The 140093-nt window shown below is 46.1% G+C and overlaps 12 protein-coding genes across 17 annotated transcripts; 5 read left to right on the forward strand and 7 right to left on the reverse strand.

The window, feature by feature from the left end:
* The first annotated feature begins 32943 nt into the window (after nucleotides 1-32943).
* LOC120661160 (cyclin-C1-1) lies at nucleotides 32944-37836 on the forward strand. Of its 2 annotated transcripts, none has more exons than XM_039939885.1 (9): nucleotides 32944-33166; nucleotides 33270-33376; nucleotides 34183-34222; nucleotides 34707-34751; nucleotides 35196-35317; nucleotides 35402-35516; nucleotides 35628-35672; nucleotides 37161-37308; nucleotides 37403-37836. In XM_039939885.1, exons 1-9 carry the CDS (start codon nucleotides 33135-33137, stop codon nucleotides 37520-37522), a joined length of 774 nt encoding a protein of 257 aa, XP_039795819.1. In that variant the 5' UTR covers nucleotides 32944-33134; the 3' UTR covers nucleotides 37523-37836. The 2 variants fall into 2 exon arrangements, with proteins under 2 accessions (XP_039795819.1, XP_039795818.1); XM_039939884.1 differs by having other exon boundaries at nucleotides 32957-33166; nucleotides 35396-35516.
* A 182-nt stretch (nucleotides 37837-38018) lies between these two features.
* Nucleotides 38019-41146, reverse strand: LOC120661161 (E3 ubiquitin-protein ligase RNF4-like). Of its 4 annotated transcripts, none has more exons than XM_039939886.1 (6): nucleotides 40980-41146; nucleotides 40533-40772; nucleotides 40211-40277; nucleotides 39338-39408; nucleotides 38559-38769; nucleotides 38019-38356 (listed from the first exon to the last, which is right to left on the reverse strand). In XM_039939886.1, the coding sequence occupies exons 2-5, from the start codon at nucleotides 40728-40730 to the stop codon at nucleotides 38560-38562; spliced, it is 546 nt and encodes a 181-aa protein (XP_039795820.1). In that variant the 5' UTR covers nucleotides 40731-40772; nucleotides 40980-41146; the 3' UTR covers nucleotides 38019-38356; nucleotide 38559. The 4 variants fall into 4 exon arrangements, with proteins under 4 accessions (XP_039795820.1, XP_039795824.1, XP_039795821.1 ...); XM_039939890.1 differs by having other exon boundaries at nucleotides 38019-38456; XM_039939887.1 differs by having other exon boundaries at nucleotides 40533-40781; nucleotides 40980-41135.
* A 3869-nt stretch (nucleotides 41147-45015) lies between these two features.
* Nucleotides 45016-47404, forward strand: LOC120661163. Its single transcript, XM_039939892.1, has 4 exons — nucleotides 45016-45277; nucleotides 45357-45500; nucleotides 45732-46262; nucleotides 46978-47404. Exons 1-4 carry the CDS (start codon nucleotides 45126-45128, stop codon nucleotides 47114-47116), a joined length of 966 nt encoding a protein of 321 aa, XP_039795826.1. The 5' UTR covers nucleotides 45016-45125; the 3' UTR covers nucleotides 47117-47404.
* A 129-nt stretch (nucleotides 47405-47533) lies between these two features.
* On the reverse strand, nucleotides 47534-50569 carry LOC120661162. The gene is made up of 8 exons (XM_039939891.1): nucleotides 50363-50569; nucleotides 50154-50266; nucleotides 50001-50076; nucleotides 49839-49867; nucleotides 49563-49656; nucleotides 49274-49363; nucleotides 48925-49111; nucleotides 47534-48185 (listed from the first exon to the last, which is right to left on the reverse strand). The coding sequence occupies exons 1-8, from the start codon at nucleotides 50525-50527 to the stop codon at nucleotides 47797-47799; spliced, it is 1143 nt and encodes a 380-aa protein (XP_039795825.1). The 5' UTR covers nucleotides 50528-50569; the 3' UTR covers nucleotides 47534-47796.
* Nucleotides 50570-76398: 25829 nt separating this feature from the next.
* LOC120661164 lies at nucleotides 76399-77470 on the reverse strand. Its single transcript, XM_039939893.1, has one exon. It carries the CDS (start codon nucleotides 77267-77269, stop codon nucleotides 76697-76699), a length of 573 nt encoding a protein of 190 aa, XP_039795827.1. The 5' UTR covers nucleotides 77270-77470; the 3' UTR covers nucleotides 76399-76696.
* A 757-nt stretch (nucleotides 77471-78227) lies between these two features.
* On the reverse strand, nucleotides 78228-83665 carry LOC120661165 (ubiquitin carboxyl-terminal hydrolase 2-like). The gene is made up of 3 exons (XM_039939894.1): nucleotides 83457-83665; nucleotides 80247-83307; nucleotides 78228-79015 (listed from the first exon to the last, which is right to left on the reverse strand). The coding sequence occupies exons 2-3, from the start codon at nucleotides 83180-83182 to the stop codon at nucleotides 78778-78780; spliced, it is 3174 nt and encodes a 1057-aa protein (XP_039795828.1). The 5' UTR covers nucleotides 83183-83307; nucleotides 83457-83665; the 3' UTR covers nucleotides 78228-78777.
* A 429-nt stretch (nucleotides 83666-84094) lies between these two features.
* On the forward strand, nucleotides 84095-89630 carry LOC120661166 (FHA domain-containing protein FHA2-like). 2 transcript variants are annotated; one of them, XM_039939898.1, is made up of 4 exons: nucleotides 84095-84752; nucleotides 87485-88108; nucleotides 88311-88435; nucleotides 89149-89606. In XM_039939898.1, exons 2-4 carry the CDS (start codon nucleotides 87496-87498, stop codon nucleotides 89377-89379), a joined length of 969 nt encoding a protein of 322 aa, XP_039795832.1. In that variant the 5' UTR covers nucleotides 84095-84752; nucleotides 87485-87495; the 3' UTR covers nucleotides 89380-89606. The 2 variants fall into 2 exon arrangements, with proteins under 2 accessions (XP_039795832.1, XP_039795829.1); XM_039939895.1 differs by lacking the exon at nucleotides 84095-84752 and adding an exon at nucleotides 84765-86151 and having other exon boundaries at nucleotides 89149-89630.
* A 758-nt stretch (nucleotides 89631-90388) lies between these two features.
* LOC120661167 (oleoyl-acyl carrier protein thioesterase 1, chloroplastic-like) lies at nucleotides 90389-93810 on the reverse strand. Its single transcript, XM_039939899.1, has 7 exons — nucleotides 93364-93810; nucleotides 92433-92566; nucleotides 92228-92341; nucleotides 91627-91722; nucleotides 91207-91294; nucleotides 91054-91122; nucleotides 90389-90861 (listed from the first exon to the last, which is right to left on the reverse strand). The coding sequence occupies exons 1-7, from the start codon at nucleotides 93706-93708 to the stop codon at nucleotides 90607-90609; spliced, it is 1101 nt and encodes a 366-aa protein (XP_039795833.1). The 5' UTR covers nucleotides 93709-93810; the 3' UTR covers nucleotides 90389-90606.
* A 5863-nt stretch (nucleotides 93811-99673) lies between these two features.
* On the reverse strand, nucleotides 99674-102209 carry LOC120661168 (probable auxin efflux carrier component 5b). The gene is made up of 4 exons (XM_039939900.1): nucleotides 101434-102209; nucleotides 100328-100413; nucleotides 100008-100242; nucleotides 99674-99900 (listed from the first exon to the last, which is right to left on the reverse strand). The coding sequence occupies exons 1-4, from the start codon at nucleotides 102111-102113 to the stop codon at nucleotides 99825-99827; spliced, it is 1077 nt and encodes a 358-aa protein (XP_039795834.1). The 5' UTR covers nucleotides 102114-102209; the 3' UTR covers nucleotides 99674-99824.
* Nucleotides 102210-113787: 11578 nt separating this feature from the next.
* On the reverse strand, nucleotides 113788-116702 carry LOC120662751. The gene is made up of 3 exons (XM_039941831.1): nucleotides 116678-116702; nucleotides 113957-114805; nucleotides 113788-113843 (listed from the first exon to the last, which is right to left on the reverse strand). The coding sequence occupies exons 1-3, from the start codon at nucleotides 116700-116702 to the stop codon at nucleotides 113788-113790; spliced, it is 930 nt and encodes a 309-aa protein (XP_039797765.1).
* Nucleotides 116703-120450: 3748 nt separating this feature from the next.
* LOC120661169 (uncharacterized protein At4g15970-like) lies at nucleotides 120451-126430 on the forward strand. Its single transcript, XM_039939901.1, has 4 exons — nucleotides 120451-120739; nucleotides 121440-121611; nucleotides 123527-125114; nucleotides 125263-126430. Exons 3-4 carry the CDS (start codon nucleotides 124899-124901, stop codon nucleotides 126115-126117), a joined length of 1071 nt encoding a protein of 356 aa, XP_039795835.1. The 5' UTR covers nucleotides 120451-120739; nucleotides 121440-121611; nucleotides 123527-124898; the 3' UTR covers nucleotides 126118-126430.
* A 5322-nt stretch (nucleotides 126431-131752) lies between these two features.
* LOC120658910 lies at nucleotides 131753-134520 on the forward strand. Its single transcript, XM_039937033.1, has 3 exons — nucleotides 131753-132056; nucleotides 133024-134108; nucleotides 134292-134520. Exons 1-2 carry the CDS (start codon nucleotides 131779-131781, stop codon nucleotides 134102-134104), a joined length of 1359 nt encoding a protein of 452 aa, XP_039792967.1. The 5' UTR covers nucleotides 131753-131778; the 3' UTR covers nucleotides 134105-134108; nucleotides 134292-134520.
* The last annotated feature ends 5573 nt before the right edge of the window (nucleotides 134521-140093 follow it).

Below are 140093 nucleotides of genomic sequence, written 5' to 3' on the forward strand. Positions count from 1 at the left end.
AGAAGACTTAAATGTGATACAAAGCACCAGTCCCAGGAGGCTGATGCCACATTTATTACATCAGATGGTTCAAAACCGTACAAACCTTGGAGGACACTCGATACAGATGATGATAATTATTAACCAAGCTACAACATAACACCAGACTGCAAACCACATGGGGTCTACTACGGGCTCAGAGTACTGCGACAGCGGAGGCATCTCGACAGGGCCGGTACCACAGGCAAGGTTGGGTGTAGAACGATAACCCTACTCGGCGTCGTCTGGAACGAAGTCCGGGTCTTCTTCTGTAAAAAGTGAGAATGGGGTGAGTACGAACGTACTCAGCAAGTCCAACCACACCCACGGAGGGGTTAAATCAGAATAATATGCCTTGGTAAATCAAGGATAAGGTTATGGTTTAATTTGCAGAAAAACGATATTTTATGCAGGGGTTTGTTTTAAGGAAAACCTTTATGAAAATCAATTTCAGAAGTAACACGGAGTTTCCAATTTTTAAACTGCTACCGGACTCCCCGTCCGTCGTAGCACACGGCACATCTGCCGGACACAATTCCAAAACAACTCACACCAGCCCATCCCACTGAAACACTAGTTATGTGACCACACCATAACTCGCCCAATACCGTGGGCACGGACTATTCGAATAGATTCTTAACTCTGCAGAGGTGTGCAACTTTACCCACAAGTAGGATACCACAACTCGAACACCGTCGTGTCGGTGTAGATCCCAACATAGCCATTACCTACCATAGCTAAGCCTGACTAGCCATCACGGGATGCACCAAGGGGTCATTGACCATTCACTTAGGTGTAACCGGGCATAAGCCACTCGGGGCTTATCCCTTTTCCTTAGTTACCCGTTGCTCTCAGCTCTCCTGATGGCTACCACACCAACTAGTGGGATTTATGCTACGCCGTTGCCCATTCAACGGTCGAGTGGTTTGCACGATAATGGAGTTAGGTGAGATGACACACCAACTCGGTCCTTAGACACGACAAGATGGATATCTCCCTCCTTGCTCTGCCACACAGGCACAAGCACACCAATCGACAAATCACACAGAAATGCCGTCCATCTCGTCCATACTCATCTTTCGAAATCCACATTTTATCCCTTCCCACACGCACACATTTTCTTTATCAAATAAATCATATTATGAGTAAAGTCCTAAGCGTTCTAATATCGATTAACGTCCAAGCAAAATCAGACATTAATCTAGGTGGTCAAGGAATGGTCATCACAAATCAAGGGGTGGCTATCCAACCGTGTTTTCATGCAAGTAAAACATATGCGACTTTATAAAACAGGCCATTGGGTTGTGTTTATAAAAACTAGGACAGAAACATGCATCAAAGGATGGGATTGAACTTGCCGTCTTCGTAGCCTTCGGGGAAGTCCTGTCCTTCGGGCTCGGGGTCGCGGAACTGGTCCTCGTTCTCCTGCTCACAGAACTGCTCGTTGACGGGCTCTCCTTCGTTCACTCCGCGGTCTACAGCACACACAAACAAGCATCCAATCAATACAAAGATTCTATCGTTGAGCCCGAATCGGAAACACATAAAATATGGAGATAGAAGTGGCATTTTTGAGTGGTTTCTTAATAGCGCGGCCCGAAACTATAATAGAAGTGACATGGTAAAGTTTGGGGTCAATCGGAGTTGTTTAGGCGCATGAAATAATAGGTTTTGTGAGGGTTCAGGGGCTAGATTAGGAATCGGGGACCTAGTGGTAATTATTTCTTGAGAAGGCAGGGGCCTATTTGAAATTTCTAGAAACCTTCGGACTAAACTGGAAGGGTCAAGGGTATACTTGGAATTATGTTTTTATGTGAAAGGGTTTACTTGAAATTAGAACAAAGGGCAGGGTTCTTTTTGAAAAAGGGTTATAAGGGGAAAGGGTTCCTTAATAGAATGGGAGGAGAGGGAGGGCCTAGACGCAAAACGGCCACTCATCCCCTTCCTCCCGACGCCGAACAGAGGAGGCGGCTTAGGGGCGTCGGCGGCGGTCAATCCGGCCGCTCCGGGCCTCGGGGGCGGCCGGGACCGGGGGGAAAAGGGAGAGAGGGTTTCGACGGATCGATCCCCATCCTCACCTCTAGCTGGGGTGCTGCGCAGAGGCGGCTCGGCGGGAGCGGGCGGCACTGGGCGGAGCGGTTCGCGGTGGCGGCGCGGCTGCGGCTTGGGAGGAGGCGGGCGGCGGCTGTGACGACTTGGTGTGTGGAGGAGCGGTGCCGGCGCCCTCTTTTATAGGCGTGCTAGGTCGGCGAGGCGGAGCGGGGTAGGTGAGCGTGGGTGAGGCAGCCGGCGAGCGGCACGGGTCGGAGTAATGGTGCTCCGGCCGCGTCCGTTCGTCGTGGAGCGGCGTGCGGCGGTAGCACAGGCGACGAGGCGGCGAGCAGTGGCGCACTGTGCGGCCGGACAGGGTAGCGGCGGGCGTCGCGCGGCGTGGCCCGGCGTGCACGTGGGCTCGGCGGAGCTCACGTCGCTGCGGCCCAGCGCGTTTGCCACGGCCCGGCGCTCCGTGTGCGTGCGCGCGCAAGCGGCGCTGAGCGGAGCGGGGCGCAGCGGGGAGGCGCGGGCGGGGAGGCCGCGGCGTGCGCGTGCGGGCAGCCTGGCAGCGGCGGGCGGCGCGGCGGCGCTCCGAGCACGCGGTCCACGTGCGTGGACTGGCTCGGCGGGGCGTGCAGCGGCGTGCGTGGGCGGGCGTCGCGGCCCGGGGCGCGTACACGGCTTCGGCGTGCCGGGGCGCGGTGCGTGCGTGCCCGCACAGCGGCGAGGCAGGCGAGCAGGGGCCGGGGCGCGCACGCGGTAGGGCGGTCGGGAGTGAGGTGCCTGTGTGGAGCAGGGCAGGCCGAAGTGGGGAAGGGGCGTGGCCCAGGGCGGCTCGGTGCAGCGCGGTGATCTGCCGGGAGCGGGTGTGCGCGTGCGGGAGGGAGGTGAGGCGCGCGCGGGGCAGGCGGGCCGGGCTGGGAGCAGTTCTGTCGCGCGTCGGAGAAGAAGGAGAGAGAAGAAGAAAGAAAAGAAGGAAAAGAAAAAAAATAGGAAAAAGGAATAAAGAAAATGGGGAAAAAGGGGAAAAAGAGAAAGGAAAAGGAGGGGGGCGGTGCGCGCCAGCGGCGACTGCAGCCGCGGTCGGCCACGCGTGGCGTCGCCACGCGTGGCGTCGCCACGCGTGGCGTCGCCACGCGGGTGCGGGCCACGGGGAACGGGGCACGCGGCCAGGGGGGAAAGAAGGAAAAAGAGGGAGCGGGATTCGCGGCGGTCGGTCGCGACGCGTCGCGTTGGATGGGAAGAGATGGGACACGAAATGAATTCGGGTGTCGGTCGTTCAGGAGAAAATCTAGGGTTCAGGGTTTAAGAGAGAGTCGAGCTCAACGAAAAACAACTTAGCGCATGATTTGTTTAGTGAATTTTCAGGATGTCACAAACCTACCCCACTTAAAATGAATCTCGTCCTCGAGATTCGGCTGGTTCCTAAACAGGTGGGGAAACTCCTCCTTCAGAGCGTCTTCTCGTTCCCACGTCGCTTCTTCTACTCCGTGTCTGCTCCACTGGACTCTGCATATCCGTACTTCAGAGTTTCTGGTCCTTCTGGTGACCGTGTCGAGAATCTTGACCGGTACTTCTTGATATCGTAGGTCCGGCTGTAGATCTATCGTTTCTACTGGCACGTGTTCTGCCTCGGGTACTCTCAAACATCTTCTTAGCTGTGAGACGTGGAACACTGGATGTATATCTGACATTTCTTCTGGCAGTTCCAAACGGTATGCTACTGCTCCAACTTTCTTCAGAACTCGGTATGGTCCAATGTACCGAGGGGCTAATTTTCCTTGTACCTGAAATCTTCGGGTCCCTCGAATGGGTGATACCTTGAGATACACAAAATCCCCTGGACTGAAACTTATCTCCCGTCTTTTCTTGTCGGCGTAGCTTTTCTGTCGGGACTGGGCTGCTTTCAGCTTTTCTCTAATCTCGGCAACTCTTTCTTCTGCTTCCTTTATGAGTGCGGGTCCGACTAGAGCACGTTCTCCCACTTCTGACCACATCAGAGGGGTCCTGCATTTTCTTCCGTAGAGAGCTTCGAACGGCGACATGCCCAAACTTGCTTGATACCCGTTGTTGTATGAGAACTCGGCATAGGGTAAGCTTTGTTCCCAATCTTTGCCATAAGTGAGGACACACGCCCTCAGCATATCTTCCATAATCTGATTCACCCTTTCTGTCTGACCATCTGTCTGCGGGTGATAAGCGGAGCTAAAGTCTAGCTTGGTGCCCATAGCTTTATGCAAACTTTTCCAAAATCTAGAGGTGAACTGGGTCCCTCTGTCGGAAACAATTCGGCTGGGCACACCATGCAGCTTCACTATATTCTCCACATAAAGCTTGGCTAGCTTCTCTCCGCCATAGTTGGTCCGTACGGGTATGAAGTGAGCCACTTTAGTGAGTCGGTCCACTATTACCCATATGGAATCGTGTCCTTTCTGGGTTCTGGGCAGTCCTACCACAAAATCCATCCCAATTTCATCCCATTTCCAAACCGGAATGGGTAGGGGCTGCAACAATCCTGCCGGCTTCTGGTGTTCAGCTTTAATTCTCTGGCAAGTATCGCAATGGGCGACGAATCGTGCAATATCTGCCTTCATCCCATTCCACCAATATTTCTGTTTTAAATCCATATACATTTTGGTGGATCCTGGGTGAATAGAGTAGGCTGAGTTGTGGGCTTCATCCATGATTATTTGCCTGAAATCTCCTTTCTGGGGCACACAAATTCTATCTTTATACCATAGCGTTCCTTTATTATCAACTCGAAAGTCTGGGGCCTTATTTTCTCCGGTTTGCCTCCGGATTTCCATCAGTCCTTTGTCCGATCTTTGGGCTTTCCTGATTCTTTCCTCCAGAGTGGATTGGACGTTCAGCACTTGGCCGGAGCCTCGAGGGACAATGTGCACATTTAATCGTGCCATTTCTTCTTGTAAATGGTCATTCTTAGGCCCGTAAGACTTCCGACTTAGAGCGTCAGCTACTACATTTGCTTTCCCTGGGTGATAATGAATTTCCAAATTATAATCTTTGACTAATTCTAGCCATCTTCTTTGCCTCAAGTTCAAGTCCGGCTGGGTGAAGATATACTTCAGACTTTTATGGTCGGTGAAGATTTCACACTTATTTCCAATCAAATAATGCCTCCAGATCTTAAGTGCGTGCACTACGGCCGCAAGCTCCAAATCATGAGTCGGGTAATTTTGCTCATGAGTCCTGAGCTGACGGGAAGCATATGCAACGACTTTCCCATCCTGCATCAGCACACAACCCAATCCTTGTCGGGACGCATCACAATAGATGACAAAATCCCGATGAATATCCGGCAGGGTTAGCACTGGGGCTGTCGTCAATCTTCGCTTCTACTCCTGGAAACTTCTTTCACACGACTCCGTCCAGGTGAACTTCTTCTCTTTCTTGAGCAGCTCTGTCATGGGCCGGGCTATCTTAGAAAATCCCTCAATAAATCTCCGATAGTACCCAGCTAATCCGAGGAAACTCCTGATCTCACTGACATTGGTTGGTTGCTGCCAGTTGGATACTGTTTCGACCTTCTCGGGGTCTACTGCCACTCCTTCCGCGGTCAAGATATGACCAAGGAAGGCTACTTTCTCCAGCCAGAACTCACACTTGCTGAATTTGGCGTATAGCCTGTGCATTCTTAACTTCTCCAGAACTACTCTCAGGTGTTGCTCGTGCTCTTGAATACTCTTTGAGTAAATAAGTATGTCGTCAATGAAAACTACGACAAACTTATCTAGCTCGTCCATAAACACTTTGTTCATGAGGTTCATGAAATAGGCCGGTGCGTTTGTCAGTCCAAATGACATTACTGTGAACTCAAACTGTCCGTATCGGGTGACAAAGGCTGTCTTCGGAATGTCGCTCTCCCTAATCTTGAGCTGAAAATATCCGGACCTTAGGTCAATCTTGGAAAAGTACCTGGCTCCTTTTAGCTGGTCAAAAAGGTCATCGATTCTGGGAAGAGGGTACTTGTTCTTGATAGTGACTTCGTTCAGTGCTCGATAATCCACGCACAACCTCATACTTCCATCCTTTTTCTTGACAAATAGAACCGGGGCTCCCCAAGGTGACGAACTTGGCCTGATGAAGCCAATCCGTTGTAACTCTTCTAGTTGTTTCTTTAACTCTGCCAACTCAGAGGCTGCCATCCTATAGGGTCTCTTGGCTATGGGGGCGGTTCCAGGAACAAGATCGATGACAAATTCTATGTCCCTATCTGGTGGCATACCGGGAAGTTCTTCAGGAAAGACATCGGGGTACTCACTCACTACTGGGACTTCTTCCAAGGACTTGGCTTCTATGCTAAACACCATCGGGTTTGCTCCTCTTTCCCGGGTATGACAGGTCACTCGGACTCCCTCTGGGTTTGTCAGATGTACTACCTTGTCCGTACAACCTATGAGGCCATGATGTTTGCTTAGCCAGTCCATTCCAAGGATCACATCTATCCCTTCTGACTTAAGTACTACCAGGTCTGCTAAAAACTCTACCCCACTTAAATTGATCCTTACCCGTAGACAACCCAGTTGACACCTGATGTCTCCTCCGGGCGTCCGGGTTAATAGGGGTGTCTTTAGTAGTACCGTAGGTATTTTATGTTTCTCCACAAAACTCGAAGATATGAATGAGTGTGATGCTCCAGAATCAAACAGTACTGTTGCAAGAGTTGAGCTGACTAGGTACTCACCGAGTACTACGCCCTGGGCTCCTTGAGCTTCCTGTGCGTCGATGTGGTTGACACGGGCTCGTCCAAAAGGCTGCTGGGATTGCCTCTGCTGGTTGTTGTTGTTGTTGCTGTTGCCGCGGAGGGGCACTCGGTTGGCACCGGTCAGAACTGGTTTGGGTCCGTTCACTGTATTGGAGAAGGCTGAAGTAGCTGGCTTGTTCTTCGCATAGGGGCAGTCGGCAATGAAGTGACCCGTCTCACGGCAGTTGAAACAGGCCCTCACATTGCTGTTGTTGTTGGTAACTTGGCTCGCATTACTCTGTGGGGCCCTCATGGTGTTCTGGCTTCTGAGCTGTGTGTTAGGGGCCCGTGGTCCTGTAGCTTGGGACTGGGTTCTGTACTGCATTGGGGCTTGGGTCCTTGGTGCATTGTAGCTGAAACTTCTGGCCTTCTGGGAACGATCCTGCTGGCGGGCCTTACTCTCCAGGAATTTGCGCTTGTTATCCTTTCTTTCATCACTCCTAGCCTTCTCAGTGAGGATTGCCTTGTTCATCAAGGTGTTGAAGTCAGGATAGATCTGGGGGGTGAGCAGGGTCCTGAGTTCTGGATTTAGTCCCTTCTTGAACATATCCTGCTTCTTCTCGTCGTCGTTCACCTCTTCTGGTGCATAGCGAGCCAATTCCATAAACTGGTGTGTATACTCCTCTACCGTCATATTCCCCTGCTGAAGTGCGCGGAATTCATCTGCCTTGCGCTTCATGGTAGCTGAGGGGATGTGATAGCGGCGGAACTCTCTCACGAATTCATTCCAGGTGATGGTGGAGGCATCTCTGGCAGCAGCGCAGTAATTTTCCCACCAGGCTAAGGCAGTCCCGGTGAGTTGATGTGCTGCCAGGAGGACTTTATCTCGATCCTGGCACCCGAACGGCTCGAGCTTCCTCTGGATCACGCGGAGCCAATCATCTGCATCCAAGGGGTTGCTGGATCCGGCAAAAGTAGGTGGCTTAGCCCTCAGAAAAGCTGTAAGCTTGTCGTTGAAGGTCTGCTCTCGTGGCTGCCTGTTCATTAGAGCATTGGCCAGTGTCTCCAGTATGAGAGTCTGGTTATGGATCACTTGTGCCAGGTCCACGAAGGGTGGTGGTGGTGGTAGCTGTGCATCCTGATTTTCTCCTCTGCCCTGACTCACTTCTTGTTCTTCCTGAGGATGGTTTTGCCCGTTAGGACGCACTCCTGCGTCAGCAGCTGCAGGGTCCCTGACGCGGGAGGCCCTCGTGACGCTTCGGGAAACCATCTGCAGATTTGGTAGGGTTTTTGTGAGATTGGGATTAGGTGATGTTTAAGTTATTTAATTCGTATTTTTGAAAAAGGCAGAATTAACCTTCTGCCGAAAGGCACACACACAACAAGCACACAACAAGGCAAACAAGCAACTTTTACTAAAGCGAGGTAGGGTACAACACGGGAACATGACTAGAACGCGTACTACACGTCCGGGTACAGGTTCAAACTAAGGGTACAACTTAAACCGAAAGGGCTAGAAGGGTACAACAACAGGGTAGGGTTGGACACTCTACTCGCGGGGCGAGTCTTCTTCTGGGGTGGTACGAGCTTCCGAGGAAACAAACGGCTCGTCGTCCTCCGGGTTCCCGTTCTCTTGGGGCTGAGCGGCAACTTCTCTTTCTCTGACAGCAGTAGACCCTTCGGGGTTCTCGGGTGGAGCTCGAGGGCTTCCAAAGAGCGTTCCCCATCCTATGACGGGTGTCCCAAGTAGAACATGGTCTTCTCCGATGGCCGGAACTGGGGTCCCACTCCTGGTCCATTCTTGCATGCGCCGGTCTCGGGCCTGTCTGAGGCTCTCCTGTGCTACTGCTTCACTGCTGATCGCGGCTGCGGCTCTTGCCTCGGCTTGGGCTGCTCGGACCTGTTGGAGCCTCACCGCGAGTTCAGCTTGCTCGGCACGATTGGTCTGCTCCCTCAGCAGGTGGGCCTGCTCATCGAAGAGTTGGTCCAAAGCGGCCAGATAGTTAGCCACTTGGTACAAAGGGTCTACTTCATGGCGGCGCCGTTCCAGGCTTCTCATGCGGGCTTCCCAAACAGGGGTTCTGATGGCCGGCGGAAAGAACCTCATTGGCGTGGGTGCTAGGTGTTCTTCGAAAATCCGGCATAGGTACCGAAGTGCCTTTCTGACAGCCAAGGGATAGGTATCTTGGTGCCTGAATCCCGTAGCGGTCACTCGCCACGACTGGATGTTGGGGTGGCGCTCACTTCTGGCGATGACAATGATCACCCTGTAGCGGAGAGTGCCATGATGCTCGTACTCTCTGATGTAGTACCTTGGGCGTTCCGTAACGCCAAGGCTTTCCAGGGCATTGATCAACAGGCTGGGGAAGCCAGGTGCAGCTTGGCAGTCGCCCTGGGTCCATCCTTCCTCAGCCATCTGAAAATAAAGATAGAGTGAATATCTTGCGCGAATATTTGCGGTACACAACAGGGGTAGATGGTTTTTATTTATGGCATCACGATGGGGTACAACTTCATGGGTACATGGTTATTAGAGCAAAGGTTCTAGCTTAGAGACTACTCCTATCATGGGGATTCTTCCTTAACTCTAAAGGAGCGCTTCTTCAGTGGAAGGTGCTGATCCATCACATCATCCTCGGTCTGAGTTCCTTTATCCCAGTGGGTTTCTTCGGGTTCTTCTTCTTCAGTCTGAGTGCCAACATCCCAGTGGGTTTCCATGGGTTCTTCCTCTTCTTCGTCTTCCTCTATCCATCCACCTATTCCCCAGCGAGCTTCGTACCTCCGCATCTGAGCTTGGAGAGCGGCTAGCGAGTTCTCGGCATGTGCGGCCCTTGTCCGCTGCTCTTCCAGTTCTGCCTCTTTTTCATCCATTTGGACTTGGAGGGCAGCCAGGGAATACTCGGCGTGGAAAGTCCTCGAACGTTGTTCCTCCATCTCCTGGGTTGCTTTTTCTGCTCTGTGGACCTGCTGTTTCAGTTGTGCTGCTTGCTCGCGATAGAGCCCATCCAGGCCGGTGAGATAGATGGATAGATGAGAGACCGTGTCTTCTAGGTCTTCTTCTTCTCTTCCAAGTCCTCTCATCCTGGCAATCCATGTGCGTCCTCTTCCTTCAGTCGGCGGGAAAAATCCCATAGGAGTCCGCTGAAGGTGATGCTTGTAGATCACTCTGAGCCGTCGCAGGGCTTTACGGGCGGCTTTCCGATAGGTATCCGGGAAACGGAATCCAGTGGTGGAGATGAACCAAGGGTCCACATCAGGATAGCGGGTGCTTCTTTCTATGAAGATCATCAGGTCACACCGAAGAGTACCCTTGGAGTCGTACTCCCGATAGAGAAACTCTGGTGGATCCACAACTCCGATGCGTTCCAGGCTGAGTATCAACAACTTGGGAAGGCCGGGCTCTGCGAAACAGATTCCGCCAATCCATCCATTGTCAGCCATCTGGAACAGGGCAAGAATCAAAGGTAAGTGTTTGTGTGAGGAAAGGATTAAGGATAGAAAAGTCCTAAGGTAAAGGGTCTAAAAACGGGTTTCGCTCCTAGGGTCACGTCCTACGGCCAACCTACGGCTCTGATACCACCTGAAGCGTCCCCTCATAAGAGAAGACTTAAATGTGATACAAAGCACCAGTCCCAGGAGGCTGATGCCACATTTATTACATCAGATGGTTCAAAACCGTACAAACCTTGGAGGACACTCGATACAGATGATGATAATTATTAACCAAGCTACAACATAACACCAGACTGCAAACCACATGGGGTCTACTACGGGCTCAGAGTACTGCGACAGCGGAGGCATCTCGACAGGGCCGGTACCACAGGCAAGGTTGGGTGTAGAACGATAACCCTACTCGGCGTCGTCTGGAACGAAGTCCGGGTCTTCTTCTGTAAAAAGTGAGAATGGGGTGAGTACGAACGTACTCAGCAAGTCCAACCACACCCACGGAGGGGTTAAATCAGAATAATATGCCTCGGTAAATCAAGGATAAGGTTATGGTTTAATTTGCAGAAAAACGATATTTTATGCAGGGGTTTGTTTTAAGGAAAACCTTTATGAAAATCAATTTCAGAAGTAACACGGAGTTTCCAATTTTTAAACTGCTACCGGACTCCCCGTCCGTCGTAGCACACGGCACATCTGCCGGACACAATTCCAAAACAACTCACACCAGCCCATCCCACTGAAACACTAGTTATGTGACCACACCATAACTCGCCCAATACCGTGGGCACGGACTATTCGAATAGATTCTTAACTCTGCAGAGGTGTGCAACTTTACCCACAAGTAGGATACCACAACTCGAACACCGTCGTGTCGGTGTAGATCCCAACATAGCCATTACCCACCATAGCTAAGCCTGACTAGCCATCACGGGATGCACCAAGGGGTCATTGACCATTCACTTAGGTGTAACCGGGCATAAGCCACTCGGGGCTTATCCCTTTTCCTTAGTTACCCGTTGCTCTCAGCTCTCCTGATGGCTACCACACCAACTAGTGGGATTTATGCTACGCCGTTGCCCATTCAACGGTCGAGTGGTTTGCACGATAATGGAGTTAGGTGAGATGACACACCAACTCGGTCCTTAGACACGACAAGATGGATATCTCCCTCCTTGCTCTGCCACACAGGCACAAGCACACCAATCGACAAATCACACAGAAATGCCGTCCATCTCGTCCATACTCATCTTTCGAAATCCACATTTTATCCCTTCCCACACGCACACATTTTCTTTATCAAATAAATCATATTATGAGTAAAGTCCTAAGCGTTCTAATATCGATTAACGTCCAAGCAAAATCAGACATTAATCTAGGTGGTCAAGGAATGGTCATCACAAATCAAGGGGTGGCTATCCAACCGTGTTTTCATGCAAGTAAAACATATGCGACTTTATAAAACAGGCCATTGGGTTGTGTTTATAAAAACTAGGACAGAAACATGCATCAAAGGATGGGATTGAACTTGCCGTCTTCGTAGCCTTCGGGGAAGTCCTGTCCTTCGGGCTCGGGGTCGCGGAACTGGTCCTCATTCTCCTGCTCACAGAACTGCTCGTTGACGGGCTCTCCTTCGTTCACTCCGCGGTCTACAGCACACACAAACAAGCATCCAATCAATACAAAGATTCTATCGTTGAGCCCGAATCGGAAACACATAAAATATGGAGATAGAAGTGGCATTTTTGAGTGGTTTCTTAATAGCGCGGCCCGAAACTATAATAGAAGTGACATGGTAAAGTTTGGGGTCAATCGGAGTTGTTTAGGCGCATGAAATAATAGGTTTTGTGAGGGTTCAGGGGCTAGATTAGGAATCGGGGACCTAGTGGTAATTATTTCTTGAGAAGGCAGGGGCCTATTTGAAATTTCTAGAAACCTTCGGACTAAACTGGAAGGGTCAAGGGTATACTTGGAATTATGTTTTTATGTGAAAGGGTTTACTTGAAATTAGAACAAAGGGCAGGGTTCTTTTTGAAAAAGGGTTATAAGGGGAAAGGGTTCCTTAATAGAATGGGAGGAGAGGGAGGGCCTAGACGCAAAACGGCCACTCATCCCCTTCCTCCCGACGCCGAACAGAGGAGGCGGCTTAGGGGCGTCGGCGGCGGTCAATCCGGCCGCTCCGGGCCTCGGGGGCGGCCGGGACCGGGGGGAAAAGGGAGAGAGGGTTTCGACGGATCGATCCCCATCCTCACCTCTAGCTGGGGTGCTGCGCAGAGGCGGCTCGGCGGGAGCGGGCGGCACTGGGCGGAGCGGTTCGCGGTGGCGGCGCGGCTGCAGCTTGGGAGGAGGCGGGCGGCGGCTGTGACGACTTGGTGTGTGGAGGAGCGGTGCCGGCGCCCTCTTTTATAGGCGTGCTAGGTCGGCGAGGCGGAGCGGGGTAGGTGAGGGTGGGTGAGGCAGCCGGCGAGCGGCACGGGTCGGAGTAATGGTGCTCCGGCCGCGTCCGTTCGTCGTGGAGCGGCGTGCGGCGGTAGCACAGGCGACGAGGCGGCGAGCAGTGGCGCACTGTGCGGCCGGACAGGGTAGCGGCGGGCGTCGCGCGGCGTGGCCCGGCGTGCACGTGGGCTCGGCGGAGCTCACGTCGCTGCGGCCCAGCGCGTTTGCCACGGCCCGGCGCTCCGTGTGCGTGCGCGCGCAAGCGGCGCTGAGCGGAGCGGGGCGCAGCGGGGAGGCGCGGGCGGGGAGGCCGCGGCGTGCGCGTGCGGGCAGCCTGGCAGCGGCGGGCGGCGCGGCGGCGCTCCGAGCACGCGGTCCACGTGCGTGGACTGGCTCGGCGGGGCGTGCAGCGGCGTGCGTGGGCGGGCGTCGCGGCCCGGGGCGCGTACACGGCTTCGGCGTGCCGGGGCGCGGTGCGTGCGTGCCCGCACAGCGGCGAGGCAGGCGAGCAGGGGCCGGGGCGCGCGCGCGGTAGGGCGGTCGGGAGTGAGGTGCCTGTGTGGAGCAGGGCAGGCCGAAGTGGGGAAGGGGCGTGGCCCAGGGCGGCTCGGTGCAGCGCGGTGATCTGCCGGGAGCGGGTGTGCGCGTGCGGGAGGGAGGTGAGGCGCGCGCGGGGCAGGCGGGCCGGGCTGGGAGCAGTTCTGTCGCGCGTCGGAGAAGAAGGAGAGAGAAGAAGAAAGAAAAGAAGGAAAAGAAAAAAAAAATTGGAAAAAGGAATAAAGAAAATGGGGAAAAAGGGGAAAAAGAGAAAGGAAAAGGAGGGGGGCGGTGCGCGCCAGCGGCGACTGCAGCCGCGGTCGGCCACGCGTGGCGTCGCCACGCGGGTGCGGGCCACGGGGAACGGGGCACGCGGCCAGGGGGGAAAGGAGGAAAAAGAGGGAGCGGGATTCGCGGCGGTCGGTCGCGACGCGTCGCGTTGGATGGGAAGAGATGGGACACGAAATGAATTCGGGTGTCGGTCGTTCAGGAGAAAATCTAGGGTTCAGGGTTTAAGAGAGAGTCGAGCTCAACGAAAAACAACTTAGCGCATGATTTGTTTAGTGAATTTTCAGGATGTCACAATCCCCCACCATTAGCACCGCCTCGACCTCGCGCAGCTCCTAGTCCATTTCCCCTCACCCGAACCCCACCGGAGCCACCCCGCCGCCGTGCTCCGAGCCCGCAAGCCGCCGCTCGCCGTCGACACCCCCTCTCCGACCGCCCTAGCCTCGATTACAAGCACCCAGAGGTGCGCCTTGAGCCTGTGAGGCTCACGCACCCCTCCACCCTCGCCGCCGGTGAGCCCCTCGCCGGGAAACGGCCGGTCAAACCTCGCCTCCCCTCTCTGACCCGACCCAAGGACCGCGTGCTTGAATTTGAGAAAGTCCAGGGGGTTGTCTGCGATGTCAGTGACTCAGAGGAATAGTGCTCTAAGGACTTGTTTGAAATAGTTTGCTGTGATCTTTGAAATTCAATATCAATTTGTAGAAAATTCGTAAAATAGCAAATTTTGATGTTTTGGAATCCTCTTGAAGAGCTCTATGCAGTAGAACCATAATATGTTAGGCTTTAGTTGCAAACTTTTGCTGTATAAATGGTTTTATGTTAATAGGTATATAAATACTAGTTATTTAATCTTTTTCTTATCTGATGCTTGAAAGCTGATATTGCTCTGAAATTTTTGTGGTAGTTTACTCTTGTTACACTAGCTTTGCTATAAAAATTTCATGATCAGTTCTTTGTTGTAGCTTTTTATTTGATTTAATCCTTGTTTAGTATACTTTATTCATGGTAAATAGTTTCTGTTCTTAATAAATCGTGAAAATATTCCTGAGTGATCTTCTGGAGTATATTAGCTTGTCCAGGAAGTTTGATCCTTAGTTCATGGCTAGATAAGGGGCTAAAAATGAATCTTGCTAATCTGTTGTTTGTTTTATTTCTTTTCTCAGAGTTATTTCGGTGTAGATAAAATCATGAAAAATTCACAGTAGATAGATCATCCCTGGGTAGATCTCCTGTTAAATTTTGAGCTTCTGTTTTGATCCATTTTGATCTGTATAATTCAAGCTTGTACTAGGTGTTGCCTGCATAAATGATTTATTGTGATTAAATGGCTGCATGTCTTGGCATGATTTTTGTAGGGTAGCTTAGTCTGTTCATGTTCTGTTTAGGGTAATTTTTGCTAGATTTATTGCTATTTGTGATCTAAGTTGTTTATTTATTTAGCAGACCTTGAGTTAAGTGCTATGGGAATCAACCCCCACTTGTTAATGAAGTTAGTTAACTTCTTTTGTGCTGTTGATCATGATGCCTTGTGTAGTTAAATTTGTTATTTAACTACTCTATAAACGATTGCCCATGTGTGGTTGTAATGTTGTTCTTGCATTACATATAGATACGACTACTTTGTCGGACGGGACGTACGAGTTGATTCCGGAGTCTGACGGAGGTGATCTCGAAGCTCAAGTGAACACTGCGGAACTAACTGAAGCCCCGAACCAAAGTTCGGAAGAGCCTAGCGCTGAAATAGTTAGCAACTACCGAGAAGGCAAGCCCCGGACATAACCTATAATTCAAATTATTATCATTTACTGTATTACTTACTTGTGCATTTACAGTTCTTAGGATTTGGATTGAAACCCTAGATGCATGATCCTAGGAACCTATGTACTGAACACTATACTTGAGTTCGAGTAATTGCTAAGCTTATAGGAACGGTAAAAGTCGAGTGATTGCCTGTCACTCGCGAGCTTTATAGGAATTGCTTGTTTACTTTCTGTTATCAATATAAGGACGACGGACGGGGTTGTGTTTGATATTATGTCCTATGTGAGACCCCGTCTGTGTTGATGAACTTGCTAAGGTCGCGGTGTGTGGTAGTGCTGGTTAAGTTTTTGAAAGTACTAGTCACATGCCGTAAATATGGTACGCGGCAAGCCTAGTAGCCGATTGGACCGGGGAGTGGATATACCTCCCACTCTCTCAGTAGGGATAGGTTTTTTTATATGTTGCGCAACACTACGACTTCTAGGGACAAGGTTCGGCCTTGGAGCCCTGTAGTCGGGGAGAGTGGCACTATCCACAAGCCGGAAAGAAAGGTTAACGGTTGTTTGGGAATGACCCGACGGTATTCCAGACGTGTGTGCTAGGTTACCCTTGCAAGGTTGAATTTCGATTCAGAATCGTCCGCCTCTCACGATGAAATGAGACTGCTTGATCTCTTTGCCACACAGAGTAATAAGAGCAACAATATTCTTAATAATCTTGGTGTTTGCTTAGAAGTTCCACCATGATTGGATAGTAGATGCTTACATAGAATGGTTAATCAACTAGAATCTTGAAGCTAAAACTTGAAAGTAAGGACCTACTCTTTATTGCTTTTCAGCAAAGGAAAACCAGAGCCTTACAAAGCCTTGCATAGTCTAGCTAAGGTGGACTACTTATACCCGTTGTCGGTTAAGTCTTGCTGAGTATTAGAATACTCAGCCTTGCTGTTGAAACCCTTTTTCAGGTATGAGTTTTGAGGATCAGATCGCTAGCTTAACCTATCCTTGCTCGTTGCCTCCTGGCTGGTCCGTCGAGTGGGATACGTCTTCGGCCGGCAATGACTATGACGAGTGATACCATGCTTGGGCTAGCCTGGTATCCTTTTTGCGACGTGTTGTAGCCGTCGTGTTTTATCTTCCGCTGTTTAAACTCTGATTCTACCTTTAGGTTTTGTATAACTGCTTTAGTTAAGTTGGTTTTGTAATAATGGTTTGAACTATTTTGTAATCACTACTGAACTGGCCTGTGTTGTAAAATTTGTGGTTGTAATATCTCTGGACTCACCTTCGTGCGGGGTATGCTTGTTCGATTCAAGAATCGGTGGTTGTATCGGGACGTTACCCGACAGACCAAGAATTGTTCCGTTTGAAGTGCGTTTAAGCTAATGTTGCCTTTATGGTGATGGCCTGCGCACTTGAGCCGGGATAATTTAGGCGGTTCTGCCACAGCTGGCATCAGAGCTACAAGCGTATACCAGAGGTGTTGGAACCTTAAAAATCGCTTTCCATATAAAATTGGAACCATAAAGAATTTCGGAAAACTATGTTGGATTCGTTAAGAGTTGTGTTTAGAACGTAAAGTCCTAGGGAATTTATGGGAATTACTAGGTGGTTATCTCTGTATGGTTTATGTTATCTGACTTCCAGCACTTTACATTTTGTCAAACCATACTCACAAGCAACTCTTAATTTTTGTAACGACGCACCTACGTGAGGTAAGATGGTAAGGATCCTCAGTCAGCTGAGGGAGTCTGACCTTCCCGTCGGTGATGCGAGCCGAACGCTGCCCTCAAGCAGTGGCTTACTTGAGGTGCTTCCAATATACCGACTATTAGTTGACTATATTGGAAGTAAAGTGTGCTCAGTCAGCTGAGGGAGTCTGACCTTCCCGTCGGCGATGCGAACCGAACGCTGCGCTCAAGCAGTGGCCTACTTGAGCTGCTGCCAATATATCGATCTCGGTCGACTATATTGGGAGTAAAGGAACTTGTGAATACGCTTCTGGGTAGCATATGTTAACGTTGGCCATACGGCGGAAATTGTATGGCTGCCGCTTCTATAGTGAGCGGTAATGTCTGGGAACGCTTTCATGGGTGCTGGCATGAAAGGTTCATTGGATATATATATGTTCTGTCAATCTTCTGCAGGAACACTAACCACGATTCGATAAGATAAGAACGGTTAGAATGTATCGACTAGCTATATAGGGAGAGCCGTATTTATGTATGCCACCATGCTAACCACGTAAGCCCAACGATAGTTGGCAGTTGTTTATCTTGTGAGGACGGTCAGGACGTGCATGCATATTTGGTTAATGTTTGATTGGTTCATAATAGTTGAAGTTGCTACATGAGCTTGTTAAGGAATTTCTAGTATGAATCCTTATAAGATAAGTGTTAGTGTGCTTAAAACATGAGTGAGTGAAATTTTGATTTTAGGAGCATGCTTGTTAAATGCTTAGACTTTCTTGGTTGAAAAATATGGTTTCGAGTCATGCCTTCCTCCTAAGCCCCATCTTGTTGTTATAAGGATCTTTTCATTCCTTAGAATCTCAAATGATGAACCAGTACCAATTGTGGTTTATTATTCTTTGAATTGGAATCATATCATCTTGTGAATTAGAGTCACATTTGTTTTACCGCAGTCTTCTTAAAGCTTTATTTGAGAAGTCTTGAGATAATTATATTACTCACATTTGAATCCTTTTTGATTCAGATGGCGACTTGTTCCCAGATCTTTTGGGATGAGGAGGGAAATGCTCATACCGATTGTCTGTACTGGGAGGGTTTTCCGAGGATTCTTTGGGATTCACTTCGTATCTTCCACTACCCAGATCCACCCCAGTACACGGGACGCCAGTTTTCGGAAGATGGAATTAAGAAGAACAGAGTTAAAATGACCATTCCTCAGCACCCCACCTTGGAGTGGCCACCGATTGAGATTGAGGTGATTGGGTATCGTCTTGTGGATGCGTTTGAGAAAGCAGCTCTCAACGCTATCACCACTTTTTGTGAGCACCATCCCGAGGAGGTAGCAGCATATCCTATTGGTTTGTTTCCAGCAGTCAGTGCTGGCAATGCAGAGTGGCTGTTCAGGGTCACACACTTTGGGCACTTGATTGGTGATGTAGCGGATGAGACTATCGAGGCAGTAGTCAGATATATGAATGCCCAGTCTCACTACCAGATACTTCAGCAGCGACACATGGACCAGGTGATAGACTTGGCCCAGAGTTTTCAGCGAGGCCTTCGTCTGAAGGACATTCAGATTGGGGGACTTCAGGATGCCGTTGCTGGGAGGGACACTGCTATTGCACAGTTTGAGCATCAGGCTATGGAGTATGGTGCTGAGATAGAGCAGCGCAACACAGTTATCGGTTTTCTTCAGGCGCAGGTGAATGAGCTGCAAGCAGATTGGGCTGATGCTTTAGCACATGTTGGTATGCTCCAGGAGCAACTAGATGCCCCAGCTGAGCCTGCAGCAGCAGAGGAGGACCCAGAGGAGATTGAGGGAGTATCTGACTTAGATTCAGAGCACGCACTTGCTAAGCCTAACCCTCAGCCGGACGACTCTTCTTCCGGCAGTGCCTCTTCTGTGGGCAACCTCGACGACTTCTAGGCGTCTTAGACTTGTCCTAGATAGTTGTGTTCTCTTGTTGTAGCATATGTATATAGGGAAGATGTTATTGTAAAATAGCCTTAGGGAGGAGTACCACTTGTTGTATTATATGTGGTAAGGGTGAGTAATATTAGATTGTAAGAAAAATGCTGCTTTGGATGTAATATAAGTAGCGACTACCAGTTTGGAAATCATAATCTTTCTATTTAGCAAATCTCTGCATTTGTGCATTTTCACGCCGTTTGATGAATACAAGAGGTTGCAAATTTTTGTGGCATATGTGCTCATCAAATGTTAGCATGTTGAATCTGTGAGACTAAATTTTAGTCCAACCCCTTCTATGATCTCTGTTGTTTAGCAACATAGCACATAACGATGAAGAGCGAATTGATAGATTATTTTCTTTACCCTTTGCTCTCAGCATTGTGTCTCTATACGATGGAGCATGAAGCTATCTAGCAGCTGACCAGTTTTGATTTTTGTGGGTTGCACATTTATGTGTTGTGCACATTGTGCTACACCGCATCTAGTTACATTTTTGCTGATTTTGTGTTATCCAAATGTATGATCATTGCATGTACCATTGATTTTGGAAGCGAGAAATATGTATCTAATGGATGTCTTCCATGATTACAGATGGTTGGTCATACACGCGGAACTCCTGATGGCTTCGGTTGTGAAAATGGCAGTGGATCTCAGCAACCACCGCCACCCCCGTCGAATCTGGCCGAGTTAATGGCCATGCAAACAGAGCTGCTTCGCCAGCTAGTCCAAGGGCAACAAAATCAGCCACGCCAACAGTATGGAGGAAGGGAGGCACAACCAGCGGGTTACCAGGAATTCTTTGGTACCCAACCTCCACTTTTCAGCAAAGCTGATGACCCATTGGATGCCGATGCTTGGCTTCGTACAATCAATTCCAAGTTTGCTTTGTTAGCGGTACCATGTATTGATGCGAACAAGGCCCCCTTTGCCGCCCAACAGCTTCGCGGCCCTGCACGTATATGGTGGGATAATTATTGTGAAATGCAGCCTGCTGAACATATCATATCTTGGGAGGAATTCAGAACTGCATTCAGATCACATCATATTCCGGATGGATTAATGGAAAGAAAATTGAATGAATTCTTGGCTCTAGATCAGGGAACCCGCACTGTTCTTCAATATGCACAGACCTTCAATCATCTGTGCCAATATGCGGGTCATCATGCTGATACTGATGCCAAGAAACGTGATCGTTTCCGTCGTGGCCTCAATACTAAGCTCAAAGAACGTTTAAACTTGGTTCAGCCCAATACCTATAATGAGCTGGTTAATATGGCCATTACACAGGAAGATTGTATTGTTGCACATCGTGCTGAGAAAAAGCGGAAGGCACCAACGGGACCCTCGAGTGCCCAGTCACCGAGGTATCGCCTGGTGCAAAATACTCCACCTAGGCCTCCACAAAGAAATGCCCCAGTGGGTAGGTTTGTCTTTAGGCCGCCTCAGCAACAAGGAGGATTCAGACCTCCAGTGCCTCAGCAACAGCAACAGCAGCAGTTTAGCCCAAGGCCGAATGCCCCACAGTTCAATAGTGGGAATAGTAATAATCGATGTTTCAACTGCGGCAGTGCTTCTCATTTTGCCAAGAATTGTCCACAACCCAGAAGGAATAATCCAGGGCAAAACTCTAATCAGAACAACAACAACAACAACAACAACAACAAGGGCAAGAGGCAAATGGTGCAAGTCCGGCAAGGGCGAGTTAATTTCACTACTCTTGCAGACCTTCCAGCAGGAGCACCAGTTATGACGGGTACTTTCTCTATCCACAATAAACCCGCAGTCATATTATTTGATTCTGGTGCAACGCATAGTTTTATAAGTGCTAAATTTGGAGCAAGATTAGGATTGGATTTTTGTCATACTAAGGGATCTTTTATGATAACAACCCCTGGTGGGAAGATAGCTTCCAATCAAATCACTAGATGTGTGCCAATTAAGCTGGGTAGCAAATTGATAAAGACAGACTTGATCTTGCTGAATTTAGAAGGCATGGATATTATTCTAGGCGTGAATTGGATGACTACACATAAAGTACTATTAGATATCTCTTCCCGAGCTATCGAGATAGATTCACCACATCAAGGAGCCACCATACTCTATCTACCACAACGAGAGTACATTAACTCTTGTGCTTATGCCGCAAAAGAAATTAAACTTGAAGATATCCCTATTGTGTGGGAGTATGCGGATGTATTTCCAGATGATTTACCTGGAATGCCTCCTGACAGAGATATCGAGTTTGTTATCGAACTTCAACCCGGTACCGCCCCTATTTCTAAGAGGTCGTACCGAATGCCTCCAAATGAATTAGCAGAATTGAAAGTCCAACTCCAAGACCTTCTTGACAAAGGTTTTATACGTCCCAGTTCTTCACCCTGGGGATGTCCAGCCCTGTTTGTGAAGAAGAAAGACAATAGTTTGAGGCTATGTGTTGATTATCGACCACTCAATGCGGTCACTATTAAAAACAAGTATCCTATTCCCCGCATTGATATTCTGTTTGATCAGTTAGCTGGAGCTAAGGTTTTCTCTAAGATTGATCTTCGTTCTGGCTACCATCAAATAAAGATCAAGCCTTGTGATATTCCAAAGACTGCTTTCTCTACCAGATATGGACTATATGAATATTTGGTTATGTCTTTTGGTCTTACCAACGCCCCAGCATATTTTATGTACTTGATGAATTCAGTCTTCATGCCGGAGCTGGATAAATTCGTCGTGGTTTTCATTGACGATATCTTGATCTACTCCAAGAATGAAGAAGATCATGCTGAACATTTGCGTATCGTTCTCCAACGATTACGAGATCATCATCTTTATGCCAAATTCTCCAAGTGTGAATTTTGGTTGGACAGTGTGAAATTCTTAGGTCACACTATCTCCAGTGATGGTATATCTGTTGATCCAACTAAAGTACAAGAAGTGATGGATTGGGAATCTCCTATTTCAGTTCATCAAATTCGCAGTTTTCTTGGTTTAGCTGGATATTATCGTCGATTCATTACTGATTTCTCCAGAATAGCCAAGCCTATGACGGAGTTATTGAAGAAGGGAGTGAAGTTTGTTTGGAATGATAAGTGTGAAGAAGCTTTCCAAACTCTCAAAGCAAGATTAACTACCGCTCCAGTATTGTCTACACCGGACAGTACTAAACCTTTTGATGTCTATTGTGATGCGTCGGGTACGGGACTTGGTTGTGTGCTTATGCAGGACAACCGGGTTATCTCTTATGCATCAAGAGCTCTCCGGGATCATGAGAAGAATTATCCAACCCATGATCTGGAATTAGCAGCTGTCATTCACGCTCTTAAGATTTCGAGACATCATCTTATGGGAACTCACTGTAATATTTACACTGACCATAAGAGCCTCAAATATATCTTTACTCAAGCTGATCTCAACATGAGACAGAGACGCTGGCTGGAGTTGATAAAGGATCATGATCTAGAAGTGCACTATCATCCAGGAAAGGCTAATGTGGTTGCGGATGCACTCAGCCGCAAGTCACAATGCCATTGTCTATCTGTAGAACCATTCAAAGAAACTCTATGCCAGGAAATGATGAAGTTAAACCTAGAAATGGTACCTCAAGGAAGTTTGAACCATATATCCCTTGAGCCTACACTTCATGATAGCATCATCATGGGACAATTACATGATGAGGGTATCCAGGTCATCAAGGAAAAGTTATCACAAGGTGAACCAAAGTATAAATGTTTCCGAGTGGATCATAGAGGAGTTTTATGGTTTGAATCTTGACTAGTTGTACCCAAGAATCATGAGCTTAGAAAACAAATCCTTGATGAAGCACATCTATCGAAGTTTTCGATTCATCCCGGTGGTACCAAGATGTACCATGATCTCAAACAAAATTTCTGGTGGACTCGAATGAAAAGAGAGATCGCCAGATATGTTTCTGAGTGTGATGTCTGTCAAAGAGTTAAAGCTAGTCATTTGAAAGTAGCTGGTACTTTCCAACCTTTATCTATTCCATCCTGGAAATGGGAGGACATCAGTATGGATTTTATCGTTGGTTTACCCATTACTCCTCATAAGCATGATTCTGTTTGGGTAATCGTTGATAGACTCACCAAGACCGCTCATTTTATTCCAGTACACACCACTTATTCTGCCAAGAAGTACGCAGAGATTTATCTCGATCAGATTGTTCGTTTACATGGCATTCCAAAGACGATTATTTCTGATCGTGGGCCTCAGTTTATAGCACGTTTCTGGGAGCAAATGCAGGAATCCCTTGGAACAAAATTGATTCGTAGTTCAGCTTATCATCCACAAACAGATGGGCAAACTGAACGGATCAATCAAATCCTTGAAGACATGTTGAGGGCATGTGTTATTCAATATGGCAAGAATTGGGTTAAGTGCCTAGCACTGGCAGAGTTTTCATACAATAACAGCTATCAATCCAGCTTGCAAATGGCACCATTTGAAGCATTATACGGTCGAAGGTGTCGAACTCCTTTGAATTGGTCACAAGCTGGAGAACGCAAAATTTTTGGGCCAGATTTAGTTTCGGAGGCAGAGGAGCAAGTCAGAATTATCCAGGTTAATCTTAAAGCAGCTCAATCAAGACAGAAAAGTTATGCAGACAAAAGGAGAGATCCTTTACAATTCAAGGTAGGAGACTTTGTATATTTGCGAGTATCTCCTACTAAAGGTGTTCAACGCTTTGGCTTAAAAGGGAAATTAGCACCCCGATACATCGGACCATTTGAAATTATCGAAACTTGTGGACCCGTTGCCTACCGACTTCGTCTTCCTTCTCAGTTGGCCGCCGTTCATGATGTCTTCCATGTATCACAACTTCGGAAGTGCACCAGGGTACCTACTGAAATCCTTGAACCACAGGATATCGAGATTGAATCCGATCTATCTTATACGGAGTATCCAATCAAGATTCTTGACACAAAAGAAAGAAGTACTAGAAGGGAGAAAGTTAAAATGTACAAAATCCAGTGGAATCAGCATACTATAGAAGAAGCTACTTGGGAAACTGAAAATTTTCTCCAAAGAAACTTTCCAGACTTTCTTAGAACCAATCCAGGTACCAAGTCTTTGCATCCTTTTCTTCCTGTAATCTCGGGACGAGATTTCCTTTTAGGGGGGGAAGGCTGTAACACCCCGGGTGTTTACACAGTAATTAAATAAGTGTCTGCACAGTAATTGTGTTTGTTGCTATGCATCTTGTGCTTGAAATGCGTAAAAAGGATCTTTTTGTAATTATGAAAGGTTATATGTGTAATTATGTTTTTATGCGAGGTCCTTTATAAAGTTATTTGTGTAATTATAGTTTTAGTGGAGGGTGTTTGTGCAAAATTTCAGTGCATTTAATGCATGGTAGTCATTTTGCTTGTAAGTCTACATTTGAAGTGATTTTGCTTTGAAAAAGACAAATTTCCTAGAATTCAAAATCTCTTCAATGATTTTAATTTTAGCTCTTGAGTCTTTGGTCAAATAAATTTTTGCACAACATCAAAGTTGTAGATCTTGAAAAATTGAACAACTTTCATGTTGGACACTTTTTCATTTGAGCTTTAGTTTAAAAGTTATTGCTTGTTTACCGAAAGGTCCCTGGAACTTTTGGAAATTACAAAATCGCCCTTATGACCATCTCCCCCTCCCTGCTCTGCTTCTCGCCGCCGGCCACCGACAGTGCCGCCCGCCGACGCCTTCCCGGCTTTCCCGGCCATTACTTCGCCGTGCGCTGGCTCCCACGCGTCGCCGGCGAGCTCCTCCCCCTCCTGTTGCCTCGCGCTGGAGCCTCCACCCCTCGCCACGCACCCCCGCCGCGCCCAGAACCTCCCCGACGGCCGCCACCGCGACGCCGCTGTGGAACGGCCGCTGCAGAGCACGCCGCCCTCTTCTAGCGAGCGCTTAAGCAATACTTAAACCCCAGAGGTCGATTTCGCTCGTCCATTTCCTCTCCCCTCGCTCCCACGCTGCAGAACGCCGCCGCCGCCGCCCTGCTTGAACCCCGACGAGCTCCACCCCACCGCGGAGCTGCCAACCCAGACCCGCTCCACCCCTACATCCCCCACCATTAGCACCGCCTCGACCTCGCGCAGCTCCTAGTCCATTTCCCCTCACCCGAACCCCACCGGAGCCACCCCGCCGCCGTGCTCCGAGCCCGCAAGCCGCCGCTCGTCGTCGACACCCCCTCTCCGACCGCCCTAGCCTCGATTACAAGCACCCAGAGGTGCGCCTTGAGCCTGTGAGGCTCACGCACCCCTCCACCCTCGCCGCCGGTGAGCCCCTCGCCGGGAAACGGCCGGTCAAACCTCGCCTCCCCTCTCTGACCCGACCCAAGGACCGCGTGCTTGAATTTGAGAAAGTCCAGGGGGTTGTCTGCGATGTCAGTGACTCAGAGGAATAGTGCTCTAAGGACTTGTTTGAAATAGTTTGCTGTGATCTTTGAAATTCAATATCAATTTGTAGAAAATTCATAAAATAGCAAATTTTGATGTTTTGGAATCCTCTTGAAGAGCTCTATGCAGTAGAACCATAATATGTTAGGCTTTAGTTGCAAACTTTTGCTGTATAAATGGTTTTATGTTAATAGGTATATAAATACTAGTTATTTAATCTTTTTCTTATCTGATGCTTGAAAGCTGATATTGCTCTGAAATTTTTGTGGTAGTTTACTCTTGTTACACTAGCTTTGCTATAAAATTTCATGATCAGTTCTTTGTTGTAGCTTTTTATTTGATTTAATCCTTGTTTAGTATACTTTATTCATGGTAAATAGTTTCTGTTCTTAATAAATCGTGAAAATATTCCTGAGTGATCTTCTGGAGTATATTAGCTTGTCCAGGAAGTTTGAGCCTTAGTTCATGGCTAGATCAGGGGCTAAAAATGAATCTTGCTAATCTGTTGTTTGTTTTATTTATTTTCTCAGAGTTATTTAGGTGTAGATAAAATCATGAAAAATTCACAGTAGATAGATCATCCCTGGGTAGATCTCCTGTTAAATTTTGAGCTTCTGTTTTGATCCATTTTGATCTGTATAATTCAAGCTTGTACTAGGTGTTGCCTGCATAAATGATTTATTGTGATTAAATGGCTGCATGTCTTGGCATGATTTTTGTAGGGTAGCTTAGTATGTTCATGTTCTGTTTAGGGTAATTTTTGCTAGATTTATTGCTATTTGTGATCTAAGTTGTTTATTTATTTAGCAGACCTTGAGTTAAGTGCTATGGGAATCAACCCCCACTTGTTAATGAAGTTAGTTAACTTCTTTTGTGCTGTTGATCATGATGCCTTGTGTAGTTAAATTTGTTATTTAACTACTCTATAAATGATTGCCCATGTGTGGTTGTAATGTTGTTCTTGCATTACATATAGATACGACTACTTTGTCGGACGGGACGTACGAGTTGATTCCGGAGTCTGACGGAGGTGATCTCGAAGCTCAAGTGAACACTGCGGAACTAACTGAAGCCCCGAACCAAAGTTCGGAAGAGCCTAGCGCTGAAATAGTTAGCAACTACCGAGAAGGCAAGCCCCGGACATAACCTATAATTCAAATTATTATCATTTACTGTATTACTTACTTGTGCATTTACAGTTCTTAGGATTTGGATTGAAACCCTAGATGCATGATCCTAGGAACCTATGTACTGAACACTATACTTGAGTTCGAGTAATTGCTAAGCTTATAGGAACGGTAAAAGTCGAGTGATTGCCTGTCACTCGCGAGCTTTATAGGAATTGCTTGTTTACTTTCTGTTATCAATATAAGGACGACAGACGGGGTTGTGTTCGATATTATGTCCTATGTGAGACCTCGTCTGTGTTGATGAACTTGCTAAGGTCGCGGTGTGTGGTAGTGCTGGTTAAGTTTTTGAAAGTACTAGTCACATGCCGTAAATATGGTACGCGGCAAGCCTAGTAGCCGATTGGACCGGGGAGTGGATATACCTCCCACTCTCTCAGTAGGGATAGGTTTTTTTATATGTTGCGCAACACTACGACTTCTAGGGACAAGGTTCGGCCTTGGAGCCCTGTAGTCGGGGAGAGTGGCACTATCCACAAGCCGGAAAGAAAGGTTAACGGTTGTTTGGGAATGACCCGACGGTATTCCAGACGTGTGTGCTAGGTTACCCTTGCAAGGTTGAATTTTGATTCAGAATCGTCCGCCTCTCACGATGAAATGAGACTGCTTGATCTCTTTGCCACACAGAGTAATAAGAGCAACAATATTCTTAATAATCTTGGTGTTTGCTTAGAAGTTCCACCATGATTGGATAGTAGATGCTTACATAGAATGGTTAATCAACTAGAATCTTGAAGCTAAAACTTGAAAGTAAGGACCTACTCTTTATTGCTTTTCAGCAAAGGAAAACCAGAGCCTTACAAAGCCTTGCATAGTCTAGCTAAGGTGGACTACTTATACCCGTTGTCGGTTAAGTCTTGCTGAGTATTAGAATACTCAGCCTTGCTGTTGAAACCCTTTTTCAGGTATGAGTTTTGAGGATCAGATCGCTAGCTTAACCTATCCTTGCTCGTTGCCTCCTGGCTGGTCCGTCGAGTGGGATACGTCTTCGGCCGGCAATGACTATGACGAGTGATACCATGCTTGGGCTAGCCTGGTATCCTTTTTGCGACGTGTTGTAGCCGTCGTGTTTTATCTTCCGCTGTTTAAACTCTGATTCTACCTTTAGGTTTTGTATAACTGCTTTAGTTAAGTTGGTTTTGTAATAATGGTTTGAACTATTTTGTAATCACTACTGAACTGGCCTGTGTTGTAAAATTTGTGGTTGTAATATCTCTGGACTCACCTTCGTGCGGGGTATGCTTGTTCGATCCAAGAATCGGTGGTTGTATCGGGACGTTACCCGACAGACCAAGAATTGTTCCGTTTGAAGTGCGTTTAAGCTAATGTTGCCTTTATGGTGATGGCCTGCGCACTTGAGCCGGGATAATTTAGGCGGTTCTGCCACAGTCACCCGGCCGAAATCCACTACGGAGCTTCTCCACCAATGAGGGGGTCTCCTCTTCCCCCGCACAAAGTGTCGTTGCCACTCCACACCAAGACGGAGGGTCACACGACGGATCACAAGATGCTTGCTGCAGCAAGGCTTCTCTCAAGGGAGCTCTCGCAAGAACTAATCCTTATTACAAGCACTAAGCACTCTCACAAGTGTGCTTAAGCCTATATGATGTACAATGAAGCACTATGGTGGTTGGAGATGATCTTTGGCTCTTGTATACTTTCTTGGTCTCCAGCCCTCTCAAATGAGCCGTGGGGTGGCATATATATAGCCCACACACCCCAAACTAGCCGTTGAAAAAAGGCTGACAAAAAACTCTATCATCGGTTAAACCGATGCTCCCATTTTTGTCATCACCGTTTTAACCGGTGAGTGCATTTTTCAACTAGCCGTTATACTTCAACGGCTATCTCAATCGACCGACGTAATCAACCGATGCAGCGTCGGTTTAACCGGTGAGTGTAGTTGCTGAAAAACTAACTCTCTGGACAACTGCACCGACGTTCACCAAGAACCAATCGTCGGTTTAACCGGTGTATAGAATTTCCTCTGTCTTCATCTGTCAATGCACCGACGTATGCAATTTCTTTAACGTCGGTTCAACCGGTGTAAAACCCTAGCATGGTGTACTCCAAGTCAATGCACCGACGAGTGTAAAACACCCAACGCCGGTTAATCCGGTGCCAAGTTCATTGCACCGATGAGTACAAATTTGCTCATCAACGGTTTAACCGGTGATAGCAAATTTGCTTCGTCTTGATCTTTTCGACTTGGATTCTTCACGGTTTCTTCAATCTTCGAATCCTTTTGACCGAAGAGCTCCCGTAGGGGCGGCCCTTCGGGCCTAGCTACGCCTATCTTCTTTTTGTCATCACTTGAACCTAAAAGCCTGTGAATGTTTATCTTAACAATCATATTAGTCCAAGTGTTGTGTGTGTCATCAATCGCCAAAACATTATATTGAAATATGGCATGAGAGGCCATTTTCGCTACACACCCGCGCCTCGCCGGATGGGCACGGGAGCGGCCACAAGGCGAGGGAGCTGTGCGGCGAAGGAAGGAGGGAGGCGGCGCGGCATGCCGACGAAAGGAGGACGGGGCCGGCACGGCTCCGCGGCGGAGGGAGGGGGCGCCGCGGCTCGCCGATGGAGGAAGGACGGGGCCGGCGCAGCTCAGTGGCGGAAGGAGGGAGAAGGACGGCGTGGCGTGGCTCGCGTGGTGGAGGAAGGATGGGGGCGGCGATGGAACTAGCGGAGGGAGGATGCGGTCGGTGGAGGACGGGGTCCGGCGTGCCTAGCCGATGGAGAAGGACGGGGCGGCGCGGCATGGCGATGCGAGACGGAGATGCCGAGCAATACGGAGGGGAAGGGGTCTGAATTAAGGGAGGGGCTTCGGCTGAAGGGGCAATGTCGTTCGGTATTGGAGAAAATTTCCATTTCCAATACCAAGAACATCCAAATAATTACAATGCCAAATTCCAGCCTCCAATGTCTACATCCAAACGGTGTGTAATCTATTTCTTTGAATCATATGGCACCCAACATACGTAAAACCAGCTAAATAGTTCGTCGAGTTTTAAGCAGAAAACCGAAGAAGACAGGGGAACAGGAATTTACTAAGATGTCACGTGGCGTCGTGGCGACGTTTCAGAGTTCTTTTTTTTCTTCAAAAAGCACTACGTTTCAGAGTGAATCCACATGCTTCAGAACCAATAGGGTGAGCCCTTCGTTCTTTGCCTGCCTTCTTTGTCATGTCCAATTGTCCATCACATCGTCATGATAAATTCCCAAACTTTAGTATCTCCCCATGCATATGCCATTGTCCCGTGCCAGCGAAAAAGAATAGAAAGGGGGCATGGCCGTTTGCTGCTGGAGCTCGAGTTAGCGGGGGACCGTTTGGCAACACGTACTCCTACCTACCGAGAGTAGCAGTAGCCCAGCCTCGTGCCCAGAAGCTACAAACGGCATCGCCCGGAACGACCCCATTCGTACGCCGTGCGTTTATCGATCGTTTTCAGTGTTGTATGATCGATCGTATATCGTCGTACTCCACTGTTGCTGCTCATTTGATCAGAACAAATTACAAATGCATCATTCGGGCCGTTTAGTTCCAAAAACAAAAATTTTTGGATGTCAAATTGACACTTTGACCAGATGTCGGGAGGGTTTTTTCGGACACTAATTAAAAAACTAATTTCAGAACTCACTTGGAAACCGCGAGACGAATCTTTTGAGGCCTTTGACCGCATCATTAGCACATGTGGGTCACTGTAGCACTTATGGCTAATCATGCACTAATTATGTTCGAAAGATTCGTCTCGTCGTGTACATCCTAACTGTGTAATTAGTTTTATTATTTAATTACATTTAGTGCTTTATACATGTGTTCAAAGGGAAGGTGAAAATTTTTGGGTGAAAATTTTTGGGAACTAAACGTATGCGAGTACGTTCACGGATATACACATTTTGTACGTAGTCGGATACTCGGATTTGGGCAGACTCTGCTGTCGCAAAATGCCCGGAGCCCCGGACCAGGGTGACCCATGCCTTAGCGACACAGTGTGTGAGTGCGTTCACGGATACTTATTGTTCACGATTTTGGCACGACGGCGGCTTCCTCCCTTTGTAAAATGCTTGTTCTTTCTCCTTCTTAATGAAACCCTTGGTCGTCAGCCAAGTTCTCGAGAATCATCAGTACATTTCCAACCGAATCAGTGTAGTTATCTTTTTATCTAGTGGTGATCTGATATCGCCTTTCTCCCTGTAGTAATAACTAGCCCCCCTGCCTGTCCAGAAAGGGAAGTGATCATGATAGCACAGCGACGCATCGCGAGTCAAAACGGGTCAAAACCTTCTTCAATCTTCTTCATGTTTATCGCCAAACGAAACTTGGCGGCGGATTTGCAAGCGGCCGGACGGCCCTTTCATCCACAGCGTTAAATGCAGCGGTAGTGGTCCAAGAATACCGATACCATATCCCGTCTCAACCAATATGCATACGATCCGGCGGATCAGATCCTTTTCAGACGCGCCATGATTGGTCTACTGCACCCAGAATTTATGCTATGCTCCTGCTGGTGGAACTAGCGCAAGGGGCCATGTATCACGAGAAAGGCGCGCGTACGGCAGCACGGCGATGATGTGACATACATCATACATGGGTACACAGTACATACGTACACGTACGCGCACGCCGGCTCGGGTCGGCCGAAGAGCCTCTTCGCCAACAGCACACCGCACTCGTTCTCTGCTACTGAATGCAACCATCTTGAGGAGTCCTAGTACTTTCGTTGGGTTGCAGCTGCCCCGTACCGTCGGATTGAATTTTTTTTGGACATGGAGTATTAAATGTAGTTGAAAAAATAACTAATTGTACAGTTTAGCTGTAAATGATGAGATTAATTTTTTGAGCCTAATTAATCAATAATTAGACATTAATTACTAAATAACAACGAAAGTGCTACAGTTTCAAAATTCAAAAAATTTTGCGAACTAAAGGGGGCCTAAAAATCTGGAGTACTCACACAGTCATGTATGCAGACATTCGCCTAACGTAATTTGAAGAGTTTTCAGAATTCAGACTTGTCAGTTGTCACGCCGTGATCCTTCAGGTTCACGTTCAGGTGTAGTACGGAAAAAGGGAGTGGTAGTACACGGGGTGGCCCTGTTTGCCGGCGTTCCCCTCTGTCGCTTTCTGGCACCATCAAGACCCAGTCAGCTCAAAGTCAAATCTAATCCAGGTGCGGCAGCGCCCGTCCCTTCCAATCCAATCCAAATCCAATCACTGCCACCGCCCGCCAGCCCTTCCCTCCTTGAGCCGGCCGGATTCCTTGACTCTCTCAAGGACACGACAGGACAGGACAGGACAGGGGCGCCTAATGTATCACTGCATCTGATGAACTCATCGGTAAAGCCTAAAAACGGAGGGATCCACAGTTACATCGAGCAACATTTTACGATTTACGGGCCATATCGGAATCGGAAGAGAACAACAACAGCATCTTGGATGTTGCAGCGGTGGTCGGATCCATCCCGATCCATTCAGTCAGTCACAGGCTCACAGGCCGCAGCGCCCGTACACCGTCGACCGAACGAGTGAGCGTGAGGCCTTCGACCCACAATGATCGCGCGGGACGCAAGTGGCGGCCTCCCTAGATCTCGCCGCCGGTCGCTGTCACAGTGTCACCCCAACCCGCGCACCAGCCAGCTTCACCTCCACCCTCATCACCCCGGCCGATTCAGATCGTCGGAGGACTGGACCGCAATGGATAAGGCGAGCAGGGGAGCCGCGATCCATCGGTCTCAAGGTTCACGTTACTACATGCGGGGGGGCGTTGAGCCATGCATGGAACGGAGCAGCACGGTGGTTGGGACGTCGAGCTGCAGTGCAGGCATGCAGCTGTGAGCCTGTGAATGCGCCTACCTGTGTGAGTGATGGTTCGATTATTCGGTTTCTCGATCGATCCCCGTCTCTTAATTCTGGTGGCGCGATACCGGGTCCGCGTCGGGCTGAATTATTTGGAGCCAAGAACGACGTACAAACCGACGCCGCCTTGTACCTGCCCGAGGTAACAGTGCCAATACAAAATAGTAGTAGCAGCATCCAGGGAGGCTCCGCGCATGTGCACCGGTGCGGGGTCAATAGTGTCAGTCAGCCTGTCAGGTATGTGGCACACAGACGACTAGACGAGACGAAGATGAGTACGCCTAGACGTGATCACGGCCACCCGACCCGATAAATCCGATCCAATCCGTCCGACCCGATAAATCCGATCCAATCCGTCCGAAAAAAATCCAATCTCATCAAGTGATGAGTCGGGTATAAGCTGAAATTTTTAACCCGAAACTCAAAAAAACCTCATCAGACCCGAACATTAAACACAAAATTACGGGCCAACTCGATCCAATCCGAACCCGACCCGACCCGAACATGTCATGGACTGTGTATGGATCAACATTTTTTGATCCGAAACTTGAAGTGATCCGACCCGAATCCGACCCAACACGGCAAATAATCAGAGACCTAAGTACGCCGACCACGATCCGTCTCAAAAAAATAAAGAACTCCATGTCCTCCTGATCCATTCAAGTCTACTCAGTACTCACCTCGCAGCAATCTGGCTGAGAGAAAGAAGCCGTGTCACCGACCGGCGGCCCCCCTCCTCTGCATTCCCCCCCACCGATTCGGCCGCCGGGAGAGTCCCGTAGGCTCGCCGGGGTCGCGGTCCCGAGCAGGATGGCCGCCAACTTCTGGACGTCGTCGCACTGGTACGCCTCCCGGCCCCGGTCCCTCCCCGTTCGCGCCTCTCGATTCGGCCCCGCGCGCGGCGAGCCGGGCGGCTGATTGACTGCTGTCTGCCGTGACGTGCAGCAAGCAGCTGCTGGACCCGGAGGATGTGGAGCTGGTGCCGGCGGCGGACCGGGAGCGGGGCATCACGCCGGAGGAGTTCCGCCTCGTCAAGATCCACATGTCCTTCCGTGAGCTCCTGCCCCCCTCCCGCGCTTTTCCTTACCCCCTTGCTGTACAGGCTCTAGCGTTTTCCTGGTGCGGGTTAGGTTTTGGCTGCTTAGCGCGACGCGCCCTGACTTGACTGCATCTGGGATAATTTGTTGCGATAGGGGAATTTGCTGTAGTTAGCGTAAACGATCAAGTGTCTTTAAGAACTGCAAAAGCTGCGCCGAGCTCAGCGTGAATGTTAAAAATTGAGAAGGTTTTATGACCTTAGTTGTATCGAATGTATAGCCCAATTCGATAATCAAACGCTCAGCAGTTTTTCTGCAACAATTACAAATCGATTTTGGTGTATATGCAGTTGTAACCGTGATGCACGTTGTATCATACAATTTTCTGTAACACGATGGTTGGTCGTTTGTCTACTCAAGGAGAGAAGAGTGACATTTTGTTCTTTGTTTCACTTTGGTTATTTCTGAGAATACAGCTTCTGAGCTTCGTGTCCTTTTTTTTTAATGATGTATCAATTTTTGGTGATGATAAGTTTTGCAATCACTATATTTGTATAGGTGCTAAATTTGCACAATTGCAGTTCGTTTTGTTAGTGTAACTGCGAAATTGGCACAATCATAGTTCATATCATTGGCATAGGTGTAAATTGGACTCTAGTATATTAGAGAAATTAGAAATCAAGTGCTCAGTTTATTTCTTGCCATCTGCAGCAGTCATAGACTCAAGTATCTCGCAATTTCACCACAGGCTGATTAATTTGCATTTTCTGTTAAGGTCACTTATTGTGCATCTTACAAAGTAAAGCATTTGATAATTTCAGATATCTGGCGGCTGGCACAGCAGGTGAAAGTTAGGCAAAGGTTAGCCATTATTTGCATAACCCATGCTGTTCACTTTTTTGTAGCTATAGATTTTATCTTTACTGGGAAATGAACTTACTTGGATGCATTGATTTCTTACATATCAGGTATTATTCTGTATTTTAGATGCTAAAAAATAAATCATATAAATTTCTGTTGTGTTAAATAACACAACACAACCACTTGTCTTTCAAAGCATTTAGTTAGGGCTCGAGTGTGGAACCATTGCGATAAGTAGACTCCTGATAGCTATGGACAAACTAACAAAACCGAGGGAATAACATCTTAAGAGAAAAATGAAACCTGTCAATATAATAATATGCCCCATTAGTGTTTTATTGGTAATTTACAATGGACTGTAAAAGTGTCATTCAGTGCATTTCTGTAAAGGAGTTTATAACATGGCTTATGATATTCTGTCTCTAGAATTTTAAGCTAACACTTGGTTTTTATGATCTTAAGTTGTTACTTGTTATTATTTCAGAGTTATAGCTACAGCAGTCACTTACTTCAGGCGTGTGTATACAAGGTATGCATCTATTTAATAAGGATAATCCACATATGCATTTCCGTTTCCATGCATTCCAGAGGTAGCATTTTTGAATGACTGCTGAATTATCTACTTAGAGGAAGGAAAAATAGTGTTATTCTCGAGAATTTAAGGTCAAGAAACAAGATAGAAATTCTTATTGGGAATTAGGAAATATAGTAGAATATTGTGATTGCAAGATTTTGAGAATAATCTAGTTTGTTACTGCTCACCTCTTACAATTGTATACTTAGAAGTATGAGAAAAAACATGTTTTGAAACTAATCTTGTACAATCTATGGACACAAGGATTCAAATTTAGTGCTCATCTCTTGAATTTCTGAACTTAAAGTATCGAGACCATGTTTTATTCTACTGGAACCTTGCGTTTTGTGGATGTGTGTATGTAGTGTGAGTTTTGTTCTAACATGAATCTGTTACCAGAAAGAGCATGTCAGAGTATGATCCTCGTTTGGTTGCACCTACTTGTTTGTATTTGGCGTCAAAGGTGGAGGAGAGCACAGTGCAAGCACGTCTTCTTGTCTTTTACATAAAAAAGATGTGCGGTATGTCCTATTACCTTATCTGTTGACATATTTACTTGGAAAAACTGCACCAAACAACTATTTCTCGCTCTCTTCAAGGTACAGGTTCCGATGATAAGTATCGGTTCGAAATTAAGGATATTCTTGAAATGGAAATGAAGCTCCTGGAAGCACTTGATTATTATTTGGTTGTTTTTCATCCATACCGTCCTCTCTTACAGTAAGATTACATTTCCAATGTCATTGCTGGTGTTTTCATGCAACATGTCTTCTCGCTTTCAGTTCTTTGTTCTGGTGGAATTTTCATTTTGATGGATTCCCTTTTCTGCAGGTTATTGCAGGATGCTGGCATAACAGATCTGACGCAATTTGCCTGGTAAGCACTTCTTTTATGAAAGACATGATTCAGGTTCAGCAATTAAGGAATAAATGTTGAGGCAAATTGCATATTTGGCACTAATCTAACCTCCTAACTTGAATCTACCATTATAAAAAGTCATATTGCAAATTCACCACCAAAAGTGGTCTCAATGTCTTCCTTTTACCCTACTCCGTCTCTTTGACCAGAACCATTTTGTTTTGACGTTCGAAAGCAAAATAATTTATGAAACAAAAGATAGCAGTGAGGCAAAGATGCCCTTGACCAACCAACCGTTTGTCTTTTTAGGCAGGTCAGTTCGTCCTCTCTACCCTTTCCTCCATGGCTCTGCTGCCACCTGCTGTCCTCCCCAATTGAGCTCCCATTGGTCTAAGATCCTATTCAGCACCTTCACCCTGCCCACCATCTCCACTTCCAATTGACTTAGTATTCAGTCCCTCCCTCCAATCTTCTAAAAGATAATGATGGTGAAGGGAGGGAGGTAGAGGGCAGCTTTTGTGTCCGAAGAACAGCGTTAGTGGAGTCCAGTAGTTGATAGTTGCCCATACTTCTGTTGGCGGATATGCAATTATGCTTTTCATAGTGACAAATTCACCATAACTGTTCAAACGATGGAAAGTATGCAATTGACCCTGAATGTTTTGTTCCGCTAGAGATTTCCATTCCTTGTAATTTCAGTCAGTGTCCTGTTCTTTCTGTGAAAGCTATTTGGAACATTTTACATTTATATACTTTGAATCTGAAGTCCATTCTCTTGAATGTTTTTGTGGTGGAAGCTTGGTCCTGTTAAATCACTTTATCTCATGTGTAATACCCCTTCTGGTCAGTTTTAGTTGACTTTTCATACAAGCAAACACTAGATCTACATGCAAGCCAAATTGTCATCAAGTCAAATAAAGTTGATTTGAGGTAGTATTAGTCTAAGACCAAGATAACTACCCTAATTCCTTGCAGGATTTTTTGGCACATATATTAGTTTGAGTATTTATACTTTACCATGAAGTAAATACACCTCATCAGAGTTTTCTTTCGTTTCCTTTTTAATTGTAGTGTGGCACAACACAGTGATATAAATTGATTTATCTAGAATTGGTAGCACTAATTTCAGTATGATCTTGTGGGTATGTATTGGCCGTGTTTGGATCCAAGAGCTAGAGCTATTTGAGCTAGAGCTAATTAGCTCAAGCAAATAGCCCTTAATATGTTTGGATCCAAGAGCTATTTAGCCTTTAAAGGATCTTTTCCCAATCATTGGAGCTCTATTACATCTCTTGCTATGGTGGGCCCCACCTGAATTAGCTCAAATAATCACCTCTTGGGTGGGATAGTTTTTTGAGGTAGGCTATTTGCAAATAGCCAAGAACTAGCCCTCATGTTTGGAGATTTTGAGCTATTTTAGGCTAAAAATAACTCTAGCCCTTGAATCCAAACACGCCCATTGTGTATGTATGCTCAGTCATCAGCCAGACCTATTTTCACATGTAGGGGCCTCGTGAATGATACTTACAAGATGGATCTTATTCTCATATACCCACCCTATATGATTGCACTTGCCTGCATATACATTGCAAGTGCCCTTAAAGACAAGGACACAACTTCTTGGTTTGAAGAACTCCGAGTCGACATGAACATTGTAAGCTTTTGCATTGATCATTTCCCATCCATTGATTCTGTTTCTATCTCACTAACTTCACCCATTATATATTTTTTTTATCGGTGACACTCAGGTTAAGAATATCTCAATGGAAATTCTGGATTTCTATGACACCTACAAGATCGATCCTCAAAGAGGCCTCCCAGACGATAAGATTAGCCCTGTGCTGAACAAGTTACCGGCGAAGTCTTGACCTCCAGTTTCACTATTTGTCACCTACTTCAAACAAAGCATGAGCTACTAATTAGCTCACACTTCCACGGCGGGAGTGCACTTGCAAGTGCACGTCTTGTCTGTCACATATTGGGCCACTACCTCTTAGACTCACAAATTCAACTTAAGGCAAAATATCTGGAATGTCAAGTTTGAAAGCTCTAATTTGATGGCCCATGGTAGTAGATGCTCTGTATGTGCTTGTACTTAAAAAATTGTTGACATCGTGACTTTTGATGTATCATACCGAACTCAGCAACATCTGCATATTTTTAACCATTTGATAGCTCAAAACGTCCTCTCTGTTCGCTTGCAGAAGCCATTTCTTTATAGGAATACGCCCGGACCTTTGTGGTTAAATTCTACACCTCCAGGACTCCAGCGCAGGGGGCACGTGCAGCATACACCGGGAGCGGCACACCCAGATTGGCTCAGTAAAAAAGTTATTCAGATACAAAATGCAATTTTAATGAATATGGAGTACAGCAAGAAGAGAAAGCATACATAAATGCTAAATCTTGCAACAGACTATTATCATTTCAGATTGAAGCAAATCCCAGTTACACTGATCAACTAAGCCTAATACCCAATACATACAACACAACAGCATCTCAAGTTGTAAGGTGCAATAAAAGATGAGTAAAAACTGAAGCTATCCACTTCCCTTGTCAGGAAGTTATCGCAATGAGCTGATGAGCTCTGTCGCTGCAGCTACATACAAGCTAGGGTGAAAACCATCAACTGTTCACCCCAAACTTCTGATCCTGATTGCCCAGCCTTATAGTACCAGAAGTTTCTTTGACAGCCAATGGACCTGTATTGGGCGATGATGAAGTTCAGCGATTTGCTCCAAAATTACTCCCCCTCCTAGATCATTTTGGCTTTTCTAGATACATAATATTTCCTATATGTATCTGGAGATGTGTATATATTGTTGCATAGCATAAGAAAAATTAAAATGATCTATGATTTGGAACGGAGGGAGTACGACCCATCGGATAGGTAAAAGACTTCACCTTAACTAGCAGTGCTTGGAAGGTAAATCCGATGGATACTATTTGCTCTCAGGCCCTTCCTGCACGTTGGACATTTCTTCTGAACCTTGATGGCTTGCTTGATGCACGTGCTGCAGAAGATATGGCCACAAGACGTTGTGGAGGGATCCTCCATCTTGTTCCAACATATTGGGCAGTTAAAAATTGGTTCCTTGGAAACCTCCTTATTTGACTGTCAGTAGAAATTCATAGTCAGAGCTCAGTGCAAAGCACAATGTAGAAACGATTAGTATGAGGACTGTTATAAAAAAATAGTACGCAAAAATCAAACAAAGGGCAGCCTTTCCCCTAAAATTCTTAAAATATACTCTAGTATATGTATTTAGCAAGCCAGTTAGTTGACCATCAACTACATTAAGGAACATAATGTGACACTAGAAATGTAGCAATGATAACAAACGTTCGATTTTCAAGGAATATTAAAATGCTGGTAACTGTCAAGAACAACCTGAAGTTCTGAACAGACCTATATCATGCCATAATAGATGTGTAACTATGTTTAAGACTTGATTAGCAAGGACAATGTTATATGAATTTAAAACAGGTAACTGTTACTCTCTTAGTCCACTCAAAGGACAACATGCATGGATCCGCAACTCTTAAGGTAGCTGAAACTGTTAGTTAGGACTGAACATAAACCAGAAACCAGCAGTCATTTAATTAGCTGAAAAGTGCCCAACTAGAAATCTTGCTGACTTTAGAGCTGAAAAATGTTACCCCCATCACATAAAATTAAATACCTGAAAGCTAGACCCTTCTCCCTTATGTTGAGAGAGGTAATCTACAGGTACAACCCTCTGCCGTTTGTTCCCTGTGGAGAAGACAGGCACATCGTCATCAAGAAACACCCCTGACTGAATATGATCACATGATTACAGATAGGAGTCCTAAATCACAGGGGGTATTGTGGAATCAAATATGGTTCATGTAGGCATTCCAGAATAAACACACAAATATGTGCAATACGCAAGTCAGTTGATTAAGAAAGAGTAAATTGCACTCCAGGTCCCCAAACTTGTCCTGCAGTTTCACCTAGCTCCCTAAACTCTCAAATCGTTCATTTGGGTCCCTAAACCGTGTTAAGTGGCCCATCGGAGATCCCAAATGCGCCAGGCGAGCAACCAAAGCCGACGTAGCATGCCGCGTGGTGCCACGCTAGCAAATATTTAAAGAAGAGGCATGCGCAGCACCACGTGGCATGCCATGTCAGCTTTGGTTGCTCGCATGGCGTGTTTGGGACCTCGGATGGACCACTTAACAAGGTTTAGGGATCCGGATGGACGATTTTAGAGTTTACGGACCTAAGTGAAACTGCGGGATAAGTCTAGGGACTTGGAGTGCAATTTACTCATTAAGTAATTAGAAATATGAAAAAAATATGAGTCGGAACAGCCTATTGATGTGTCCTACTATTGAAATAATTAATCATAATGTGGTCTAATCCGAGATAAAGTGATCTTAGTGGCACATTGTAGTCATTAACCTCATACTGTTTGTGGAAGAATCTAACAGAAGAATTGGTATTGGACTGATGAACAAATACAATTCCTCCTGTAATTCTGAATATTTAATGGGTGGATTAATTCTAAAAAGCACAATAATAGTAAACTAACCTTCCTGGACACCTTCCACCTCCAAGTCAACTACTGTTACAGGTCGCCTCCTGGTTCTCCTGTTCCTCTGCAGAATACAAGATGGTTCAATATCAGTGCTAGTCAATGATTTATCATTTCACAGGAAAAACAGGCATGAGAAAGAACCACAATAATAATGAGTTCAATAAGGCCTAGTAAAAGGCGCGCCATATACTCCTAAAAGACCTCTCTAATGACCCATCACCCATGGCATAACATTACTGCATTAACAGTACACATGACCTTATTAAAAAGTGTAGTTTTTCTTTCAATTCAAAAGATAACAATGAGAGAATTATACTGGAGGGGGCACTCGTGAGGGCGATATTGCCTGCACTTCATCTTCAATGGCTTCCACATCAATAGGTGAGTTTTGTGCACCAGCAACAGTAGCTGGTACTCCATGAGGGCTACCTTCCAAGTTCACCACTACTTTACCAGCTAACCCATCTTGGGTCTGTCTCCTCGGGGTACGCCTTGTGCCGCTGACAGTGCTCATGATATCTTTGATGCAGATACTCACCTAGACTCCAAAATGAACCTGAAATTCATGGGGATATGGTTTAGCAGGGGCGGACCCAGCATAGGACAAGGGTGTACACATGTACACCCGATAATCCATGCAAAAGAAATCGAAGTTAGTAGGTAATATATTGTAACTGGATTCAGATCCGAATACAAATAGTTTTGTTAGGGTTTGGGGTGCTCCGTCTCGCACAGCAGAAGGAAAGAGAAGGGGTGGTCATACCTGGAGGATACGCTCGTCGCCGGCGAAGGGCTGGGCGAAGACAGGAGAGATGGCGCCGCCGCTCGCCCAGTCGTCTCCGCCAGGGAAAGGAAGAGGGAGGAAAAGAGTCCCTATGCCCGAGAGAAGGGAAAGGTGAAACAGACTTCACACAGGGAGGAGAAGAACCGCTCTGAGCGGCTGGGCCCCGACCCGAGCGGCTGGGCCCTGAGCGGGAGAGCTGTCAATTAGCCGAGCTCGACCAAACCTGGCAGCATGTTTGATTAACTATTGCAAATGTATACATTTGGTTCCTGGCAGCATGTTTGATTTTTAGAAATCCATGAGGCAGTCTCGAGAGGACCAAACCTGCTCGTCCTGAGTCTAGGTGCACATTCAACCACGGTTCAGCTTTAGTTGATTTTTAGTTACACTTAAGCATTTGTCTAATGAGCTACATTGTCTATGCCACAAAACTCAGGTTGAGACTAGAATGGTAAAAAAAATTAGATTCAGTGATACTTTAGTTATTATCATTAAATATGGGTGAATGTGCATATGCTTAGGAACAAATAAGTTTATTAGTGTGGTTGTCCGCAAATATATTTAGCTAGATACACATTTAGAACCAGACAAATTTATTGATCTACCATCTATTGCCTCGATTGCCTGCCATTTAACTTCGTAACAGTGTGGAGTTTTGCGCAGGAAGGGTTGTAATCTATAGCTATTATGTTTTGACTACAAAAATCTGCATGCAACACTAATGGGAGGAACCATGTAGCAAATTAAAGGAGGGAGATTTGAGAAAACTTAGGAATAATTAGCTCTCATTTCTTAAAAGAATTTTGTCGATGTTGTTCAATCTGAAGGTCCTAAAAAATATATGTATGGAAAAAGCAACTTATGAGTATGGATGATATCATTTTACTAGCTTAGACAATAAATTGATATATCAGAATTTTTTATTTAAGATATTATCTTATACAGGGAGCATGTAATTCGAATCAAAATTGAATGATTTTCCGTCAATTTTTTTAATGGTTTTGTAAGTATCTTTTGCGCAAGATGCATCATGATCCTTTTGCAAACAAAACATGCTTTTGTATTGCTTTAGGTATCCATTGCCAAGGATTATAATGCATCTTGATTAGGAATCATGAGGCATTGTCCGGGTGGGCATCACGTTATATCAAATTAGAGTGAAATATATATCTGGTGCATGTAGAAATGCAGTGAATTGTGCTATAACGTCATAGTTCTCTCTTATTAGCTCTTCTATCATCTCTACTCATAATAAAACTGTTAGGACAATGTTTTTCATACATGTAATCATTTTTTATTGCATTGCAACGACACTGATGTTGGTCAAGTTCAATGTGGTGAATTATTATTATTATTATTATTATTATTATTATTATTATTATTATTATTATTATTATTATTATTTGTTAGCTCCCATAGTAACATAGCCAATGGTTTTTAGTTGCTCTTTAGAACTACTTATCCTACTGCTTTGAAACTGATTTTCCTTTGAACATGGAGCTGAGGATTTCAAGACAATGGCCAAGAGTTCTCGACTTTAGCCATCAGATTGTGCCTATCTTTCTCTTATATTGTTCCACAAATCTAATAAGATAAAACTTTGCTTAGGTGTGCTTATATATTCTTGTAACTCTTGAGTCATTAAACCAATGAGTCAAATTTGCATGAATATTTCACACTGCGGGATGTTGTGCTCCTAGGAAGTATGTGTAGCTTAATGAGAGCACTAAGAGTTTTTCCATGTAAAAAAATAACCATAATCGTTTCTGAGAATTGCAATTTGAAAACTGTGTTTGCTTACCTTGAGCTTAACCACTTGTTCTTTTGAGACCTTATTTTCAAATTCGTAGGAAACCCTTTCTAAATTGTGTCCTTTTTTTTTTGCTAAAGAATCTTGTGTTGTGCTAGCTCTTTTGGACGGAGAGTATGATGTCCTCCCGCAGCAGTCATTCTACATGGTGGGAGGTAGTGAAGAGGTCATGTCTATCGTGCCAAAATGCCGCTTATTAAGAATGCCTACAAAACCTAGCATAATTATGAATTTCTATTTTTATAGGATTTTGGTTGAATATTTTGATGTGGGTATCCATTTTGGTTGTTTGATTTGCATCATGATATGTCCCTGTATACTCTTTCTATTCACGTTAAAAAAATCAACTCCCATTGCAACGCACGGGCATTCAACTAGTAGAATATGAAACACTATGTTTGGCCCCAGGGGATCGGCCAATACTTCTATAGACAAGATGAGAGGTAAAAATGTCTTTTCAGGTTGGGTGTAACAACCCAGTTAACGGAAGTGCTGAGAAAGGAACCGAATAAAAATTCAGTGTTAGTTAGAGAAGACAAAGTTTTCTAGTGCTATATAGGGTAGGAGTGGGCGTTTGGGTTACTCGAAAAATTCAGGTCGGGTATTTCGGGTTTTCAGAAATTCGAATTTTTTAAAAGTGATAGCCAAAATTTGCCTTGAAAAATAATACCCGACATTTTTGATACTCGAAACTTTAGTTTCGGGTTTTCCCGAAATACCCGATGAATAAAACAGGTAAGGAGAGGGGAAAGTTGAGAAAGCAATAGAGATCAGGAAAAACAAACTTAATAGCATCTTGATTTCCATTCCTTGAAAGGTAAAAAATATGTTGTCGCTCCTCACTTTGAAACAACATCGAAATTTCTAGATTGACAATTGTAGCTAGAACAAAAGCGAAAAGGAGCATATGAAAGAAAAAAAGAATAGAAGCAAGCCAATAGCACACGCATCTTTGATTCCCTCAATCATCTTCAATTTCCTGACGAAGCAATAGCTCACGCTGCTCACGGATGGACGGACCAAGATGGAGGAGATAGCAACTACGCGACGCCGTGATGAGCTGACGATAAGGGCGAGCGGCCGAGCATACAGTGTCGAAGCCTGGACTAGCCCTGGGCAAAAGAGCCCAAAAATGTAGACACGGATCTGAAATACCGGAAAACCGAATCCGAATTTACCTGATGTCTGAAATTTTGAATCTTATTTCGGGTAGAGGTTTATAAAACTCGAAATTACTTTGGCTTTCAAGTATTAGGTTTTAGTACCCGAATAGTCCAAATTATCCGAAATTATGGAAGGTCCAGCACTAACTAATGTAATATGTTCATGGAGACATAGCTCATACGCCTCACGGCCTCAGCCCCCATCGGCTTCACTCGCCCATCCAGATGCCACACCCCAAATCTAAGGGTTTGTTTGACAGGGCTCCAAAACTGGCTCTAGCTGGAGCTCTACCAAACGGTTCATTTTGGAGCGGCTCCAGACAAGGAGCCGCACTTGGAGCCCCTTCTGCCTTCCATTGGAGAGATGGAGCCATGAAACATGGCTCCAAGCGGCTTCGTGAGTTGACACTAATACTATAAACTGTTTTGGCAAACGTTTTTCAAAATAGCTCTAGCTCCACCAAAAAAGCCGCTCCACTAAAGAAACCAAAACTGGAGCTGTTTTTGAAAGAGCCGAAACCCTGCCAAACATACTCTAACTATCTAACCCTATCCGGCAGCCGTCTGTTCGCATGGCAATAACCAGCTGGGCTGGAGCGGCAACCGGCTGGGCTGGAGCGGGAAGTGGGAACGAGAGAGGGGGCAAAAGCCGCGCGCCGCCGGCACCGCTCCACCCCCCCCCTCCAGACTCCGGTGGCGGGCGCCCTTCTGGCTGCTGCCCTGTGTTGCAAGCATGAACCCCTGCTCCACCTCCACAGGCCAAAACAAGGAACTATGAGTTTGTTTAGATTCCAAAATTTTATACTAAAAAACATTACATCGAATATTTAGACATATGCATAGAGTATTAAATAAATTTTATTTATAAAAATATTTGCACGGATGGATTTATATCGTAAGATGAATCTAATGAGTCTACTTAATCTATGATTTGCAATAGTGATACTATAGTAACCATTTGGTAATTATAAATTAATTATGAATTAATTAGACTCATTCGATTTACAATCTATCCATCCAAAAAAATTTATAAATAATTTTATTTAATACTCTAAATTAATAAAATTCTCTTTCAAAATTTTTTGACAAAGTGATCTAAATACACCCTATGTTTTTCTTTTCGGTGCTATACAAGGAATTGGCCCAAAAGTAATGGCGGCGGCTGCTGCGACCGCTGGCGACCGCCGCAGGAGGAGCCGCGCTCCAGCGGGTGGCGCCGCCGCCGGAAACGATGATGCCGAGGAGCAGCATCTCAACCCCTTCCTGGACGCAGCTCCATCCGCCTCCTCGAGGGTCCAGTTCAGGTGAGTGCTTTGCTGCGGTTGCTGTGCATGAGCAGTTTGTATTGGCTCCCTGCAAGTGTGACACGCCCGCTTTCTGCAGCGGCGGGCGCAGGAATGTGGCCTCACGCGCGCGGCGGGTGGAAGAGGCCGGTGCCGCAGAGGTGGTGGAGAGCAAGGGCAAGCTGTGGATGACCACCGGCGTCACCCGGGGCGGCAAGCTGTGCTACAACATCGAGGAGACCGGGTACGCCACCTGTTCGATGAAATGCCGTAGCTGCAGCATAATCAGATTCCTCGTGGTATTTATTTGTACTGGCCCTTTAATCATGGTGGTCATGGTGTGCTTTGCATCCAGCACGGGGAGCTTATCCTTCGCTGCTTGAACGTCTGAGCCATTTGTTAATAGATTATGCATGCATTTCCATGTCACTGTTTTTCCTTTTCGAGTATTTGAGTTTCTGATGAAACTATGCAGGTTCTTGGTTGAAAGGCGTGCCTTGATTCTTCTCAATGACAAGCAGCACGTTCGGCTTGCTGGAGAAGCAGCCGGCTGGAGCTGGTTCCGGCTGGCACCCGTTCGGCGGTGGCTGGAGCTGCTCATTGGCTGGTGCTCCAGCCCAGCCACAGATGCCCAAACGAACAGGGCGAAGGATGAAACGATAGGAATAGAAGCCATTTATGAAAAGATTGCTGGAGGAAAATATGGGTGTTCCTGGGATGCCTTCCAAGCTTATAAGCACTTGAAATCGCTTGGTTATATTGTTGGACGATTCGGTGTCCCCTGGACGATGAAGCATAGCGGTACTTGTGACACTACTGTTCCTCCCAGTGTGGTGCATCCTGATCAGAGCTTCAATAGAGTCGATGGCACCTGCAATGAGATAACCAAATTGCTGAAGGAAATGCACATTGATGAGATATCTCCATCCTTTGAAGTGTATTTGCCTAACAGCAAGTTCAAAAAGTCATCCCCAGGAGCCCCTAGTTTCCTCTTATATCTGTTAAGGTAATGTTCCTTTTATCCAGTCAATTACAGTTTCATCTTCAAAGAGTTCATCTTCTGATGATCTTCCAGTATTTTTGCGTAGATATAGGGTCCATCTTCCTTTAGGCTGTACTTGAATTACTAAACTATTCTTCTGTAAATGTGAAAGTTTTTTTTCTTCCTGTGGCGCTTTCTATATGATTTTAGTAATACCTTCTTGTTTGAAATGCATTTGAGTGCCCCTGGCACACATGGACCAAGTTTCATGGAGACCAAGGGAGTCTTGCATGCACATTAATTGATTTATTGCTCTTGTATATTTAGTCCCAAATGCTACCCGTCTGTTAGCTATATGAACCAAATAAATGAATAGCTCAGTCTCAAAGCTGATTGAATATTTTGTACTGTTTAAGTGGACTCTCACTTAATCCTCATTGTGACTGTTTTATTGCAACTTATCACATTTTCTTTCCATTGTAACCAACTTTTATCTTATAGATAGGAAAATAGCTGATTCGGAGCATGTGTAGGCTAAGAGTGTGCAAATTTGTAAAGTGCAGATACACGTTACAAAAGTAAAGGGGGAAAAAAAGAGAGTTCAAGATGACTTTTGGTGATAGCATATGAATAAAATTTACAACATAGTAGGGTTGCTCTCATGTACTCTGTTGATCCATGTTCGTATCAGACTAAGTCGTAAAGGAAAAGATTGACATTGTTTTTCAATTCGGTGCAGGAATAAGCCCCCCTCAAGGGTTGAATTGGAAATGGTGGAAAACAATTTTGGGACTATTCCTCTGAAATATTGCCGTGTGGATAATGGGCGGGTCAGCTTTCTTTCCTTCGACAAGGTTGTCCTTCCAAGCTTGCCCTGATGGATAGCACATAGCAGGCACTTTGTTAGCACTCGTTGCCACCGATCTTTGTAACTAAATAGAAATAGCGACATCTTCATCCCATGAGATCTTTGCATCAGCAATTATTCTTGTTTGAAGCATGGTTAGTTTTTTTCTTAGATTACTGGCTGTCTGATAGTACATGAGATATTCCATATTGAATGGATCTTGTTGAGACTGATTTATATATTCTATGAACTATGTAAACCAGAATTTTCTTGCACAGGTCATCACAAATAGGATTGCTTTTGACGTGATTAATGATTACCACTTGGACAACTCGAGTCATGCGCTTTAGAACCGAAGTCCCAAATTGGCATGAAGTGTTTTCATATTGAGACTTCACAAGTAAATCATATAATCACATAACGAATATAAATATGTATGCAAGAAATCTGTAGTGCGAGCAAAACTTTCAATTATATGAAGCTGTGCTACTGAACATTGACATAAACATGGATATCTCCCTAATACACACAAACCCTACAAAAACAATCTTGCAGCTCACCATGAAATTTGGTTAAGAAACAATAGAAAGGGCCTGCTTCATAAGCTCAAAGATAATAATGACAAATTGTTAGCTGTATCTTGAAGCGGCAAATGGCACTTTCTTAGCTGTTGCTCTCCCCCTGACGAAGAAGAGGGAATTTCCAAAGATATTAAAGTATGAACTTTTCTGCGTTGTCAGAATCCAGCAATTTGCTGTAGAGTCCAGATTCCACAGAGGCATGTGAAATCATATCCAGTCTTTGCTTCTTGTTTACTTCTGATGATTTTGTTTCTGAGGCTGCACTAGAAACCTTTGGATTTCCAACAGCAACGAATGCTACTCTCTTCCTAGTCTCATGCTTGAGGTTCAGGTGTGGAACTGAATGCATACGAGTACTAAGGATGTCAGGAACTGAACAAGCACCGCTTTCATTTTCCAGTTGCCTCCCACTCTCAGAACCTCCAGCACCACTGCAATGGTTCATGTTATCTGGTTGCTCAGCCATAGCAGCGTCTGCCTGTTTGGCTGGCCTGTTCGTTTCTTCAAGGTTTGGTGTCTCTGAAAAAAAAGGCCACAAATAGGTTAATGGAGTTCACAAGAATGCTTTTGAAGTTAGACACCATAAAACGGTAAAAACAGAACCAACCCCATTCAAATGAGTACCTAACAAAGAATTTGGTACTTTTACTTTGAGCTGTCCAAAACACTATGTTCAAATGACTGGAGGAAGTACTTTGTTTGGTTCCCTAAATAATAATTGACTCTCAAACTAGTGGTAACCTCAAAGGTGTTTTACAATTATCTGAAGAACTAATCAAGCATTGCACCATAGCTGTTAATATGCAAAACCTGATTGTGAAAACCAGCACCTTGTTAGCTATCATTCAGCTAGGATATCTGATGTTAATATTGTAACACATGTCAGCCATGCTATTGGCCATATGACCATAAATCATGCCAAGGCGTTCATGGTAACTTTTTACCAACAAGTTCTAATGTGATGGATAACCCAAAAAGCCATAGTCTAAAGTGCTTTGGTAACTAGCACGGGAACAATAAGCACAATAACTTTATCATTAAATAATCCAATTCTCTACATTTGATGATTCAAGCTATGTTCTTCACAATGTCATGATGTTACTATGGTGCTTGATGTCCATTCAAACTCGATGCCCAGCAAGCAAGCATCAAACAATGTCTGGATTCACGAGAATGTCAACTAATTCAGAAAATTGCAACTAAGAATTCAGCATCTTCATATATTTATCATTAAGAATAGAAGATAAAGCATTTCAACCTTCACTAACGAGTGCAAGCGTCTCATACTGGATTGAAGATTCAGGGCCACAGGACCTCTTATCTTCTACTTGTGTTTCTTGACAGCTTTCTTTCATCTTTTCGTGCAAAACAAAATTATCTTTTACCCATACACACTCCAGAATTGTACATGCATCATTCATAGAGGGGTAGTACTCTCTGAAAGCCTGTGGGAATAATCGAAAGAAAATGAGGCAGAGTTATTCAGTGAAATCATTGTATCTTCTAGAAAGAACAGTTTGTGTGAAAAGTGAAAGCACAGTCTTAGACAGTACAGTTTCTCCACGATCTACAAAATTACACCATTGCTAGTCTGGAAGCAAACGCACCTGCACTCCACCTATGCTTATCCTAACAGCCTGCTTCCTATCAGTAAGATCTGTAACCTTATTATATAATGACACAACATCGAGTAACATCTGCGAAACAAGTACCAGAGGGTCAGAGTCTATAGCAAAAACTCTGTAGGGAAAAGAGAAAGAATAACAATATCAGCCAGGCAGCCAGCATGTGATTTCAAGCTGAATTTCTTAACTTATTAGGATGGTGCACGTCAGAAATTTATTGCTGTATTTTCTTGATACAATCTTAGTCATCCCTGTAGATTGTAACCCTCACCTGTTGGATCAGGACCCTTATTCGTGCAAGTAAAGAAAGCACTGCTGTAGAAAGATCGATGAAGAATGATCTAGCAAGTAAAAATGTTATCTGGCTGTAGTGTAGGTCAAGGAATTCTGGATATCTTTAAAACATAGAGGTACGGTAGGAATTTATATCTGCTTCCAATGGCAAAGGCATGACTCATTACCGGTAAGCCTAGTACAGGTGGCCAACTACTTCTATTAGTGTTCATAAGGAACTAAAAGGGACATGAGAACAGAAGACAAAGGATACATTGCTGCCTTCATAACAGGTTCAGCCATCTGCACAGGATAGAGAAGTTTTTGACTGAGATTTGATATGATGAGAGGTCGGGCAGAGTATGAAATCTCACTTCCAGGATACAGATAAGTCAAGATCACAGGAGCATCAATGCTCAGCAAACACAGAACACACCTGGGATAACAAGCGGGCAACACCCAAAAGCCTCTCATGATGGCTGTGGTTTGCACCAGGTTTCTTCTTAGTCTGCCTACATCAGAATCCACAAAAAGGCTAAGTAACATCCCGATGAATTTGTAAGCAGCGCAAATGCAATAGCGGACTGACTTGGTCGGGACGAGGATCGTGTTGGCCGGCTTGCGGCATGCGAGGACGGGGAACACGGCGTTGAGGACCTCCGCCAGGCCGGCGCCGAGCAGCAGCTTCAGGTCCCTCCTCACCTGCGCGCACAGACATACGTGGACTCGTGTCATTCGCGAGCGACTCGGCAGCCGAGATGGGGGTTATCCGGGGGGATGTGGAGATGCGGCGCTCACCTTGAGGAGGTACTGGAAGTAGGCGGCGCCGCGGTGCTGGTTCCGGTGCTTGTACACCAGGCGCTCGAGCACCCCGGCCTCCGCCTGCAGGTGACGCAGCGCCGCGCGCAGCCGCTGCTCCTCGTCTCCCTCCGCCGTAGAACCCGCCTCCGGCCGCTGCGACATGGCCGACGGCGTGTGAGAACGCGGTGGCGGCGGCTGTCCGTCCGGTGTTGTTCCTGTCTCTTCTTGACCGATTTGGGCCTGGGCGGGGGAGGCGCGGCGCTGAAGTGTTCTGGGCCAGATGGGCCGTGAATCCGATCCAGTTTCCTAATCCTAAAAAAGCCCAAAAAAAGATGAACCCATTTCTGACTTGAGGGATTTGTATAGTTCTTCTGTCTTCTAAGAATAATTTGTTCACCGCTTCAAAAAAAAAAAAGAATAATTTGTTCAATAAAGTTTGGCGGATTTGCTAAAAAAACAAAATTATTGCATTTTAAATATTACATAAGCAGCCTAGTGACCTTGTATTCTGCAGATATTTGTAACATGCCATTTCCTGTCTTAGCAAGTTACCAACTTTTTTTTATTTAAAGCGAGTTACCAACTTACTTGGAGTAGCAGCTCTGCACTCAGGTCAGGCCTGGCACTAGTGCTTTTTTCAGCAGCGATGTACGCAAGCAGAAAGCCGAAAGCCTTCCTTCGTGTTTCCTGCAGAACAGATCTCTTGGAAACTGGAATCGCGCCGAGCAGATCTTGGACTGCCAAGTCGATCTCCTAGATGTGCACACGGTGCCACCCAAATGGAGAGGGGACGCACACGCACCACAGTATCAAGGGGAAAAGCCAAGAGAAACATCTCCATTCCTTACCGCATAGAGAATTCGGAGGCGACATCTTTTTCTGAAATGTGCTTGGACCGTAGTCCGAAGAATACGCGGATAGCCATCCGCAGCAGCGCGTGATGGCATCTTTGACGAAATACTCCAACTTTCCAGGCCTGTGTTTGTCATGAGCATTGTTCTGATCTTCTGAACGGACGACCTTTCCTTGTATCGCAAACCGGGGGGTTTTCAGTCTTCTGTAGAAACTGTCCGGTGACAACGACGACAAGCCAGGTCGTGCCGGCCATCGCAATCCTTTTTTTTTTCCTTCTGTTGAAGTACGGGAACGAAGCTTCCAAAACTCTTTGATTAGTGCGTCCATAAGAAAAGGATTTGCTCGCGCTGCTGCAGTAGAACGCATGGAAGGGACGCAGGCAGAGATCGATCGGATACGTGGAGGGGAGCCATGGTGGGGTGGGGGTGGCGGTGTGGATAGGGTCGAACTGCATCTGCAGAGGACGTCGATCGCTTTCTTTCCCTGCACACGGTGGCGATTTCCATCTGAACGCTGTGAATGATGGATTAGTGATAGGCCATGGGATTGATCTCTGGAGCCCCATGCAGCAGATGGGCAAGCAGCTCAACCAACCATCTAGCTAGGGGTTGTAGTGTGACTATAGTTGGCCAAACGGGCCGGCACGGCCCATACCTGGCACGGCACGACTGGTCTATCGTGCCGCTATCCAGTAGTGCCGGCGTGCCGATGTCCAGGCACGAGCACGACACGGCTAGCACTTAGCCGGGCCGTGCCGTGCCATGGAGCACGGCAGTGCCAATGCCGGCACGAGCACTATAGTGCCAAACGGGTCTCTTTCAACTCATAATTTCATACACTTTAGAACTACAAAATTCAAAGTTTCAAACTACAGATGAACAGATACAAGTAACAAATGCATAGATGAAAACCAGATGAACAGACCAACACACAAGACATAGCAAAAGATTATTAGGAGGTTGTGCAATGGCTGCCTCATTAAAAATCTCTCTAGGTAAAACTCACCCTTGTGAGAAACCCTAGAGAGAGAAAAAGAGTACAGCCAAGTTCCAATAAGTTCATTACATTACATCACAGTTGAGTACCAAGTTCTAGAGTTTAAAGTCCTAAATATTACAGTCCCATTACATAAATATTCATGAATCAAGATAAAGTTCTTCAAAGGCTTGTTCAAGCTCCTTGTCTTCCACCATCTGTTGTAGCCTTGACTCTGCAGCCTCCCAATCCTTTTGCAGGTGAGCATCTCCACCATTTCAGACTTCAGATTCCTTCGCCGCTCCTCGATGATCCTGCCAGTCATACTAAAAGTGGATTCTAAAGATATGATAGACACAAGAACAGTTAAGATATGTTTAGTCATGATTGAGAGTATTGGATATGTAAGTTTGTGCTGATGCCACCAGTCTAAGATGTTAAAATCATCAGTTAGATGGTTGACTGTGTCACAGTCCAAATAAGACACAAGTTTAGAAGCATTAGAAGCTGATGACCTTAACACATTCAGCAGAGATGTTGCAGATGTATCTCTAGACATGTTAAGACCAGGCAAGATACCACAACCCAAACCACCACCACCACCATCATCATATATTTCATTCCAAGCAGATTTGGACTTACCAGAGAGGACAGGTGTGACGGCCCAGGTTTTTAAATAGCCAATTCAGGGTAATTAGCACCAAATCATGCATCATTAAATAGGAAACCTTGAATTAATGCATGTGTATGCATGAATGTCTATGTGTACTGTGTGCATTTGAAAACAGGAGAGAAAACTTAAATAATTTCTAAAATGATGCAAGTTTGCATATGAAATTGCATTGGCATATCACTAACGTCATGATAAATCAAAATCTAGATGAAATCAAAGTGAGAAAATAAAATTTTGTACATGAAATGACGAGTCATTTGAATCAAGGGTTTTAAAGGTTTAAACTATATTCTTTTCAAATTTCAAACAAATATTCTTATAAAATAATTCCCAAAACATTGTTCAAATGAACTTTTGCCTAAAAACAAATTTGTAGAGTTTTAAATGTGTAACAACTTTCATGTTCAAATATTTTCAAGTTTCCATACAAAAAGTGGAGAAAAATTTAAATTTAAACTTGAATATGGCAAGTTTGCACAATCACCAAGAATTCAAATTTAACTTTCAAACCAAACCTCAAATGAAGTTTTGCTTGAAACAAAAGTTGTAGGGAATCCAATCTTGAAAAACTTTTGTATTCAAAGTTTTTTGCATTTCCATTGAAAATTTTGAGAAAAATCGGAGTCAAACACGGTCAAAATTCTCTCTCTACTCTCTCTACCCTCTCCCTTTCCCTTGTTCTTGCCCGTCGAGCAGAGGCCGCCGGCGCCGATCTTTTCGTCAGCGTGGCCACGCGTCGCCGCGCCATTCAACCACCGTCGCTGCTTAAGCCGTCGGTCGATGCCAAATCGCTTTTCTCCTCTTCACTCTCGCCCCTCCCCGAATCGAGCTCTGCTCGCGCGCCATCGCCGGCCGAGCGCCGCTCCATCCCGCGCCGTCGCCCCTCAAACCCCAGGCCCCCTTGCTTCGAGCCCAGAAGCTCACTCGTCCTCCCTCATCCCCTCCTCACGCCCAGAAGGGCCCCAAGCCGAGCTTCTCTGCCCCAGAACGGCCGCCCGCCGCCCGCCATGGCCGCCGGCCGTCCCTGCGCCATCGAGCTCCTACCTCCGCTCTCCCCCGGCTCCAATTGACCCTGGGAACGGAACCCTCTCGCCCCAGAGAAGCTCCCGAGCCCGTCCATCCCCTCCCTGCCTCACCGGCGAGCCGCCGCCATGGCATAGCGCTGCCGCCACCCCTGCGGCACGGCGGAGCCCCCACCCCCGGTCCTCCTCGGCCTAAACCGACCCACCAGCAGCTCCCCCTCGTCGCCCTGGTCCTCATCGGCCAAGCCCCGCCGCTTCCCCCTCACCGGAGTGGCGCCGCCGCGGCACAGGCCCGTCACCGGCCGCCAGAGCTTGTGGAGTCGCCGCCTCCGGCCGTCCCAGCCCGCACCGAGAGTACCCTGAGGTAGAGCGCGATCTCCTCTAGCCCCTCCCCACCCTAGCCCTCGCCGCCGGCGAGCTCCCTCGCCGGAAACCCACCGGCGCCGCCCTCCCTGCGCGCCGTCCCCTGTTTTAGTCCGGCCAGGGGCTGGATTGCAAAGCCCCAAATCTTCTAGGGGGTTTTCTGCGAATCCAGGGACCCATATGCAATATTTAGATTTATTTTCAAATGTTTGCAGTAAATTTGTAAAATCAATAGAAATTCGTAGAAAAATTCTAAAGTAGCAAATAAATACTTTTTGGAATCCTTATCAAAATCTATACAATATAGAATCATAATATTACATGTTTTAGTTAGAATTTTTTGCTGCAAAAATAGATTTATGTTTAATAGTGCATAAAGGCCAATTGTTTATATCTTTTTAATAACTGATGTTTGAAGCCATGTCATGCTATGAGATTTTCATGGTAGTGTGTTCCTGTGATTCCAGTGTTAGTGTAAAAATTTCATGGTCATTCCTCATGTTTAGCTAAAGGCTTAATTAAATCTTGATTTATGTCTAGGATAAAGATTAGAATAATTAGCATATAATGTTTCTAGGAGTTCCACACATGCACTAAGGATGATTTTTGGATGATAGCCTTACAGCACTGAGTTGAGTCTCACATAAAATTTTCATGACCAGAAACCCACTGTAACTATATGTTTCACTAGCTCTTGTTTTAATCTTGGTTTAAATTACCTATTTTAGTTCTTGATGCTATACTTAGTTTCTCTGGATGAAACTTTTCTAGTGCACTTGAATTGCTACAAGAATGGTAGGATAAAATTTTAAAATCCTTACAACTGTTTAGCTATGGTTTTGATTTTAATCCATGTTGGTAGCACAAAATCAAGATAAATAGTTCTAGTACTTGGAAAATTTTAAAAACTTATACAAGTTAGCTCGATGTACTCATCCCTGTGAGATGCTTAAGTGATGATTGAACTAAATAGCTTTAGGTGCTTATGTTAGTGTGTTGTGCCTTATGAATGCTTTGTATTTTGCACTTCCATGCATTCATACATATGCATTGTTGCATTTCATTTAGGTACGATAGATGCACCACGTGAAGGACATGATGTTGGAGCCGAGCCAGAAGGCGGTGAATGGTGGACATGTCTAGAAGATGGACAGATGGATCCAGATGTGCACGACTGAAGGAAGATGCTCGCCGAGCGAATATTCTCTAACTAACACTGACCTAGTGTTAATCCCAGGCAAGCCCCGGTGCATCGATTCCAATATTTTAAATGCTATACCAATTTATGTTCTTATTATATATCTATGCATTTAAGTTTACAGGAGTTGACTAGAACCTTAATTGAATGATTCCTAGGTTCCCTCAGTTGATCTACTAGTATGTGTAGGTTGTTAGTACCGCCATGCTAAATAGGACTCGATAGAAGTCGAGTGATTTTCTGTCACTCGCGAGAGTTAGGACCTTTTGGATTATGGAAAAGTTATTGAGGATGAATCAATGTGGAAAGAAAATGGAGACCGGGCGGAGATGAGTTTGGCTAAGGATATGAATTGGATGGAAAGTACGTCTCCGCCTGTGTCGGTTGAGGACCGATCTGTTGTGGCAGTGTTGATCGAGGATTGAACAGTACTAACCACATGCCGGAAGTAGGAGGTAGTCGAATCCGGTAAGCTCAGTACCATATGCACACTGGTAGTATGAACTTGATACTGTCTTCCCAGTGGTGCTAGTGGGTAAACTCATGGCTGACCCTTTGTAAGTAATGGTGGGGCTAGCAGTCCTGAGTTGCAGGGTAGTTCAGCTATTCGGTGTGCATATAGGAAACGATTGACTTGTATAGTCCGTCAGGGCTTACACAGGTCGTGTGTGTTAGGTACACCTTGCAAGGTTTAAAATCGGATCGATTCGCCGTGACTCGCGGATATGAGAGCCTTGATCTCTTTGTCACATCGTAGTAAGAAATTGAAATGAGGATGGAATGATGATGCTATTTTTGAAGGATTAATTTGATATACCATGCTTATTCTAGATATTCTTGCAAACCTAGTTAATACTTGCTACATTAAACTTGAGCTAAAATAATGAAAGTAAGGACTTATTTTTAGATGCTTTTTGGCAAAACAAACCCTTCAAGCCAAAAGCCTTACATGTCTAGATAATGGGCTAAGTATACCCTTAGTCGGGTAAGTCTTGCTGAGTATTAGTATACTCAGCTTTGCTTGTGGCTTTGTTTTTCAGGTGTTACATCGGAGGTTACGGTTGACGTCATGTACAGGCTTCATCATGACGTCTGGTTTTGACGCTAGACTATCGTTCGTTTTTCGTCAAACTTGAACTCTGCTGTACTTTTATAAATTCAAACTCGGTTTGTAATAATAACAATCAGTTTCATACTCTGTACTGTAAAATTTGTGGAATGTTGTATTCTCTGGACTGCTTTGTCGATCCTGTTTCAAGTGGTTTAATCGGGATTTTACCCGACAACACTGCCAGATTACTCCGTTTTAAGTGCATGTTAACCCTGGTTGCCGTTTCGGTGATGGTTATCGCACTTAAATCGGATTAATTTGGGTGGTTCTGCCACAACAGGAGGGTTAGTCCTCCTCAACCTAACAACACCAAATTTCTCATCATACTTATTGTACACATCAGTAAGCCTACCTCGAGTGCCAACCAAATATGCAGAATAATCAAAACTGGTGAGACTACCTAACCTTCTAAGCACCCTAGTAAAACCTTTCATTTTATCCCTAGGATCCAGAATGAATGCAAAAGAGTAAAGCAAAGGTATATCCCTCCAGTACTTGTTATATTTGTCTATCATATGTTGCACTACAGATCTGATGTGTACATCATTATCATAATTTCTTAGGTGTAGAGCAATCTTAATAAGATAATGAATCATCAGTGGAGCTGTAGGATAATAGACACCAGACAATATAACTGTTGCATTATAAAACAACTCAAGAAATGATAGAATTTTTTGTGCCACAGTCCAATGCTCATCAGTTACCAGCAAGGGCTCACCTTTAGCCCTTGGATACTGAGCTTGGATGAAAGTAGTAAAAGGGGACTTGTGACTTGTGAGGGAACAAATGTTAAGCATTAGGTAGGTAGAGTTCCACCTAACCTCCATGTCTAGTTGAAACTTTCTAGGCCTAACACCAGTTGCAGTGCAGGAACTTTTATATATAGCAATTCTCTGATAAGATGAATTTAAGAATAAGATTACAGTTTTAAAAGTTTCTATCAAAGGCTTAAGAGTAGTTAGGGCCTCTTTCACAATCAGATTGAGAATATGACATTGAAAGTGATCTAGGCCCCTAAGTGGGTTTTGGTGTTAATGACAAAACATATGTGCATTTAATTGTGTAATTGAGCGTGTGTGCAGGTGGTGAGTTTGTATAGGTGAATCAAGTGACGATGTACGACCCCTCAAAAAGGAAATGAAAAAGCGGAGTTCAAAGGATACTCATGGAATTAGATTTTATATTTGAATTTTGAGTATAGGAACGCCGTACTATCAAGAGGGACTTGATTCAAGGGCTTTGATTTGAAACTAATGCTCAAGAGAACCTAGACAAACACTTGTGAGCCACAAAACAACTCAAAGGAGCAAAAACCGGAGTTTTTCCACTGCCATACCCGGATACTCCGGGTATAGGGCCGGATACTTCGGACCCCGTTGCCCGGAGTGTCCGGGCTCTGTTCAAAGTCTGAAAACTTAGGGTTGCCCGGAGTCTCCGGGCATATACCCGGAGTCTCCGGGTACCCCTTCGCCCAACGGCTCTTTTGAGGCTGAAGAGTATATATACCCCCTCCATACCCTTTCAGCCTCCACTCTTGCCACTTTGACGAGCTGAACTCAAACCTAAGCCAAAAAGAGCTCTCTCACTCTCCTTTCTCCATTCTTGAGTGATTCCCTTGAGGGATTTGAGTGAGAAGCAAGCAAGAGCAAGGATTAGTGCTAGTGAGCCTCATTTCCATCTCTTGAGCACTTGGTTTTGGTCAAGCCCGCGGATTCAAGTTTGTTACTCTTGGAGCCTTGTGCTCCTAGACGGCTAGGCGTGCTTGTGATTGCTCAACCAAGATTGTGAGCTGCACAAGAAATTTGTAATCTCCATTCCTCGCCGAGGAATCCATAGTAAGTAACCTTGGGCTTGAGAGGTGATCTCGCCCTTGGAAGAGGAGCATAGGGGTTCTTGAGCACCCTCTCTCGAATCCTTCCTCAACGGAGACGTAGCACCTTCGGGTGTGAACTTCGGGAAACAAATCCTTGTCTCCTTCGTGTTAGTTTACTTGATTTCATTAGTATTTGCTTGTGAGACTTCATTTCTAGGGTTTGAGCTCGATCTACTCACTCACGAGTTTCTAGTGAACTTTGTTTGTTGGATATCATCCTTAAGGAACCCCTGGTACTCATTCTCTAGCTCGATCTACTTTTCTTACAGAGTTTCTTGCAGTTTCGTTTCAGGTTGTTCAAACCCGGAGACTCCGGATATAGCTCCGGATACTCCGGACAACCAAACCCGGAGTATCCGGGATAGTCTGCGTCTGACATTTTTGTTAAGTATTTTAAATTGCAGATTGCCTATTCACCCCCCTCTAGGCATCTTAAGATCCTTTCAATTGGTATCAGAGCTTGGCTCTCCATTCAAAGGGCTTAACCGTCCGGAGAGGTCAAGATGTCGGATGATGAAAAGAATCAAGAGAATCCGGTTAATGAAGGTGAAAAATGTGATCCTAGTGATAAAAGAGACAAAGACAAGAATGTAGAGCCATCCAACAACAACAAGAAGGGAAAGAATAAGAATGGTGGAGTAGAAAGTGAAGAAGAGACATCCGATGACGAGATGTCTTATGAGGAGTGGAAGACATGGAGGTAAAAGAAGAAGGAGCAAAGGAAGAAAAAGACTAGCTCTCGAGTTATCATTGACTCTAGTGATGACTCCGACACCGATTCCAAGAGAAGAGCCTCACGCTCTTCAAACAAGGGCAGCTCATCAAAGTCAAAAGGCAAAGGTGATTATCGAAGAGTTGCTCATGATTACACTTTTCCTCTACCTAGTGAGCACAATGCATCAATTCATATGGGCAAGCCACCTTTCTTTGATGGTACCGGATATAATCAATGGAAGACTAAGATGTTCGGTTACATGAATGCAATTCAAAAGGATCTTTGGAAAGTTGTGAAAGTTGGGTGTGAAATTCCGGATGAAGATGAAACTCCAACCCCGGTTCAAGCATATGTGCTACAAAGGAATTTCCAAGCGTTGAACATCCTACACACATCCGTGAGTCCCGAAGAGTTTGACAAGACAGAGGATGCACCAACCGCCAAAGATACTTGGGACACTCTCCTAGTGAACCATCAAGGGTCAAGAAAAGTACGAGAATCAAGAATCAAAACTTTAGAAGATGAATTGAGCTTGTTCTCCATGAAGAAGGATGAAGGTGTGAAAGAAATGTATAACCGTATGAAGAAGATCACAAACCAAATCAAATCTCTTGGTGGTGACAAGTGGGGTGATCATGAGATTGTGGACAAGCTCTTGACCGTGTATATGGCTAGGGATGTTACTCTACCTAGTTTGATTAGAGCCGAAAGAGGATTCAAACACTTCACCGCCGAGAATGTCCTTGGAAGAATTGAAGCTCACCATGATCAATTGAAGAGAGTCAAAATCAACCAAGATCTAGCCGAGCTTCAAGAACAAGCGGCCAAGAATAGTGGGTTGGCACTTCAAGCTAAGTCAAAAGGCAAAGAAAAGGCAAACCAATCCTCAAAAAATGATGGCACTAGTAGTGATGATGATGAAGAGCTTAATGATGAGCAAATGACTTTCTTCATCAAGAACTTCACAAGAGTATTGAAGAGAGGCAACTTTAGAAACTTTGGAAGGAACAAGAAGTATGAGCCAAGAAGAAGATCTAATAGGCCGTGTTTTGGGTGTAACAAAGTTGGGCATTTCATTGCCGATTGCCCGGAAGAGAAGAAGAAGAACAAAGACACCAAAGAAAGCACATCCAAGAGAGATAGATCAAGATATAAGAAGCAAGCCGGAGAAGCTCATCTTGGTCAAGAATGGGATTCACAACAAGAAAGTGAGTCCAAGAAAGAAGATGTTGCAACCATGGCTTTCAAGGCATCATCTCCACATCCTTCAAGCTTGTTTGAAGATCTCACCGATGATGAGGATGAAGCTCCTATCATGTGCCTCATGGCTAAAAACTCCAAGGTAACATCTCCAAACTCATCGGACGATGAATTGGATAATGAAGTAGAAGTTGCTAAACTAGTCAAGAAATATGGTAAAGGGGCCGCAACTAAAATGATGAAATTAGTTATGAAACTAGATGAAGCGGATGAGACTCTTGAAACACAAGAAGAATTGCTTAGACTTGAGAGAGAAAAATTCAAGGCTCTTGAAAAGGACCTCGTCTATGAAAGGGAGGAAAACAAGATGCTTGTGAAATCAATCAAAGTCAAGGATGGCACTCTTCTTGAGTTGAAAGAGTCACTCTCTAGTGAAAAAGAAAAAGTGGATGATTTGACTAGAAAATTTTCTTTTGTCAATGACACTAACACTTTCCTAAGGAAGGATAATGAGAAACTTCAAGAGAGCATGACAAGCTTACAAGCTAATCACACGGCACTTGAAGTTCAATTTAATACTCTTTGGGAAAGTACTTCTAAGACTAAAGAGACATCTAATTCATCTAGTCCTTCTACAAGTAATGGATGTGCACGGTGCTTTAATATTGATATTCAAACTAGTGCTACTAACCATGTTGAGATTAATGCAATGAAGAAAGAAATCTCTAGACTCACTCATTTGTTGCAAGAAGAGGCTCCATCACATACTCAAGTCCCAAAGAAAATTCCCTTTACAAGGGTAGGTGAGTTTGAGAAACACACCAAGGGATTTGGGTCAAGATACATGAGCAAGTTTGGGTTTGAAGTGGGTAAGGGACTTGGTAGGAATGGGCAAGGTACCCCACATGCCATTCCATTTACCAAGAACAAGAACAAGACCGCCTTGGGTGCTCAAGGAGGTCTAGTGAACACGACCACTCCCATTCACAAGATAAATGATGTGATTCAAGAAAGTGGTCATGTCAACTTCATCAAGAGAGGTACAACATGTGATGAGGGTGCTAAGATTGTTGCATCCTCATTCAAAGAAGATAAGTTCAAGGCCTCTAACCCAACTAAGATCAAGGCACAAGAATCATCTCATGTATCCTTTTATGCCGATTATGTATTGACAAGGAACCACCGTGGTAAAGTGGTTGCCAAATTTGTAGGACACCGTACATGGAACACAAAAGTAAAAAACCATGTATGGGTGCCCAAAGTTCTTGTGACTAACATTAAAGGACCCAAGTATTGTTGGGTACCTAAAAGAAAAGAGTAACTTTGTTTTGTAGGGATACTCCTCCGGTGGATCAACTTGGGTGATTGATAGTGGATGCACAAATCATATGACCGGAGATAGGAGTATGTTTGAAACAATAACCGCATCAAGTGGAGATCATTTCATTACTTTTGCGGGAAATCAAAAGGGAAGAGTGCTTGGTACCGGTAACATTAATCTAAACTCAAAGTTCACTCTCTCAAAAGTTCTTTTAGTTGAATCACTTGGTTACAATTTGTTGTCCATCTCACAACTTTGTGATTCGGGCTTCAATTGTTTGTTCACTAACGATGGTGTAACCGTCATTAGAAGAAGTGATGACTCCGTTGCTTTCAAGGGGGTGCTCAAGGGAAAACTCTATCTTGTGGATTTTTCTCAAGAGTGGGCTCAACTTGATGCTTGCTTGATAGCAAAGTCTAGCTTGGGTTGGTTATGGCATCGCCGACTAGCTCATGTTGGGATGAGAAATCTCAACAAGCTTCTAAAGGGGATCACATCCTAGAACTAACAAATGTTTCTTTTGAGAAAGATCGTGTATGTAGTGCATGCCAAGCCAGGAAGCAAGTTGGTGTTCCACATCCATCAAAGAGCATCGTCACCACCGTCAAGCCATTTGAACTTCTACATATGGATCTCTTTGGCCCGGTGGCGTACATTAGCATTGGTGGTAACAAATATGGTCTTGTCATTGTTGATGATTATTCTCGTTTCACTTGGGTGTTCTTTTTGCATGACAAAAGTGTAGTACAAGAGACTTTCAAGAAATTCGCAAAAAGAGCTCAAAATGAATTTGAGACTAAGATCAAGAAAGTGAGAAGTGACAACGGCACTGAATTCAAGAACACTAATGTAGAAGAATTTCTAGACAAAGAGGGCATTGGTCATGAGTTCTCGGTTCCATACACTCCTCAACAAAATGGAATTGTTGAGAGGAAAAATAGAACTCTCATCGAGGCCGCAAGAACAATGCTTGATGAGTATAAGATCTCGGATCAATTTTGGGCGGAAGCAATCAACACGGCATGTCATGCAATCAACCGCCTATATCTCCACAAGATCTTGAACAAGACGGCATACGAGCTTCTACTTGGTAAAAAGCCTAATGTGTCTTACTTTAGAGTTTTTGGAAGTAAGTGCTTCATTCTTAACAAGAGGCCCAAGAACTCTAAGTTTGCACCTAAAGTTGATGAAGGTTTTCTTCTTGGTTATGCTTCAAATGCTTATGGCTATCGTGTTTTCAACAAAACCTCTGGTTGTGTTGAAATAGCGTGTGATGTGACATTTGATGAATCTAATGGCTCTCAAGGGGAGCAAGTTGATAATGTTGTAGGAATGGAAGAATCATCAAGTCAAGCTATCAAGAAGTTGGCGATTGGTGAAATAAAGCCTCAAGAACAAGTGGACAATGACGATGATGATGTGTTGATGTTTCAAGGGCCATCTACCTCTACATCCGCTGCAAAACCCGGAAACTCCGGATATGAAGCCGAAGACTCCGGACATCTTGACCGAAGTATCCGGACTCCAGACAGGAGTATCCGGGCTACTCAAGCCAAGGCATCAACTCAACATCAAGATCAGTCTCAAGATGATAGAGAAGCTGAACCAATCCAACATCAATCCTCCATTCCACATCCAAGAGTTCATCACATAATTCAAAAGGATCATCCCGTGGATAATATGCTTGGAAGTATAAGTAAAGGGGTAACCACTCGATCTCGTTTGGCTACTTTTTGTGAACATTACTCGTTTGTTTCTTCCTTGGAACCTCTTAAGGTAGAAGAAGCATTAGATGATCTGGATTGGGTGATGGCTATGCAAGAGGAATTGAACAACTTCACTCGGAATGAAGTCTGGTCCTTAGTAGAAAGACCCAAGCAAAATATCATTGGAACCAAATGGGTCTTTCGAAACAAACAAGATGAACATGGCGTGGTGACAAGAAACAAAGCAAGGTTGGTTGCTCAAGGCTACACACAAATCGAAGGTTTGGATTTTGGTGAGACGTATGCACCCGTAGCTAGGCTTGAGTCAATTCGTATTTTGCTTTCCTATGCTACTCACCATGATTTCAAGCTATATCAAATGGACGTGAAGAATGCTTTCCTTAATGGACCAATATCAGAATTGGTATATGTTGAGCAACCACCGGGTTTTGAAGATCCAAAATTCTCAAACCACGTCTACTTGCTCCATAAGGCGCTCTATGGGCTCAAGCAAGCCCCTAGAGCATGGTATGAATGCCTTAAGGACTTTCTCTTAAGAAAATGCTTTGAAATAGGCAAAGCCGATCCTACTCTTTTCACTCGCAAAGTTGATAAAGATATCTTTGTGTGCCAAATATATGTCGATGACATTATATTTGGCTCTACTAACAAAACTTGGTGCGATGATTTTAGTAGGATTATGACAAAGAGATTTGAGATGTCTATGATGAGTGAGTTGACCTTCTTCCTCGGATTTCAAATCAAGCAACTCAAGAATGACACTTTCATTAGTCAAACCAAGTTCACCAAGGATATGCTCAAGAAGTTTGACATGGAAAATGCCAAGCCCATCAAAACTCCCATGCCAATCAATGGGCATCTTGATCTCAATGAAGATGGCAAGGCCGTGGATCAAAAGGTATATCGCTCCATGATTGGATCCCTTCTTTACCTTTGTGCATCTAGGCCCGATATTATGCTTAGTGTGTGCATGTGTACAAGATTTCAAGCTAATCCGAAAGAATGTCATTTGATGGCGGTTAAGAGAATTCTAAGATATTTAGTTTTCACTCCTAACCTTGGTTTATGGTATCCCAAGGGCTCATCTTTCGACTTACTTGGCTATTCCGATTCGGATTATGCCGGTTGCAAAGTGGATCGAAAGAGCACTACGGGGACTTGTCAATTTCTTGGCCGGTCCTTAGTAGCTTGGAGCTCTAAGAAGCAAAACTCGGTTGCCTTGTCCACGGCGGAGGCCGAATATGTCGCCGCCGGTGCATGTTGTGCACAACTCTTGTGGATGAGACAAACTTTGAGTGACTTTGGTTGTCGTTTTGATGCAATTCCTCTATTTTGTGACAATGAGAGTGCAATCAAGTTAGCAAACAACCCGGTACAACACTCCCGAACAAAGCACATAGATATCCGTCATCACTTCTTAAGGGATCATGAGGCTAAGGGAGATATTGCTTTACAACATGTAAGCACCGACGGGCAACTTGCCGATATCTTTACTAAGCCTCTAGATGAGTCAAGGTTTTGTGCTTTGAGAAGTGAACTAAACATCTTGGATTCTCGTAACCTAGCTTGAATTACTGCATACACTTGAGTGATCTTAGATTAAGTGGTTCTCCAAAATGAAAAGTTCTTGAAATTTTTCAAAAATGGGTGACTTGTGTTTTATAAAAGGCTTGGTTCTTCACTTTACTCACTTGAGATCATTGTTCTCCTTGATTGTTTGTTGGCTGATCTCGAGTTGAGTAATTTCTCTCACACCATTAGATCCTCAAAATCTATCTATATCAAATCCATCTAGATCAAGTTCCTTGGAGTTCTTTTCTGCTCAGTCTCAAGGGGAGCCGGAGTCTCCGGCCCAGGGCCCGGAAACTCCGGCCCTGAGGCCGGATACTCCGGATATTTGACATTTACTATATATACCGCGGGGAGGGTCGGGGAAACGGTTCCTTTCATTCTTTTTACCACAGCCGCCGCCCCCTCTTCTCTCTACTCTCCCACTCACGCCCTAGGGGCGATTCCACTCTTCCAAGCATCAAGAACTCGTAAATCTTTGAAGGAAGACTCTCCTCCCCTCCGGAAACTCCGGGGAAGTCTTGGATTTGAAGTTCCCGCACTCTCAACGGTCTCAAAGGTACTTTTGAACTTCGGATCGCCCGATCTCCCAATGTCGTAGGTTTCTTTGAAAAATCTTTAGGGCATCTCTTCATAGCATGTGTAGGAACCTTTGGCTCAAGTTTCATTCAAATCCCATGGTCAAATCCTTAGATTTTTGAAACCTAGGGTTTCAGTTGCCTGAATCCGGAAACTCCAGATATATACCCGGATACTCCGGACCCTCTGGGCCGGAGTCTCCGGTGCTATAGCCGGAGTCTCCGGACTTGGACACCACAATCACATCTTTTTCCTCCAATTTCTATCGAGCTTGGTCTTGATCCTTCCTTTCTATACTTAGGCATGGTGAGGCCACGTCCTGGTGAGTCCTTGGAGGACGCAGAGCAACGGAGACAAAAGCGCCGTCATGATCCTCACACTCAAAGGGAAGATGCCCCTCGAAATCCTCCAAGGGAGTTGCGTCCACGTCATCGTGCGGGGAAGGAACCCGCTGGGAGTAGTTCTAAGAACCAAGGAAAGCTCCTTACATTTTGCAAAGCCGAGCCGCGGCTCCTCCCTCTTGTCTGACTCCGACAAGCAAGGGTATTGCTCATGACATATGTCCTAAGACCCCTCCTCGCTTGGTAGTTGAGTACTCTCCCGGGCAGCGCACTTATCCTAACATTCCAAGGCTTCATCGACCTGGGATAGTGCCTGGTTTTACAGTAGAGATGGAAAGAAACTATTACAAGAAAGATGTGGCACTTAGGGAGGCACGCAAAGAGAAAGTTTACAGATATGACAAGAGTGAAGGTCTTGAGCAGCGCTTTTGGTGCAAGCTTCATGAAGACTTCTATTCTTCAGTTGTGATGCGTAAGTCTCGTGCTCCCATTGTTCATTGCAAGTACGTGGATTGGAAATATTATGAGAATATGAAGGATCCATTCTTTAATGAGGCTATGGAAAAAGTGCAAGGAGATGGGTCTCTATGATATTATGGGTTTTCGCTATGATTGGAATGAGGAGATCCTTGCTCAATTTCATTCTTCTTTATATTATGATGAAAATGAGATTGCATTTTATTGGACCACCGAAGGGGCAAAATATGGAGTGGATTGCATGACCTTCTCTAGGTTACTTGGACTTGGCACTGAGGATGAGAAGAGAGATCCCATTCATGTTGAGGAACAACTCAAGACATATCAAGTACCCACCTTGTTCTATAATCCTATTTGTGCTCAAGAAGGAAAGGCAAACCATCTTTTGCCGGTTTACTATGCAATGAATCAATTCTTTAGAGCAACCATTGATGCAAAGGATGGTGATCCCGTGGCACTTAGATACTATGCAGTGAATCTTCTAGCCCGGACTTTGCCAAGTGGTAGACCTTTTTGCATTATGGACTTCATTTGGAATGAGCTAAGAAGGACTATGATTGAGGCCAAGAAGTCCCTTCCTGCTGCACCATACATCATGTATATGATAGAGAGGGTGACCAAGGTCACATTTCCAAAGACAGTTAAGCATGAGCCTCTTCACTTGCGTGCCCGCTCAGGTGATGCACCACCTCCTCCTCCAGCTCATGCCGGTGCAACAAGGAACCCAAGACATGATCCTGCTCCATCTTCTGTGGGTGCCTCTTCATCGTCTCGTCACCGTCACCATGACTCCTTTGTGAAGAGGGCCCTCCGCAGCTTATTTGGGATGTGTAGGAATATTGCAAATGATGTGCATGAGAACACAAGGTCCATCAATGAGATTCAGGGTCATTTGGGACTTCCTTTGGATCCTCACCACGAGCTCCCGGACTTTGATGATCCATTTGCTGAGTGGGATGCCGCCGATGAGGCTTCTATTGTCGCTACTCATGCTCCACTTCCACGTGCTCGTCGTCAGCCCCGTTCTCCCCGTCGCCGTGCTTCTTCTTCCTCCCGCCGTGCTCCTCCAAGTGGCCAAGAGATCTTTGATGAGGAAGAGGAGACCGAAGAAGATGAGCCCATAGGCTATCGTGAGCACCCCGACTCCGATGAAGATGAGGATACCTCCGAGGATGCCGCTCAAGATGAAGATGATGAGTAAATGAACTTCATGATTCTTTTCATTCCCTTTTTGGCACTTGATAACAAAGGGGGAGTGAAAGGCCATTTGTGTACTCATTTGGGCATGTGTCGCCCTTGTATCCCTTTGTTTCGAACTCATGTCGTTTCTTTTTACGTTTTGAACTTCCTTGATCCTTTGTAAGGACTATGTGGTGTGAGAACCTTGTATTGTGTGCTACTCTGTATTTAGCTATCGAACTTGAGTTTATTCTAAGAAATTTCTGCTAGTATGTGTCTTGTTTGAGCTCACTGACTGCTGTTTTTCTGTGTTCTGGTTCAAAAGGGCCGGATACTCCGGGATACAGGCCGGATTCTCCGGATTCCTTATCCGGAGTCTCCGGACCTATACCCGGAGTCTCCGGGTCCAGCTGACAAATACACATTTTATTGAGTGGATAACATGTCATATGCATCACACTTGTTTTTACACTCACTTGTTCACCCCACTGTAAAACATATAAGAGCTTTTGTAGTTCTCTTGATATATATGCCAAGATTGTTGACATGACAAGTCAAATTTGAAATTCAAAGTTCATGGCATACATTAAGGGGGAGCTCTTATATGCTAGATATTTATCGCTTTATGATTATCAAATGAGTTACCTGTGGATTGTCATCAATCACCAAAAAGGGGGAGATTGAAAGTGATCTAGGCCCCTAAGTGGGTTTTGGTGTTAATGACAAAACATATGTGCATTTAATTGTGTAATTGAGCGTGTGTGTGCAGGTGGTGAGTTTGTATAGGTGAATCAAGTGACGATGTACGACCCCTCAAAAAGGAAATGAAAAAGCGGAGTTCAAAGGATACTCATGGAATTAGATTTTATATTTGAATTTTGAGTATAGGAACGCCGTACTATCAAGAGGGACTTGATTCAAGGGCTTTGATTTGAAACTAATGCTCAAGAGAACCTAGACAAACACTTGTGAGCCACAAAACAACTCAAAGGAGCAAAAACCGGAGTTTTTCCACTGCCATACCCGGATACTCCGGGTATAGGGCCGGATACTTCGGACCCCGTTGCCCGGAGTGTCCGGGCTCTGTTCAAAGTCTAAAAACTTAGGGTTGCCCGGAGTCTCCGGGCATATACCCGGAGTCTCCGGGTACCCCTTCGCCCAACGGCTCTTTTGAGGCTGAAGAGTATATATACCCCCTCCATACCCTTTCAGCCTCCACTCTTGCCACTTTGACGAGCTGAACTCAAACCTAAGCCAAAAAGAGCTCTCTCACTCTCCTTTCTCCATTCTTGAGTGATTCCCTTGAGGGATTTGAGTGAGAAGCAAGCAAGAGCAAGGATTAGTGCTAGTGAGCCTCATTTCCATCTCTTGAGCACTTGGTTTTGGTCAAGCCCGCGGATTCAAGTTTGTTACTCTTGGAGCCTTGTGCTCCTAGACGGCTAGGCGTGCTTGTGATTGCTCAACCAAGATTGTGAGCTGCACAAGAAATTTGTAATCTCCATTCCTCGCCGAGGAATCCATAGTAAGTAACCTTGGGCTTGAGAGGTGATCTCGCCCTTGGAAGAGGAGCATAGGGGTTCTTGAGCACCCTCTCTCGAATCCTTCCTCAACGGAGACGTAGCACCTTCGGGTGTGAACTTCGGGAAACAAATCCTTGTCTCCTTCGTGTTAGTTTACTTGATTTCATTAGTATTTGCTTGTGAGACTTCATTTCTAGGGTTTGAGCTCGATCTACTCACTCACGAGTTTCTAGTGAACTTTGTTTGTTGGATATCATCCTTAAGGAACCCCTGGTACTCATTCTCTAGCTCGATCTACTTTTCTTACAGAGTTTCTTGCAGTTTCGTTTCAGGTTGTTCAAACCCGGAGACTCCGGATATAGCTCCGGATACTCCGGACAACCAAACCCGGAGTATCCAGGCATATACCCGGAGTATCCGGGATAGTCTGCGTCTGACATTTTTGTTAAGTGTTTTAAATTGCAGATTGCCTATTCACCCCCCTCTAGGCATCTTAAGATCCTTTCAGACATGCACAATGCTGATGCAAGAACATAGAATTAACTAGACTAGATGCATTGTCTAAACTAGAACTAGATGCATACTCTGGTTCATCAACCACATCAAAACCAAGGTATTTAGACAGGATAGGTTTCAGTTTTTGCATGGCTGAAGATTAGATGGTGCATTGTCCAAAGTAATAGCAAACAACTTTTCAGTTAAACCATAATCAGCAAGAACAGATGCTGCACAGTCAGCTATATTTTGTCCATTGTGGGACACACCAATCAGAACTAGACCAAGCACCCTCTTCTCTAGTTGCCAGTCAGAGTTTATGTAGTGAGCAATAACACTTAAATAGTCCTCTTTAGTATTTCCAAACCAAATGAGGTCAGACGCACACAATTAACAGAAGTACTAAAGGTGGAGACAAGATTAGCCTTGCATTCAGTGAAGTACTTCACTATGTCTCTAGCGGTGGTTTGCCTAGACACTCTAGCATATTTAGGATTATGAGCAGTTTTAATATACTCTTCAAAAGCCTCAGATTCACCAAGAGAGATAGGAACATCAAGTCTAGCAATCAATCGAACAAGCTGAGTACGAGCAACTTGTGGACAGTAGTCCCAATTACGCATGCTACCATCAGGATTAAAAGAGATTTGAGACTGAGACATCCTAGACTTTTCATGCTTCTTAACGCAAACAAGAATATGCCGAGAAAGATGACCAGTGCCACCACTAGACAAGCTAGAGTACACTTTAGAGCAGTGAAGGCACCTAGCACCATACCTGACAGTCTTACCATTGATTTTCTTGAAGAGTTTCTCATAGTCCGCCCATACCGGAGAGGTAGAGGGTCGAGGGTGCTTGGCGTTGTTCCCATCAGGAAGAGGCGCGGAGCCGTCACCAGCACCGTCACCGTCGACGCCGATGGGATTAGCAGTGGTGTCGTCACTAGCGCCGCCACCGCCACCAAACAGAGCGTCAAGGTCCTCGGCCATGTTCTCCTCTTCGTCATCTCCGGCCATCCCACACAGACGCCGCTCCTCGTTCATGCCCACCTCCACCGTCTCCTCGTCAGATTCGTCCATCGTCACTCGCCAGTGACCTGGTTCCTCAACAGCTACAACACAAAATAACTAGGGTTAGGGTTACATCAGAGAGAAGAACTAGATCTAGGGTTAGCGACTTAGGGTTAGGGTTAGGGTTAGGGATTTACCTCTATAGCTGGAGCACCAGGAACACCGGCGACGTGGATGAAGCACGGATCCAGCCCTCCGGCCCTAGTTCCTCCACAGATCTGGATTACATCTGCAGAAACAGAGGCTGTCAGTGACAGAGTGAGAGATAGAGAGAGATCGAGATGAATCGAGGCAAGAAAAGGTGACTTACGCTAGATCCGGAGCACCAGAGTCCGGTGCCGGCGATGGCGACGGAGATGAGGAGGAAGAGGAAACGGACACGACGATGCTACATCGTCTGTGCGAGATCGAGAAGATGGGTCTAGATGGTCGTGCCGTCCGCGAGTGCTGGCCCGGTCTGCTCAAGGACGCCGGCCACGGCCATGCGGCCACCGGAGCCCGAGAAGACGAGAGGAGAGAGCGAGGAGAGGAGAGGTCAGAGGCGAGACTGAGAGAGCCGAGAGAGGAGGCGGAGAACGGGAGAAGCGAGAGCAGCGCGGAGGGAGGAGAAAATGAACTAGGGTTAGGGTGCGGGGGAGAGCCACCGCCGCCGGCGCCTTAAATACTCCCCCACCCAACGGCTCGATCCAACGGTCGACAGGCCCGGGGAAGGGGGGGGGATCAACAGTCACCGTGCCTCCCGTGCCGTAGCTGGGCCGGCCATTTAACCGGGCCGTGCCCGTGCTAGGGCCGCGGGCCGGTTTGGCGGCCTAGTCACGGCCCGGGCCTAGGCACAGGCACGGCATGGGCCCGCAAGGCCACGAGCCGGGCCGTGCTCGGGCCGTGCCCGTGCCGGTCCAACGGGCCTGGCCCAGCTGGCCATCTATAAGTGTGGCTTCCCTAAGACTGACCTCAGCAGCTTGTGCCGGAGGCTTCGAGACGGTGACGCGGCGGGCGGGCGGGCGGGCGGACGCGGCGGGGCGCTGGCCGGGCCACGTGTGCGGAAGGCGACGGCTGGGGCAAGCTGCTGAGGTCAGTCTAAGATCATGCAGCTGCGGCTGCCTGCCTGCCATATCTTCTGAGTTCTGACTGATGCCAATGCTCTTCAGTAGATGTTAGTAGCATAAAAAAGAATCTAGCTACGTTTGAGCAATCGAAGCAACCCGGTTTAGGTCGTGTCGCAACGCGAGAGGACGTGACAGGTGTGGATCAGAGAGGAATTAATCTGTGTACGGGAATGGGATCCTAACCGCAGCAGGATCGAGCTCCAGGCCTCCCGAACAGCGACATCTCCGCGTTCAATCATTCCCCTCGAGCCAATAATGCGCGCATCACACCGGGCCGCCGCTACAGTCCACGGAGCGGCCGTGTAATCTTGTGAGCTACACGGCGATCCCTCCCAGCTATGCGCTTGTCCTCACCCGCGGCCCACCCCGATCGCCCGGATACTGGCTTGTCGCTGCCGCAGCGGGGCCGTCGCAATCGTGCGCGCTGCCGCCGCTCGCAAGGACAAACGGCGCCGGGATGAGCCTGCCTGCCTGCCTGTCCGGCCGGGGCCGTCGCGAGCAGCGCCTCGATCGGGCCTGGAGGACATGGCGCTCGTCGCCAAGTGTCCGCCGGGGGTGGTAGTGGCCTAGTGGGCGGCGAGGGGTGCGGATTGCATCATGGTAAAGGTCGCTCGGCTACCTTACCCAGCACGATCCAATCGAAACCCCAAGGTGGGTGATCCGCGCGCGCCGCGCCGCGCCGCGTACCATAGTGTAGCCGCGGATGGCGCTGCCGTGCCGGCGCCTGAATGGCTCCATCCGGGGTCTGAACTTGGTCGGCGACAGTGGCTGCACAATTTATGTGGCCGATGCTGATGAGCTGCCGATAAGCTCAGTGATGAGCAGACAAGTGTCCTAACTCCCCCGCCAGCCCAGCCAGGGCCCTCCTTTGATCTGAATTACAGCGGGGATAGGATCACACTGTTCTACTGAAATTTCTGTGCTCCACACCGCATCTCGACGGGTTAAGCTAAGCCTGCGCTGCCGATCGATCGATCGGCGTCGACCATCGATCACGTGCGTGCAGGCAGTCCAGTGAGATCCGGCTTGAATGCTCGATCCGGACTGTTCGCCCGCACGGCGCTACAGGATGCGGACCAACCCTACGGAGAGCGTGACCTGAGTCACCTGACAGAGCCGTTCGCCCGGGTCAACACACCGGGCGGCCTAACGTGTTCAGGTTGGGCAGGCAGATGGCCTGCTCTCCAGCAATTCTGGTCACGGTCGCGGCGTCGCTGCTCCAGGGTGGTAAAGGGTCTATTTTGAACTAGAAAATCTAAATGTCGGGTTTTAAAAGGATCGGGCTCTAATTTTATATAATTTTGAACTAAGTAATTTAAGAGTTTTGTTGAGCTGTGAAGAAACCACTAGTGCTATGAACCCATCACCACCCCTACCTGTTCCTTCGAACGAAAAAAAAGGAGCCATCGATCACATCGCCTATCTTCTCCTGTTTTGACATGTATTTCCGCAGTTTGAACTGAACGTTTCCAAGGCGTTGAACGCAGGGGAACGAACCGGTGGAGTTTCGATGCGCAATGCACTGGTGCCCCGGTGGGAGGGCGGCGCGCGAGCCTCAGATGATGCGCGTGTGTACCGTCACGCAATCTCCGAGCAGTAACGCCGGAATGTTCGGCCGGCATGGTACTCGTCGTTCATGTGCGGCAAGGAGCCAAGGATCTTTACTCGTGATACTACGTCCGTCCTGGAGATGGGGATTGCAGTAATTGAATTTGAGCTTTTTACCTACATGCCATTATAAAAGTTTGTAATGATCTACATACCATCCAACATTGAGAAAATTCTTCTGTACCATTCATCGAAATTTTTTTACCTACATGCCACTGCTGTTATTTTTTCCGTTAAAATGTAACTGAGATGCATCCAACTAGCTGTAAAAAGACTCTTTTACCCTTGCACTGTGCTCTCTTCTGTTGTTCCTCGAGGGCTCTAATTCCCCCTCCGTTCTCTATTCTATTCTCCACTGAACTCTAACCCTAGATCGACCTCGGCACCTCCCTCTCGCGCAGCCGCTCGCGCGCGCGCAGGCCTGAGCGCGGGAGCGGGCGAGCCAGCGCGCGGGACCGGGGCCGCGCGCAGGCCTGGGCGCGGGAGCTGGCGCGCGCGTAGGCGTGGGAGCGGGAGCAGGCGGGCCCAGCGCGCGGCGCGCGGAGGCCTGGGAGCTGGCGCGCGCGGAGGGCTGGAGCGGTGCGCAGGCGTGGGAGCGGGAGCTGCCGCGCGCGCAGGCGTGGGAGCGGGAGCGGGCGGGCCCAGCACGCGGAGGTGCTGCGCGGAGCGGGGGAGCGGGTGCCGCGGGAGCGTGGTCTGGCTGCGGGATCTGAGCGGGATGGCGGCTGAGCGACCGGATTGGCTTCCAGATGGTTGAGTTTTTGTTTGTGCTTTCAATTGCATAACATTAGTGCTATATTTGGTGTTGTTATGATTTAATTAAATTTTATAGATATTTATGTTCATCTGTAGGAATGATATCGAGACCAGTTTCAATCTAGAATTCAGGATAATTAGTACAACTATGCGAGGACCATGGTTTGCCTTTAACAAAGTTGTTGACTCAGACACCACAAATTTTAAAGACCTTGTTGATGAAATTGTTGATCAGTTTCCTTGTGGGTATGGTGATGTGGTGAAGTTGTTCTATTTCTGTGCTGCTAGCAAGTCCAACATTGAAATTCATTCTGACCATGACTTAATGAATATGTTCAAGAAACATATGAGTTCCAAATATTGTTGCATGTCAATTGCATACCATAAACCAGATGTTGATCAACCAAAAATTCCACTGTGGGACAATGTTGAAATGCCATGCACCCCGTCAATGTCAGCCCCTACCTATGTAGAACATAGCAAAGCAACTCAATCTGGGACTGTTACAAAACCAGATTATGACATGGTAGAGGACAACAAGTTTATGAATCCTGAACCACAGAATGAATATGTGGGGGGTTGATGAGGAGGGTTTATACATTGACATAGCACCTACTTCTTATGCAAATGTTGACACAAGTGAGAAAAAGGATGAAGATTATGATCCAGGTTCGAACTCTGAATCTGAGTCTAACTCTGAGTTCGATATGGATGCTGAGGTAGATGAGATTATTTAAGATACATTGCCATCTCACATATCTGAAGTTGCATACAACAAAGATGATCCTCCTATTGAAGTAGGGAGCATCTATCCAAATATGTTTGAATTTAAGTTGGCTCTTGCAACACATGCTATCAAGAATGAATTTGATTATAACATTGAAAAGAGTGAACCAGGGAAGTATCGGGCATACTGCACGAGCTATGTAGATGGTTGTAAGTGGAGGATTCATGTATCACGTACAATGAAAAATCAATCTACTGTCCAGGTAATTTCTTTGTTCATATTTTGTGCATATTTTGTCACAAATACTTCATTCATATTTCTGATTTCACATTTCTCTGTTTCAAACTAAATTTTGTAGGTCAAGAAGAACCCTTTTCCTCATAGTTGTCATAGTACCAGGAGGAGTGGGAAGGTCAAAGGTGCTACCAAGTTTTGGATTTGTGAGAGGATTAAGGATTGGTTGGCTGAGGACAAAAATATTGGGCCTACAGAACTTCAAAGAAGACTTAAGGAGCATTACAAAGTCAGCATTAGTTACAAGAGAGTGTATGATGGCAAATTACTTGCTATGGATGAGTTGTTTGGTAATTGGAAACAAAGTTTTGACAACTTGTACAAGTTTAAGGCAATGATAGGACAAGAGTGCCCTGTCAGCTTTGTTGTTATTGATCATCACACAATAGAGGGCAAGATCAGGTTCAATAGGTTTTTTTTTGCAATGGAAGCTTGTGTTCAAGGTTTTCTTAGAGGTTGCAGGCCTTATTTGGCTGTTGATAGTACATTCTTGACTGGAAAATTCAGAGGGCAGCTATGCATTGCTTGTGCAGTTGATGGGCACAATTGGATGTACCCGGTTGCTATAGGGGTCATTGATTCAGAAACCAATGAAAACTGGATTTGGTTCATGGAGAGGCTTAAGGAAGCTATAGGTACCCCACCTGGTTTAACCTTTTGCACAGATTGTGGTCAGGCAGTCATGGCAAGGCTAGTCCAGCCATGTCAACACGCAGCAAGGTCCCTAGTTCCCCTTCTAGTCCAGCCATGGGAACTAGAAGCAAGAAAAAATTTGATCTGACTTGATCTTTGATGAGTTTGTATGACATGCTTTTGTAGCACTTGAGGTCTGCAAGACACAGCATTGTTTAGACTAGTAATGAGGTCAATGTGACCATCTTTTGTGTGCGAAATTGACTTTGTGATCAAGCAGACTATGCACTTGGATGATATATGTGGACCTCATTTATGTCTAATTCTGTTTAATTAAATACTAATTGTGGTTGTCTCAAATATTCAGTTTATATCTCAACTCTATGATGAGGGTGTAATTTTCATGTGCAAATATATAACGTGTGTTCCTGTATAATTTTCATGTGCAAATATATAACGTGTGTTCCTGTACAATGCCACTAGAGTGAAGAATAGAAAAAAATGCTGCATTCTACTAGCAAGGGCAAAATGGTCTTTTCCGCAGCAAGTTAACTGGTGTTAGGGGTCAATTTGACAGCAATGACACTCAGGTAAATGGAACTTTCTTCAATGGCATGGAGGAACTTTTTAAAATTTCGATGGCATGGAGGTAACATTCATCTTTTATAATGGTATGGAGGTAAAAGCCTCATTGAATTTTGATACATGAATGCTGCATCCACTACGATGTAGTACAAGTGTCCTGTTGAATCTATCTTCGGTTCCGAGGAGGAGAAAGAGCAAGAACGAAACAGAAAAAAAAAACTATGTACACTGCATGGTTTCTGTGATCAAAGGAATGGTTGGGTAATCGGCTTCAAGATTGGAGCATGAATCCGGTGCGAAAACGATGGGAAGATGACTTCTTGTGGGGAGAACGAACAGCCGTCGCCGGTGGCGGCGGGTCAGAAGAGATTGAGGACCTCGCGGATGGTGGCGTTGCAGAGCGGGCAGCGGCCGCGGCCGGCGCGGAGCTCGCGGGCGCAGGCGCGGCAGAAGGTGTGGCCGCAGGGGATGAAGGCCGCGCCTTTGCCCCGCGCCACGCACACGCAGCACCGCCCACCCACGCCCCCGCCCCCGCCGCCGCCCTTCTCCTTGTCCTTCTCCGGTGCGTCGTCGTCCTCCGCGTCCACGCGCTTCCAGTGCCCGCCGGCGGCGCGGGCCGCCCACTGCTGCTCCGTCCGCTCCAGCAGCGCCATAAGGGACACCCTCTCCCCCCGCGCGGCCTCCGGCGCCGGCTCCGCGGCGGCCGCGCGTCCCGTCGCGGGGCAGACGACGCCGCGGCGTGCGGACGCGGCGGCCGGAGCGCGGTCCCCGTCCGCGTCGCGGATGACGTCGAGCAGCGTGCGGCGCCTCCCCGCCGCGCGTTCGCCCTGGCCGTCGCCGTCGCGCAGCTTGAGGAGGTCCCGGAGGTTGGACGACGCGGCGAGCTGCTCGGCCAGCGTCACTCCGCGCCGCGGCCGCACCCGCACCTCCATCCCTCGCTTCGCGCGCACCACCACAGCAACTGGAGGGAGTCGCTGACGCCCGCCTGCTGGCGCGGCCAGGCCACCCGCTATCCGGTTTATACTATCGTGACTGGCTCGTGACCGGTTCCTCTTCCTGTACGCTTTGGCCGCCCGCTCGGGCTCTTGTTTTCGAGGCGCGAGGCGTCGTGCGCGCCCGCGCGGTCCAATTGGCGCTCGCGCGCGCTCGGCTCGGCCGGCCGCGCCGCGCCCGGCGCCCGCGCGGGACGGTGGCCACGGGCCGCGACGGCGCGGACTTTTGTGTGGGCTGGCGGCTGGCGGCTGGCTGACCTGACCGACCGACTGGCCAGCGGCTGCGGTCGCGGGCTGCCGTTGCGTCGTGATGGGACACACACCGATCACGGATGGGGGTGGGTGGATGGGCTGGCGCCGCGCGCCAGGAGCTGTCTACTTTTCTGGCCGTTTGGCACGGGGGCGTCGGGCCGTTTCAGGTTGGTGCGTCGACCGGGGCGGCGATCGCAGGTAGACATGGCAGGGGGGACGTTCAGGTTCAAGTCGTAGTAGTCGTCCAGCACCGGACAGGCTCCTCGCCTGGGACGGAACCGCGCCGCATGCCCGTGGTGCTGCTCTGATCGCGTTCCTCGCGCCGCCGTTTCCTGGCCAGCTTCTGCCGTAGTTTCGACGGATCAGCGCTGGCCGGCGAAGCAGGGGAACCTGAGTCGAGTAACAGTGAGCCGAGCGGCACAGGTTCAGGCACGCCAGCAGTAACTCGCTGCCCTTTACGCTACCATTTCGCTTGGCGCAGTTGCAAGCCAAACAAGCTGACATCCGCAGTCGTTGCAGAGTCTGTTCGTAGCGCTGCGATCCAACGTACCAGCACTACTAGGACTTTTGAACAAGCAGCCAGGTTGAAATCATACGGGATTTTCTTTTCAGAAAGAAATCATACGGGATGCAAACTCTGAAACCATGATTACAAGCACGGATTTCATAACGAATCTGAATAGTATATAAGGAAAAGGATTTATCTCAGATGCAATCCCCTCCGGGTGACAAGGGTGAAAACAGATCTGTGACAATTGCAACTACAGAAAGAGAGGCTGAACACGTTACAGTATACGCCCCCATCACTCAAAATTTAGGGGCAGCAATGTACCAAGGAAGTGTTTCGAACCATTTAACAAAACCCAGCCAATTTTGACCAATCTCCACACCACCACCTATGTTCTCCAAAGACAAAAAAGAAGAAAAAGAAATGGCTGTAGGGGAGTATGAAAAGTTTTGAAGTTTTGCTGTTCAAGTCCACTTGTGAAAATCTCTTCGACCGAGGAAATGAATGGTACTGAAGCCACCTGGGGGCCATGGAGCGACTCAACCGAAGGAACAAAATGGACTTGGTCGATAGCTAAATTAGTATGCAGACTCATTGCGCTGCGCCCACCAAAAATGTTGTTACCCACCTCCCAGTTTGCCCCCCTGATAAACGACTGATTGATGAATGGGCTGACAGAGATCTTATCTTAGTCGGCCACCCTCTCATAAAACAGAATGTAAGCCTTGCAGTTCAGAACTTCCTCCAGAGAGGCTTCTCTCACTTGTCCATCGCTTGCATAAAACCAAGACTTCAAGCCACTGCTCTGCTGCTGCCGACCTCCAATCTTGGCAGCTCTCACGTATGCAATATAATGACCACCTGTCATTGTTCCCAAGTGCTCGACAACACCAACAAGACGATATGCAGTGTTGTTTTCCTTACATCTGCAGGTAACAGAAAATAGTGATGAACAGGCCAATCACAAGGCTGCAAAGAACTATTGCAGTGTTGCTGCTGATATAGAATCACAAGATTCACAATCATGCCCACTCCTATCATATAGAATCATAAGATTATAGAAGAAGCGATGATCGTCAAGGTCTCATCCAAAGGTTATAGAATCACAAATTATAATTGTGTAGGCAGTAAGTATAGAATTCTGCTCCACATTATGCTAAGTCAAAAGAATATAAATGTGTGCACACTTGTTTGGTTAACAAAGATGGGAATCTGGAACATGAAGATTTCTTTTCTTCTCTTTCTTAGGGGCGCACGCCCAACACACACAAACCTGATGCACACATTTGAGAAGAAACTGCATGCCAATGCTACATCCCACGATCCCATTCTATAATAAAAAAATCAGAAAAATTGGATAGTTTATTTACTAGTGTACTGTGCACACACATTTACTGTTTGTCAATTTGCAGTAGTATGCTATTTTGGTCATTTAGTGGGTAACATATTACTTAAAAGCCTGAAAGAAGCAGCCCCTTTGTATCATTAACAATTTAACATGCTTTTGCAAATAAATAAAAAAAAGACAAATACTTCAAATCGAAATCATGATTAAACCCTGATGAAACCCTGATGAAAAAGTTCGATGTTTAACTCTTTCTTTAATGGATAGGAGCATGAAAGCTTTGAATCAGACAATAAGACAGCAAGCAATCAGCAATTATCTTTCCATCATTCTATGCAGAAAATCCTAGCGCATCACAACCCATAAACCTAGGGACATGATCCAAAATTTATGGCATGGCTATCTACTTCTTGGTAATCATCAATAAGAAAAGTTACTCTAATTTCTTCACAAGAAGAAAATAAAATTATGACAAAAAGAAACAACCTGCATTCAATCGAATCAGATCAGTAATGTGGTTATTCAGACAACAAGGGTGAGGTGTTGTGTATGAGGAACCAACACTTTGGAATGTACCAGCCAAAGCATGACACTTCATTTTTTCTCTCTCAGTATGTGTCAATGCATGTTACTTGCAAGAGTACTATTAGTTGATTAGACACTATAAATGATCAGCAGGTAAAGAATATACTCATGATGCCTTCACCATATGGCCAGTAGGAATAAAGTTATAATGAATACGAATTGCAGCAAAGCAGAAAACAATTGACTTATTGAAGGAAAAAATAGATAGATTCAGAAGTACACAGTACCTTGGGTCCATGAATGGCTGTATATCAAGCATCTCCTTAAAGCGCACGTGCCCTTTCAATTTCTTATATCGACCATGGGAATCCTGGCTGAATCTGTTCAAGTTAATCGTCAATACAGGTGGAGCCTTGCTTATAAGAATTCTTCTCATTGCAGCTCTGAAAACCTTTGTCTCGTCCTCTTTCTTCTTATTTTGGCTATCTTGCAATTGCTGTGCCTTACCAACCATCTTCATTCGCTTCCTCCTGCCTTGATTCCTTGTGATGACATCTTCATTATCTTTTGCACTCTGCAAGGTTTTTTGTGCATCCGATGGAAGGCTACTAGACACAACTTCTTCAGCACCACCACCATGTTCAGCTTCTACATTGTTAGTTGCACTGCAAGAGACAGAATCACTATCACAACTCACTGGTGCACTTGTAGAATCAGCGGTTATATCCACATTATGTCCATCATTATACTGGATATCTGCATCATGTTGTTGCTTATTCAAAGATGAGGACTCCAGTTCTAAGCTTCTCAAATCCACACTCTGTTCCTTATGGTCAGTCTGACTGTTTGACGGTCCAGTCTTCTCAACTGTGAACGCTGCAACAGTTCTCTGTGTAGTACTATTTTCTGTGTCTGGAAAATTACCATTGCAGTTTTGTTCACGGTCAGCCAAAGAAGGATTCACACATCCACCTTCCTTGCAATGTATACCAGAATGTAAATTGTCAGAGCAATCATCAGTTACCATAAGCTGATCAATGTCTTTTTTGCAACCATCAGTAATCATAACCTGATCAATGTCCTCTTTGCTGCACCTCATGATCAACTTCTCACCATCTTGTCTTCTATCACCACCGGCCATCATCTCCTCACTATCCTTTATTTCAGCACCATCCGTCATCTCCACGACATTTTTTGCTTCATCAGCGCTTAGGCGTGCAGCATTAGTACAGTGCTCACACAACCATGGTTCAGATAGCAGCTCTGATTCAGTATACAAAGCCAAGCAGCCCTCAACTGATACAGGAGCATTACTATCATCTACCTCATCATCAGCACTATTACTACTCCAAGCCATCACATCAATATCTTCAGCTTTACCATTTTCTTTCTTGACTTCAGAAGTAACTTCTGGTTCATTGAACATATCACCAAAACCAAAGTCATCTTGCTCAACATCTCCACCATATGCAGGTTGAATATTATTTTCCGTTACTGGAGAAACATCTGGAGGAGGAACAGCACATTCTGAATTCTGTGAATTTTCTATGGTTTCATCCATTTCCTTGGCAGTGGTATCAAATTCTTTATAAGGAAGTAAGATAACAGGCTGCAAGAGGGGAGCATCATCAACGGTGTTCTCACCTGAGTGCTCAGAACCCAACATTTGCTCTTTAGGTAGGGCATCATCCTGAGGGTGTAAAGGATCATGTGCAGCATCCTTACTTTCCCAAATCTGTCCTGCTTCAGTAGAATCTGCAGAATCAAGAATCTCAGATTTTGTTTCATCTGCATCGGCAAGGTAATCCAACCAGCATATATTCTCCACATTTAAAGTGGCCTTTTGTTCTTGATTAGACACAGAAGCACATGACTCACTGCAGATAGAGGGCTCTAGCTCTTTCTCGCTGACTACCTGTTTGAGTTCTGAACCAGGAATTTGGGAATTGTTGCACGCAGCAATTGTTTGAATCTGTTCTTTGTTACTCTCCACTGAAGGAGATGCTCGAGCAGGAATCTTCCCATATCTGCGACTTTTGTTCCTATCTCGTATGGATTGTTTGGTCTTCTTTGCGGGTGGGGATGAAACACTCTTGGTAGGAGGCCTCCATGATGGAACTGGGAGTGAGAGATCAAGGAATTGATCTTGTTTCACAGAACTGTGTGAGCATTCTGTGCTGGACACAGTACTAGACAGCTGACCCCCAAAGATGGAGTCCACAATTGTGGGGACCCCTGCATCTGATGCTTCTTCCACTAGCTTCCGTGCTTCAGTTTCCTCAGTACGTAAACCATCAAGAAAACATCGGAGTAATTCATGGCTATCCTGCATCTGGTAGCCCCTGAACTGTGGATATTTTGAGCAAATGCTTGAGAAGAGATTCTTCGGGCTAAGCGCCCCTCCTGCATGGTTTGAAGCACTTGTCTCTGCAAAGAGCTTCTTCAGTGACATAGCAAGGGCCCCTGTAGGAACATTTGGTCCTAACATCTTCCTGCGCAACCTATCAAGAGCGAGGAGGTTCTGCAGCACCGCATTGAAGAAGCATGTGTTTCCAAGATTTGGCAGCCCTTTGATCACATTAGCATGGGGGTTAACCAAACCTGATGCATCAGTATCCTCGATACCAACCACCTTGTCATCCACAACTGCTGCCACAACTGTCTCTAATTTGGGCATCTCAATTGGCACCTCCTTTTCACATGACAAGCAATATGCAACTGTTGGGTCGTCATACCTTGCAGCCCACCAATGCCGGTCCTGCTTAGCATGCCGTCTGGCATGGCCATAGGGCTTGGTATCCTCTACTGCACCACCACAAAAATGCCGACCACAGTCCAAGCAGACCCACATATCACTTTTATCAGCCTTTGCCTGTGCCTTGGCAGCAGCGCCTTTAGAGGCGCCTCCTTTCTTCTTCTTCCCACCTTTCTCCTTGCTTCCAGCACCACCTTTCTTTCTTGGGGCATCCTCCCTACAATGCTCGCACGATGCAACGTGCTTGGAAGACAAGATCTCCAGGAGGACCTTGTCCAAATGGGCACTGTCACGGTTGTAGTGGCCGCAATGCTCCCTGCCACTGGCCGACGCAGTTGCTTCTTCTGCTGAGTGGCTTGTGTCTTGCCATGCCGCATCGCCAGGTCCAACATCTGAGGATGAGGCTGAACGACCCCGTTCCTGCGCTTTACGCAGGTTCTTGGGCTTGGCCTTCACCTTCTTCCCCATCAATACTGGATAGGGGCGGAATCAGCCAGGGGCATACGGGGGTTCAAAACCCCCCAAAGTCTATCTCTGCAAAACGAACTGCAACCACAGGTCGTGTAGATTGATCTTCCCCCAAGCAGAAGAACCTAACCATACCAAACCAAACCAAAGATGGACGGATTAGCGACAAATTGAATGAAGAGAAAGAACAATATGATTGCTCTGTCACAGCAAAGAAGAGATCCCTAGACGAGCTGCAAGAACAAAGGCATCTTAAACTACGAGTGCCCCTTACCAACGAAACAAATCGAGCCAAGCCCGGATGGATCTGCCCTCCGCTACTGTCCCGCACCAGTAGAGGACGGGGGAGAGGGCGCTGGCGACGCCCCTCTACTTGAGAAGGCTTCGGAGGAGGACGTCCTGGCTGGTTGTGTCCCGTCGCCGGCGGTGAGGACGCCGGCGATGAGGCACAAGAAATAGGCGGCGCTAGAATAGGAACTAACGAGAGCGAGCAAGGGGGGTAAGGAAAGCTCCTTAAGTTTGCACCTTTCCCGTTTTACCCTCGGATAGGGTTTTGTGTCCGAATCGAAACTGGGCCCGGTTCTCTTCAAATCGGTTCCGCTTCAAGTAGGGTTTGGGGGCGGAGCTCTCCTATCCCCGCGTGCTTCGCCGGAGTAGGCGCGGTGGCTCGGGAGGGGGCGGCGGTGATTGGGATCGGCCGGGGTGGGGCAACGGGGACTGGGATGGATTTGGAAGGGAGTACAAGGGATGATGCGGTCGAACCGGCCGTGCGGTGGCCGGTGGAGGTCAATGGCGGGGGTGGAGGGAAAGTGGCGCCGGCTTGCAGTCCGCGGCGGGTGCGCAGCGCGGGATAGGCGGCGGCGGCGGCGGCGGCGGCGGTGATTGGGGTCGGCTGGGGTGGGGCAACGGGGACTAGGATGGATTTGGAAGGGTGGATTGGTGTGGCAGCAATCTGATGGCCGTGAGGGTGTGAGCTGCTGGAAGGAACTATACACCGCTGCGCCCTCACCTTGCTTGCCCTGCCCCTGCTTGCATCATCAAGCTTGCTTACCTTCCCTACACCGCCGCGCCTGATTCAAGGGCTCGCACCAGAGCTCATGGTCATGGGGATAGGAGTTGTGTCTCAGGAAGCAAAGCTGGTGGAGGAAAAGAGAGTTAGCGGCGAGAGAGGCGCTGCCTCGGCTCCACCTCCCTTCACCACCGCTATGATCACGCGCGGCACGCTTCATTTGGAAAGACAAAGAGGGAGGCAGTTTCGGTCTGCTGGTTTTGGCATTTAGGGCAAAAGTAGAATGCAGCAATTAAAGAAAGTAGCCGAGAAGTAACGGAAAAGGCAAGAAAAATTGGATTTAACATGCAAGAGGGTGCAGAGGATTGGGGAATTGAGCTACAATTCGAGATAGATCTAGGGAGAAACGATCTCCTTTCGTCGTTGTACCTCCTTGCCACTGCCGCCGCCGCCGCCGCCGCCGCTGGTGGCCCATCCCGGCCAAGGATTTGTAGCCTTCTCCAGGATCGTGGAGTTCTTCGGTGGTATCACAAGCTCGGTTGTTTTTGCTACCTATTGAAGGTTGTTACATCTCCCCCTCTTGCTTTGTTTGTTTTGTTTCATAGTCCATCCATCTGAAATGGGTCTGTGTTGAATCTGCATATATGCTGACGGATTTGTGTATTAGAGAGTTTGATACCCTGTGATAAGTAATACAAAAGGAGATACCATGTTTTCATGTGAGTTATGATGAGAAACTTGAGTATTAAGGTTGATATGGTAGTAGATAGACTGCTAGAGGAGTTAACATAATTGTTTCATAGAAGGGTTTATTAGATACATGTCATTACAACTTTGCTGATTTTGAAACATTCCACCACAAAGGTTGATTTTAGAGATGTCATCGCAATTTGCTTTTTATTTGAGATATGATGGAAGTGGTGGCAGACTCAACCTTGGGTGGATCTGCTCGTGTTCATCTCTGGGGACAGAAGAGCTCACTCCAGAAGGATGCCAGCCTGCTAGTGATGAGGGAGGCCTCCGTCGCTGCACAGATCCTGCTGGCAGGGTAAAGAGGGCCTGGGGTCGTGTCTCGAGGCCTGTGGTGGCGGGGAAATATTGAGCCATAGAGGAGGGGGAGGAGGTGGCCACGGGAGATGGCTAGAGAAGGAAGACGAGGGTAGTTTGGTCCAAACATCTCAAATAAAAAGCTAATTTTGATGGCATGTCTAAGATTTTGACCTGTTTAGTGACATACTTGAAAAATGGCGATAAGGGGATGGATCTGATTAACCCTTTCATGAAAGGGTGGACAAGAAGGATGTATGCTCCCTTGCAACTGTTTTGTATGTATTGTGCATGCCTTGCTTGCAATTAATGTTAAGGTGGTAGTAGTCCAGGTAATGTGGCATGCAATTTTGTGTTTGGGATGAGAACAATTCTCCAGTTTTGGTCGACCAGTTTAGGGGCTTCCTCTTTACTCAAGGGAAGAAGTGAGATAGTAGGGTGAGGGCACATTTACTCAATTTTCTTTGATTACAGTTTTTTTCTTACTACATTTGGTAGTTTTTGTATGGGTTAGGTCCCCCGCCCCCAATCGCAAAAAAAAAAATCCAGATTTGGACCCAAACTTCTACTTACATAAGTTCACCGTTTTCATGCCACAACTCAAAGCTGGCATATCTGGTGCTTGAGGATACATCAGCTTGTGCTAGAATGTGAGAAACAACCATTGCCCCCTCAACAGCTGATCATCGCTGAATAGCCTGGATGTGTAGTGTTTGGCACATGGTGTGCACCAAGTTCACATGCGCTGTGCCTTGTAGGTACTGGACCCAGATTCAGTGGCTGGTAAACCTTGTAGGTATTGAATGTAATGCACATTACTCACAAGCTTCATTTACATTGGCTGGTGGGCAATGCCATGGCTGCATGCATGTTACTCAATGCTCTAGCTACCTTGTGAATGTCCTAATATCAGGTTGGGTTCCACAGCTCAATTCAAAGTGTATGTTCCAAATCTTTTTTTTATCTGGAAATAGTTGTCACGTTGGTCGAAATCTGGAAAGTAGACTGAAAAATGTCCAATTCGTGCAAAATCTACCTCTGATAGGTTGTACTTCTCTTAAGGCTTGATGAAAGTTAGTCTGCATGTTGACAAAGTTGACACACACAAAATTTGCTATGGTGAGTTTTGGACTGTTTTAAGCACAATTTTAATTGGGCCATGCATCCAAGCAGCTTTAGAGCTACTCAGACTGATGCAATGCCATGACCTAGCTAGAGCTTTACTATCATAATATGATATCATGCCGGATATTTAAGTTTAAAATTTCCATTGTGACTCCTGGTTTTTAGTAAGTTGATATGGATAAAGAGACGTCATGAATATATTCTTGTGCTCCATGAATTCATCGCCATCTTCTAAACACAGCTAACATGTGTCCCTCTTGGATACTGGCATTTCCTTTTCCAAAAGCTTTATTTCTCTCTTTTTCTTGAGGTAGTTTCTATGAGCATATGATTTTAAAATCATGCCTGATTTTGAAACACATTCATCATTTGGCATTTTAGAGACTGATGCACACCACTGTGATTGGGAAAAGTAGTGTTGTTAACCTTCAAAACCCAATGTGCCAACATGTAGTCAGACACCTGGTTGCACAAGTGACATTTTCTGGCTGAATAAGAGGCACTGACCAATTGTTCTCATAATCTTATATGCTCATCAGTAGCTATAGATACTGGAAAAGGAAATGGAACTTATATTCCTCCAAAATTGTCTCTACGTGTCATCATCAATACTACTGAACTGCTAACGGAATAGTGGACTTTGGTTTTTATTCGTAGTCTGCATATGTGATCAAGAAACATATTTTTTTTATCTCTGTCTTTTCTGGAATGATTTGAAGAAAGTAGAAGATATACTTATGCAGCATCCATTATCTTAACTACTACTCCCTCCATTCCAAAATGTAGGTCTTTTTTACTTTTCTAGGTTCATAGTGTACATATGTCTAGGTGCATAGCAAAAGTTACTAGAAAAGTCAAAATGACCTACATTTTGGAACGGAGGGAGTAGAATATATTTGTCTTTTTGAACTCTGATCTCTCTCTTTTTTTTAATAAAAGTTAGCAGTATATTTTGCTCCTGTATCATGGCCTCTGCTGTTTAGCATGAGATTGCATAATCTATATTTGCAATTCTGCTAGTATCTACAGCATCACAACTGCACCATACTTTAACAAATCCTCTATATGATCTGTAAAAAAACACTGAAAGGCTCATGTATCTTGTTTGCTTTTACTACCAGGAATACTGAAGATGGAAGCCCCAAATTCTTCAGTGGTATCAGTTGACCGTGGTCATATATTGCCTGGTTTTGCCAAGCCTGGTTTTGCCAAGCTTCAGGGTAAAGATTTTGAGTATGTTATACAGAAATATTCAATCATCTTGGGGCGCAGTACTAAAACATGCAAAGTAGATTTGGATCTTTCTGAACTTGGTGGGGGCAGAGGCCCACGTGTTTCCCGTCATCATGCACGTATATTCTATGATTTTGATCGCCACCATTTTGCCCTTGAAGTTCTTGGCAAAAATGGATGCAGCATCGGGAATTTCACTTATCTCCCAGGTAGTGATCCAATTAAACTGGAATCCCAGTACCTCATTGAGATTGCTGGCAAAAAGTTCTACTTTCTCCTAGCAATTCGCTCTGTCGCTGCCACTCTTGCTGCATGGGGTGCTCATGCTTCCTCAGTGCCCCAATCATCATCCTTGATGCTTCCTGATGGCCCTGGGCATTCGTATGCTGATGGTTATGACCCTAGCAATGGTGAAAACGGGGTGAGGCAAAGCAGGAGGTTTTCTGGAGAGCTGGACATCTCTAACAGCGATGGCATTGCTGCTGATCCAGCTGGAACAGATGGTGAATCTGGTATGTTATCTCTGCTACATACTTACCCAAGATACATTTCCCTCCTGTTTTCCTGCATTCTTGCATGCTAACAGAAAGTATTAGAGGATTTACTAGGAATGAATTAATAGTGAGCAAGGCATCCTTTCTTTTGGCTGCAAAATAGGAATATGTTGAAATCAGTTTCTGAACATTTTGAAATGTCAATGTCTTTTCCTGGCAGAGAATGATACAGAGGATCAACAACTCCTAGATGAAGAGAAAGATATCGTGTCATCTCTTGTACTCCTGATACCTGACATATGTAGTCCTGGAGAATGGGTGCCTATGGAGAAACTCCATTCAGAGGTTTGTCGTGGAAGAATAATCCATTTCTGTACAGATTCTTGGAATTCTAAAAGAAACAAAACATTATGGAAATATGCTGTCATCTTAACTAGCAAAAGTTTTTTGAATCAGTTTAACTAGCAAAAATTGGCTTACGTCTTGTTATTGTTGGGTTAAACTTGACATAATTGAGTATTGAATTATTGATCATTGTTCTATAAATGCTAAACTAAATTCAAATCCAAGACTGCTTTGTCTCGTATTATCCATTCAATATGTTACGCACTGCATATATATAGTTGTCGTAGCAGCTACCAAACAATTTCCTAGCAGTATGCATGGTTTGCAATGTAGGTGACTAAAGTGGTGGTTGCATTGTTGCAAAGTCGAATGTGCAAAATTATTAAGAAGAATATATAGTTGTCATGTTTATAAATTGATAGGTGGTATCTATTCTTCATCTAGAAAGGCTCTCTGTACACATTGCCAACTTGAAGTTTGGATATATTTTTAAGATCTTGATATTGAATATGGCATCCACCACTTCCAGAGCTGCCTGACAACCACTACCTCCAGCCAATTATTAACCTGCCATCTGCTCTTGAGAACTTTGGCTACAATACTATGATCATATGATTATTTATCAGTGCATTGCTATGCTTTCGAACACACTATGCCTTAGGCATGTGCTGTGCAACTGTTTGACGTGCAGACTCATTCTTGGTTATCTGCAGCTTCTTGAACGCTTTGGTTATAACTGGCCTAGTGCCAGGGTCAGGAGGTACCTGCAACAACAGGACGCCTCAGTCTCATCAACTGAAACAGAAGGCAGGCCATGGTGCAACCTGTTGCCACTACTCAGGAAGTATCCAGATGATTTTGTCCTGAGCTCAGTGACCAGAGGGGAAGTAACAACAGAGTATGTTGGGTTGGTATCCCTAGTGTCCTTGGGGAATGGACCATGAACCTTAAAACAGTTCTCTGAATTCTGATGCTGCTCAGGCCATCATCAGCCTTTGTTCTAAAGAAACCGGGACATGTTGTTTGTATCCGAGGCTCATGTTGTAGGGCCTATCATGATGTATTGTAAACCTGTGCACCTTCGTTGTGGGTATCTTTAGGATTTGATCTGTGCAGTCCATTGCAACAATTTGCAAACTTTCTTTCGACAGAGTTGGTTCTGTTTGGACAATTGTCAGTGTGTTTAGCTTGTTCATCTGCTTATTTCTTGTTGCATAATAGCGGGGAGGGCTCTAAGCTGCTAGTAGAACAGCAGAATCTGGTGTCCGTAGGAATTTCTCCGCCAACATTTTCAGGATGTGGAATGGTTGTTGTAGAGCGTTTTCATTTCTATCACACGATGGATTTGAAGCAATTCGCTTTGTTCGCTTGACTGTGATTGATGCTGATTTGTTATAAGAGAACAGTACTGTTGACTGGCTGGTGGCTGGTGCTGATTTAGTATGAGAGAATAGTATTGCTGGCTGGCTGACAAATACTGCTGGCTGATAAGCCAAACCCAAACAAACAGAGCGAATATCACCGGTTCGCATGGGTAGCATTTGGTCTATTGTATGGGAAGCCACCGCCTAGCAGATTATTGGGCCAACCTTAACCCTCTTCCTCAATTATAAAAGACCAGCATTTTGGAAAATTTCCCATAACGCAAAGTTATGTCTGTAACAAACTTCACGCTGCAAGACTGCATCCATGAAAAAATTTGGGTTTTGGCACTGTAGTATATTTCATTGTTACTTGACAGATAATATCCAATCGTGAACTAATTAGACTTAAAAAAATCATCTCGTGCTAATCAGTTAAATCATGTAATTAGTTATTTTTTCAACTGCATTTAATGTTTCATGCATGTGTCCGAAGATTCGATGTGACGGATATTATGCAAACTTTTTTTGAAACTAAACAAAGCCTAAAATTTGTTCAAGTAGGGCATGTCAGGTTGACGTAAAGTTGGAGTTGCTGGAGAAACACTGGTTATTGCATCACGAAACATTGTCCACTGGTACAAAACGGACAGTTACAGGCTCCAATGAATGTCACAAATCGGCACAGTTAGATGATACGGCCCAAATGGTAACAAAACCATCACAAAATTGTGGTACTTTGATTCTGAAAGGACGCTAGGCCAGCCGCGATAAGCAAAATGGAGCAAACAACAGAACACTCAACCATTTTTATCTAGCTAGCTTCCTCCACACAGTGCGCCCACGGTTGATCTCATCCCCGTTCCCGGCAAATCTCAAGCAGTGCAGGAACTGCTGCCGCTCTTCTTTGTGTTGTGTTGAAGAAGCAGAACCGTTCATGCTTTTCTCCTCTCCTTCCTCTATGTAAGTAAGTGAATCAACTATGTCATCGTGTTGGCACTCTCTTCTGTAGTCAAGAGTGATGGTTTGCAACTCGTGCGTATCAATTATATCTTGAGGTATGCTCTGCCGTTTTGAAGGTAGAAAAAAGAATTATCAGAAACCATCACAAAATCAATAAAGATGGTAATTTCGATTTAGAAGGAAAATACTATTACGAAACGAGTCATTTCGAACTATACTCTGATTAGATATCCCACATAAACCAAAGTTTAAAAGCAGGATTGAAAGTAAGGAAAAGGCTAGTGGAACACTTACTTCAAGGACCCAACCAATGTAGGTAACATTATTGACATGTTGGTTCATGTCCAGATCAGCTCTTCTTGGCTGCAGTTAACAAATAAATGTTTGTCAGCACTGGAAGTAGTGCAGCTAAGAACTGGATTGTTCACAAACGAAAGAAAAACTGACCACTAGTCCTAGTCTTGAGTATTGTGCAGGATCTGAAAGAATTGGAATCTTCTTCAAACTGCCATTATTTTCCTCTGGGAATGCTAATCTGCACAACCGTAACTTGTTTACAATTCTTATAACTACAGTATGAGATTATAGTGACAATCATCACAAGTCAACAACCAAGACAATTGCATTAGATTGATTACATGCAATAAAAAAAGTTCAAGCTATTTTCATGCTATTCAGATTAGGATGCATTCATCCAATGAACTAAAGATAATGATGCTTAAAATGGCACAGATGAGTGTAAAACATCAAATAGACTTCAGCTAAGGTCCAAACGGGCAGACTGCTTAGGCACTTTCATGAACTGTACGAAAATAACAAGACTGCATGTATATGCAGAATGTCGAGAACAAAAGTGAGTCACTTTACCTTGGAGTCTTTGGACAGTGTATAAACACCTCATCCCTCACATCATCACTAACTCGCTGAAGTCTCCGTGTATTTTGGTTCATCATGACCCACTTGCTGGACAATAAGTGACATGACCCAGTTACTTGTACTGTATGCTATGATAAAACTAAAAGAAAACATAAAATGAATCTGATAAGCTCATTACTACTGTCTAGTTCTGTAACAATTTGCTGCAGTGCTAAAGCCTCATTGATTGATCTCACTTCCTAAATATGTAGGTTGCTTTCAGTAAAGACAGCAAGAATAGATATTCCCTGCTTATGCAAGTGAATGGTATAATGCCACCCAGAGGAACAGACAGGATAAAATCCACCAGTTTACGATTCACACCGATCAACTAAAGGTCAAAACCACCTGAGGTAGAATGAAGTTTCTAGAAGACGAGAGAAATTTAGCTCAAACAGGAATGAAATTACCCTTTTCCAGTTTCATTTTACTAGGAGACACAAACATGGTATGGAATGTGATTGCAAGCATCATATCAGCCTAAAAAAGAATGAAACACTGATGAACCTCTTTTAGGCCCTGCATTATACAATTATACTCGAGCAGCAAGTACCTAGTAGCTCTGCCAATAACTTCACCATTAGCCAGGTCCTTGAGGATCCAATCACGACGAGTGCCGATTCTTCCATCTTCTTGGCACCAGGTTTCAATCTCAACAACATCACCCCTACAAGCAACAGAGTTAACAGTCAGGATTAAACCTTACCAAAAAGGAAAAGGGATGTAAATAAAGGTTCAATGTAAGCTTGAAAAATTACCAAGCAGGGTACTTGTAGATCTCAATGTGCATTCGGTTCGTCACCCAAATAAGTCCGAGTTTTCTCATTGTAGTGGTCGTGGCAAAACCATCAGTGGAGAACCCAACGCTTTGGGCATGGTTACATCCTACCTCCTGTATTTACGAGAATGCTTACCATTAAAGAAATGATACAGGAAATAAAAAACAACAGTACAGGTCTATATGCTTGCTATAAATGGCAGCATTATTGATACTTCCGATCCAGTTGATCAAATGGGAACATGGGGAGTTACTCTTGTCCCATGTGGTGTGAATTTAATTTCTGAACTTAGATTTCAAACCAGCAAATGCATTGGATCCACCAAATTCCACCAATGCTAAAACTCCAGGGACCTGTACCCAATATGAATTTCGTTTGTGGATGCCAAAGCAAGCGCATCCAGGAAATTGGTGACAGCGACAACCACCACTATATTCTTCTCAGCACATGACTTAATTTGTAGCTGCTTATAGGCATTGCCTTTCAGCACGCGAATTCAAGAGCTCTTATCTCTTCTATCACAGGACTGGCAGACAGAGAAAAGCCACACTAGGTTTTAGCATTGCAAATGGCCAGTTTGTTGCATTCAGACTAGGTGCAAAATTCTATGGCCGATTTTGCCACTGTGCAACACTGAACAAGACCAGGACAGTTAGCATTTCAATCCACCAAGGCACAGACTAAGCTACACCCTAGGCTCAAACTTATAAAAAGGGTATGCCCATATTCGTGTAGTAACAGTAACCAGATTCCTCTTTCAGCATCCAATCCGAGCACAGAAGAGGAGCTCCGATTCTGCCACAAGTTTGGAGCGTCCTAAATTCAGATCCACGCATCTCAACTCTTGAATCCAAGCATATCCCGAATCCAATTAAGAAGGACACGCCACAAATCGGGGGCGCGAGCGTACCTGGAGGAGGTTGGCGATGGTCTCGACGGTGGCCGTCTTGTTGATGCCCACCTCGTAGCAGCGCACGATGAAGCTCTCCTTGTACGAGAGCCCGTCCTCCAGGAGGCTCCCCAGCCGCAGCCGCTCGGCCAGGCTCGGCCGCGCGCCGCCCCCTCCCGCCCTGGCCGCCTCCGCCTCCGCCTCCGCCTTCGTGGCGGCCGCGTGCCCCGGCGACGCCGCCTCGAGCCCGGGCACCTGCGGCGCCCCGCGCGCGCACCGCACCGCCACCCCGGGCGCCGACTCCAGCCTCCCGTGGTGGCGGAGCGGCGCGCGGCCGCATTGCGGCGGCGTGTGGCAGCGCAGCATGGGGCCCGGGTGAGGGGGGCGCGCTTCGTGGGCCGGCCGCTGCCGCCGCCGATGCGGGCGGGGTGGGGTTTACACGGGCGGCGGGTGGGGGGTGGCGCGACGGGCGCTGTACAATTGGATATGAAGACGGTGGGGGCATGGGGCAGGCGCAGGGGGAGAGGCCCGGGCGGTGGACCGGGCGCACGGGGCGATAGGAACGAGGACGGCTTGGCGACGGGAGGCGGGAGGGGAGGGGGAAGCTCCCTGGACCCGGCGCATGCGGCGGCGGTGTGGTCCACGGCCCCGCGGCGGCGATTGAATTGAAACGCTTGATCGCTCGTACACCCAGCGGTGAAGATGTCGCGCCCGGTTCGATTGCGCGCGCGGCGTGGCAGTTCCAGTGTCGGCATGTGTAGTGTAGGCTCTGGGGTAGTAGATACAGGGAGTACAGCAGTAGGCCATCCTCGTTTGTCGTTCCCCTATGTGTACGTCTCTGTTTGTCGTTCTCCTATGTACACCCATCCTCTTCCTTTGGGTACTATCACACCAAACTTTTTTTTATAATGTTTTGCTCCTTATTGTCAAAATGGTTAGGGTTAAGGGTGTAGGTTTGGAAAAAGAATTGGTGGTTCGTCGCTAGGTAGGCAGGAGGTGGATAGTGGTGACGTCGGTGGAAGCAGGGAGAGAGTTTGTCGGTGTCACAACGGTGGATTGCTCATTTTGCGAGTGCAAGATGGATGGTCAGAACATCTTCTTCAAATTACTCATACTTTATATCCAAAACATATTTTCTTTTTATTATTAATAACTATTTTTGTACTTTTAGTAATAGTTTCTACTGGGCTTTACCTCTGCCTGTAGCAGACTACCAAAATTTAATCACCAAGAATAGGCTAGAGGGAAAATCCCTTTCATTTAGGCGAGAGGGATGTATGTTTTGGTGATTACCAAAACTTATGCCAGTAAGCTTCCTCAATGTGCCAAGGTCAATATCTAACTTTTGCAGGTAGTTTCCTCAATGTGCTAATATTAGTTCATTTCTCACGTATTGTTTTCTATAATTTTGCTGTTTCACCAGTGAGTATAGACAGCAATTGACCTTCTGAGTAGGTGAGAGAGATATTGTCAAGTAGAAAAATGTAAATTAGAGTGATCTTTGAGAGCAATTGACCTTCTGGGTAGGTGAGCGAGATATTGTCAAGTAGCAAAATGTAAATTAGAGTGATCTTGTAGCAATTTGTGTATGTATAGGAAGATTTTATATTTGTGTTCTTATTGTTGTTAATATACATCTACATCACGATATATAGAATCGTATCTTCTCCGATCTTTGGAATCATGAGCACTAAAAAATGTGTTAAAACCTGATTTGGAGGACCTAGGGACGTAGCAAATGGGGTAGCATACCCCGCTGTATCATCTCTGTCCGCTATCTTTGTCCTGCAGGACGCTTTACCGCACCCGGTGCGGACAGCCTGACAATCCAACATGACCAAATTGAAACAAACATGATTCCTTCAGAAAAAAAATTCCTCTATCTAAGTATATTTTTATGTGTATTTTTGTTGCCGTGCACTTTGCATGACCCGATTGTCTATCATTCATATATACATACATTGTGGCACATGCAACAGTGAACATGGCATGACAAATTATCATCTACAATTTTTAGAATTATGAACACTGAAATATGTGTTCTGTACAACGTGGATGAGATTTGTGTATATTGTTGAGTATACCGTGGTACTTCATTTGATCTATATACTATCATATTTACTACTATTCACCTATGTCCTTGGTTGCAGTCAACATTTTTAGATGGTGTACCAGCATGTTCTAAACAATTTTTTAGTCTATTATTAGTGGTGATTGATCTATTTAATACTATATATTTGTGGCAATAACTCATAATCGTTTAGGGTACCATGATGTACATCCAAATGGTACCTTATTTTTCTTTACTAATGTTCAATACAATTGAATAACAATTTTATTTAGAAAAAATCTGCAAATGCAAGCAATGGTTATTATCAAGTTTGCGCCTTATTGTACATGAGAGAAGATGACTATCGGTAACAATGTTACTGTATTTTGAAATGTGAATGAGTATACTTGGTTCATCGGTGTGAGCACTATATAGATGAGTACTCTGTGGTACTCATTTCATTTGATCTGTATAAAACCGTGATTACTACTTTGTAGCGGCCGTTAGAGTGATATGGTTCAAGTTCAGCACTGTAGAGTGTATATATATGTACATCACATATAAATTTGTTTATTTTGTGTGCTGGAGGTCTTCAGATATACTGTTGTGCAATTCCTAATCTGTTATATTGATGAATCATGAGTTATTTGTAAATCACATGTTGAACATATAATCGAACAAGTTTTTTTACACTATGCTATCATATGATTTGGGCATGTTTGTTTTCAGTGACAACATGGTACCAAGTACTAAAAAAATTAAAAAGATAATCAGGTGATGTACCATAGATTACAACTGGTACAAGTAGTAAGGTAGTGGAGCTGGAATAACAGATTACAATATCACTATTTTTCAAAAAAAAAAGAGATTAAAATATCGCGTAGTGGGGCTGTCAGACTCCCATTTGGTCAAACGAGGCACTGGCGATAAGATACAGCGGTGTGGGTGTGCAACTTTACATCACATGTCGCTAGAAAAAAGTAACTTTAGGTCCACATCAATCTAACTTTGGTGGCAGCAATCATGCATATGCAATGCAGAAAAAATTAAAATACGGTTCGTATACACCATGTGGGGATACAATCTTCACCGTCAGATTTGCGGTGGAGGCTCAGGATGAGTTTTACCACAGCTCTGTGGTGTACCAATCATTTTCGCCCAAAATTTGCTATTTATACCTACCCACCTTACTTAGACGGTAGGAGTTGCTCTAAGAAAGAAAGAAAGAAAAAGCTAAAATCATGCTACAAGGGATGAACACGGACGGGAACGGGTGGAAAAACCGAGAACGGGAGCGGGAGCGGAATAACCGGGAACGGAAGCGAAAACGGGATATGCTGATTACGGAAACGTGCGGGAATCGAAAAATTTACCGGAAGGCACTAATATTTAATCTCCATTCACCTTATATGAATATAACATTACACACTCATTTATGCAAGCTATTTTTTCACAAAAATATGATTAAGACTTCATGTTTCCTATGTTTAAGCGTGAAGTGCACCGATTGATGTTATGGAACAAGAGAGAATATATGGTGCGTCTAATAAATGTTCTCCGGATTTTATAAATATGGGATCCTGGTTAAAACGGGATCCTGCAAATACGGACGGAATACATCCTTTCCCACTTCCCAGCCCATTTATATATTTGTCCGTAAATGCGAAAACAGAGGGAAAAAAATATAAAAATACAGACGGAACGGAACGGGATTTTATCCGTCCTTTTTCATCCTTACGACTACGCGCTCTGATGACGATGTGCGATCGGGACTTCGGGAGCATCAGACGAAGCATGCCCGCCACATGAGCAGGGAATCGTGTCGCACCTGTGGGCTGTGGCTTGTCCTCTCGAGCGAGCGAGACGCGTTTAATTTCTCCGGTGCAAGTGCAAATGGTTGGGTTCGTTGGTTGGCAAATCAGTAAATCACGCTTCATAATGGTTGGTGTTGCCACCGATCGTTCGGGGGAAGAAATTAAAACAGTTGCAACTAACCTCGAACTCTCGGAGTTAGCGGGCATCGTCGGACTTTGTCCATACGCGAGCACACACGAATTGAACATTGTTATGCACCAATGGCACGTATCACATGCGGCAGATGGCTTGCTCACCCTAAAAATTTCGAGGTTTGAGCAAGGTAATCGAATGTTATTAGCAACGTGCTGTGAGCTCCTGAACTTGTGGCCAACGTGCTGAATCTGCGGGGTCATGCGGAAGGTGTCGATCTCTTCTCTCTTCTACTAGCAGCTGAAGCTGGCCTCGTATCGTGCACCCCGGACGACGATCTCGGAGGCGCCTCGCCGTGGCGCGGCCACCGCGTCCTCTTGGCCTCCACTCCAAGAGGCAAGAGCCCAAGGATACACGGTTGCCATTGGTTTCGGTCCCTGAACTTACTGCAACTTGTTCCTCGGCATCGCCGACACCCGGCCGGCAGCGTACTCCGCGGAACGCATCTCAGCATCTGTTCTGGGCAAACCCGATGCGAATCCGGAGGAAATCGAGTGCAGTCCCGGGCTCCGGGCCCGGCCTGATCCGACAGTGACGAGCCAGCAGTTTGCAATGCCGGTCAGCCAGCAGATGCTGCATGGGCATTGTCAGGTGCTCCACAGGCTCGTTACTGCTCTGTATTTTTTTTGCTTCTGTAGCACGCATTTTTTCAGATGCTACCTGTGACCTGTCTCTCTCCATCACCTAGGATCCCCACCATTCTTGTTCTCAACGTGCCGGGCCTTGCTTGTCGACCATACATGCATACGACAGTGGCGGTGACGACGGTGGACACTGACTGCCCAGAGCTACACGAGCATAAAATCCGAAGCAGATTACATCCTGCGATGATCAGATACTGGGTTCCCTGTCCGTCGATCCATCTTCAGGCATCCGGTGAGGGCTGTGACAGTCTGACAGAGATCAGTTCCCGGACAGGAACGGCCGCCCAACATGTCCTTGAGGATTATTTGTCTGTTACAGATCTTTCTCGCGAAAAAAAACATTTGCAGAGTTGAAAAGCAGCTGCGATTGATGACCAGACAAGTATTTTGCGCTGCTTCCATTTCCCAACACGAAGGTAGTGGATGCTCATCAGAACACTGCAACTCTGCGAGCCATGCTCATTGCCCACCGTTGATCCCCCCCCCCCCCCCCCGTGTCGGAGTCGGAGGCTCGGAGCTGTTTCATGCGGCCACAAACTACACTTAGTCCTGGTTAGATTCTAAAATTTTACACCAAAAAACATCACATCAAATTAGATATATGCATGGAGGTACTAAATAAAATCTATTTACAAAACATTTTGTACGGATGGGTCGTAAATCGCGAGATGAATCTAATGAGTCTACTTAAGCCATGATTTGCAACATTGATGCTACAGTAACCATTCGCTAATTGTGAATTAATTAGGCTCATTAGATTCGTCTCGCGATTTACAACCCATCCATGCAAAAAGTTTTATAAATAGACTTTATTTAGTACTCCTAAATAGCAAAATTCTCTTTCAAAAAATTTACACTAAAAGATCTAAACAAACCCTTAGACTGAAGGATACGCCATTGCCAGGTTGGTTCCTTTCTGGTTCCTCCATGGTGCCTCAAAAAAATGCAATTTGTTCTCTGTCAGCCAGAATCTGCAGGAAATGGGAGACAGGGAGAGTGGGTGCCGTGTTAGTCACTCGTCAGCTACTCAGCTACGATATGATGCGTGCTTCTGTAGAATCGGTTCTCACGTTCTGGTGATCCGATCGGTCCATGAAGCTTTTGCGGTGCTGATCCGTCGATAGATCATGTAGGGACTAGCCGACTAGGGAGGGTGAGCTTTTTGAGATGCCAAAAGTCTTCAGATGCTACCTGTAACCGGTCGATCCATCAGGATGCAGGTAAAATCAGGCATGGGGTTCTGTTCTCTCTCTCTCTCTGAAAATTGTTCTCCTTCCACTCTCACCTGACTGATTTATCGACCTGATTGACACTTAATCGTTCAGAAATAGAAAAATTGCTCTGCTGCGCTCAGAAATTATTTAACTTTGCTGCACTTGTGAGATGCATGGTCAATATATATTGCTGTCCTCACCAAATAAGGCACAGTGATTACAGTTCCATAGGAGCAAAGCCACAAGCTTAGGCCCGGATAAGTGCTAATCAGTGAAAGTGCTAAACTTTAGCATTAACTTATCCAGACAAGAGTGCAAATGGGATGGGCTAAATTTTATCTAAGACTCAAAACTTTATATATGATTACTAATACTTATGTGCTAAAGTTTAACACCGAAAGACTTCAGCTCATCGCTTCAAAAAAAAAAACTTTATATCATCCAAATACATCCTCGGTAAGCACCAGCTAATCTAGCTGATTACTGAAGGTCAGGGGGTACAACTGGCAACTCTGCAAGTAGGTAAATCCACTGAAAAAGTAACGCTTGTTGCGTGTTGCGTCAGCACTAACACCTAACCAAACCTAGAACAATGTAGTACACGATCAGCACTGGCAACGACGCCAGCGTCCCGAAGATAACCCTGCAAGATGGCACCGGGGTGCAGTTCCAGTCAGTATGGCCTGATGAAGAGAGCCGAGACAGGTTCAGGCGAATAACCTCTAATTCTTGCGCACACAAGCCACTTACGCTGTGCTGAGGACGTCCGCGTGCAGGCCGTACTCCTTGGCGAAGACGAACGTGGTGATGGACTGGGGGAGTGCGGCCTGTATGATGGCGAGGCGCAGGACGTCGCCGCGGAGCCCGAGAGCCATGGCGCCGGCGGCCGTGGCCGCCGGCCCGGCCACGAACCGCAGCGCCATGCCGAGCATGGTCGGCCCGGCGCCGCAGACGATGATCTTCTCCTGCAGCGCCATGAACAGCCCTGCCACGCACCAGTGCGTACATGTCAGACGACTGCAGATTCTTTTTTTTTTGTATTATCAAGGGATTTGCTTCGCTCTCGTTACCCATGCTAAACATGGAGAGCCCAACGCCGGTCTTGGACATGACGAGCACGGAGCCCTCGATGATGCTCGGCGTCTCGATGTGCCACCTGCGTCGCGCACGGATCAAGAAACAGCTAGCCAAAACAATGAAACATGGCGGCTGCTGCTGCTGCTGTTCAAGTGCTCATGGAAAGAAAAAAAAACTTGAGGAAGCAAAACTTTTTTTTGTTCATGAGTGGCAATGACATCACTGCATGCAAACAATTGCACTTGTGCGGTCGACATTACATTGTACAATCTAGTGGCGTGTAGCAGTAGCAGAGCATTAAAATTTACAGTCCAACAGAGAGACAGAGACTAGTGGAACATTAGTTCATGAAGAGAGAATTGAAAAGAACGGCAGGGGTTACCCTAGCCTGATTTGCGCCAGACATTCTCTCAGGACCAGCCAACCTTTTCTATGCCAAAGTGGTCGCATTACTGGACTTCCATTTGTGGTAATAGGTTTTGTTATACTTTAATGTTTTCCAGTGGACGTGGACATTAAAATAAAGAGGATGATGCTAAGTCAAATCATTGTGCTTTAGCTCAAAATGAATTGTTTTTTGGTAGTATTGTTCCACTAACAAGAGAGTATTTATTAATTTGTTCTTGTTCCAATTTACTTTTGGTGTGGCATCACCTCAGAGAATAGCATTATTCGCTATATTTTCACCCGCGTTCTTGTGTAGTAGCAGCTATTTTATGACCTTTATTCGTCCATGCAAATTCAACTTTTACAAAAAAATATTATTTTACAAGCCAACTTTTGTTTGTTATTACTGTGATATAGTGTGCTGCCACAGTGAGTAATCACATAATAAATTTGCTCACGAAAAGAGCATAAAGCTACTCATAGGGGGTACCTTTAACTACTTAATTGTAGATACCACTAGTTAATTTTTAATTTTAGTACGATTTATTGTTATAGCTTAAAAAATGTTCTCACAGAGCTTTTGGTTTAATTTCGATGGAATCACGGTAGAAAATTCTCACCAATCTAGCTCACGCGTTCGCTCAAAAATGCAAATGGTGCATGGAGTAGACAAAATCATCGACCATGGTGTTCTTGGGTAAGTGATGCGAACCTGTTGGTGACGCACGCCCACGCGACGCCGAGGACGCCCGCGTAGACGTTCGGGTTCCTCGCCACCTTCATCCACACCACCCTAACCAGCGGCCGGAACGACCGCGCCGCCGTCTCGCCGCGGTCGCCGCTTTCCTCCAAGTCGCCCGCAGCTCCCTCCGCCGCGGCCGGCTTCCCGGCACCCCACGCGCGCCTGGCCTCGAACGCCAGCAGCAGGGCCGGGAAGTACACGATGATCTGCACCACGGAGATCTGCACGATGAGGTCGCGCGCCCACTTGCCGTACATGGCGTCCAGCAGCGGCACGCCCACGACGAGGGTGTTGTTGAGCGCGGCCAGCGAGAACCCCGTGATGCACCACGACAAGGCCCGGTCCTTGCTTTTGCTCTTGTCGCCGCCCGCGGCGGCGGCGGCCCAGGCGGCGAGGGCAAGCACGACGGCGAGCTTGGACAGCGCGTCGGCGGCCAGGACGCGGTAGCTGAGCGCGAAGGGGTCGATGCGCGCGGCGAAGTCGAAGGCGAAGAAGGGCACGGAGAAGTATGCCACGAGACGGTTCACGGCGTCGCACTGGTCCGGCGTGAAGAGCTTCCACCACCGCACGGAGCCGTAGCCGAGCCCCAGCGCGAAGTAGAGCGGCGCCATGGCCGCCACCACCTTGTACACGTCGCCCCTACCTATCATCTCCTATTCTCCTCCTCCTGGTGTGCTCGGGAATCCCCTCGCCGGCCCGGCGCTTCTTTTTTCCCCCTTTGTTGACGTTCGTGCGCTACGCACTGCTTGATCGTTCGTCCGTGTCAGGTGCCGCCGCCGTTCAGTCCTTTTATAAGGGGGGAGAGAGAGAGAGGGAGGGAGGGAGGGGGAGAGAGATGCAAAAGGCGACAAGCTTGGAGTGGCCGGAATCAACCTAGAAAGCGAATCAAGTTCACTACTAGAAACTTTGAGGTACACAATTCTCCACTTGTTACGGGGTTTAAGAGGATTATGTGAGAGGTAAAAACATGTTAAATCGCGGTAACTTTTTTCACCTTGGGACACGAAATGATGCCCGGTGTGTGGAGTGTGTGGTTGATTAAATGAGGATGGGACGGAGTCATATATATGCTCCTGAATGACATGCAAACGGCCGGGTGAAAGAGGTGAAAACGTGGAAGATATGCTCATCAATTGTCCATCAGCAAATAAAATGTTCCAGATCGATCCGGACACTGGCTAGATCAAAGCTGCAAATCAAATCCTACGTGTTGTTTTTGGCGCCAACCTAGCTTGTTCTTATGGGTGTGATGTCCGTTCGGCCAGAAATAACTTTAGTTCAGGAGAAAAGTACCAGGAGCAATGACGCATGCAGTCACCGCATGCTTGCATTGTTGTCACACTTCAAACAGTAGAAGCGAAAAAGACATGCAGCGGATGCTACCGAAAAATGCAGACCTGCAAGAAAAATATCTCTCTTTCAAATTGGTGGTGGCCATGGTTAGTCTGTTGGAATTAGAGGCCAATTACGGGTCATTTTAATTCCAAAAATGAGAGTATAAATCATGACATATCTATAGATAAAAATAAGAGTATGATCCAACGTGCTTGTAACGAAAATAATAAACATGAAATGATCCAACGTGCTTGTAATGAAAACAATAAACATGAACTTGAAGTTCAGAAAGTACCCAGAGGCGGGGCCAGTTCCGAAGGAACCAGATGTGCTGTTACCCGACATCGCTAGTCGAGCCGGTTCGATGTAGCCGATCAAAGTCGATGCCGTGCAGGTGTTCGCGGTGCAGAGGCGACGCCAGGAAGTAGACGAGGTAGTCGTTCGCAACGAGCAGTCGCGCCGATGCGCTCCCCAAAAACTTGATCGCCCTCAATTTGGTGCAGAGTCTCGAAGAGGACGGAGTTTCGGAGGCCTGCTCTTCTAGCAAGTCTGTGCACCCAGACTTACTAGAATGGAGATACTCTGATGCAGCAAAAGTGTGGAGACGAGTGCGTGTTCGAATCTCAAACCATGAGTGGGTCTTGCTATTTATTTGCAGCTCAGGAAACGAACAGGTTTAAAACCACCAACAGCCAGGCCGCTTAGCGTGAGGAGTAAAAAGCTCAAGGTGGAGGAGTTAACTCTTGAGCCTTACGAAGAGCACAAAACCCTTTCATCAATTCTGTAACTCCCTCCATTAGTCACGTTTGATTCTCATATAACTCACGTGAGAGTAAGTGGTGCATGCATGGAAGACACTCCTGTAACCCCCTCTATTAGCTCTCCATTAGCTAGCATTTAACTTGGCTCATTAGAAGATGAAACATCTTCCAACCAACGTTAATAGCATTGAGTTCAGTCATGCCATGACATGTACACACTGCATCGGCTCAGCGCACAAAATATTTACTCCCAGAGGCAATTAGTGTGTCAAAATCAATCCCATGCATCATGCACCACACACGTTACTTCCGGCAATAATTAGCATTCTCAAAGCGCAATATTTAATATGGATTTTAAAATTTGTTTAATTTAATTAAATAAAATATGAACCAAGCCCATATTAAATCTAACATACTCCGTTGCTCTGTTCTGCGTCCTCTACCCACAAATTGCGGTACCTTTTGAAGCGTATTCGGCCATCGATGACAGGAGGTCGCAATCACAACTCCCCTACATATTTACTAGCTAATCAAATCCGTATCTTTGACCTTTAACCAAGCTATGTATGATGCATATCAGGTAGGTAAATGTGCTCTCCGATGACTCTTCCTATGGAGCGCATGTCTTTTCTTAATATGCCTGTATGAGCTGGGATTAAGCTAGCTGGCTAGTGGCCACCTAGAGTTTGGATGTACTCTCATCTCAGCTGTGACCTGAGAGTTCATTCTGAATGGCATAGCTAGAATCAAATATCTGGTCACAAGGAAAATAGAAATCAAGATTGTTGTTGTTTTAAGACTGAAATGCAAGTTTTAGCACATAACGTACCGTTATGCACGTGAAGCACATTAAGGTGAAGATAGAAATTATAGAGTGGTCTCATACAAGTATCTTATTGAGCTGCATCTTATCTTTCCAATCATGTTTTGTCCAAAGTACCTCCCTTTACTATTATGCATGACAAAAGTGTGTTCTTTATGTAGTAGTGGAGTTCTGACACTTGCCTCTACTCCTCCAATGATCATTACAGCATGGCTTGATAGCTGATTGGTCCATAGGTTAAGAATAACTTCTTAAGGGTTGAACTCGTATATATCGTCATGCTTACAAATAGTTGTAGTCTGTAGACAATTCGAAAGTTCCAATTAGTACATTTCCTTTTCTTGGTTGCTGAGATGCAATTTGAAGAGTATCTGCTCCATCCTTTTTGCTTTCGTAGATTCTATCATATGAGGAAAGGGTATACACCTGCAAATACAAATGACAAATGATGCAGTTGAAGTTCACAACACCATGAAATAAGAATAGCTCCTATTTTCGAGCAGACCAGCACTAGTTCTACTAATGCTTTATGAAAACATGCTGGTATACCTTCACAAGAATAGATTCAAACCAAAATCAAGGATTGTCTAAACACATCATGGTGAAAGCATGTTACAAACTACTACCAATTTGAACTTTAAAACAATTAACTATATGACTTAAAAAGAGTTATTAGAGTCTAGAAAAGGCACACTACATCCAAATTATTATTTGTGAGTACTTTTTTCAAAACAGTGTGGCAACCCAAAAATTTTGTGTTCTCCACTTGGACTGTCGAATTGATACCAACCCAACAAAATTAAAGTTTATTCTAGCACCTCAAAATATGTTTTCTTTACACCACACAATCTCTCATATTACTTCAAAAATTATAAAAATAAATATGAACTAGTAAATTAGCAAACTACGGTACCTTCTTATCTGACATAGATATTGCTCCTTGACTGTTAAGAATTTCCAGCATATTCAACCTTGTCAGTCCCCTATTATTGTTCTCCCCCTCTTCTTTTCCAATTCCAATAAATAAGTCATTGTACTTTTTTCAGTGGATTTTGTAATGATAGATCTATGATGCAATCGATTGATGGGTTGTGTGAAGCACAATGAAATCTGATCAAAAACTTTATTGTACCAAGACTTACACGCAAGGTATAATGATCTGCAATATGTGATATAATTAGTTATTGAATTAATATATATTTTGAAAATTAAACTTAATATACAACCCACTTTCACCCCTTTGATCACGTACATGAGGTAGCACAAGTATTCAGTTGTGTGTTCGGCCTACCTAAGTGAATTACATAGTTGGTTTTATATTGTGAGTTGGAGGAAGCGCAACATAAGATACCACATACTAAATACAAACCTTAATGAAAAAAATGTTAGGACACTCATCAATACTCTCGTAATGTTTTGCTATATGCTAATAAGTTGTGATGTTTAACCTATTTATTAGCCATTCCGGTTCTTATATTTTTATTGTAACATCTTCCCTCTTATAAGTTTTTATAAACCAATTCTTCTACAGACCCTACATCCACACTACATCGAGGAGACTTTCACCTAGATATCAACATGAGAGACCAACTTTATACAAGAGAACTCAACTCTTTATTCACTATAACTTAATACAGCAAGACTCTTGCACTCTTTATTTGGCTATCATACTATGATATAACAAAGACTCTTGCACTCTTTATTTGGCTACCCTACTATGATATAACTGCACCACATGGCTACCATACCACCTCCTACGTATATCCTCTTATGACATGGTATGGTAAGAGGGGAGGGGATGACATCTATTTATTGGTCCTCATGGGTGCTGTGGTGTTGGCATGCGGCAACTTCCACACTATTCTTTATAATAAAATATCTAACTCTAGAATTTTTCCCATCCTTATCCAACTATGCAAAATAACAAGAGAATTCTTATCTTGTCATGAAGCATGACAATTACTCTCTCGCTATTTCAAAATTCTTCTAGAATTTTCTCAAGTATGCATAGTTGTGTAGCACTGCCCTTGAATCTTCTGCACTCCACCATTTTGACCCTTCTACTTCTCTTGTCTTTGTGTCATGATCCGATCTTCCTTCGGCTCATAATCCTCAACCTTCAATTGGAGCTCCTTGCAAGCTTGATGAAATATACACCTCCTCTTTCTTCTTCACTCTTCGCGGTGCCTTCCCTCCCGATGTTTCTTTGTATAATGGTAAAATAACTTTAGCTAGTGAAGCATCAACATACATGACACAATGTAGTTATCTCCAAACATCCCCATCATGTACCTTTGGTTCTTCATCATTGTTTAGAGCCTCCATCAAGAAGCCACCTTCTGCGTCCATTCTTCTTTTTCTTCATAGTCTTCGAGAGCCACGTTGGTTGATAGAGCTTCACTCTCCTGTCAAGTATTCCATGAAGTAAGGTCCACCATCTTCAATTGCAATGCATGCATCAACATATCTTCTTCACTAAGCCACCCACTCTGGACGACTTCATTTGTAGTAGTCATATTTCTTTTGGTTTGCCTCCTTGGAGTCGGACAATCCCTAGCAAAATGACCCTTCTTGCACAGTTGAAATCCTCAGCTCTTCTTCTCCTCTCATTCTTGGCCAACTTCTAGTCATCTTCATCATCGTTGTCATCTTGAGCTTCCTTGAGTAGCTATTCTTCTTTAGGCAATACCTATCACCTCTTGCGCACTCCTTCACCTCTCCTCGGCCTCTTGGTGGACTTTTCTTCCTAATGAAGAGCGCCTCCTCCTAATCCTTTTCCCCCAAGGTGATGCTGCCCATATGCTTGGCTAATGCCTCCTGATTAACCAATGGATTCACCAACTCCACCAAAAACAATTGTATTGCCATCCGCTCACTGCAGCCATAAACCCATTGTAGTTGAATCTTAGGCCATTGATGATGAGCCTTCTTATCCAAGCGTTGCTAACTTTCTCCTCTAGATCATGCCAGGATATCTATGTTAGATATTCTTTACCTTAGTAAAGTATTGATTGATGCTTAGTGTGTCTTGTGAGACACATGCAAGCTCTTTCTACAGGAGTTGCAGCCGCACCTCATTCTTCTTCGAGAATAGCTTCGCAATTTTCTCTCATGCCTTATTTAGTTTATCTGCATATCTTTAATGTGCTCCACCAGATCTTCCTCGATCATTGTCTTCAACATGAACATAGCTTTGTCTACATTGATTCGCCACTCACGCAAGGCTTCTACATTCTCCTTCATCGAAGGTGTAGTTTTGGTACCCATCAAGTAGGACTCTATGCAAGTTTTCCAATAGCCACAGTTATGGATATTGAGCCTTCTCATACCACCTACGCTCAGAAGGTCTGTCATGTCGACTGAAGCCCAACATCACTTATGCTTGATCCCTGACCAGCGTTCATTCATAGCCCCGAACTGTGATCTCTGACAGAGTCTCCCCTTAGCACCTCTAGGTGCCACATCGAGCAATGTATGTGTCCTATATCTAATGATTGTTGCATCAATCACTATTGGCCTGCATTCGCCACAAACTTCTCCTAATGACGGTCTCTGACTAACCTAGCTCTAATACCAATTGTTAAGAAACCGGTGACCCTAACCTCAACACCGACATCTGAGAAGCGATGCAAAAGTAGTGTGATACCACTTTTTGTGCGGACCCTATATCCTCACTACACCGAGCAGACTTTCACCTAGACACCAATACTGGGGATCAATTTTATACAAGAGAACTCAACTCTTTTTCACTATAACTACTGATTCATGTGTCACTACTACCTTTTTCTTTTCCAAAATGAGCTGAGGGCACGCTTTTTATTGAAAAAGTTCCCTATTTCACACCAGTAAAATTGAGAATTTCTTTGACACTAAAATTTATTAGCTTCCCTATTTAACACTGAGTTGATATTTCATTCGTTATTTGACGACACTTCCGTCTATTCCATCAGTTAACTCAAACAAATAGTAATGTGTGGGTTCTCCTCTCTTTTTAGACTAAAACAACTATCAAATCACCTCAAAATTTTATGAAACTTTTTGAAAGGATACAAAGGATGGAGATGTAACCGATTTTGTATAAAAACATATATGTAGAATTTAAGGTCTTAATAGTAAAATTCAACAAATTGGGCTACTTTTGAAAGTTGTCCAAATTTATAAGACACAAAAATACTAACCAACAATTATGCAAAAATACCTAACATATCATAAGTTACAAAGAGAATTTGAACTTCTTAAATAAATTTATAAAAATACATTACATCATAAGTTACAAAGAGAATTTGAACTTATTAAACAAAATAAATTTAAAGTTGTTTCACAAAATTGAAAATCAAAAATAACTTCAAGATTATCTAAATAAGTGTGACTAAAATAATTCTACAGATCATTTAATACCGTGATAGGATTATTATGTATATTTTCATAACTTTTTGAAAATAAAGTTGTGCCTTAAAATTTAGATAGTCTTAAAGTTGTTCTATTTTGGTAAATTTTAATTTTAAGATTATAAATTTTTGTATCTATCTCTTTGTGCAAATGGGTTCATCTCGATTTTTATATTCTTAAAAATTATGAATTTCAAAGGTGATTTGATAATTGTTTTAGTGAAGAAAATAGAGGAGAATGTCCACAAGTTATTGTTCTTGTGAGATTACTGACAAAAGTGACAACTGGGAGTGAAAATTCAACTTTGTGTCAAATAGGGAAGTTAAAATTTTCTAGTATTAAATAAGGAAGCATCAATTTTACCCCAGGCCGGCGACCGGGGTTCGATCCCCCATGTTGGCACCGGGGAGGCCCTCTGTTACCTCTCCTAGTGAAAAAAATATTAAATAAAAATTTCTAATTTTTATTCATGATTGTGCATATATATACCACTGCACGCACGTTCACCTTATTGTCCTCACTTGAGATCGATGGATCGGCTCTTGTGCACCTCATCGTTGCTACCTGCAGATTGTTGCAGCACCCATATGCATGAGGGGTGCAAATATAGTTGGCCATGCAGCCCGCGACCCGATGGCCCGCCCAGAAGCCCATTTTTTTTGGCCCGGCCCGGCCCGGTCCATTTCGTGTCCGGGCTGGCACGGCCCGTGCCCCGTGCCCGTGCCTGGGCCGGTACCCCCGCCCGTGGGCCGACCCGGCCCGGCACAGAGTTAGCAGGCCGGCCCGTTAGTGGCCCGCTAACTCCAATGCACGGGGCCTCGGGCGCGGCCCAGCCCAGCTGGCCAGGGGAGGGGGGCAGGGGAGTATATTACTCCGCCCGCTCGCCCGCGGCTCCCCGGCCTCCCCAGTCCCCCCGCTCGTAACCCTAGCCCCCAAATCCCCAATCCCATTCGCCCATTCCCTCGGTCCCTCCGCGTCCGCGGCTCCGCCTGGCCGCCGCCGCCTGGCCGCCTCCGCTATTTCGGACGGCGAGCGGCGACCCGCACGGCCGCACCCGCTTCCCCCGCCGGCTTCTCGTCTTCCCTTCCGTCTCCTGTGAGTAGATCTCTGGTTCCATCGCTCCGGTGAGCAGATCTCGCGCTCCTACGCACCTAGCTGGCTCGCTCCAATACTGGCCGGAGTTCGCAGTAGTCTTTGCCGTCTAGCCGTCGTTGTCTCTCCTCTCTACGGCTCCGGGCTCCGGCTGCGCAGGTACTCCGTAACCCTAACCCTAACCCTCGTCTTCCATCTCCATTCTTTTCCCTACCCCTAACCATCGTCTTTCATCTCTGTCTTGTCTCTTGTGCAGGTCTCGTGCACTCGGGGCCGCCGGCCGTTGAGGAACGGAGCCGCCGAGGGTTGATGCGAAGGTGGGCTGCACCCTGAGGTCGCAGTGTTGCTCCGATCAATGTCGATGCCCCTAATGCCGGCGCTGGTGCTGGAGGTGATGGCGTCGGCGCGTCGGCAACTCAGACGCCGTCCTCGACGCCTACTGCTTCTACTGCCAACAACATCGTGCTGAAGCGTGCCAGGTCTGGTGCCTGGAACGACTTCGAGCCGATCTTTGAGACCTTGCCCTCTGGCAAGCAGGTACGAATCGCTGCCAAGTGCCGCCACTGTAATCATGTTTTGTCTGCTCGATCTTCTTCTGGTACTGGACATTTGCTCCGTCACCAGACGCAATGCGTCAAGAAAGCTAAGCATGCTGCTTTAGTGCAGTCCCGCATCCAGTTCAATGGTGATGGTTCAGTCATTGGTTGGCAATACAAACCTGATGTTGCTCGGAGAGAGCTATGCCGGTTGATTTCTAGACTTGATTTGCCTCTTGGTTTTGGTTATGAAGAAGCATTTGAGGAGTACATTCGGCGTGCTCACAATCCTTGTTTTTCTAGAGTCTCTAGACAGACCACTACTAGAGATTTGGAAAAATACTTTCTTGAGCGTCGTACTTCTCTAATTGATAGCTTGCGTTCTGTTACATCTGTTTGCCTCACTTCTGACATTTGGTCGGGCAATGCTAAGGAAGACTATCTTAGTGTGGTTGCTCATTTTGTTTCTGCTGATTGGGAGTTAGAGAAGAGAGTCATTGGACTTAGGCTCATTGATTGCTCACATAATGGTGTTAACATTGCTGAACGTGTTGAATCTGTTGTTCATGAGTTTGGTTTGACAGATAAAATCTTTGCTGTGACCCTTGATAATGCTTCTTCTAATTCCAGAGCTATGTCAAAGCTCATTCCTAAGTTTGTTGGTTATCTTGGTCCTGATCCTGCACCACTTGACAATGTTAACAGAGAAAATGACAATGCATTGCGTGGACTCTTGCACCAGCGATGCGCATGTCACATTATTAATCTCATTGTCAAATCTGGTTTGAAAAGGATCAAGTCTTATCTTGAGGCTTTTAGAACTGCAATCTCTTATTTGAACTCTTCTAACCAACGCATTGGTGAATTTCATAACTATTGCATTGTTAAGGGGGTTAAACCTCGCAAGTTTGGTTTGGATATGGATGTGAGATGGAACTCTACCTATCTCATGCTTAAGCATCTCATACCATACAAGGGCACTTTCTCGACCTTTATTGCTGCTAATTATGGTTTGGTTAATGGTGAGCCACTACTCAGTGAAGGTCATTGGGCTGTTGCTGAGAAAATCATGGAGTTTCTTGGAATTTTTTATGAATCAACTGTTGCTTTGTCTGGTGTTTATTATCCAACTAGTCCTCTGATGCTGCATCATATCCTTGAAATTGCTTGTCATTTGCATGCCAGAGAGACTGATCCTTTGCTCATGAGCATTTTGACTCCTATGAAACTGAAGTTCCTCAAGTATTGGCAAAACATTCCTCTTTTGTATTCCTTTGCTTTTGTTTTGGATCCAAGGGCCAAGATGAGAGGATTTCATAATGTTCTCTAGCTTCTTTCTCAGTCTGTTGGTGTTGATTATTCTAATTACTTCACTGAGGTAAGAGCTGAACTGTACAAACTGTATAACAAGTATGAAAACAAGTATGGTGCAGTTAGGTTGCAGAGGCCCTCCAACTTGTTTTCATACTTGTTATACAGTTTGTACCTCTTCTCCTGGTACAAGTATGGTGCATTCTTAGACACAGAGGAGAAAGTTTCATTATAATCAACCCCTTCCTTTTGTGTAAAACCTTTGGATACAAGCCTTGCTTTGAATCGTTCGACATTCCCTTTAGAATCACGTTTAGTCTTGTAGACCCATTTACAGCCTACTGGTTTGACTCCATTAGGAATATCTACCAGATCCCAAACATCATTGGAACTCATGGACTTAAACTCTTCTTCCATGGCCTCAACCCATTTGGCAGAGTTCTCACATGATACTGCCTCTCTAAACGAGTTAGGATCATCAGCTTTCCCAATATCATACATGTCTTCACTTAAGTATGTCTAATAATCAGGAAAAACTGTCTGTTTCCTAGCCCGCTGTGATCTTCTTAATGGTTCAACAGGCTGAGGTGCTGGTTGAGGTGCAGTCTGAGGCACCTCGACAGGGTTCTCAACTTCAACATTAGGCGCCATTTGCTCAGCTTGTTGTTCGCTCGCAGGCTCAGGAGCTACTTCAACAGGCGGAGCAGCGCTAGTACTCTGAACAGGAGGCGTAATCTGAACAGATTGTGTACTCTGAACGGAAGGAACAAACAGCGGCACTAACTGAGGTGTTACTGTTTCTTGAATCATCGGGATGGGAAGTTCAGCCCGTATTTCTTCAAGATTAATTTCCCTCCTCGAAAAGCTCCCACTGATTCCTGCATCCTCTAGGAATACAGCCTGCCTGGTCTCAACGAACTTAGTGAAACGATCAGGACAGTAGAATCGGTATCCCTTAGACTTATCAGGGTATCCGATGAAATAGCAGCTCACCGTTTTATCATCTAATTTCTTTTGCTGTGGATTAAATAACTTAGATTCGGCTGGACAGCCCCACACACGCAAATAATTAAGCGACGGTTTCTTCCCAAACCACAACTCATAAGGTGTTTTTGGCACGGATTTGGAAGGAACACGATTAAGTATGTGCGCAGCTGTTTTTAATGCTTCCATCCACAGCTCCACAGACAAAGTAGAATAACTAAGCATGCTACGTACCATGTCCATTAGTGTACGATTACGACGCTCAGCAACTCCGTTTTGCTGTGGTTCGCCCGGCATACTGTACTGGGTCTTTATACCATTCTCTTCAAGATACTTAGCGAATGGTCCGGGTACTTGGCCGAATGGAGCATGTCTCCCATAATATTCACCACCTCGATCTGATCTCACTAATTTAATAGTGACATTATGCTGATTTTCCACTTCAGCCTTGAATATTTTGAATTTATCTAATGACTCGGATCGATCACGAATGGGGTAAATATAACCATAACGAGAGAAGTCATCTGTGAAAGTAATGAACGAGCCAAAACCATCATCAGACTTTACTGGGAACGGGCCACAAATATCAGTATGAATTATTTCTAATAGGCCCGAACTCCGAGTAGCTCCTTTCTTAATTGTCTTAGCGAATTTCCCCTTAATACAATCAACGCATTGTTGATCTAAGTCTGAGAGATCTAATGAATAGAGTATCTCTTCTCTTATGAGACGCTCAATTCTCCCCCTCGAAATGTGGCCCAAACGACAATGCCACAATTTCGAAGAAGTCTCATCATCACGCTTACGCTTATGCGATACATCATCCACATTCATTGCAGAATAAACTTTATCAAGAGAGAGCAAATAAAGACCGCCTTGCAAATGACCAAGGCCCACACTTAAATTATGAAATTTAATGTTGCACATAGAGTTGCCAAACTCACAAATATGTCCCGACTTATCTAAACGCGAAACAGAAATAAGGTTTCTCTTCAAACTAGGAACATAAAGAACATCATGCAAACTAAGGTTGAAGCCGCCTGGTAACTCCAAATTGAAGCTCCCAATGCCTTCAACCTTCACTTCATTGCCATCAGCCACTCTTAGACTTCGCTCCCCCTCTCTTATAGTTCGGATCAAACTGAATACCTGCAGTGAATTGGAAATGTGCACAGTGGCACCTGAGTCAATCCACCAAGTATTAGGAGAACAATTCACTAAGAATGATTCATCAATAAAAGATACATAATCAGTAATTGTACTTTTGTTCTTAAGCCACTCCTTAAATCCATGGCAATCCTTCTGCTCATGTTTAGGTGACTTGCAGAACTTGCACAGCCTCTCATTAGAGGTCTTCTTATGTGACACGGTCTTGCTCTTATGACCCTTAAACTTTCTCTTATGCTGCCTGCTACTGCCAGACTCAGCCTGATGCTTATGAGTGTTGCTCATGCTAACATGCCCAAAGTGCTCGCTGACCATGTTGACAACATCCTTCATCCTCTCAGCTTTCTGCCTTTCTTCTTCCTCAACACAGTAGCTAATGAGCTCAGCCATGCTCCAAGTCGCCTTCTGAGTGTTGTAGCTTATTTTGAAGGGACTGTACTGTACTGGCAGAGAAGTCATGATGAAGTGCACCAGAAAACCATCAGAGATAGCCATATCCAGTGTCTTCAGCTTATTTGCCATGTCACACATGCTCATAATGTGCTCCCTGATTCCACTTTGCCCATCATACTGTGAAGTCAGCATCTTCATGATTAGGGTGCTAGCATAAGTCTTGAAAGAACTCTTAAAGTTCTCCTCCACCTTGGCAAGGTATGCCTTGGCGCTCAGATCATTACCAACCTTGTCCTTATCAGGAATAGCACCACAGATGGCCGGAGTGATCGTGTTCTTAATGATCATGTTGGCCATCCTGTCTGATCTCTCCCACTTCTCAATGATTGTACGATCACCATTGGGATCAGCGGGCTCTGCTGGCTTGTCTTGACGTAAGGCGAGATCATACTCGCACACAGCAATGGCCACATGAACATCTTTATACCAGCTGGGGTAGTTGGTGCCATTTAGGGGCTCAATGGACTTCAGGTAGCCCGTCACAGTGTTCACTGAAAATCATGAGAATAATAACTTAATTAAACTCACAATTAAGATGCGCATAAGAAGTATGATATTAACCCTACGATGGTCTGATTAAAATCATACATAAATTTCAATTTGCATCACCGATGGGGAAAACAAACGAAATTTATCATTAAAACTCATAATTAAATCAACGATGGTCAGAATTAATTACAAGTGCTCTAAATAAACTTCCCGATGGTTCCATTTAAATAGAGTGCATCTTAATTGCTTATGGTGGATGAACATAATTTTCAGTGAATAAATGCAATTAAAACATGATTAAAAGCATTTACATAACTCATGGAAATTAATTAACATAATGCTGGTAATTAATAAGTGCAACAGAAATAATAAAAGCCTTTAAACATAACAGCAATTAAAATTAAGCTTAAATCATAAAAAACAGTAAAAGAATAAGGCTTTAACATTAAATGGGCTAAAACTCATGAAAAACAGCCCAAAAACATCCCCATGCGCGCGGCCGAAACTGCACAGTCGGCCCATTTGGCCCATCCCGCGAAAACCTAATGCGGGCGAATCTGGATCGTCTGTCATGATCTAAGGGCCACGAACTGATGTGGTGCAGTATAAAACAGTGCGTGCGGTCGGAACCCTAGTTTCCTCACTCCACTCTCCACTTTCTCCTCAGACAGCAGCAGCCGCTCGCCTCCAGTCCAGCGCCGCCCGCTAGCGTCATCCGCGCGGGGCCCTGGCCGGCAGCAGCGTTCTGGCTCCAGCCGCCGCAGCCTCATGCGCGCGGGCCCGCAGGAGCGCCGCCTGGCTCGACGCGCCGTGCCGACCGACCGCCTCCTTATGCGGGCGGGCTCCGCAGGCAGGCCACGTGCCGCGAGGCACGGGCTCGCGGCCGCCGCTCGGTTCGCCGCCCAGGGCCGCGTGCCACGCGACCGCCTGGTGGCCGCCCTGCGCACCGCTAGGAGCGCGTGTGCGGACCATCGGCCGCGTGTGCTCATGCGCGGGCGACGGCTACCCTCCTGATGCGCCGCCCCCGAAGCTCGGCTGCCATGCGCCCCGTGGGCCCTCTCGCCGGCGTGCCGTGCGAGCTAGTCGCACGGCATGCCGTCGAGGGGCTCCACTAGATGCCTCTTTCGGCGACCACGCGCGGCGGATCAAGATGCCACGCGCTGCTCCGTCAATTAGTGGTAAGCGACAGGTAAGCAACTTATGCTTCACTTTGGGTTAGGGTTAGGGTTCATGGAAAATTTGGGGATTTCTTAATGCGATCTGAAAATTTGACTCCCCTTCTTCTAATTGCTGACTGATGCATCTCATGAATTTGGATCTAAATGGCGGAAATTAACTTAACAGTGACATAAATTGGGGAAAACAGTAAGCAAAAGTAAACCCTAACCTTGATTACTTGATTTAATCATGAAATTGTCTCGGTCTAACCATGAATTAGCATAAACATTAAAGATTTGCATATAATCCGAGACACTTAGCATTAACAAATCAAGATTAATCTTAAACTTGACCTAAACCGAATTAGATTAGATCTAATCTCGTGATCAGAAACTTAATTAACCATGATTTAGATATAATCACGCGTGATTAACACATAAAAACCATTCTGCAGGATCTAATTGCATCTAAACCGTGAATCAAACTTAACTGTGCAATAAGATCTAATCTGCACAGCACGTTTTGCATCTTAAACCGACGAAAATAGAGGCATAAAATGGCTCAAAAATTGACCGTGCATGACTAGGTTAAGATGGCTCTGATACCAATTGTTAGAATTGCCAAAACTTAAATCAGTGGCACATTACCCAGAAACTTAACATAACCTAGTTCATGACAAATCAATCTAATGCGGAATAAATTGGTAAACATTATACCAGCGTTAGCAGTTGCAGCAGCCATTTACGCATGATCCGTAGAGAAAGTAGGCGTTCTTGTCGGTGTAGGAGATGCAGCAGCGAATCGGCGTCCTCCGGGCGCCAACGAGAGTGGTTGGCCTTCTAAACCCCTCCAGTGCCCTTAGCGATCAGACTAGCGGGGGCTAGGGTTTTAGAATGACGTGAATTGGTGATTAAGGTGCTAACCACGACCTTATATTTATAGGCACTCTGGGGCTGAGGGCCAGCCTCTGGAAACGGGCCTAATGGGCCTGCTGATCACAGCCCATTAGGGTTTTATCATTAGGTTTCCTTAATCGCATTTAGATGGTTTAAACGCTTCTTTAATAGTGAAGATCACAAATATCTTAACTGAAATATTTCCAACAATCTGGCGATAGCCTGCAAAGGCAGTTCTACGTAGTAGCCCCTCGTTCTTGAAGTTTTGCGTTGCTTTTTTTGTTCCATCGCTGTCGCTGCTGTGTCTTTCACTGGATTGCGTTCAAACCGGACATGGAGAATTTGAAACCGTAAGTTTGAACTTGTCTTGCAGGATAGAATTTGAAATTCTCTGCTTCTCAACCTTAATTTATCACCCCCACCTGCTCTTTTATTTACCGGTATTTTTTATTGCCATTATCCCGTACAACCTGTCTTGTAGACATAGTGCTTTTCTTATATATATTACGTATTGCTTTTTTTCTGCGAGATATATATTATATTACGTATTGCTGTGACTACTTCTGGAGGCTCCATGTTCATCGTTATACGGAACACGATAAAAAGGGATTAAATCGTGCAGAAAAGCTGATAGAAATCAGAAACTTCGTCCGGAAATTCTTATAGATCAATTATATTCTACGTCAACCATTATAAATATAGGCTAAAGTAACTCATAAATTTATATATAAATTACCAACATCCACCATAGTCAAATAAAATGATGTGTAAATATATATATAAAAAAAAGAAAAGCTGGCTCGGTCAGATAGCAAGGCGACTCCGGTCGTCACCGGAGGCCTCCTCCAACAAAACCACCTCAGCTAGCTTATAAAAGTCCAACTTATCATTTTGCTTACATGGGAAAAAGAGATGATGAGAAGAAAGAGTGTATTATCTCTCTTCAAGAGCTAGCTCATAGAGAAAAAACAGGCAGCACCCTTTATAATAAGATAAAGGTTGTAAGATAGGAAGGTAATCTTTTTGCTATAAGAGGTGCACAAGACTTGGGTGACCACAATGTTATCCAAAACCAGTCTATAGTGAATAAGCAATTGTTTAAACCCATCAAAATACATTGTGTAACTAGTCCATATAGTAGTCCTTAGTAAAGAATAGCCACATGCATATGGGCAATCCGTAAGAAATAAACAAGTATTATGCACATGGTAGTAACTAAAGATCACTTTATGTGAATCCCATGTATATATATAGACTATTCTCCAAATACATTGACGTCGCCAGTGCACTAGCTTCATCATTCGAGCATTCCAGCAGTCTTCATTTCCCTAATAGACTGACAATATTAGAAAGAAGATATACTCTAGCAATTTCCCAAAACCTCTCCATTTGCCCAATAGTTATTGGATTGTTCCAATATTTCACCTTAACTCCCCTCAAATAAAAGGAGAATTTTGGCTATTCTAGTATGTTATTTGTATTAGATGAGTTTATCGGGGAATTGTAAAAGTATCTCTTCCAATAATCTATGAAAAAGTGGTATCGGGATATCCTAATACCATCTTATAACATCTGCAGCATTTTAGGATTATCGAGGGAGTTACTTTTGCAGTCTCCCAATAATCTCATCTCACTCCAACTAACTTATTGGGAGAGTCACAACTCCTTATTTATTTAGGGAGAGTTGATGTGAATTATTAGGTTGTCCCAATAATTATTGGGAAAAGGAAATGTTAAGGGAGACTGTTGGAGCACTATTTTCTTATCAACTCTGTCAACTCTGCCAATATGGTAGTTGGATTGAGGATTGGGGAACTGCTGGAGATGCTCTTTGGCCAATCTCAATGCACAGTGTCATAGCGCAGTTACCAAGTTTAGTATTAGCTTCATACCGGAATGAAACCACCTCCATCAATGCATAATTTTATTGCACAGTTTTATAGATAAACTGTCACATTTATTTATTGATTAGTATTAATGATCAAATATGCCATGCAACCAATAGAAGTTGATGAATATGTGTAGATGAAACTCAAATCATCTCAATGGAGTTTTATTCTAATTTTATGGCTTTTGGTAATTGTGTACACCAAGTTTCATCTCCATAAAACTCTATTATTCTTTTTCTTCTTAAAATACATGTTATATCATCACTTTTATTTATATGATATGTTATTTAATGGGAATGAAACTCTATGATACTTGCACTAAGAATGGTCTTATTGGGTGAGGTTTACTTTGCGCTAGGAATGATCTTATGAGATGTTTATATCAAGGAACTGCGCTCTAACACAAGAAGCAGCGGCGCGTGCGCTGTTTGACGCGAACGCCAAAGTTTTCACTGATCGAACCGGCTGGGCCAGTCAGTCAGCCAGTTTCACGCTCCCACTCCACCCTCGTGCAATTGCAACGCGACCCACTCGCTCCGCCGGCGGACGGATCGGACGTCGGACGGCAGCGCACTTGCCGCCCCGCCGCTCCGTGCAGACCGTGCCCCTCTTCCCGGTTCAAGCCGCGCAATGGAAAGCCATGGCCGGGGCCGCTCGCTCTCCGCCCCAATCCTGGGTCTACAGTATCACTGTCGACCAGGGAGGCAGGGATGGGTTGTCCACGCTCGCCCCTGCTGCCCGGGGGTCCGTTCGGCGAAATCATCTCACTTGAAGGTCTTCCGATTCCAGCACGCTACCAGCGACTGCGGCCCGATTGGCTGCATTTTTCATTCTCTTTCCTGATACCCTTGGATGCAATTCTAGGCTTCTAGCTTCCAACAACACGCTTTTTCCTTTTTCTTTTGGTTTATTTTTCTTTTTTCCAACAACACGCTCCTAGTTTATGTCGGATTCTGGTTATGCTGTCTAGTCTATTGAAATGAGCAGTAGATATGTCCTGCAGTTTTCTTTGAGAGAATCTAGCTTTGATGTTTTATTTCGAAAAGTTCTATCTTCGACATATAGTTGAGCTACCATCTTACTGAAGATAACATTCTGATCAGTTTAATATGCTTCTTTCAATTTCTATCTAGAAAGGGAACAACTTCAAAGTAAATTAGCAATGTACTATATGTCTGCACCTGTTATATGTACTCGTGTTATTGCTCTCATTTAGGCCTGAGCAGTATCTTACTATTGAGAGTGGGATGTTCCACGTCCATCCAAATGATCTTGGTGGGCCTTTTGAAAGCTTAAGTGATGCTATGGCCGCCATCCAGCTCGGCCGCACCCCACCTCCAACCCCACCACTGTAAGATCATTTAACTTACAAGTGAAGTGAAAATGGTTGTCTATCAAAGTATCTTGATGCTGTGCTGGTGGTGTTCCATGCAGACCAAAGGGGTATCATGTCACTCTAAAGAATGGGCTCTTCCACATACATCCTGATGAGCTTGGTGGTCCTTTTATGGGACTAGCTGATGCCGTTGGTGCTATTCAGCAAAAACTGCATCCTTTTGACAATGAGAAGGCGGGGTGGGAGCAAATGCTTAGATTTATAAATTTGTTGTAAGATTCTGCCTTAGCTTCTAAATTATCATTTTCTAAAAAAAAAGCTTCTAAATTTTCATAACAAATTTTACCATGAATGACTTATGTGCTACTTGCTAATATTAATGTTGATGTATGGGAAAATCTTTAACTTTTTTTTGCATGAAAATAGCATGTGCTTTCCCACAATTAGGACAGTGGATCGATATTTACATGAAAGAAGGATTACTGTTGATTCTTCTATTTTGCTCATGCTAGCAGTTGAGGAGGATGACATCTTATAGCTTTATAAAATTTGTTCTCATGTTGTTTAATCTATGCATGCTATCAGGTCAGAGAAGGATCCTGATTTGACACCAGCCACTGTCTCACCACAACCTGAGCCGCGTGAGGACCCATCAGAGTAAGAGCTGCATCCAACTAACCTTAATTCCAACTTTTGTTGACTAAATAATTGGCAAATTGTTTTTGCTAGTCTTTTTGTTGCTTTCCACCTTGCTAATATTCAGCCTAGTAACCCTATATAGACATGTTATTTCACGAGTCCTAATGTTGCAAAAATGTCAAATTAGCAATCCAGCCAAGTAAACAGGTTGATTTATGAGATGCTCTGGTGCTCTGGTTCCTGCATGCTTGCCCGCATCTGCATCTCCATGCATGCATGCAAGCGCACCTACTGCTCTTCATGTTTGTGCATTAGATCCTATATTCTTCAGGTTTCAGTTGAGCAAGTCTGTTGGCCCCCTACACAGTGCTATGCAGTTAGTTTAGCTATATGAACACATCACTTATAAACTGTTTTTTTTTCTTTTTACAAGTGTAACATGGACTTGCCCTCCTACCCCTAATTTGACTTCACCCTATAAATAGTTTGCAGTTATTTTTTGTGGCATTTCTTGATTTCTCCATCCAATAGGAATTCTTGGGGATTGATTTCACATTTGTTTTGCTGCTTTATGAACGAACCTACAACAATCAAAATATGACTAAATTCATTTATAAATTATCTCTAATTTTTAACACCATCTCCTGCCTCAGTCAGTATGATCTGTAAATTGTGCAATGTGTTTTTGATGTGCTGATTATACTATGGTGCAATGCAGAGATCGGTGCTCCTCTGCAGATCATTTGGAGTATGACCCAGTCAACCTGGAAGCAATCAGAATTTTTGAAAGGCTAGAAGAGGAGGAAGAAGAAATAAAGAATGGGATGAAATGGATGCAAGCCGAAGGTACTAAAGCATCCAAGATCTATTTATCATCCATCGAAACAAAAGTAAGTACTCCCTCTATTTCAGAATATAGCTATTTTATTTTTTTTCATGTCAAATCTTTTAAACTTGCTATAGATGGTAAAAATCATAAAGATTGACAACATAAAAATTATATTTGTTTATTTATAATAAAATCAACTATCATAACATGTAACCTTTTCTATTTAGAAGTAATTATTTTTGGAGGTATTATTGACCAGATTTTTTGGATCTATACCATTACAATTATCACACTTCGGAGATATATCATTACTATTTGCGATATTGTAAAGATGCTATTACAATTCCACTGTTCCTGGAGATACGCCACTACTTACCCCTTAAATATGTTTATAAAAAAATTTGGACCAAACTACCCTCATCTTCAACCTCCCACCCCTGTCTCATTTCTCCCCCATCCTCCATCATCACCCACCCCGTGCGACATCACCAGGGTTAACCAAACCGACCGGTCCGGTCAAACCGCCGCCCTCCGGTAGCGGTTTACCGGACCGGTTTGACCGGTAACCGGTGGAAACCGGTTGAATTCAAATCTAAATTCAAATAAATTCAAAAAATCCCGTGCAACCGGTTCCGACCGGTTTGACCGGTTTACCGGCCGGTTTTACCGGTTTACCGGTCGGTTTGACCGGTTTGAATTCAAATCCAAATTCAAAAGCTCCCGTGCAACCGGTTTACCGGCCGGTTTGACCGATGGGCCTTAATGGGCCGGCCTATTTTTTTCTTTTTCTTTTTTGATTTAACTTTAAATCCCCGCAAACTATACTAAATGAACGAATTTTTGAGAAAATTTGACACTATTAGATTCATTGCACCTTGAAGTATTTTTAGGAATTTTTTTGAGAATTTTTTATTTTTTGAATTTAAATTTAAATTTTGAATTTTGGCCGGTTGGGTACCGGACCAAACCGGAACCGGGCCGGACCGGTTTGACCGGTAACCGGTCAAACCGGACCGGTTCCCACCGGTTTGGTCAACCTTGGACATCACAACGTATCGGCGTGGAGGTAGCGCCACGATCTTAGAAGAAGGCCATGGCGGCTGCCGCGGTGGCAGGGGCGACGCTGAAGACGGTATTGGGCAGCGTTAGGGAGGTCGGGGCCTCGGAAGACGGTTGGTTTATTGAGCCCAGCGCCGGCACCAGCGGCGAGAGCGGGAGCTTCGAGGCAGGGGCCGCGGCCTTGGGGGAAGGAGCGGGGGCATCTAGGTCCAAGCTGGCACGGGGGCGGAGGCCTAGGGAGACGTCGCAGGGGCCGGCGCCGGGGCGCGAGGCGGCAGAGTGGGCTGCGCCCGAGGCGCGAGCGTCGAGTACGCGCCCAGAGTCTGGGATGTGTGCCATGGGAGGAGCCGGAGAAGGTGGCTGTTGCTGGAGAGAGAGGAGAGAGGGGATGAGAGGTTGAAGAAGATTGAGGATATTTTGGTCCATAAATTTTAAAAAACACATCGAAGGGGTAAGTAGTGGCGTATCTCCAAGTACGGTAAAATTGTTATGGGATCTTTACAATATCGTGAATACTAATGATATATCTCCGAAGTGTGATAATTGTAATGGTATAGATAAAAAATCCTTATTAGTCAAAGATGAAAAGGACATTTGTGTTCTTACCTCTACTTTACAGTGCAATGTGATTTTACCCTTATTTTTTTCATTTTGTGATTTAACCCTTACTATTCACAAGTCAAACTGATTTTTTCCCTAGTCAACCTGATTTTGCTTGTAGTAAACGGTCAAAACAGGGGCAAAATCACATTGAATAGGGGTAAAATCACGTTGACTTATGAATAGTAAGGGCAAAATCACAAAGTTAAGAAAAACGAGGTATAATCACAATTGTACTGCAAAGTTTCCTTGCTACTATGAACTTGTCTGAATTCTAAACTGGTTGTCATTTTTTTCGCTGAACTGGAATTCCATAGACCCGCTGCACGCTCATCCCAGATGCAGAAGCTCTCCGCTCAGCTCCCACGACACTCCCGCAGCAAAGACAGGAGGCGTGGTTATTCGTCGCCATCCTTTTTTTTTTTGCCTTTTTTTACAAAGCACGCAAGTGGTAGCTTGAGTCAACTGAGTTCCTTCCACATGTGGGAAGAGCCGCTCAAGTCAACTACCATGCGCAGTTCCTCGGCAGAAATACGAGAGGAAACAACGCGCGCGCGCGTCATATTTTTTGCTTTTTGCACCGCGTTCCGGGGGCTTCCGGCCGGGTGATGTTCAAAGGATGTGTGACCGTCTCTTGTTGGGAACCGTGCTTGAAACTTGTTTACATGCCCATGCATGGATGATCGAGGCCACGACGTTGAGAAGAGAGCGTGCGGCACGCGCAAAGGTAAACTTAACGGACGACGGGCAGAGTCGAAGCAACTCTCCGAGCAACTAGCTTTGCATTGGCGTGTGTCCTACTCATCTCTTTGGCCAGTAAGTAGTTGAAGTGGTCAATCGCTCTGTTAGTTTGGCTTGACAGCCAATCAGTCAGCAGTACTGTTCTTTTAGACTAAATACAGCTACCAGCCAGTCAGCAGTACTATTCTCTCAGATTAATTTAGCACCAGCCACCAGTCACAATCAAGCGAACACAGCGAATATAATGATCCGAATTCTGATTTCCGAACCACACCACCGCGCTCCACGCATGGTCAGTCAGGCTCGGCAGCTGCATGGCTAGCTAGCTGCTTGCAACAAATAATGGCTCGGCAGCTCGTTGCCTTTTTCAAAAAAAAAATCCTCTAAAGATAACCTACCTTTTAGATTCGCATATGTTTGCGTTCAGCAATGCAAATTGTAATCATGCTACACAATTTAAAATTAATCATGCAGCATTCTGTCATGTACATATATACAAGACGCACATATATATGATGTACACTCAACCACTGATTATGATAACATTACGCGTACAGGGTAGAGAAGAAGAAAAATGCCAAGAAAAGACACTTGATTATACGAACCCGCCGTGATTAGGAGAAAGTAGCACGCCTTTTGGTTCCGAACGAAGCAACCAAAGGATAACTTGCCAACTTGGGGTGGGGGATCTGGTCTTGTCCAGCGTTCAACTCTGCTTTTGACATCGGAGTAGTATATACATGTGTGTGTCCGATCCGCGTGTGCATCCACATGCGAATAGGAACAGTAGCAGTAGCTAATAAGCTTAAGGAAACCAACATGTTGCCGTTCAGTTTTGCCGTGTAGCTAGGTACATGGTAGATGCCCTGTTATCACCCTGCTCCCCGATGCAATACCCTCTACACACGGTGCTGAGATCACGAGCAGCGGCGGTGGTTCTTCCTCAAGATGAAGGCGGCGAGAAATCTCCTGCATTTCCTTCTCGTGGCAGCCATCGGCACCGTGGCCTGCGTTGTGCTGCTGCTCCAGCAGCAGCGTCCTCATCAGTGGCTGTGCGACCCGGCTGTGCCGGCGCCACATGTAGAAGCGATGGCCACCTTGGGCAATAATACGACTCAGGAAGCTGCCGATCCCAGCATGAAAAAGCTTGTTGCCAATGGCAAGGTACATACATGCATATATGCTTATAATTAATATGTTAATAACTTCCGCATCGACCATTATAGTTAGTTGTGCATTTGTTAGTTATCTGCTGCTTATATATGTGGGAATGAACTCAATATAATGCGTGTATGTGTATTGTTATTAGCAGAAGAACGGCAGTTCAGCTGACGGCAAGCTCTCGGAGGTGCTGAGGGCGGCGGCCATGGAGGACAACACCATCATCATGACCTTCACCAACGAGGCCTGGACGGCGCCGGGCTCGCTCCTGGACCTCTTCCTGGAGAGCTTCCGCATCGGCGTGCGGACGGAGCCCCTGCTGCGGCACCTGGTCATCGTCGCCATCGACGGGAAGGCGTTCGAGCGGTGCCGGCGGGTGCACCCGCTCTGCTACGCGCTCCCCGTCGGCGGCGACGGCGTCAACTTCGAGGCGGAGCAGTCGTACATGGCCGGGGACTACGTCGACATGCTGTGGCGCCGGCACCGGTTCCAGGCCCGCGTCCTGGAGCTCGGCTACGGCTTCGTCTTCACGGACGTGGACATAGTCTGGTTCCGGAACCCGCTGCTGCGCATCCCCGTCGCCGCCGACTTCGCCATGTCCTGCGACTCCTTCTACGGCGACAACCCCTACGACCTGGACAAGCGCGCCAACGGCGGGTTCGTGTACGCGAGGCCCAGCGCCCGGACGCTGGCGCTCTACGGGGCCTGGTACGAGGCCCGGAGCAGGTTCCGGGGCCAGCACGAGCAGTTCGTGTTCGACAGGGTGAAGCACGAGGTGGTGGCGCGGAGCGGCGTGACGGCGCAGTTCGTGGACACGGACTACCTCGGCGGCTTCTGCGAGCGGGGGAAGAGGAGGGACTTCCACAAGCTGTGCACGTTCCACGCCAACTGCCTCGTCGGGCTCAAGACGAAGCTGGAGAGGCTCCGCGGCGTGCTCGACGAGTGGAAGCGGTTCAAGGAGAAGGCCGGGAAGCCGGGCAGCAACATCACAGCTCTGACGGACTGAATTCGATCATGTCACAGTTCAGTTGCGTACCCAACAATAATGGTGCTGTGATTGTTGATTGATTTTCCCTTGTTTGCTGAAACAGGTACTTTGGCATTGCTATGCATCATCGCCGTTGTTCTTCTTCCGACAGCAAGTGCATGTATGCTTGGCGATTTGACGTCTAGTCATGTGCGTGCAGCCAGTTTAAGTTACGTTCATTAAGCTATAGTACTCTTTTTATTACACATATAGTTATCGAAAATACCTAGCTAGGCGAGTGTTTGCGCATGTATGTGAGAACGTCTTTGTTCATACTGAAAAATACTTATTGTTTTTATATAAAGCTTCCGCAACGGGTACCGGGAGTGCTGGGAGGGAGGGGGATTCTATTCCCCGCATATGCGAGGGGCGAGAAACACATCGCAGGAGGCTTTCGCCGCCGCTCCCCCACCATCCCCTAGCTCCGGCGCCGCCCCCGGCGCCTCCGCCGCCTCCCTCCACCGTCGCCAACCCTAACCAAGCTAGTTGCCACCGCGCCGCCGGCTTCTTCTCGCCCCCGCCGCCGGCCGCCGCCCACCGGGGGTCCTACCCCGGCCGGCCGGCGGCGCTCCCGCGCCGCCTCGCCCTCCGCCGGCCGAACTGTTGCCGCCGCCCATCCTCCACCGCCCCGGCCCGCTCCTCTTCTATCGCCGGTGGCCATGGAGCTCCCTGAACCCAGGTAACCCGGAACCCTAAAGCTCCGCCGCCGCCCTCCACCACGCCGGCGGCCGCTCCCCCCACCTACCACCTCTCCCCGACCACCCCCTCCCCCTCCCCAAGCTTCGGCCACCGCTTACCTCAACGGAGAAGATGAACAGAAGCCACAACATCCTCTTCTGTGATTATCGATAGGAAATTGCATATGCGATAAATAGATTTTCCCGGAGATAGCCGCTACTGCTCCCTCCAGTACCAGTTTAGCGGAAAAACCTAGGTACCGGAAAGGCGTCCGCTAAAACAGCGGACGGCTCCATTCCGAGTGGACGTAGAGGGCGTCTGCCATGCGCTCGCACCGGCCCCACTAGTCTCCGGCCATTGCTCGTCGTCCACCCCTGCTCCTCCTCCTCCCCTTGCTCCGCTGTCGCGATGCCCAGGCCACAACCGTCGCCTGGATCCAACCGCCGCCGCCGGAGTTCAGCTCCCCATGGTCTGGACCCGGGGGGAGAGAGACTGGAGGCGACGCCGATGGCCCGCGACCATGGCCTCTACGCCGGGGAGCTAGAGCCCGGAGCGGATCCGGCCGCCGCCGCCCATGGATCCGGCGAGGGAGGAGGACACCACAGGAGGGAGCTAGGGAGGAGGAGGAGGAGGCCGTAATCGAGCTCCTCGCTGTGTGCGCTGCTGCGTGCCGCAGCCCGCAGCCCTGTCATGGCCGCAGGCAACTCCGCTATGCGCCGCTACTCGCTCGCCAGCCCCGCACCTCTGTGCGCCTCCATGCGAGCTTCTATTCCCGCAGCCAGCGCGGCTCGGCCCCTCCGCCGCCGGCCTCGCGCGCCGCGGCTTCCGCGGCTCGGCTCCTCCCTGCCGGCCCCGCAACCCGCGGCCCCCGCTCCTCCACCGCCGGTCGGTCTAGGCCTCCGCGCGGCGGGTGAGGACCCGTTGGGTCAGCGGAGGAGCAGGGGAGGGAGGGAGGAGCAGGGAGCCGTGGAGAGAGAGGGCGAGACACACACAGAGAGAGAGACGGTGGGGTGGAGGCGAAAAGGAAAGGAGAGAAGAAAAGGAAGAAAAAGAAAAGGGGAGGACGAGAAAAAAGAGAGAACATAAAAGGAAGTGTGTTTGATAAAATGGGATGATATTTGAAGATGGTTGAATAAAATATGTGGTAGTTGATATAGAGGGAGATATAAGTATAAATGGGTGCGGAAGAACTAGATAAAGATGAGAGAATCTCGATGACCAGGGCATTGTTTGGTTCGCGCTAGGGTTCCTAGCACACACAAGCCGAGAAAGGAATCTTGCATACATGGAGTACTAAATGAAGTCTATTTGCAAAAACTTTTCAGAGATGGGTATAACTTTTCGCGACAAATCTAATGATAGTAATTAATCGATGATTGGCTACAGTGATGCTATAGTAATCATTCTTTAATCACGCGGTCAAAAACCTCATTAGATTCTTCAGGGTTCCTAGCAGAGGGGTTCTGGAGTTGGTTTTGTAAAGTGGTTTTGTTTGACACCGTAATTAGCGGTCAAAGTTTTCTAGTGGTCCCTAGTGCAGGGAACCAAACAGGCCCAGGATGTAATATTCTTTTTAGAGGAAGAATTGAGAGTATGACGAGTACGAACAGCTTAATAAGCCAGGCTCTATTACTTTGAGTCCCTACCCTACCGGATGAGTTAGTTACCTGTCTTCACTCTCAACTACATTTTATTAGTTAGGACTATATTAGTCAGTAAAGTAGTAAAAAAGTTTATGAAAATTTTTGTTACTAGTTGAGCAGTTAGTTAATTTGGTTAGAGTTAGTTCGCACAATTCAGTTACTTCAAATTTAATCGGTGATTCAACTTGCATATATTTCTGGTAATGAGGTGCGAACTAGGATGTCGTTAGCATGTCCATGTGTCAACTTGCTGGTTTTTGCCCATATATATTATTACTGATGACCGTGATGATGGAGCATGGAGCTTGCTCATCGACGAGCCACGAGCGTGCACCGTGCATAGCTAGCAGCCTATCGCTCTATAGCTATGCATGCAGAGACGTGTATCCTACGGAGAGTAGGGAGTACGGAGTACTCTCTCTTGGGTCAACGAACCCAAAGCGCACACATCATATGCATCGTCAGAGTTAGCACGCGCCAGCCAATGGCATGCGCGGATCGACCAAATTCCGCACGGCGCCCCCTGCTCATCAGTCACCTGCTGCGCCAGCAGCTACGCGGCGGAGCAGCGGTACATGCCCGGGGACGGGGAGTACCTCGACGCCGGAACCGGTTACAGGCCAGGGTCCTGGCGCTCGGCTACAGCTTCGTCTTCACGGACGCGGACATCGCCTGGTTCCGCAACCCGCTGCTGCGCATGCGCATCCCCCAGTCGCCGCGGCCCACGGACATGGGCCCTGTTCGGTTGAGCTTTTACGAGACTTGTTTATTTATAAGCTGACTCTAACGATCTTGAAAATCTGATGTCCTGAACAAATAGAGTGTTTGGCTGATAATACGTCTTTTTGTTTGTAACATTGATGTAAAGGCAACTTTCACCATCTTTGTGAAGTTTGAGATAGAAATCTAGTTCTATTAAAATGTAATGTACAATAAAATTCAAATTAACTCTCATTTGACCCATTGAAAGTGCTACAAAATACTAAAAATTACAACAATAAATCAACCAACCAAAGCTGAAGCAAATGCATCGCGAAGGAGGAGACGGCCGGTGGTTGCAATAGGGAGGAGGAGAAGAAGGCCGGCGGCCAAGGTCAGCGGGCGCAGCAGGGAGGAGGAGAGAGCGGACATGCGCAGCAAGGAGAAGGAGAAGGAGATGGCCGGCAGCCGGTGGCAGGGAGGAGGAAAAAAGGCTCGCGGCCACTGGTAGGGAGGAGGAGAGGGTCGGCGGTAGGGAGGAAGGAGAGGACCGGCGGCCCCAATTCAGATCCGGTCAGGTGGGAGAGGAGAGGACCGAGGGACTCCAAGGGGAAAAGTGTTGCGTTTCTCAGAAAAATGAGGAGCCGCGATTCGAAACGCAGTACTAGGGAGGATTTTTTGTGGTGGTGTTCCAAATAAGTAAGTTGATAAGTAGCTAGGATGTTTGACAAAAGTATTTGGTTTATTCTGCTCATAATCTAATCATAAGCATTCCCAAATAGGGTCATATGGTCGTCTCCGGCGACTGGTTCTCCAAGAGCAAGCTCTATGACCTCGAAAAGCAGGCCAACTGCAGGTTCCTTTATGAGAGGCCGCAAGAATGGGCCTGACGACGGCAGCGTTCGACATACTCCCTCCGTCCCACAAAGACGGTTCATTTAGACTTTAAAATTTATCACACAAAAACTGTTTTTTCATAGTGTAACGAGGTCATCTAATTAAAGTAATACCAAGTACTAGAAAACTATGTAGAGAACAGTATGGAGCCAATTAAATACTTAAGTAGATGTTATTTTTCTTTTTCCAATGCATTTGCATTTATAAAAGATCTTGAGAAAAAATAAACATAGCGGCTTTCAAACACAATTGCTATAATTAATTGTAACACCCTAAAACTCTAATTACAGTATATTATTTTTCTTTGTGCATTCATGCTGGATAGATGCATTAGGCCTTTTTGCTGTGCAAATGTGTGATCGTTGTTAGGGCTTCGTTTGTTCGTTCGTCGTCATAGTTTAAGCCCTGTTAGGGCCCAATTTCCCTCTAGCTATCTTTCTCTCTTCTTTTCCCAGCCAACTCAAATCTTTTCTTCTAGTTAATCCTATACATCTTCCGGAAGGCGGGAAAGCTATCAAACTTCTACTTTAAGATTGGTGCATAAGATACATCCAACGGTGATAAACGGAGGTGGATCAGAAATCCGGAAAAAAAAAGACATACCTGCACGGCCCGGAGCTCCGTACAGCTCTACCAGACTTGCACCTGACTTGCATTGGGGTGCGTGTTACTTTGTTAACAGAATATTCAAATGACCATAACTTTCAAACCATATACCCAATTTAAATTCCGTTTGAACATAGACGTTGTTCATAATTAATATAAAAAAATGAGATCCAATTTGCATATATTATTTATATTTTAAAAAACTCAACAAATTAGGTGTACTATTTCAACATTTTAGTTATACCATTTCAACATTATTGCATAAATGTTGAAGTAGTTTATTTTAAATGTTGAACTTAACTTTTGCAAATGTTGAATCTATTATTTCACATTGGATGCATGCTGCATGCACTATCTCTAGCAAAAATAACGAACTAGTAATGCAGTGAAATCTCAAATGTGATTTGTCACGAAGTAACTAAAATCTCAGTGCAACAATGTAAAGGAAAAGTTCATAGTTCTGACCTAGTTAGCGGTGCTCACGTTGCTCCATTGTTGTTGGGCTTTTATTATTCGTTAGTGGGCTTTATAGATAGATCGCCTATTTATCTTACGGTATAGGAGCCCCCGCAACACCTCGACATACTCATCGATCCGAGTACGGACGCCCTCGCTTCAGCAACGGACTCCGAAATTGACGGCCATGTTCCGCTCGATCGTGTGTGCTAAGGGCATGTACAGCGCGTCGGTACATCCCGTCGATTTATCGTCAGTTTTGCAAAAAAAACACCCCCCGCGTGCCCAACGACGACCCGTGCGTCGTCTCACCAGACGACGGGGAGGTCCCGTTCTCCCAGGCCGAATCGACGCGAGTCGCCGCCGCTGTACCGTTCGTCGTCCCGAATCGCCGCCGCCGCCGGATCCCGCGCGGAGAGAGCGCGCGCGGGAGATTTGCCCGCCAAATCCAGGTTCCTCCCCCATATAGCCTCTGCTCTCTTCCCCAATCTCCCACTGCTCCGATCTCCAACTTCCCTCGCCGGATTTTCGCCAGAGTTTGGAGCTCAGGATGTCGACGGCGGCCGCAGGTAGCAAGAAGAATGGAGGCACACCGTCGAGCTCGGATGCAGCGGCGGCGGCCCCAGGCCGTACCCTAGGTCGCGGTGGCGGGTCAGCGGCGATGGCTGTCCCCTTCGATCGTGGTGGCGGGTTGTCGCGCTCTCTCGGTCGTGCTGTCGGTTTACCACCGCCGCCTCGCTCTCTCGGCCGCGGTGGCGGGCCAGCATCGCCAGCAACCCGTCCACCCACCATGGATGGTTTCAACGGAGGTGGCTTCCCCAATTTTTCAGGTGGATTCCTATTCCCTTCACCTCTGGATGGATCTTGCGGAGGTGGCTTCTCCATATCTTCATCTTTGTTGGATGCGGCCGGCGGTGAAGCCTCTTCTCCTGGATCATGGTTAGTAGACGCAGTATGTTTGTGACTACCCTGGATATCTGTAGTTGTTTGGTTCTGGCATATTGGTAACTGAAAGAATGAAGTACAATATCTGTAGTTGTTTGGTTCTGGCATATCTGTGCTGCAACTCTTAGGGATGCAGCAAATACTGTAAATTTCCAGTACAATATTTTCATATGCTGGACAAATGAACATTCCCAAGGTTAGTGTTACTTTCCATAGGATTTAGAGCACTACAACATTAGTATAAGGCCTCCTTTGGAACACAGGAAAGAAAAAACACAGGAATAGGAAAAACATAGGAATGCCATAGGAATACAGGTGCAAAACAGAGGATTTAGAAACATAGGAATTTTGTAGGAATGATTGTTTGGATGGGCTATAGGAAAAACACAGGAATCTTAGTTGAGTGTTAGCCATAATGCCTTGTGTTACTTTATTAGTTTATCTAATCAGTAGTAACTATTTCATTTGATGCTCACTGGAAAATGGGCCCATGAGCAAGAGGCATGATTAACAGCAGCAGCAGCAAGAAAGTTTCTCGTTCCTTGTGCACAGGAATTTTACAAAGAGGTTTGAGTGGATGCTAAAATTCCTATGGAATTGGTGTGCAAAGGGAAAGATTCCTATGGAATGCTAAGCACCGTTCCTGCAATCCAAAGGATAGGAAAGGAAAAAAAATCCTATGTGAACAGCATTCCTCCAAAAATCCTACAAAATCCTATAATCCAAAGGAGACCTAAGTTTCCATACCATAGTGCTACCACTGCTCAACTTGGTAGTATTTTCATATTGCAGTTTGAAATGTATAGGCAAGTAGTATTTATCTTTGTACCTATCTTATTTATCATCAGTGGAACATAGGGATCAGAATGCTAAGCTGTCTATTAACTAGCACCCTTGTTCTCTAATTTAGGGTGTATGTTATAATATTGTCACTTGTGTAACAGCTTGTGGTTTTCCACAGGAACAATGGTGGTTTCATGAGCTACTTCAGTAATCAGCCACATAATTCTCATTTGGTTGGGGCAATAAATCAGGCACACAACAATGATGGTAGTTCACCACCCGAAGTGGAAGTCTTATTGGGGAATGAGAATAAGCATGAGAATGAGAATGAGAATGAGAATCATAATGTAATAGCTGAGAAGAGGACTGAGAAGAGGATCATGTGGAATGTGGATGAGGATGGTAGACTGATGAGCGCTTGGATAGAACATTCAACCGACTCAACCTGTGGAGCGGATAAGGGTGGTGGCCAATATTGGGGTGAGGTTGTCGAAACGTACAACAAGACTACCCCTCCACTTCGAAGAAGAAGTGCGAAGCAATGCAAGGATAGATGGCACAAGATTAACAAGTTGACAGACCTCTTTGAATGTGCTTACGTAAAGGCTCGTAGAGTATTTACAAGTGGATATTCAAATGAACAGTGGATTGATGCAGCACACAAGTTCTATTTGAATGACAACAAAGATAACAAAGATGTTGTTGGACCCTTTATGCTGACGGAGGTTTGGAAAATTTGTCGAGATGTGCCAAAGTGGAAAACATACAATGAAAACTTGAAGAATGCACGCAAAAGGAAATCATTTCACCTGGAAGGAGACTCTGAGGAAAATGAGGACACTTGTGATGAGACGCCAAAGCGACCAATGGGTCAGAAGGCAGCTAAAATGGCAGCTATAGTAGCTAAAAATGGCAAGGGCTCCAGCAGTAGTGATGATGGTCACTCAAAGGAGTCTCCTATTGAGCTAGATAAATTTGATAGGTATAGCAAATTCCAGGAGACAAACAATGAGAAGCACATGAAGCTATTGGACAGACAGGAGAAGATAGCTTCTGATAAGCTAGAGGCCACAAGAATTGCTCAACTGACAGCACAAGATTACAAAGAAGGGAAGAAGCTTGAGAAAGAGACAAAGATGATGGAGACTTATAACAACCTCGCCTTACAAGATACAAGTTCAATGTCTGATGAGGAAAAGGCGCAGCGAGTTAGTATGATGAAGAAGCTTGAGAATGCCCTTTTCCCTGAAACTGATTGATCAGGTAATTGTGGTGCTTGGCCAAAATAGTATTAAGATTCACTGTATTTTGAACTTTTGTTTTGAATACTATGGTGTCCTTTTTTTTGAATGAATGTTGCCAGTTCTGTCTATGGTAGATGCACCTGAATGGCTATGGTGTCCTTTTTTCTGTGTGTTTACTGAATATTACACATTCTTCTTGCAGCTACCATCAAGATGCCATTTTCAGGACTGATCATGCATCGAGGTGAACCTGTGCTGCATATATTTGCATCATAGCTGTTGGTGGTTGTGAACCTGTGCTGGTTGTGAACCTGTATTTGCATCATAGCTGTTGGTGGTTGTGAACCTGTGCTGGGTGTGAACCTGTGCTGGTGTGAACCTGTATTTGCCTTGAGCATGTCTGTAGTTATCAATGTGGAGCACTTTTGTCAGTTATCAATGTGAATGCAGTGCTCCACTATCTGTTTCTGAATGTCAAAAGCCATGCGTCCGGTGAAAATGCAGTGCTCCACTTTCTGTTGGGTGTGAACATGTGAATGCTTACTGAATTGTTGGTGCGTCAGTTTTAGAATGCCAAAAGGTGGTGCGTCAGTTTTTGAAAGCCAAAAGGCATGCGTCAGTGCTTGTGGCCGGGGCCTTTGTTCTATAAAATGGAAGCATCACGTCATTCTGTATGCATTTCCTTTTCTCCATCCATGCTCCTTTTCATCAGCCTACTGTAGGAGCCTCTGTACACTTCTCCACCATCCCACAACTTGCCATCGTGACTTTCTGAATGGAGCAAGCTAAAGAAATACTAGAAGATTTGATCGCAGATGAAGTCGAAGATACCGACGAGTTTGAGGTGTTCACCGTGGAAGACTTGATCGCAGAGGATGAGATCTTTGATGAAATAGTAGCAGAGGCCGAGTTGAAAGGAGAAGCATCAACTGTACGTCGCCGTCGACGGCACAGTGGGCCAAAGAGGTACATACCAAGGAATCGTGAAAAGGCTCTTGATGATCTTGTCGCTAATTACTTTTGTGCAAATCCTATCTACACCGATGAGATGTTCCGTAGGAGATTTAGGATGAACAAGCCTTTGTTCCTCCGTATTGTGCATGCACTTAGCAATTGGTCCCCTTATTTCACCCAAAGAGTCGATGCAATTGGTAGAAATAGTCTTACATCACTTCAGAAGTGTACGGCGGCTATCAGGATGCTAGCTTATGCAACCTCGGCTGATCAACTTGATGAGGTCTTGAAGATAGCCGCAAGCACTTGTTTGGAGATTTTGGGAAAATTCGCTGAAGGTGTGATTGAAACATTTGGTGACGAATATCTACGGCCTCCAAGAATCGATGAACTTGAACAAATCTTACAAGAAAATGAGGCTCGTGGTTTTCCTGGATGCATGGGAAGCATCGATTGCATGCATTGGGTATGGAAGAATTGTCCGAAAGGTTGGGCGGGACAATTCACAAGTGGTAAACAAGGAGTTCCTACTATGATCCTTGAAGCAGTGGCATCAAAGAATCTTCGTATATGGCATGCTTTTTTTGGTACCCCCGGATCTCAGAACGACATAAACGTTCTAAACAAGTCACCACTGTTCATTCAAGCAATAAAAGGGAAATCTCCTACAGTGCACTATACTGTAAATGGAAATCAATATGACATGGGTTACTATCTTGCCGATAAAATATATCCGGAATGGGCAGTATTCGTGAAGACAGTTAGTGCCCCTCAATCGGCGGAAGACAAATTATTTTCATTGAGGCAAGAAAGTGTGAGGAAAGATGTCGAGTGTGCATTTGGTGTTCTGCAATCACGCTTTAATATTGTTAATCGACCATCACGGTTATGGAAGCAAGCGGACGTTATCAACATAATGCAAGCTTGTGTTATCCTACACAATATGATAGTGGAAGATGAGAAGGAAGCAATTAGGGATGTCTTGGATTTGAATGAGAATCCAAGTGCGACGATAGCGATCCCACCTGAAGTGCATACAAATGAGAACCCTAATCCAAGCTTTGCGGAGGCACTCCGTAGAAATTCGGCTATCAAAGCTCGGCCAACACATAGGCAACTCAAAAAGGATCTAATCGAGCACATATGGCAACGCTATGTGTCGTGGGGTTTCTAGGGGTACCCACAGCCGGGTGGCGGAACGCACCTGCCTATTCCCCGTGAGGGAGTACTCGGGGAAGTACTAGGCGATGGGGCTGAATCTACGCTGAGACAAGGACTCAGGAACACACGATTTAGAGTGGTTCGGGCCGCCGGAGCGTAATACCCTACGTCCACTGGGAGATGTATTGTTCTTGGTGGTGTGTATGAACCTATCCTCTGCTGGCCTTGGCTCTTTCCCAGCCTGAGGTCTTCTAGCGGCGCCCCCTCCTTTTATAGATCAAAGGGGGAGCGGATACATTGGACGTTGGGCCCCGACAAGTGGACCCAACGTGCTGTGCAGCATACTGTGCAGAGTACTTAAAAGACAACAGTGGTTACGAATCTTTTCCTCCGATATGCGTACTGCTGCTCTTCTAACCCAGGGGGGTCTTTCCTTGTCCCGTCAGCTAGGTGCCCGTTGGAGTAGCGTAGCTTGCGGCGTGGCCTGCTGAGGCTATTATGTAGGCGTCATAATGGGCGAAACCGAGCCGTCATATCCATCTGCTATGGCAGACTGGCAGGCGCGGCGTGGGCGGCGCCGGCGGCTCCACTACCTTGGTAATACGCGATCAATAGTGCCTCCTGGTCAAAGAATCGCCTCGGCTTCCACTGTATCAATGCGGTCGTCCACCTACCGCAATAAATGCAGTGGTGGGTGAGGCTTAGTATGGAGACCAAGCGCCCTTGTATACGTGTCCGCGCCGGACCACCCAGAGGTAGGGCGTCGACTTCTTCCCTTAGCGAGGGGTCCGGTTACCATACAAGAGGTCCGGGACCCTATGAGGGGTTCGGGACTTCCACGGGGGTCCGGGCCCCTTGTGGGGTCCGGCCCCCTTGTGGGGTCCGGAGCCCCGGCTGTTCGGGCTGAGCGCCGTCCTCTTCCGGGACACGCGTCGTTCCCGGACCTTTCCCAGTCATGAGGCAGGTCCGGAACCGTTGCCGAGGGATCAGGACTTCGGACCACAGGGGTCCGGCTGTTGGACGTAGTCAAGGATAACTACAAGACCCTTGCCTAGACACAGCAAGAGGGGGTACCCCAGTCCTGGGGTACCGACAGTGGCCCCCGGGCCCACCTCGAGAGAGGTACGAACCCGCGGGTGGGGCCTCTATCGTGATGTGTCTCTACACAATCTGATTGCGTTGGTGTGCTCATGGAGAGAGAGAGCGGGTGTCCCGGACCCCTGAGGGCCGGTTCACCTGTTGCCAGGTTCTGGTTCTGAGTGCTCTCCACAGGGCGACGAAGGTGTAGGCTTAGGGTGCGGAACCAAACTAAGCGGCTACACTGATCTCGTATCGCTCGGGGAGCAAGCACCTCTTCCTGGACCTAGCTCTAGCTCGAGTCGACCGTGGCGAGCGGTCTCCGCCGGAGCGGGCCACCGGAGTGGACTTGGAGCGACCGTGGCGAGCGGTCTCCGCCGGAGCGGGCCACCGGAGTGGACTTGGAGCGACCGTGGCGAGCGGTCTCCGCCGGAGCGGGCCACCGGAGTGGACTTGGAGCGACCGTGGCGAGCGGTCTCCGCCGGAGCGGGCCACCGGAGTGGACTTGGAGCGACCGTGGCGAGCGGTCTCCGCCGGAGCGGGCCACCGGAGTGGACTTGGAGCGACCGTGGCGAGCGGTCTCCGCCGGAGCGGGCCACCGGAGTGGACTTGGAGCGACCGTGGCGAGCGGTCTCCGCCGGAGCGGGCCACCGGAGTGGACTTGGAGCGACCGTGGCGAGCGGTCTCCGCCGGAGCGGGCCACCGGAGTGGACTTGGGTCGTTTGCTGACGATCCGATGAAGCATGTTACCGGACCTCATGGTAAGATGCAAAGAAACCAAGCCTTATACTAGAAGGGAGCCCGGGACTCCTAAAGACAGCAGACTCGGATACTAGAGCACTTGTATCAGGGTAGCGAAGTACGTAAACTTAGGGTATATTACCAGGCTAAGCTACGCGGATCTTCTCTACCCAGGATACAAATACCACTTCTCCAGAGTAGGTCCTTAGGAGTCCGGACTGCCTTCCAGCTAGAAGGGGTGTCTTCACCTGACCACGAGCCAGCAACTTAACTTGGATTGTTAGCAACAAGGGAAACTCCGTTCAAGAGGAAAGAATAGTTAAACCAAGGCGAATAAATGTAATCATGATGGAGCCTAGGTAAAACTGAGAAGAAAATCTCCTTTATTATTGTGGTTGTTACGGTATACATCAGAGGTCGGGATTACGAGGTCGGACCTCCACCGCTCCGGACCGCTTTTTGCCTGTTTGTGTGATAGGGCCAGAGGTCGGGTTTACAAGGTCGGACCTTGACCGCTCTGGACACACACGTAGGCGCCACGTTTTTACAAAGGAGGAACTCTCTCTTAGTCTTTTCTTATGAGTAACCTACGGCTGCATGCTATACAGCGTGTCCTTCTCCGGTTGGAAGTGGTGCGACCACTCCCGAATTCTTCATAGTCGTCGGAGGCGAAGGCGCCCTGGATGTGCCTGAACCGCATCATCCAGCATCACCTCGGGAGCTCGGGGGATCCCTCCTTGCCTAAGAGCTGTCACATGCTTATATGGCATGAGACAAATTCTTTGGCTTTGAGTGGGAGAGGCCCCCAGCCGTCGTCGTCGTCTGCCGATGGAAACCAGACGCCCTTGCGCAGCAGATGGACCGGACGTGGAGCGCGGAGAGGTGCGGTCATTCGCCGGCTTGTCCTTGGTGCTAGCGCCAGGGGTCCCCGCGCCTGGCGACGGGGGCTTGTCTGCAGCAGCACCGAGCTACGCTGAGGCGGATCTCCGGTGCTGGCGACGGCCGGACGACACGGCCAACTTCCTCCGGGATGGCCGTCGGCTCCGGGCTCCATGTTGAGAGAAAGCCTTGAGCCGACGTCATGCCGTTGGAGAGGAAGGATGGCCGTTGCTTGAGAGAAAACCTTGAGCCGACACTGGGATGGCGCGGGGCAGCACGCGACAGGCGTCGCTCCCGCGCACCACCGTGCCGGCTCTGAGGCGTCGCAGTGGTGACGCACAGCAGGCGCAGCTGCCGTGCACCGTCGGACCGAGGGCGCTGGCGCCCCAGTGCCACAGCATGCGGCGTGGGTGCCACCATGCCCCTCTTCATCTTCTTGTCCGTCGTTGCCGAGGATGAACACGGCCCCAGAAGCCTGAAGATCCAGCCAGCGCCTATTCCTCCCCACGGACGGCGCCAAAATGTCGTGGGGTTTCTAGGGGTACCCACAGCCGGGTGGCGGAACGCACCCGCCTATTCCCCGTGAGGGAGTACTCGGGGAAGTACTAGGCGATGGGGCTGAATCTACGCTGAGACAAGGACTCAGGAACACACGATTTAGAGTGGTTCGGGCCGCCGGAGCGTAATACCCTACGTCCACTGGGAGATGTATTGTTCTTGGTGGTGTGTATGAACCTATCCTCTGCTGGCCTTGGCTCTTTCCCAGCCTGAGGTCTTCTAGCGGCGCCCCCTCCTTTTATAGATCAAAGGGGGAGCGGATACATTGGACGTTGGGCCCCGACAAGTGGGCCCAACGTGCTGTGCAGCATACTGCGCAGAGTACTTAAAAGACAACAGTGGTTACGAATCTTTTCCTCCGATATGCGTACTGCTGCTCTTCTGACCCAGGGGGGTCTTTCCTTGTCCCGTCAGCTAGGTGCCCGTTGGAGTAGCGTAGCTTGCGGCGTGGCCTGCTGAGGCTATTATGTAGGCGTCATAATGGGCGAAACCGAGCCGTCGTATCCATCTGCTATGGCAGACTGGCAGGCGCGGCGTGGGCGGCGCCGGCGGCTCCACTACCTTGGTAATACGCGATCAATAGTGCCTCCTGGTCAAAGAATCGCCTCGGCTTCCACTGTATCAATGCGGTCGT

Source organism: Panicum virgatum, chromosome 2N (genome assembly GCF_016808335.1).
Source record: "Panicum virgatum strain AP13 chromosome 2N, P.virgatum_v5, whole genome shotgun sequence".
NCBI lineage: Eukaryota > Viridiplantae > Streptophyta > Magnoliopsida > Poales > Poaceae > Panicum > Panicum virgatum.

Bases quoted from the DNA above. Each gene is read 5' to 3' on its own strand.
- LOC120661160 (XM_039939884.1), top strand. From the start codon at position 33,135: ATGGCCGCCAACTTCTGGACGTCGTCGCACTG. The intron at 34,223-34,706 runs GTTAGCCATTAT...TTATTATTTCAG, and splicing joins CAGGTGAAAGTTAGGCAAAG to AGTTATAGCTACAGCAGTCA. The intron at 35,673-37,160 runs GTAAGCACTTCT...TTTCACATGTAG, and splicing joins GATCTGACGCAATTTGCCTG to GGGCCTCGTGAATGATACTT.
- LOC120661161 (XM_039939886.1), bottom strand. From the start codon at position 40,730: ATGAGCACTGTCAGCGGCACAAGGCGTACCCCGAGGAGACAGACCCAA. The intron at 40,278-40,532 runs GTATAATTCTCT...TGTATTCTGCAG, and splicing joins CCTCACGAGTGCCCCCTCCA to AGGAACAGGAGAACCAGGAG. The intron at 39,409-40,210 runs GTTAGTTTACTA...TCTTCTCCACAG, and splicing joins GGTGGAAGGTGTCCAGGAAG to GGAACAAACGGCAGAGGGTT.
- LOC120661163 (XM_039939892.1), top strand. From the start codon at position 45,126: ATGGCGGCGGCTGCTGCGACCGCTGGCGACCGCCGCAGGAGGAGCCGC. The intron at 45,278-45,356 runs GTGAGTGCTTTG...CGCTTTCTGCAG, and splicing joins TCCTCGAGGGTCCAGTTCAG to CGGCGGGCGCAGGAATGTGG. The intron at 46,263-46,977 runs GTAATGTTCCTT...AATTCGGTGCAG, and splicing joins TTCCTCTTATATCTGTTAAG to GAATAAGCCCCCCTCAAGGG.
- LOC120661162 (XM_039939891.1), bottom strand. From the start codon at position 50,527: ATGTCGCAGCGGCCGGAGGCGGGTTCTACGGCGGAGGGAGACGAGGAG. The intron at 50,267-50,362 runs GTGAGCGCCGCA...CTGTGCGCGCAG, and splicing joins ACTTCCAGTACCTCCTCAAG to GTGAGGAGGGACCTGAAGCT. The intron at 49,657-49,838 runs GTATCCTTTGTC...CCTACACTACAG, and splicing joins CCTGTTATGAAGGCAGCAAT to CCAGATAACATTTTTACTTG.
- LOC120661164 (XM_039939893.1), bottom strand. From the start codon at position 77,269: ATGGAGGTGCGGGTGCGGCCGCGGCGCGGAGTGACGCTGGCCGAGCAG.
- LOC120661165 (XM_039939894.1), bottom strand. From the start codon at position 83,182: ATGGGGAAGAAGGTGAAGGCCAAGCCCAAGAACCTGCGTAAAGCGCAG. The intron at 79,016-80,246 runs GTACTGTGTACT...TGTTACCTGCAG, and splicing joins CAGCCATTCATGGACCCAAG to ATGTAAGGAAAACAACACTG.
- LOC120661166 (XM_039939895.1), top strand. From the start codon at position 85,941: ATGTGTAGTGTTTGGCACATGGTGTGCACCAAGTTCACATGCGCTGTG. The intron at 88,109-88,310 runs GTATGTTATCTC...TTTTCCTGGCAG, and splicing joins TGGAACAGATGGTGAATCTG to AGAATGATACAGAGGATCAA. The intron at 88,436-89,148 runs GTTTGTCGTGGA...GGTTATCTGCAG, and splicing joins TGGAGAAACTCCATTCAGAG to CTTCTTGAACGCTTTGGTTA.
- LOC120661167 (XM_039939899.1), bottom strand. From the start codon at position 93,708: ATGCTGCGCTGCCACACGCCGCCGCAATGCGGCCGCGCGCCGCTCCGC. The intron at 91,123-91,206 runs GTCAGTTTTTCT...TGTTAACTGCAG, and splicing joins ACTCAAGACTAGGACTAGTG to CCAAGAAGAGCTGATCTGGA. The intron at 90,862-91,053 runs GTAAGTGTTCCA...TCAAAACGGCAG, and splicing joins ACATTGGTTGGGTCCTTGAA to AGCATACCTCAAGATATAAT.
- LOC120661168 (XM_039939900.1), bottom strand. From the start codon at position 102,113: ATGATAGGTAGGGGCGACGTGTACAAGGTGGTGGCGGCCATGGCGCCG. The intron at 100,414-101,433 runs GTTCGCATCACT...TGCGCGACGCAG, and splicing joins TGGGCGTGCGTCACCAACAG to GTGGCACATCGAGACGCCGA. The intron at 99,901-100,007 runs GTAAGTGGCTTG...GCCATCTTGCAG, and splicing joins GCGGACGTCCTCAGCACAGC to GGTTATCTTCGGGACGCTGG.
- LOC120662751 (XM_039941831.1), bottom strand. From the start codon at position 116,702: ATGGCTGCTGCAACTGCTAACGCTG. The intron at 114,806-116,677 runs GTATAATGTTTA...CATGATTTTCAG, and splicing joins TGCTGCAACTGCTAACGCTG to TGAACACTGTGACGGGCTAC. The intron at 113,844-113,956 runs GTACAATTACTG...AATTCACTGCAG, and splicing joins GGAGTGGCTTAAGAACAAAA to GTATTCAGTTTGATCCGAAC.
- LOC120661169 (XM_039939901.1), top strand. From the start codon at position 124,899: ATGAAGGCGGCGAGAAATCTCCTGCATTTCCTTCTCGTGGCAGCCATC. The intron at 125,115-125,262 runs GTACATACATGC...TGTTATTAGCAG, and splicing joins AGCTTGTTGCCAATGGCAAG to AAGAACGGCAGTTCAGCTGA.
- LOC120658910 (XM_039937033.1), top strand. From the start codon at position 131,779: ATGGCTGTCCCCTTCGATCGTGGTGGCGGGTTGTCGCGCTCTCTCGGT. The intron at 132,057-133,023 runs GTTAGTAGACGC...GGTTTTCCACAG, and splicing joins GCCTCTTCTCCTGGATCATG to GAACAATGGTGGTTTCATGA.